The sequence below is a fragment of the Oreochromis aureus genome, linkage group 19, assembly GCF_013358895.1.
Source record: "Oreochromis aureus strain Israel breed Guangdong linkage group 19, ZZ_aureus, whole genome shotgun sequence".
In the NCBI taxonomy this organism is placed as follows: domain Eukaryota; kingdom Metazoa; phylum Chordata; class Actinopteri; order Cichliformes; family Cichlidae; genus Oreochromis; species Oreochromis aureus.
The window spans coordinates 22,144,016-22,265,977 of NC_052960.1; the positions used below are offsets into that span (position 1 = coordinate 22,144,016).

General features: G+C 41.9%; 9 protein-coding genes across 17 annotated transcripts; 7 read left to right on the forward strand and 2 right to left on the reverse strand.

Moving 5' to 3' along the window:
- Nucleotides 1-3,564: 3,564 nt before the first annotated feature.
- LOC116322357 (cytochrome P450 1B1-like) lies at nucleotides 3,565-6,469 on the forward strand. The gene has a single exon (XM_039603802.1). The coding sequence runs from the start codon at nucleotides 3,778-3,780 to the stop codon at nucleotides 5,356-5,358; it is 1,581 nt and encodes a 526-aa protein (XP_039459736.1). The 5' UTR covers nucleotides 3,565-3,777; the 3' UTR covers nucleotides 5,359-6,469.
- A 950-nt stretch (nucleotides 6,470-7,419) lies between these two features.
- On the forward strand, nucleotides 7,420-10,053 carry LOC116322373 (cytochrome P450 1B1-like). The gene has a single exon (XM_039603769.1). The coding sequence runs from the start codon at nucleotides 7,630-7,632 to the stop codon at nucleotides 9,205-9,207; it is 1,578 nt and encodes a 525-aa protein (XP_039459703.1). The 5' UTR covers nucleotides 7,420-7,629; the 3' UTR covers nucleotides 9,208-10,053.
- Nucleotides 10,054-37,666: 27,613 nt separating this feature from the next.
- On the forward strand, nucleotides 37,667-39,443 carry gchfr (GTP cyclohydrolase I feedback regulator). Its single transcript, XM_031742371.2, has 3 exons — nucleotides 37,667-37,826; nucleotides 38,434-38,528; nucleotides 39,138-39,443. Exons 1-3 carry the CDS (start codon nucleotides 37,791-37,793, stop codon nucleotides 39,265-39,267), a joined length of 261 nt encoding a protein of 86 aa, XP_031598231.2. The 5' UTR covers nucleotides 37,667-37,790; the 3' UTR covers nucleotides 39,268-39,443.
- Nucleotides 39,444-47,006: 7,563 nt separating this feature from the next.
- Nucleotides 47,007-81,969, reverse strand: dnajc17 (DnaJ (Hsp40) homolog, subfamily C, member 17). Its single transcript, XM_031742390.2, has 11 exons — nucleotides 81,744-81,969; nucleotides 72,838-72,907; nucleotides 71,094-71,152; nucleotides 70,887-70,974; nucleotides 70,580-70,656; nucleotides 69,794-69,911; nucleotides 69,100-69,149; nucleotides 67,297-67,374; nucleotides 64,018-64,098; nucleotides 63,345-63,464; nucleotides 47,007-47,305 (listed from the first exon to the last, which is right to left on the reverse strand). The coding sequence occupies exons 1-11, from the start codon at nucleotides 81,822-81,824 to the stop codon at nucleotides 47,180-47,182; spliced, it is 948 nt and encodes a 315-aa protein (XP_031598250.2). The 5' UTR covers nucleotides 81,825-81,969; the 3' UTR covers nucleotides 47,007-47,179.
- On the forward strand, nucleotides 55,518-59,861 carry LOC116322353 (cdc42 effector protein 3). 3 transcript variants are annotated; one of them, XM_039603534.1, is made up of 3 exons: nucleotides 55,518-55,954; nucleotides 56,034-56,190; nucleotides 57,638-59,861. In XM_039603534.1, exon 3 carries the CDS (start codon nucleotides 57,779-57,781, stop codon nucleotides 58,391-58,393), a length of 615 nt encoding a protein of 204 aa, XP_039459468.1. In that variant the 5' UTR covers nucleotides 55,518-55,954; nucleotides 56,034-56,190; nucleotides 57,638-57,778; the 3' UTR covers nucleotides 58,394-59,861. The 3 variants fall into 3 exon arrangements, with proteins under 3 accessions (XP_039459468.1, XP_039459467.1, XP_039459469.1); XM_039603533.1 differs by having other exon boundaries at nucleotides 55,518-55,944; XM_039603535.1 differs by lacking the exon at nucleotides 56,034-56,190 and having other exon boundaries at nucleotides 55,518-55,944.
- A 5,744-nt stretch (nucleotides 81,970-87,713) lies between the features above and the next one.
- On the forward strand, nucleotides 87,714-102,071 carry inf2 (inverted formin 2). 6 transcript variants are annotated; one of them, XM_039603485.1, is made up of 23 exons: nucleotides 87,714-87,941; nucleotides 91,490-91,900; nucleotides 92,465-92,580; nucleotides 92,664-92,823; nucleotides 93,577-93,610; nucleotides 93,903-94,044; nucleotides 94,271-94,403; nucleotides 94,630-95,226; nucleotides 95,623-95,768; nucleotides 95,892-95,953; nucleotides 96,035-96,137; nucleotides 96,245-96,330; nucleotides 96,432-96,532; nucleotides 97,802-97,872; nucleotides 97,961-98,068; nucleotides 98,169-98,239; nucleotides 98,344-98,464; nucleotides 98,577-98,741; nucleotides 99,020-99,122; nucleotides 99,229-99,381; nucleotides 99,674-100,498; nucleotides 100,794-100,847; nucleotides 101,551-102,071. In XM_039603485.1, exons 2-22 carry the CDS (start codon nucleotides 91,504-91,506, stop codon nucleotides 100,844-100,846), a joined length of 3,747 nt encoding a protein of 1,248 aa, XP_039459419.1. In that variant the 5' UTR covers nucleotides 87,714-87,941; nucleotides 91,490-91,503; the 3' UTR covers nucleotide 100,847; nucleotides 101,551-102,071. The 6 variants fall into 6 exon arrangements, 5 of the variants coding, with proteins under 5 accessions (XP_039459419.1, XP_031598190.2, XP_039459417.1 ...); XR_005609410.1 differs by having other exon boundaries at nucleotides 99,674-100,847; XM_031742330.2 differs by lacking the exon at nucleotides 100,794-100,847.
- Nucleotides 102,072-102,297: 226 nt separating this feature from the next.
- Nucleotides 102,298-106,273, forward strand: adss1 (adenylosuccinate synthase 1). The gene is made up of 13 exons (XM_031742370.2): nucleotides 102,298-102,553; nucleotides 103,410-103,512; nucleotides 103,598-103,660; nucleotides 103,745-103,795; nucleotides 103,896-103,962; nucleotides 104,087-104,194; nucleotides 104,295-104,376; nucleotides 104,465-104,591; nucleotides 104,729-104,883; nucleotides 105,416-105,540; nucleotides 105,668-105,765; nucleotides 105,865-106,014; nucleotides 106,108-106,273. Exons 1-13 carry the CDS (start codon nucleotides 102,365-102,367, stop codon nucleotides 106,158-106,160), a joined length of 1,371 nt encoding a protein of 456 aa, XP_031598230.1. The 5' UTR covers nucleotides 102,298-102,364; the 3' UTR covers nucleotides 106,161-106,273.
- Nucleotides 106,274-107,290: 1,017 nt separating this feature from the next.
- Nucleotides 107,291-111,160, forward strand: siva1 (SIVA1, apoptosis-inducing factor). Its single transcript, XM_031742420.2, has 4 exons — nucleotides 107,291-107,479; nucleotides 107,815-107,985; nucleotides 109,275-109,428; nucleotides 110,945-111,160. Exons 1-4 carry the CDS (start codon nucleotides 107,359-107,361, stop codon nucleotides 110,991-110,993), a joined length of 495 nt encoding a protein of 164 aa, XP_031598280.1. The 5' UTR covers nucleotides 107,291-107,358; the 3' UTR covers nucleotides 110,994-111,160.
- A 4,638-nt stretch (nucleotides 111,161-115,798) lies between these two features.
- On the reverse strand, nucleotides 115,799-121,361 carry zbtb42 (zinc finger and BTB domain containing 42). 2 transcript variants are annotated; one of them, XM_031742377.2, is made up of 2 exons: nucleotides 121,130-121,361; nucleotides 115,799-119,921 (listed from the first exon to the last, which is right to left on the reverse strand). In XM_031742377.2, the coding sequence occupies exon 2, from the start codon at nucleotides 119,905-119,907 to the stop codon at nucleotides 118,315-118,317; it is 1,593 nt and encodes a 530-aa protein (XP_031598237.1). In that variant the 5' UTR covers nucleotides 119,908-119,921; nucleotides 121,130-121,361; the 3' UTR covers nucleotides 115,799-118,314. The 2 variants fall into 2 exon arrangements, with proteins under 2 accessions (XP_031598237.1, XP_039459654.1); XM_039603720.1 differs by lacking the exon at nucleotides 121,130-121,361 and adding an exon at nucleotides 120,223-120,579.
- Between the last annotated feature and the right edge of the window lie 601 nt (nucleotides 121,362-121,962).

Genomic DNA, 121,962 nt, shown 5'->3' on the forward strand with positions numbered 1-121,962 from the left:
TGTTGAAATTTCAAGAACAAACTATCTCTGTGGTTGGCTCTTTGTAGACCATGATGCACAGTGGTGCAACACTTGTGGTACTGAAAAAAAAAAGAATTAGACCAGTACTCCCAGCACTGGCTACCTGTCAAATACAGAACTGTTTTAAATCCAGTTTTACACACGGACCATAGCCCTGCACTTTTCTACACACTACCCAGTGGAGATATGTGACAACACAATAAACCATTAAACAGTCTTTACCCTGTCAGTTGTCTGGAACAGAGTTCAAATAATGATAATCTTTACCCATGTGAGAATACCACAGATAATTGTCTCCTGCTCCCTGGACACTCTGAACAAACAACACCTTCATCTGATCCAAACAGTCTTTCCAGAAGAGAAAATGAGTCTGAAACAGGCTATCTCTGTTTGGCTGGTATGGACAAAAAAGGGTGCTTTGCTTGTCATTTGTCAGGTCTTTTCACTAAGACAACAATCGGGTCAGACAGTGACAATTTTTCCCAGTGTCTCTTTCCTCATATTGTGGTCTGGCAGCAGAAAACACTGTCATTTCAAACTTCACCATCCCTAACTAGCAACGTCCGGTGGTTACCTCGCGGCTCCCGGAGATGGAGCTGGCCCAGAAGATGTTTTTGTTGGTTTGTTTACTGATTTGTCTTGGTTGCTTCTAACCACTTTTTTTTTTAGTCTTGGCTCACTTTTGTTCTCTCAAGTCCTGTATTCACTCTCCCCTTCCCTTTTCCTATGTTCCACCAGCTCCCCAACTGCCTGTTGGACCGCTGACTTTCCTCTCCTCCCTGCCTCACCACCTCACCAAGCCCCCTACCCCCTTCCCTCTTCCTTCCTCCCTGTCGGTGCTGTGCGTGACAGTAGCTCACTGAGAAGTGGAAATGAGACTAGTAAACAATGATTAGCTCCAGAGACGGGGCAGCCTGGCCTACCATTGGTCCTGTCTCCACACAGAAAGCACCCACCCGCCAGCACATGACATGCAGCGGCACATAGACCCCATCCCTGCCTCCGCCCCAAACCCCCCTCTGACTAATCCACCCCCTCAGCCAGAGTCAACACAGGGTCAGGGCCAACCTTTCACAGCCAGGTTACAAGGAGCAATCGCAAGCAAACACGGCAACCACACGCAAAATGCACACATGACACCCCTCTCCCTCAGACCCAGTCATCTGCACCTCCCGTACACATGCACGCAAACTAGACCCCACTCCACCATCCTGCCACCCAAGCACCCCCTCCCCTTCGTCAGCCACAAACCTGGCTCTAATTAGCATTATGGGGATGCGAGCGGCCACATATGAGGACCAGGCTCAGGGAGGTGGAGGAGAAGGAGGAGGTAGTGGTGTTGGTGGTGTTGGTGGAGGTGAGGGGGGGATTCCCCCCTTATAGGAACAGAGAAGAAACAGTCATCCCCCAATGCAGGCAGTATTTCGAAGACATTGCAATGTCTCTGGTTAACCAAGAAATCATTCTGGAGGCTTTGGTGCTCAGCCACACCACATTTCTCAAGACAAACAGCTCTCAGGCAGAGCTCCGAAAACGCTCGACATCTGCAAAAGGCTCTCAAAGGTCCATTATCATGAAAGAACGACACATGACACACTTCAGTGACTTTTATTGTTACCTTTGTGTTTGCTCTCATAATTTAAATATGCTGTGCACATAAGAACTTCTTTTTTTATGTGTTTACGCAATCAGAGTGTTATGCACTACAGTCTGTGGAGATATGGTTTGTATGGAAATAGGTGACAATAAATGTGTATGTGTCAGAGCAGTGACTGGTTTGCTTTGTAGATGCTGTCACATAATCTGTGACATAAACTCTGTGGTGAAATGAACTTTTAAAAAATGTTTTAAATAATAATAATTATTATTATTATTATTAATAAATTTGACCAATAAGAAATGTGTCTTGTATGATCTATCTGTAGAGTAGCATATTATCTTTTCCCTCTTAAAAAATATTTTCAGCATCTGCTGTCATTCTTTACCTCCCACACTCCTCTCGCTCCAACACGCTCGCTCCTGTCCTGTTGATAAAGACAAAGTGCGCCTGTGGGGTAGCGGAGTTTCTGTCCCTCTGACTTAGTGACTTACTTTGGAAATGTTTTAGTACCTTTAATGAGGGTCATTACCTCCCTGCAAAAATAAACTTAACAGCTGGTGGGAAAACAAGAAACACATTTTTTTTGTCTTCCACACAGCTAAAGGAAAATGTTTTGCTTTGGGAAATAACATCACTTTCTAATGATGGTATAATAAAAAAAAAATTAACGGGAATATGATTGTCTATTAATACAACTCGATCTAAAGAGAAAACCACGGGAAAGCGCGGAGCTTGTCATTTCCTAGTTAGGAGGGAGAGAAGAGAATAAAAGTAGACTGGAACAATGAAGTGGCCTCGCATTTTGCTTTTGCAATCACTGCTGAAAGGGGGGCACCTGAAGTTTCCTGTGCTATGATGTAACCCGGTGTCTCATGCAGAAGCGCAGTTTATGTGTTGGAGAAAACAAGCTGTTGCAGGAAACCCAAGTATGAATAATTCATGGCTTTGTCCACGCTGAATTATTGTGCTAGATTGTTGTGTAAACCTATTCTACCTCTTTGTGATGCTAAGACGAATAATGGAAGTAGTAAGAAACCTTGTAATATGTTTTATCTAATATTCTGTGTGATATTTCTTTCTTTCTAATTAACACAGTGCTAATGAGATATTTGATGGGTCTGTTTAAAAAATGCAAGTACTTATAATATTAGGAGTCACTGTAAAAAACAGACACACATTTTTGCAATAAAGCTGTACAAAGACATTAAAAAAAGGCTGTGAAAGATGCGTTTCAGAGAGGTGCACAACTTTTCTAATTTGTTATACAAAAAACTCACAGGACTTCCCGGAAAAAGAATCAACAATTAAAGTCACAACATTGGCTTTTACAGTTAGGCTGAGCCTTACATTAAAGACGAGTTAGTGCACAGAGATTACATCAGGTTTAATTCAGCAGCTGCAACTTTCCCAAAACGCTGCGCTTGTTTCTCGCCAAATTCTGCATAAAAATAGATACACGTGAAAGTATGACAATCATTTTCCCCCGAATATATTTTTCCTCTAGAGCTGGATAAACCGAATGCAAACACCTTTTTCAAGCCAAAATTTCCCCGCTGAGTTTTCTGAGCCTTAAAAAATAAATCATGTAATAAAAACAAACAAAAAACACACACACAAAAGACGCACTTTAAAATGTGCACGCTATGCAAGTCCTCCCACTAACTAGGACAGTTAAACAAACTGTCCTAGTTAATCGGTCACCAGTTGCTACGTCTTTTTTTCCTCTCCTCCGTCGGCAGTCGTTCACGCTGCTCGCTCACGGTGTCCCTCGGCTCTCTCAAGTGCGCGCCTCCAACAGCGACCGGCAAGCGGAGAGATAATATAGCGGGGTCTGCGGGGCTACCACAATGGGAGGAGTATGAAAGTTATCCCGAGCCCTGCCCACCAACTGCAAAACATATAAGACACTGGAGTGAAGCAAAAAATCAGGCACTTAAGCCTTATCTTGATGAAAAGACTGTCTGAGGGAGAAAAAAACTTTATTCATTATCAAAATGACCTCACTGTCATTTCAGTAACATCTAAAATATTATTTTTTTAGATGCTATGGATATATAAGTGATTTATATTTTCCCTACATAGTCAGCAGGTCTACTAACTTTGAAACTATTTTTTAAATCATTTTTGAGAAGCAAGTGTGCAGGTGGCTTGTCACAATGGCACTGGACACTGAGTTTGGTGTGAAGAGCAGCAGCAGCATCATCAGAGAATGGAGCGGACAGGTCCATCCTGCTCTAGTTGCCACCTTTGTTTTCCTCTTCTGTGTGGAAGCCTGCCTCTGGGTCAGGAACCTCAGGCTGAAGAGAAGACTGCCGGGACCTTTCGCCTGGCCCGTGGTCGGCAACGCAATGCAGCTGGGCCAGATGCCTCACATCACCTTCGCCAGGCTGGCCAAAAAATATGGCAACGTGTACCAGATCCGGCTGGGCTGCAGTGATGTTGTGGTTTTGAATGGAGAGAGAGCGATCCGCCAGGCTCTGATACAGCACAGCACCGAGTTTGCAGGCAGACCGAACTTTCTCTCTTTCCAGATGATCTCGGGAGGCAGGAGTTTGACATTTACTAATTACAGCAAACAGTGGAAAGCACACAGGAAAGTTGCACAGTCCAGCCTCAGAGCATTTTCCTCTGCAAACAGCCACACCAAAAAAGCCTTTGAGCAGCACGTTACAGCCGAGGCCATGGAGCTGGTGCAGGCATTATTGCGTCAGAGCACTGATAGACGGTATTCTGATCTTGTTCATGAATTTACAGTAGCTTCTGCTAACATCATGTGTGCTCTCTGCTTTGGGAGGAGGTATGGACACGATGACCTAGAGTTCAGGACCTTGCTAAAAAGAATGGACAAGTTTGGGGAGACAGTAGGTGCTGGTAGCTTGGTAGATGTCATGCCCTGGCTTCAGTCCTTCCCTAACCCAGTCCGTAGTGTCTATGAAAACTTCAAGAACATCAACGAGGAGTTTTTTGGTTTTGTGAAAGACAAAGTGATGCAACACAGAGAGTCCTTCAATCCTCAGGTGACGAGGGACATGAGCGATGCCATCATCAGTGTGATTGAGCACGGAGAAGACAGCAGGCTGACCAAAGAGTTTGTTGAGGCAACAGTCACAGATCTGATTGGAGCAGGTCAAGATACAATTTCAACTTTCATGCAGTGGATTCTCCTCCTCCTGGTCAAATACCCAGACATACAAGCCAAACTGCAGGAGCTCATAGACAAAGTAGTCAGCCGAGACAGACTCCCATCGATTGAAGACAGAAGCAGCCTGGCGTACCTGGACGCCTTCATCTATGAGACCATGCGCTTCATCAGCTTCGTCCCCCTCACCATCCCACACTCCACAACCTCAGACGTCACCATCGAAGGGCTCCACATCCCCAAAGACACGGTGGTGTTCATCAATCAGTGGTCCGTCAACCACGACCCTCTGAAGTGGAAGGACCCTCACGTGTTCGACCCCTCGCGCTTCCTCGACGAAAGCGGGGCCCTCGACAAAGACAAAGCCAACAGCGTGATGATTTTTTCAACAGGGAAAAGACGCTGCATCGGTAACCAGATCGCCAAGGTAGAGGTATTTATATTTACAGCAGTCCTGCTACACCAGTGCAGTTTTGAGAGCAACCCCTCTGAGCCCGTCACTCTCGACTGCTCTTATGGGCTCGCACTGAAGCCCCTTCCATTCCGTGTCAGCACCAAGCTGAGAGGAAAGCTGCTTGGCTTAGTTTCCCCAGCATGAACAGCTTTCCCCCAAATACTGAGACTCCAGCAAATACTTTCCCACCTGTGACATTTAGATGAGAGTAGGCTATCCATATACCTGCACTAAATCGTATGGTTGTATGATTATCATATTTAACAGTGATATTTAATTCATATCTTAACATGTTCTGTATTTGAATTATTGTCAGTGCAGGGCTGAGGACATGATTTTAAAGATGTATCGTTAGCTGCAAAAGGTCAAAAAGCATGCTTGTGGACTCCTGTGATACAGTGTAAAGGTAATAGATGTTTGTTCACACTATACTTGATCATTTTTGTACATATTTCTGGGCCGTGTGTTTGTCTTATGCCTATCAAGCATATGAGTGGAAAAATTAGCTAAAACCTTTCAAAGTCAGTTTAAACTATTATAACTGTGTATGAAATGCTTGTGAATGTCATCAAGTCACTAGCTGACTTATTGTTGTAACTTGTAATATGTAAAATATATGTATTTAACCATTGCCACATAAAGTCACATAAAAATGTTTATATATATATAATTTTGTTTTTTCAGGAATTCCAATTTAAGCTGTTTCACTATCTACTGTACTCACAGAAAGAACAAAATAAACAGAGTGTGTTGATCAAAGGAGACAAAAATGACATGTTTATGAAGCTGGGCAGCCGAGCTGGAGTCTTTCATCAAGAAGCGTACGTCCCTTTTTCAAAGGACGAAGAAGTGATGCTGCAGTGGAGAATGAACTTCACAAACTTCATGGACCCAGATTTAACTTTTACTGTACAAGCACTCCAGCACTACCCATGCCAAATGCATGTCTCCCCAGTACAATGAAACACATGTGCAGCAAATTTGCATAGACATGTTTGTTTACAGTAACTTTTACAAAGCTACACGGATGTCACTGCACTCTCTTAAAGCCACTGTATTCAGGAATCGATGTTGCGATGCCCAAGGGATGTGTTTCTCTGTCTGCATCGGGGCAAAGAGAAAAATGAAATAAACACAAGTAGGCTGTTAAGGCGTTGTTTTTGTGATAATGTTTCATTCAAGACCTGCAGAGGCTTTATATAATGCAAAAATAAGCTGTATCTGAAATGAATAAAAGTGAATTTTCAAAGCTCAATGTGCATTTTTTATTTAGTCTTGAAAGTCAGGCTTTAACACTGCACGCTAATGTAGGTGTATATCTCATTATCTCATCATATATCATTATATATATATATATGCATAATGATATCAGCAGCGACACAAGGATCCCTTTGTTGTTGTTTTTCCATAAATAGAGCACTATGGAATATTTGAATTGTGGTTGGATATCAATAAAACCCAAGCTGATGCTTTTTTTGGAATCTCCTTGTTACACAAGCACCCACATAAGCAGATTTACAGCTGTTTGCTTTCTGTTTCAGACTATTTTGATGCAACCACAGGCCTTAGAGTGACATTATCTCAGAGATCTTTGTATAAAGGTCTATTATGCCAACAATAACACTGTCTATATATTTTATAGAGCATAATAAATTGTGCTGGTTCAGTGTTTGGAGTTTGAAACCTCTAGCTTTCATGATGATGTCCCAGAGGCCTTTTCCCTGTATGGTTGTAATTAACAGCTTTGCTGTAAATAACCAAAACCAAGTCATGTTTAAAATGGTCTCAGAAAGTTGTAGGAAAGTGAAAAGAACAAAGGAAAATGAAAATCTCCAACTCCTTGTCTTTTACATATATTACAATATATACCTCCTTGAATAAACTCCCACAACGATAAATTCATATTTGATATTTTGTGGTCATTTATTTTTGGCGACACATGGTATGTGAAAGTTGTTTATTTTTTAATTATGTGCCATTCTCTTGTACATTTTGGCACCAAAAACAGTAAATCTGTACTTTTTGGCAACATTGTCAATTAAGTGGCTGCTCTCCTTTTCCAACATCATCCTACAAGGGACGCTGCTGGAAGGAGTCCTGAGTGGGAATAGGACTAAGGTCAAAATGGGAGGAGAGAGATAATAAAAAACCTGAGTCGCTGAACCCTCCCACCGTAGAGATACATATAAGCGAAGTGTTAAGGCTTGAATCTGCATTCCTCTTAAGTGGTCGTCTGAAGACGCGCTGCTACACTGCTAACTACTCAACCTGATCGAGCTATTCTCAATCACTTGAGAGGCAACCCTCTTTTTTTTACCACTCAAATATTTCAATATATTAAAGACCAGAAAAAGAGGAAGTTGTTTTCAATTTTGAGTGAAATCTTTATTAGATGCAGTGGATGATAGAACAGCAATGGCTCAAACAGATGCAGAGTTTGGTGTGAAGAGCAGCAGCAGCATCATCAGAGAATGGAGCGGGCAGGTACAGCCTGCTTTGGTCGTATCACTTCTTTTCCTCTTCTGTCTGGAAGCCTGTCTCTGGGTCAGGAACCTCAAGCTCAAGAGAAGACTGCCGGGACCGTTCGCATGGCCTGTGGTGGGCAATGCCTTGCAGCTGGGCCAGATGCCTCACATCACCTTCACGAGACTAGCGAAAAAGTATGGTGAAGTGTATCAGATACGACTGGGCTGCAGTGACGTTGTGGTCCTGAATGGAGGCCAGGTTATTCGTCAGGCCCTGATACAGCACAGCACAGAGTTTGCAGGTAGACCCAACTTTGTATCTTTTCAATTCGTTTCTGGGGGGAAAAGCATGACTTTTACAAATTACAGCAAACAGTGGAAGATGCACAGGAAAATTGCTCAATCTACAATCAGAGCTTTCTCGTCTGCCAACAGTCAGACCAAAAAAGCCTTTGAGCAGCAGATTGTGGCTGAAGCCACAGAGCTAGTGGAGAGTTTCCTCAAACTCAGTGCTCAGGGCCAATATTTCAACCCAGCTCAAGAGCTGACAGTTGCTGCTGCTAATGTGATTTGTGCCTTGTGCTTTGGGAAGCGTTACGGACATGATGATATGGAGTTTAGAGCCTTGTTGCACAAGGTGGATCAGTTTGGACAGACAGTAGGGGCTGGCAGCTTGGTTGACGTGATGCCCTGGCTTCAGTCTTTCCCTAATCCAGTCCGCACTGTCTTCAGAAATTTCAAAAGCCTGAATCAGGACTTCTTTGAATTCATCAAGAACAAAGTGGAGAAGCATAAAGAGACCTTTGATCCAGAGGTGACCAGGGACATAAGCGATGCCATCATTGGTGTCCTTAATGAGGTAGAGAAAGGCGAGGAGCTCACTGTAGGCTACACAGAGGCGACTGTGGCAGACTTGATCGGTGCAGGTCTGGATACCGTCTCCACTGCTCTTCACTGGATTGTCCTTCTGTTGGCCAAACACCCTGAAATTCAAACCAGACTCCATGAGCTCATTGACAAGGTGGTGGGGCAAAACCGGCTGCCATCTGTCGAGGACAGACAACACCTGGCTTACCTGGACGCCTTCATATATGAGACCATGCGGTACACCAGCTTTGTTCCTGTCACCATCCCCCACTCCACAACCTCAGACGTCACTGTCAGCGGTCTCACCATCCCCAAGGACACAGTGGTATTCATTAATCAGTGGTCCGTCAACCACGACCCCCTGATGTGGAAAGACCCACATATCTTTGACCCCTCGCGCTTCATTGATGAAAACGGCTCCCTAAACAAAGACCTCACAAACAATGTGATGATCTTCTCAGCAGGGAAGAGAAGATGCATTGGGGACCAGATAGCCAAAGTTGAGATATTTGTGTTCTTTGCGATTCTTCTGCACCAGTGCAGCTTTGAAAAATGCCCAAATGAGGACTTCTCTTTAAACTCTACCTATGGCTTAACACTGAAGCCTTTAAATTACAAGATCACTGCCAAACTCAGGGGAGAATCACTGAAAAGCCAGTGAAAAGATGTCTGAGAATGGGTTCTGAAAATAAAAAGAAGCAATGCTATGTAAAGTATGCATCCTTAAAGAGGAGTTATGTCTGCATCAAATAGATTGTGCACCCTTTTAAGATGACAAAGAATAAGCTTTTGTGACTAAAGCAAAAGCTATCGGTTCACACAAATGCAAAAACATTTTTCTTTTGCACATTGATGTGCTTTTTTAAAGAGAAGTCTGAAATTGGCATTGGGAGCAAAATGCAAACTCAAATGCAGTTTTGCCCTTCAGTTCTGAAAAACTGCGACTTAGGCAAGAAGGCCTAAATATGGAACAAGATATAATGACAACTTTGATGTGGGCTCCTCAAAAACCACATATCATAATAAATCTTAAGTACGTATTGGTATTTATATGAGGGTATTTAGTGGGAGTCACGCTGAATTGCAATATAAACTGGTGGTGAAAAATAAATTTCCCTCTAGACTGTTTTTTTTTTCGCTGACATGCCCGTTGTGTGGTCTCATTTGAACAGTTATTCACCCAGAGAACTATTTATCTTTGTATGTACTGAATGATCGAAGTTATTGCAAATCCAGAATGCAAGCCATGTGCATTTGTGCGCTCTTAAATCACATATAATGCTGATGTATTCTGATAATTACTCATGTAATGTGTAAAAGCCATTGATTTCATTGTTCCTCATACTGTTTTCTTCTGTACACACAATACACCACATGTGTGCATACCACACTACTGTCTGAATAATAAGCCAGACCCTTCTGAATTGCTACATAATGCTTTCATAATCAACATGATCCAGTCTGTGTTCTGCAGTGCCTTTAATGTACAATAAACATTTCCTACTGACTTCTATCTGATTCTTTGGGGTGTATCGGCAAGCAGTGCTGGGAATCACAGGGGCCAGAGAGGTCAAAGAGATAATAATAGAAGCTGATGTCTAGGCTCAGTGTTGTGGTGAAAGATTAATATGGGTTACAGGCCCTGCGTGCCTTGTTGTATAAACTTAACATGCAGGCAGTGACTCAGTAAATTTGTACAGGCAACAGTAAGCAGCCACAAGCTGCCCTCATCAATATTTAACCTGGATCGCGCTGTACTTTTGACTAGTGTGCGACTAGTTTTTCTTTCTTCTTCTTCTTTTTTTAAGCAAATAGACTGAGATGCTGTTCATTTACTAGGCTGACATCATAGGTAAAAAAGACACTTCTGGCTTAGAGGAAGCAAGCCCAATCCCTTCTAAGAAGTCTGTACTTACACTGCATATATAGTGTTCTAACTACACAGGCTTATTTGCTCATTTCAAGCCATCTGCAACGATAAAATGCTCCCAACCGAGTTGTGTCACATATATGTGTCCAATAAAGTATCTATTTTTGCTGATTTTCAGTTTTTTCCTATTTTCATCAAATAAACAGCGAGCACTGTTTACTGCCGTTCTATAGGATCAGACCCACCTGTGTTTATATCAGCACCTGTATGTCACTTGTACTGTCGTGGGATTTAAAGCAGCAATTACGCAAGTTTTGTATCAGTTCCAACACATTCAGCATCCCCTCCCTCCCTCCCTCCCTCCAGACTGACTGGCTTATTTTTGGGAAAACCAGAACCGCCCCCATGTTCAACATTTACTCTTGCTGTAAGTATAGTTTATAAATATTAGTCTAAGTGTGGGTAGCAGCTTATAATTTTCATTCCTTTCGTTTTTTATCTCCCTTTGGATGTCTCGTGGGAGCACTGGCCTCAGTGAGCGGTCTGGAGTCTACCTGCAGGAGCAGCACTGTGGCTAAACTTGTTTCCACTTGGGTTAAAATCAGACGGGGCTGAAGACATTCTGTACTGTTACAAGCTCTCGTTCCTCTTTTTTTTTTTTTGCTTTGACACCACAAGGACCCCAGAGGAAGGAATGGGCTGCCTGACCTCCCCCATTTCCATCACTGCTTCCCAAAACATCCATGAAATGTGTCCAGCTGAAAGCCTCCCTTTCACCCCGAGTCACCCGCTCCACGCACACCCCGCAGCCCTCGAACCTGACGAGTTTCACTCCTTAAAGGAAAACAAAAAAAAAAAAGAAAAAGAAAAAGCGTACAGGCGGATAGTTGTTCAGCTCTGAGGTTATTCACATTCTGCACGTACACAGAGAGCCACAGAGTGACCTCCCACAGCTCAGGGCTCCGTCCAAAAACGCCCCTCCACACTGCTAGAGTTTTGACATGCAAAGTGCAGTCACTGTTTGGTAGATGACACGGTGAGGTAGTATTACTTGGAATAGACCAAATCCCGTTCTCCAAAAATCCGCAGGAACACAGCGGAACATTGTGTTTAAGCACTGACTAGGAAAAGCCTCATGTTCTTGTTTAGCCAATCTTTCCTATAAAGCCGCCCTCAACACCAGCGCACTGACCACAGATACACTCTACATCCAAAAAGTGGCAAACAAGCACTGTGGCTGTAATTTTCTGCGTGGTAGTCGGAGCTAACCCAAAGTATTAAAAAATGTGAGGAGAGCATTAATCATTCTGCTGCAAGGGGGAAAATGGAATTAAGTAACCAAGCAAATATTTTTCTTTCAATAACAAGAACAAATAAGTCTCTGGGATTTAAAAAAAAACTAGAAACTATAAATCAAAAGTGACAAAGGTGGCATTTCCAAAGAGTAAAGTAACCAAAGCCATTTCCCACATATTCATATCCTATCACATGATATTATGTCCTGGCTTTTGCGTGCACCGACCACGCAGCACATTTCTTTATCCTCCTAGGACCTGATGTGGACATCATATTTTGGGTTATTTAGACCAAAATACTCAATTTTGCTCTACAAGGGCCTGATATCCACTTACGAGGACATTATACTGCTACTGTTCTATCAAAATCTTAAACGAATATCCTCATATGTGGCTCTTATTTTTCGTAATAACAAAAATAAGGTAAAAAAAAAAAAAAAATTCTGGTAATTCTTTGTTTTTACATTTATCGGGCCCCAATCAGCCCAAATATCAAAGAGAAATTAAAAATGCATGCCGTGGAAGAGTTCGGGTCTTAGGAGGTTATAACTAAACTAAGTACTTTGTGTAGTAAGAACACATCTGATGTGTCCTACCTCCGCCTCCTCTGAAACCTCTGACGATGTCCCAGAAACTCATGACCCTGCTCAACCACTCAGCTGTGCTATTTCTATTAACCGTGGTGTATTTGTGACAGATTTACACCAAATTTCCTCCACTCCATGAAAGCGCACAGGCCGCCTGCCACATTAATAATCCTGATTTCTTTCTAAACTGGTGCTCCATCTTTTAAATGACTCTCACTGTGAATCGATTTGTCTCCTGAAAACAAGAAAAGAGCTACAATTTGCATTTCGAGGCAGTGTCACATCCACCAGAGGATTTTTGTTTGATGTTCAGTGTTTCCTCTCTTTTGAACGCTCTGTGGAATTATGTCATATAGGAATAAACACTGAGCAGGACTTATAATTATGGTCTGTTTGACATTATAATCAAGCCGTGCCACCTTAAACTTTGGGATCCTGCTGTACTCTCTGCATTTTAACACATTGCTGACAGAGTTTAACAGCTAGCGACCCTTCCCTATGTTTTGGGCTACAGCCTCACGCAACCATCATAAAGACATGTCAAGTGACCCCCTTTCTATAAACAATTACCCAACTCATTATTATAGGGTGGAACAGCTAGTTCTTGTTGTTTTCTCTGTGCTGGGATTATGTTTTGGAACAGTGGCGAAGAGAAAGGTCTTTGATATAAAACAACACAATGAGCAGTTCCATTTGGCGCATTTCTTTTCATATAATAAACAATTATTTTTTTCAGGAAGTGGAAGAGCGTGAGCGCACAGCAAAGCATGTGGTTTTTGTTCACAGATGGGAGTTTACATCACGCTCTGACACGGTCACTCACGTTAAGTGGATATAAGTGGTCAGTTTTGTTAGTGTGGAAACTGAGCGACGCTGCCTTCTAACATTTAGGTTTTTATGTTAAATGGCTAAACTGACTGCCAAAAAAAAACCCCTCTGTGATGTGATGTTCATAGAGTGGAGAGAAACCACAGGGTGTGGATGAGAGTGTGGTGGAGAAGTAGTCTGCAGTCTTCCATCATCGAGACACGCTGACCTGGAGGCTGATGTTGCAAAACTTCCTCCAGGTGACGGTGGAAGGTGGTTAATAATATTAAACCCAACTCTTACGTGGCATCGCATCACTGAATGAGAACTATGAGAAACTAGGATGCTGGGAAAACCGGATGATGAAATGACTCAAAATATGTGGCCTAATGCCTGGGAAATACAGTCCTCATTAGCTCACAAATTTGGAGAGACTTCTGTTGGAAAACCTGACGTGTTTTTTTATCGCTCCCAAACAGAAGCCTGAACAAACTAGCACTCTGCTAGGCTGCTGAAGGAATGCTGAAGAAGTTATGGTTGCTCATGCTCAGTCTTCAAGTGTTGCTTCTCAATGTGGGCTCTGGAAGAAAGTTTCATACACTCTGATAAACACACAAGACTAAGATCTGTTTGTTGTCACTGACCTCTTTTTGCTCTTCTGATTGCTTGCTTTGTTTAGGTCAATTTTCATAAAAGCTTTCATTTTATATCACATATTTATCACATATCCCTGTTGCCTCACAGCAAGACCGTTCGACTGGGTTTAACTCCACCTTTTGGCCGGGGCCTTTCTGCGCAGAGTTTGCATGTTCTCCCCATTTCTGCATGGATTTTGTCCAGGTACTCCGGCTTCCTCCCACAGTCCAAAGACATGCAGTTAGTAGGGTTAGGTTAAATCGTGGTACTAAATTACCCATAGGTGTGAATAGTTGTCTGTCTGGGTGGTACCCCACATCTCGCCCTATGACGGATGGGTTAGGCGACCCTGATAGGAATAAGCGGAAGACAATGGATGGCTTTCCTTGAATGGGCGCCGCTTTAACTCGAAAAAATTAATACTAACAGCTCCGAATGTAAATATTAAATCTAAAAAATAACAAAAAAAACTTACCTGCAGTACCTTCATGGACCACAAAGAGGCTGCAGACCACACTTTGGAGACCATAGGCCATATAGCTTCCTAATTATGTGCATCTATATTGATTAATGCGTATTTTGGCTAGATTTGCCTTCATTATCCTATAATCTCATATTTGTGCATGCTACTGCTGGTTTCTTGTGATGTTTTAAAAATATATACAGTGAAAATTGTTCATAGTAAGGTTTAAATAAGAGGAGACCCCATTTTCACCACGCACTTTCCTCATCGTCTAACCAGCTGCACCTCTTTACTTTCTATGAATGACAACAGGACTTGGCAAGATTTCACTCAAGCAAAAACAAAAACTCCCTTTTCATTTGCCAAACCTAGAAAGCAAATTAGATTATTATAGTATGTCTCCTGCAAATAGCTCATGACCTCATTTGTCTCCCGATAAAGCCATTCTCCTCAGACCCACTGAGAAAGTTTCTGGTACTTTCCTGTAGGTCCAGCACCTTCAAGAGGCCATCAATCTTGTGCAGTGTCAGAGATAGCGGTGTCTCCTTCTACAATAACAAATCACTGGAGAACTGTTTTGCAACCCAGACTGGAACTTCTTCAAGAGGCACAATGAGCTCCCCCTGAGGAGCACGCATATCTGATTTGTTTTTGAAAACGGAGGAAATAAATCAGATTATTGCTCTGTGTATTTTTTCAAGTAACACAAGAGCTTTGGAAACGCTGGGCAGAGCGATATCCCATACACGAGTGGGTGAAAGAATTGAGAGTAAATAAAACAGGGGCACACATGAGAGCTTCTTGAAAGTAGTTCAAAAAGACATGACTTTGATTAATTTAGCAGAATAGATGGGATTAGTAGGAATTAATGTTGGAAAAGGAAACTAAAACTAAACATAATCCGTCTCACTTTCTTGCGTGTGGAGAGTATTTTCTCACACCATGGCAACAGGGACAGAGGGATCAGGAAGTAACTGACTGTTGTATATCTGAACTGTGCAAAGCTTCAAGTCACCCCTCATTTCTTTATATTTTGTTAAGAAAATAGGAAATACTTGCAGTTTTTTTAAACATGAGCAAACAAATACAGCACATAAGGCAAAAACAGAGTTTGTGCAGTTTAATGAGCTTGAACGTCAATATTTGGTAAGACCACCTTTATTCTTCAACACAGCCTGAACTCTCTTAGGCAGATTTCTTGTAATTTGCAGCACCACCGTCCTGACCTTCTGTGTACATACTGACGATGATTTGAACCAAAAAAATGCATCGCTCTATCACTCTCACTGATTTTCAGTCCAGTTCTTGTGTAATTTGGCACTCTTCAGCCTTTTTCCCCGTTTCCCTTCCTTAAGAATGGCTTCTTGACAGCCACCCTTCCACTGAGACCCTTTTTTAACAGTAAATGGTCCGCTGAAGAGCCAGATGCGTCTCTCAGGTCCTGTGTCAGATCTTTGGGGGGTATTTCTTTTCCTGTCTTTTGCACACGATGCTGAAATTTGCCAAGTTTTCAGTTTTTTGGGAATCACCTTCTTGTTGCAAAAATACTATTTTTTGCCTGTCAAAATCCTTTTTTTAATCTCTTTCTCTTTTTTTTTAGATTCAACTAAAGAAATGGAAACAAATTAGGAATTTTGTTACTGTCTGCCTGTAAAAATGTACCTAAGGATCCAATTTAAAACTGGTTCTTTGCTCAATTGTCTGTCACGTGTAGACACAACACTGGGTTATCCCTTGAGTTAGGTGCCAGAAACCCAGAACAGAACACACATTTCCACTAGCAGGTGACTTATACTGTCACGGCACTTTGGTGTCTTGATCACTGTTATTCACTTGAACTGTCATAATTTTTTGGCTTAGTGTAAATTAAACTCACTCTGAAGATTTTTCACTATAAAGATTTTTTTTTTCTTAAACAGATATTTATGTTGCTTAATGTTGTCTGTGGGTAAAGAAAAGAGATCAAGAAGCCCAGATGAGGCAAATTTTCACCACATCTTCTTGGCAAAACGCCAGTGCATAGGTGCCAAAAACTGCAGTTCCTCTAATGGCCACTTAAGGCTCGCTCCAAAAGTAAGTAAATATTAAAACTCCCAACTTTACAGCAGAAATGAATGTGTTACAGCATGGAACAAAAATGTTTTAGCTCTCTATACATAATTTTCCCTTTCATAACAACCTTGCAGGGTTTAGATTTTCATAATGGTTGCCTGTTTAAATTGTATTTAACCTTAAAGTTTAAATTAGTAGAGGTATAATAAGCCAGTGCTAGTGTTAAATCCCCAGGTCTTCAAATGCTGTCTAATCTACAATCAAAACACATTCTAGTAACATATATGATAGCCAATCAGACTCTTGCCTATGCTCGGACAGACACAGAGTGTTACTGCAAATGCAGAGGATTTGTAAAAAAGTGACATGTTAAAGTTCAAAGGATTACCCAAATGCAGGGCAAAGTGGCAGGGAGGCAAGGAGTCCAAGAAAACACAGAACTCACTGAGGTGTACCACAAGAGAACCAAAGTAGGCACGAGGAACCTTGGCACTGGAGCTGGCAGCAAACACAGGGCATAAACACAGAAAACCACAAGTGGACGAGCAGAAAAACTGTTCTAACTTGGAAACTACATGGAAATCAAACCAAAGATGGATGCGACAGACAATCAAAATGGAAAGGAAACAAACAAAAGCCACCAGAGTCTGATGGAGAGAAAGACACTCTCTCTACTTTTAAGATTAGGCTTCAAACTTTCCTTTATGATGTAGCTCAGAGTTACGGCTGGATGAGGCCACTCTATGCCTGGTTCTGCCGGAGGTGTCGTCCTGTTAAAATGGAGTGTGGTCTGTACTACAGAATATACATTAACTTGAGATGACTGTGAACTGGTGCTACATAAATTAAACCGAGCTGAAATGAGTACCAGCAGGTTTCACAGTTGATCCATCTCTCTGGCACAACATAAATAATGTCTGGGAGACTCTAAGACAGGAGCTAAGGCGCAGGGAGGATGTACAAGTGAAGGAAACAAGGAGACAAGCTAGAATAATGAAGAGCAACCACAGACTGGGAAGCACAAGAGCCATGGAGAAAAGGTGAACACTAAGGAAAACAGAGGAAGCATATGAGAAAAATAACGTTAGCCGAATTTCTGTTTCCAAAGGCTGCCCCACTTAAATCTTCACCACAAAGCAAATAAATGAATCAGTTAAAATGTCAATTTTTTTCTTTAAGTGAACTTCTTATAATATGAAGCACGCTTAACCTTTTCTTGAATCCATGACGGACGACGTGATTGTGACAGGCACTCACAATTGCAATAACCGCAGTGAAAAGGGTGAAATTTGATGCGGACACCTACACACCACAGAGAGGCCGTCCACAAGACTTTGGACCCTGGCAGCTGATCTTTGGCTCAAAGGTTTTGGACAGAGTGGGAGGCACTGTGCACGAACGTCAAGTTCTTCAACATCAAATTCAGAAATGTACTTTAGGACTTACTTTAGGCACTTTGTCAAATTGGAAAGGAAAACAGGAAAAAAAGGCTCCAATCCATTGCCACAAATTTCTAAAATCCCTCCATATTATAGCATTTCCATTTATTTAAGCCCCAAAGCAGGAATAAATACTAGTAGGCAGAGACTACTGGCTGTATATTGTGTAACACAAAATCAACATCATTAGCCTGTGCCAGCGTGTCTCAGGAATCATCTGAATAGAATACAATAGAATAGAATAAAAATAGAATAGCCCTTCATTGTGGTTGTACTTGTACAATGAAGTTGTGGGTGCTTCACACCAACTGTGTAGGAATGAAATAAAAATTGTAAACAGCAGGAATAAATAGCAAACGGGAGAAATATACACAATCAAGACGGATATATACAAAATAAGAGAAAGGCACGCATTAGAGAAAAAGTTGCAAAGTGCTTGGAAGTAGTGCAAAGAAAAGACTTGTCGCATGCAGCAGCAGCTTCTGGTCCAGGTTATTCTTCCTAGGGACACGGAGGAAGTCCCCTTCTTTACCAGGCCGTTGTTGTTGTGGGTTCAGGTGAGATTGGCGGAAATGTGGATGCCCAGAAACCTGAAGGTGGAGACACATTCGGCTGTTCACCATTTACAATGAGAGAGGAGTGGATCTGTCTACACCTCCTCAAGTCCATCATGAGTTCTTTTATTTTAAGGATGTTCAGCTTCAGGTTAATTTCCGAGCTTCAGTAGGACAAGTTCTCTACCTCTGCTCTGTAGGCTGTCTCCACAGTGGTGTTAGCAGAATACTTGACATAGACTTTGGTTAGGTGGGTTGGTGTGAAGTCATAGGTGTACAGGGTGTACAGTAGGGGTCTGAGAGTGCAGCCCTGCAGGGGGATGTGACATGAGGGCCATAGGTCTGTAGTCATTTAGGCTGTCTATACCAGTCTATACCTTTTGTCAGTCTATACCTCCTGCCTGAGGTGCGGGGGAGGTGTGGTCTCAAACTGAGCAAAGAAGGTGTTGAGCTCCTCTGCGAGTCTGAGGCTGTGGTCTGGGATTGAGGTCCCTTGGATGTTTCTCCACACCTGTTATCAGTGAGGAAGGCCTCTATAGCCCCTTTTCCATTAGTACCTACTCAGATCGACTCTGCACAGTTCGCCGTGGGTTTAAGGGTTTCCCATTAGGTCATATTACCTGGTACCAGGTACTTTTTTAGTACCTACTCAGCCGGGGTTCCAAGCAATCCAAGCAGGTACTAAAATTTGACATCGTCAGACTGCATTGGCTGCAGATTGGCTGGTCAATAGCGTCACTTGATGAATCATGAGAGCGTCTTGTTCACGAAGATCAAAACCCCCATTTTTGAAACCTGGAAATGACAGAAATGGCTACAAAAACAACGCCCTGTTCCCCGAGTCTGACAAATTGCCACAGACCGCAGCAGCAGGCATATTCCTGCCTCGAAGTCGACCTTTGTTGTAGTGTTCGTATCCCATATTAATTACGTTGTGGGATGCTCTGACGTGTTGCTATGACGACAGCCATTTACGTTAGGTAGTACTGTTTTGTATTGGAAAACCGGTCTATCCGAGTTGAGTCGATCCAAGTAGGTACTAATGGAAAAGGGCTATATCCTCCTCCTGTAGGCCTACTCGGCCTGTTTGATGCCCCTCCTCAGTTTTGCTATGGCAGTGCTGAGAACTGTCCCTCAGCCTGATGGCTCAGTTCTGATCAGCACCTGCACTTTATTTGTCATCCAAGGTATTTGTTTAGGAAAAACCCAGATGGTTTTAGTCACTGTCACATTCTCTACACAGCACTTAATGTGGAAAAGAATGGACTGAGTGAAAGTCTCCAGGTCCTACTGTTAGAAGATGGACTAATCTGTCAAACAAAACAGTCCTGTAGCTGCAGAATCCACATTGAGTGTGTATTACACTCATTATATTACATAATGATGCTAAACCTGAGAGAATAGGTTAGAATATAATGGAAGAATCATAAAAATTATTTCTATAATTATGATTTAAGGTGACTGTGGAAAGAGCAATGAGCCTTGTGCTGTCATAATTTGGGGGCAAAAGTTTGGCTCAGCAGGTGGAATGGGTCATACAAGACAAGTGCCTTGCATAAATGTATGTGTGTGATTAGGTGAGTGAGGCTTGTAGTAAAAAAGTGCTTTGAGTGCTCAGTTTGTGTTGAAAAGTGTTATGTAAGTACCAGCCCATTTACCATAATCTGGGGTTTCATGGCGCCTGTATGAGAAAGTCTAACTCGTTAAAATAATATTTTAACCATCCCACTGAAAAAAATAAAAAATAAAAACATGTCGCATCGTCCCGTGTCAAACAAGCTACCCAGAATTCATCTCTTTGCTGCTGCTGCTGCTGTTGTGGAGTCCCCCCCCCTTCCATCCCCGGCTTTCACGCCATCCCACTTCAAGCCTGCTTTTTGGCAATGCTTAATGCCAGACCAAAACAATTTAGCAACACGCTATTTGTGTTCATAGGGATTCATTTTCAGTTGTTTTTACATTCCCTTTTTTGTAGTGGGCTTTGATTGCCTGTCAGAGTCTCCCCACTCAGCGAAAGAGCAAACGGTTTTCTGGAGCCGACCACTACACTGGAAATACATAGCTCTAATAAGACTTGGAATGCTCTGCGCTTGGAACGTGCAGGCTTGTTGACAGTGTGAGATGTTATATTTCAGTTCCTGTTATCCTAAATGACAGTTTCACACAGCCTATGTGCAGTGCCAATTTCGAGGGTAATTATTGGCTGAAAAATGAAAAATGTGCACTGCACAATCAACAGAAAGCTTATTTTAACTCAACATTTTGACATTTTTAGGAATGCTACTTGGTCTTAGACAAGCAGTATTTTTTCACTTTTTGGTTTAGAGCCCTTTCATCAGCACAGTGGTGCGGTGTTTAGCACTGTTACCTAAGATGCTTAAGGTGCTGGATTCAAATCTGGCAGCGGGCCTTTAAGTGTGGAGTTTGCATGCTTCCTCCTGTGATCCAAAAACATGGGGTCAGATTGATTAGTGATACTAAAATTGCCTATCAGTGTGTATGGTTGGCTATTTCTGTGTGTTGGCCTGACTGATGATCTGTCCAGGGAGTACCAGTTCTCTTGCCCTACAACAGCTGGGATGGGCTCAAGCTCAGCTGATCCAGAATTGGACAATCGGATGAAAACTTCTGCAAATGACAAAAAATTCAGTTTAATGATGTAGCTGGCAAATCCATAGGAGTCACTACCTGAAGTTCATATGGATGCATAGATGTGCGGCATGCCCAGTGCTTTATTCATCCTTTATTCATCATTTCCTAGAGCACACAAGGTACCAAGGTGTTGCACACAGTTTCTGGACGATTGCAGCGGACATTTTTCATCTCCTGCCTATCTGTGTGTCATACCTACATCTTTTCCTTTCTCCCTGAAGCTGCTTTCTTCCTGACTGTCAGTGTTGGTGGGCATTTATTCCTGCAAAAAGCTGGAGCTGGAAATTAAGCATAACACTTTAATCAGAGCCAAACAGATTCCGATAATTTAATTGACCGCCTAAAGCCTAGTTCTTAGGGACGCACAACAAGCGTCACCAATATTCAGCTGGATGAGCGTCCAACATTTCCTAGAAAACAGATGTCCACAGGATGTCACATGTGTGAGTGCTGATGTTTTAACTACGTGAGGTTTTCATCATGCTAGTGTGCAGGACAATGCATCTGCTGGAGGCTCGAGCGCGATTGTCTGTGCACCCCGTATTCAAAGCGTCATACGGGCAAGATGGGTGCAAGAGATTTCACGGATGACTGCCTTAGCTGCAGTGGAGGTGTGAATCATGAAGAGTAAAAGAGAGAGGATGAAGGGCGCTTATCGAAATGCTGTAGCTAACACAAAATTCCGGAGACACCGTTTACTCACCCTGCCAGCATTAGACAACTTGGCAAGCCGTTCATCTCCGTCTCCAGGGTGAGCAGCCATGTTTGATCTAACAGAGAGGAAAAACCAGAAGAAACACAGGAGCCAACTGCATCCAGGCTGTTTGTGTAAATGCTGATTTCCAGAGAGATATTAATCTGCCTTGATGTCAGTGTCATGGGTTGGCAGCATTTTAGATTTTTAGCAAAAATGCGATAACATTCTGCATACCAGTGCATCATTACTAAATCACACTTGAATAGGTATTTGGGGAAGGCTGTTAAGTTAACTGGCGTGCAAAGTAAAGTAAAGTAAACTGTTGTCAACAAATATGTGTTACAGCATTAAACGTTTGGCGAGTGATCTCAGAGCATTATGTAAGACAGCGGCGCCTGTGCCAGACCCCAAAGCAGAGTGCAGAGGAGAGATTCAGGTGCATGCAGCTGAGCACGCAGCTCCCTACTCTGCCTGCCATACTTGGAAATAGTTGGTTGAACTTGCTGAAGTTGATTACTCCTGGAAGAATCCCGAGCCAAGCCTTTTAAAAGAGGCTGGCAGTAACTGTTTTTGAAATATTTGCAGCTTTTTATGCTGACGGGACAACAAAATGTAAGCAGGTTAAAAGATGAACACTTAGAACAGCGGTGAACCTTTCCAGAAGTGGCCAGTTTACTAAAATTACTCCAAGAGTGCATCAAAGACTCATCCAGGAGGTCACAAAAGACCCCAGAAGGTCAGAGGGAAAATGAGCAAAAAATATCATCCATGGGAGAATTCCAAGGTGAAAACCCAAAACGCTGACCAAACAGAACACAAAGCTTCCTCTCGCATTTGCCAAAAAAAACTTCTGGATGACTCTCAAAACTTTGGGGAAAATATCCAGTGGACTAATGAGGCAAAAGGTTTCAGTCCCTTTACATGTGGAATAAAACTAACACAGCATTTAATAAAAAGTTGGGAATACTATGGGCAAGCAATTACAAAACACAGGAAACAAAGGCGGCCTAATGTTCGCCATAATGGTGACAACAGTCTTAGAGGGAAGACCCAGCCTGCATCTCCACCTGAGACTAACAGTAAAAACGTTAGAGAAACAAAGAAAAATAGGCTTCAGAGACCAAGCAGCTGGACCAAGACATAATCAGGTTATCTCTGATTAATATTAAAATGTGTTTGATGAGCTGAAGTATGTCAGTGTGACAAATATGCAAAAAATAGGAAACACAAGAACTCAGAGAGTGCAACTCCCTCCAAAAGGAAAACGGTCGTACGAAAACTTTGAGGTTTTATGATGTATTTATTACAAAATGCTGAAATTAGCCTTTTTTATCACAATGTTTTGGTGTTACTGGGACATCGTAGGTCATTCTTTTGCAAAAAAGAAGCTAATGAGAGCTCTCCCCATGCCAAGGTCAAATACTTGTGTTCCCCAAGGCCTAGTATATTGTTGTACATTTTGAAGTTTTACCGACCTGATTCTCACCAAAATTAAATCAGCTCAAGCTGTTACTAGGATACATCATTACACAAAATGTGAAAACTTTTGATGCTAGACTGTTAACACAGACAGAATAACAAACAAACATAACTGGCTGCATACTCCTTCATCATCAGGCAGAGGATGAATACTTTATCATTGTATGTCTTAATTGGGGATTGGAGAAGAGTTTGATAATAAATAAAGAGTGGTAACTAGCAAAGGACTAGCAAAATATAAGAAAAAGTAGAAAGTTATGAAAATTAAGACCTGTAAGATAAAAATCTACAGTCATGCATTTTTAGACAGGAATCTGTTTAACCAACCCTGAAATGCCCGATCTAAAACTGAATCAAAAGCACTTTCGTCTTGCTGGAAATGCAGTCAGACTTGAGATGAAATCTATAGAGTGCCATATGATGACTCAGAGGAATGAGGGTTTTGTGGCAGGACTGACAGACGGTGACTCAGATTATCGTGCACGCACACAGGAGGGCACAGTTTTGCCAACCAGTTCCTTTTCCGTGACTAAGAGCGAGATGAGTATCCGCCAACGTTCTGCTCAAACACTCCACCACCACCATCCGCAGTCAAGCCCCACTGCAGTAGGGTGGGTGTCTGCTTCAATTCTCCGAACTACAATCACATAACGGAGGAGAATCCATTAAACAAGTCTGGACTTTGGATGACTCCCCAGCAGCACAGGCCCCCTCATCATACTCCACCACCACCCCCCACACATCAACCACATCAACCCAGCTTTCACTCTTCCTTTTACTCCTCCCACGCGCACTCCCACCCCCTGCTAGCTGCCAGGAACTAAGATACATAGCCCTTTGCAGAGAAACGCCTCCAAGGTAGCACTTCTCTAACTGCCAGCAAAAATAAGACATTCTGCTCTCTCCTTCTCGTCTTCTCTTCCTCCCACCTCCCTATCCCGTCTCCTCGCCTGGAGCTGCTGCCAACAGCTACACTCCGCTTTGGCCCCTTTCCCCCGTGTGGTTCTAAATGAAACTTGCTCAGAGCAATTTATGGAAGTATGGACGTGCCAGATAGAAAGGTAAAGTGTGCTCCCTCAGATAGGTTTCTATGTACAAACTGGAGCAAACATCTTGTTGCGTTTATTGTTCTTCGGTTGGAAATTGAGGATTATATGGTCTGTAGAGCATCTGGACTTGTCCATATTTAAGAGCCAACCCAGGATTGCACTTTCAAAAGAGAACCAGCCAATATCTGGGGCATAGTTCATTAAAAAAAGGGTAAAGCAAACAAAAATATTTGCATAAAAAATACTTGGACTCCGAGTCTTATTCTCTTGGCAGATGCTCTTGCTGCAACCCCAGGCGCGAACCGTAAGCATAAAAATGAGAAACTCTACAGAAATCGTTACCCTAACCTTAACCCAAGTCTATTTTTAACATTGTTCCAAATCCCCCAAACCCTAAGCCACCTCTTTTTAAAATAACAGGATTTTCTAATTCTTTTCAGTATTGGCTCTAGTCTTTTTAGGAGTCATTACAAGGGTTTCAAAAGAACAAAAACAGCACGGTAATGTCATTACTGTCCACAGGATTTGCTGTAAGGAAAAAGCTGAATGGCCTGCAATGCCAACAGTTCATGATTTTAGCTTTTAAAAGATTATATCATCTAGCCCTAGCCTATAATTAGCACAACATCATGTCTTTAAATGTCTGCTAAACTTTTACATGAGGGCTTCTAATAAAAGATCTAAAAGCTCCTACGTATTTGACAGCTTCTATGAAGTCAGGACATAAAGCAAACTGGTGCTTGCTTACAGGCGTAAGAGTAAATGACATCTGTCTTTGTACTTGTGGTATAGGTCACTAATACCGAGGCAGACAGACCTAAATGTACTGAAGCACGAATGTTCACTGACTGTAATGGCCACATCTGCATTTTAGGTCCAGTGCAAACGTGACGACACTTGAGTGCAAATGGACGGCTGACTGCATCCTCCTGAGGGGAGCAGCTGAGAAAACACTTGTCGCTACACACTCCACAGCACTTGAAAAAAAAAAGCAATCAATCAAGCACAGACATGGATTATCAGGTGATTTCACAGGGAAAAGCATACTTAGCACAACTCAGTCCTATTTAATTCCATCATGTAAATGGATAACATGGGAAATGCTTTTTGGTGTACATAAAGTACAACAAACATGAGCTTTTGAAATCTCAGAACATGACGGAAGAAACTCGTGTGCTGGATCTTATACCACTCCGAGTTATTATTTCATGCTCTGCTAACTTTGGGGATAGAACAACAGTGAATAAGTAAATATTAAATACACAAAGCTGCACCTATCAATGAAGTTACAATAACTATGATGACATGTGTACAGTATGTGCAATATGAATTTAGTCATTTGGTGAGTAGAGAATTATCACCTGGCTCCACAGGCCCCCTTCAGCTGCGCACAGCATTTCTTTCCCACCCACAAATGTACTTTTTGGTTTAGTCTCACTGCTCTCATCAGCCTTGTTTCCAGGACGGGAAGTGTTGATGCAAAGCAAATGGGGATTAGCTAGAGTTGATAGCAGCAAGAATACTAACAGGGGCTAAAACATTTTTCTCCCATATTGGCTTCTGTTCATTGGTGCCCTCTGAAGACCCCATAGTATTGCATCACCTCAATAAAGCACTTCACTCTCAGACTGCTGGTTTACTCGTGGTTTCTATATTCAAAAGTAGAATGGGAGGCAGATCCTTCAGCTTTCAGGCCAATCTTCTGTGGAACCAGCTCCCAGTTTGGATTCGGAAGATGGTAAATGGTAAATGGCCTGTATTTATATAGCGCTTTTCTAGTCCCTAAGGACCCCAAAGCGCTTTACATCCAGTCATCCACCCATTCACACACACATTCACACACTGGTGATGGCAAGCTACAAGAGACACCCTCACCCAGTTGGGGATCCACTCATACCCAACTGGTCATAGCAGATGGCTGCCCCTCCCTGAGCCTGGTTCTGCTGGAGTTTTTCCTTCCCACTGTCACCAAGCAGTTGCTTACAAGGGTTCATCTGATTGTTGGAGTTCTCAATCTGTATTATTGTAGATTTTTGCCTTGCTATAAAAAATGCCTTGAGGCGATTTTTGTTGTGATTTGGCTTTATAAATGGTCACTGACATTAAAGCTGAAAGTGCTTCTTCAGAACTGGGATCCAAAAGAAAGTCCTTACACTGAGCCTAAAAGGGAGAAAAACAGTATAATACAAAGCGTACACTGAAGTCATGTTTCAGAGAGCTCACATGTTAATCACTGCTAAAATTGGTCCCATAATGCACTGGTATCCTAATGGCTGCGGTAACTTGTGGATGACCATGTCCGTACTTCTAAAGACTGTGTGGTCATACCGTGGTTTTAATAGCATGACAGTGATGTTAACTATTATCCAGTGACCTTATTAAAAACAGGCAACATTTGACAATTTGAACTCTTGTGAAACACTCTATTATGTAGTCAAAGACATGCGTTAAGTACAGGATAAGTATAATAATAAGTATTATAAACTTCAGCATTTCTTCAGACATTGTAAATATGACCTTAAAGGACTGCATTTTAAATGCAGTAACTCAGCAACAAACTGTAATCACGTAAATAAAAAAGGTCTTGATTAATGTTTTTTTATATATATATATATATAAATACAGTTGAGCCTTTAGAAATAATTAGTGTGGAAATGGGGAAAACATTCACTATTTTTAAAACCAAAATCTGGGAAATTTGTGGAACCTTCTAACTATTGAACAGTAATCAGAGTATAATTTTTTATTTGCTCTCCACTCCCAGCACTCGAGGATACACTGAAAGCCTGAGGCAATGATAGCAAAAGAGAGCAGACAGGACACCGACCTGTCAGGAACAGCATAAAAAGGCGGAGCTTGAGTGCAGGAGGGTTGCAAAGTGGATTTCAGGAGTAGCAGAAACTGATGAGAACTTCAATAGTGCACTTTCCATTGAAGCTTATCACCCAAGTTATCAGCTGACTTGGGATGGCACTGAGATCAGTTGTAATTGGCTGATGACCAGGATCAATGGTCTCTGCTGGATTACAAACAGCCTGCTTGCTTCAGGACACTTGGATCTGTAGAGCACATCTGTCAAAGCTGGATGTATTTGGTGGAGATAATGCAATATTTTATGACTGTGCATTTTTCCAGAGAAAAGGCTATAACGAAGAGAGGATACGTGCTGGGAGTGCCAGCACTGTTCTGAGCACCGTGCATTTCGGGGAATTGTGCTCATTCGTGCTGTGATTGGAAATAAAGCAGACATTTGTTTAGCACAAGGAGTGTTAATTTGTCAGAGCACTAATTAGATGTAAGCAGACCACGTTGGTCCGTATGCCAACTATAACACACGGATAAAATGGCACCCTCACACAGAAGAAATGGCCAAGCTCGACTGATGAAATTCCACAAAGGCCAAGGACATTCATCACTGTATGTAGAAACAGCTAAACACAACAGCAGCTCAATGCCAGTGCAAGAATATGTGCAGCCAAAAATGTTGATTGAGTGGGCAGGAGTCACTGGAATAGGACACGGGAGTAACTCACAGGAACGGGTGAAGCGAGAAAAGAAAAATGGTGAGGCATATTTTAGTTTGGCATCTCCTCACCTCGGTAAAATAAAAATGACAAACCAGCAGAAAAATGTGCATGGTTTTCAAGAATCTGGCACAGAGGTCGACAAGATCTTCTTTTTCTGGCATTTTCTTTGCATTTGGCCTGAGATTCAGAATCTCTTGGATGGCGCTCTTAGCTACCACATGCCATCTGATGCGGTCAAATAGCTCAAGATGAAAATATTGTGTGCGATTATCCAACATTAGCGTTTAAAATGGGAATTTCGGGCCAAAACAAAACAGAACCACTGCTTTATCCTAAATGTCACTGATGTGGGAAAGGAGGGAGCTGCCGCTCTTTTCCAGCTTTCTGCATAAGCTTGTGACATCCCCCTCAGATAAGTGTTGGGAGTATACAGATAAAGCTTTCCATGTGGCATGTTCTGTTTCTGGCTCATTCCTTTTCCAAGCTGCCAGAGACCTCTGTTTAATGGAGTGGTACAAGGAGTACAAGGGGGAGTAAATGCTGGAACTTTAGAGGGGAACGCTGAACATGCATGAAGGAAAATAGTCCTTCCAAATGACTGTGATGGCTGAGGGACAGAATGTGTACTAATCTGGGCGAGCGGCCAAGCCAAACAACCCAAGGGGGCAAAGGGGAAACCATAGTAGCGGAGGGAAAAGAGGGTCAAATGAAGTATATGGAAGGCGAGACAAATGCCATGCAGCACAGAAATGAAAATCTGAAAAGCCAAGAGGGAACATGGGAGTTGTAGGAGTGCTTCCTTTGAGCAGGGGATCAGAGTCTGGTTGCACAGGGATATTTAGCATCCTGTTTAATGGTGCTTACCATCTTCTTGAAAAAAGAAAACATGCTCCTGCACTCACCCTCGTGTGAAAACATACTGTATACACGGCGCCCAGCAGTGCATACGTTACCTCTGTTGCTGCCTTTCTCGTCTTTCTCACTTATAGACACACACTCAGCCTCCTGGGTGCCGTTTTCTGTGCAGCGGTATTTGCTGCCAAGTCGCACAGCTTGAGCAGCAGGGAGGTCCAGAAACCCAGAGGGAGATGGTACGTGACAGAGAGCAGGCTATGTACGAATGTGTATCAGACTGGAGCAGCCAAAGTAGATTTTGTGCGTGTGTGTGCGTGTGAACACTCTTGAAAAGGTCTGCAAGCTTGCATAAAGGTATACAAATATATGATGAGTGGCAGTGCGGTTTGAGAATTAATTACGCGAATGAGTTTGTTTCTGTGGAACGGGGGAAGGATGGGAAAGACGATGCAGTGAGACGCAGAGGGCAGAACATCTGATATCCATATGTTCATTTGGCTAAAACCATTTTAATCAAGGTTGTGGCTTCGTGGAGCCTAAGTAGCGGCCTGTAAAATAAAGAATAAAACAAGAGGCGCACAGCGGCCCTGCGTGTGCTGTGTGCGTGTGTGACCCATTGTGCGCACACTTGTGTGCAGACTGCGCCTGGTTCCACCACAGAGTCATGGGGATAAAGAAAGGAGCGGGGCATATGAGATTCATGCTGCATCGATTGCTCTCTCTCCAAACTCTGAAAGTGATTTTCTCACTGTATCTTTCAGGAAATGATTCATTAGGCAGTGGCCCAGTTGGGATCACTCTGACATGGAATAAGAAACAGCTCCTCACCCCAGGCTGGTGCATTTGGAGTGCGCACTGAGACAAAAGGGGGAAGATGGGAAGCAGCACATGAAGGCAGTGATGTGAGGGAGGGGGATTAAAAATGGCAAGAACGGATGCAGGCAGAGAAATGGAGAGTCGGGTTAGAAGGAGAGGAAGGATTGAATGAAGGCAGGGAGGGAATGGGATGGAGGGACACAGAGAGGGGAAAGGGGAGCCTCTGTGGCTTTGAGTCAGCGGTACAACTGCTCCCAGACAAGCTCCTCTTTCCTGGAACTCCACAGGAAAACTCAGCACGAAACTGAATGACACAGTGTACTAATCTTTCTGAGGTCATCTTGAACACATCTTTGTCAACTGTTTTAGTATCCTGTCTTGGCACTGAGGCACTGGGGAAATCAATGCCAAAGCAATATATACAGATGAGAAAATCGTGGTTCGACTAAGCAGAAAGACATCCCCAGACTGTGGCTAGATGACAGCGCAGGTATATGTTGAATTAAAACATTCTTATTTTTCCCAATTTCTCTGATTAAACGGGACAATTTAACTGGTTTTACTTTACAGTGCATGACATGTTCAGCTTGGCAAACTGAAAAAAGTTTATATCTTGGCCAGATGACTAGAGTTGCTAAACAGAAACTCAGATACCACAATGTGCCTCATTTAAAGTCTGATACTGGAAATAATTAGGAGGATTTTCTATCCTCCTACCTCCGTCATCCCCTGTGTCCCGGCGTAGAAGGAACACCCATGTGATGTCCACAGCTGTGAGTTGCTGTCTGAGTGTGATAAATGACTCTCTGATTATAGGAAAAATGAATAAAGCAATGAACCACTTAAAGTGACTCTTATTATTCTCTAATCTGTCATCCTAGGGTGTCAAATATCAATGATCCATCAGATGCTGTTTCTGTTGTCTCAGAGATACACACAAGTGTCCAACTGTGGCACTTGTTTTTGTTACTTTCACTTTATCTCACTGATTAGTTTTATGCACTTAAAAGTATTTCTTTAAGGTGAGGATCTGGTTTGGGGTCCGCTATGCTAATTTACACATTATGAGCCCCTCCTTATTTTTTGCTGGTCCCCCTTCTGCTGCCAGAACATCCCTAGCCCTTCGAGGCATGGACCCCCGTACACCCCTGAAGATGTCCTGTGGTATCTGGCGCCAAGATGTTAGCAACAGATCCTTAAAGTCCTGTAAGTTGCGAGGTAGGACCTCCATGGATTGATCGTGTTTGTCCAGAGCATTTCTTAGATGCTTAATTGGATTGAGAGCTGGGCCACCTCAAACTTGTTTTGGAGTTCCTCAAACCATTCCTGAACCATTTCTGTTTTTCGGCAAAGCACCCTTCTATCCATGTGGGTTCTTCGTCCATTGCCAACAATGCTCCATGTTCCAGTTCTGATGCTCACGCGCCCATTGTTGCTGCTTTCGACAATGGACAGGAGGCATCAGTGAGAATGGCAGCCCATGACTCTGTCAGTGGTTCATCACTGTTCCTTCTTTGGACCACTTTTGATAGATCCAGACCACTGCACATCGGGAACGCCCCACAAGAGCTGCAGTTTCGGAGATGCTCTGACCCAGTCATCTAGCCATCACAGTTTGGCCCTTGTCAAACTTGCTCAAATTCTCACACGTACCCATTTTTCCTGCTTCTAACACATCAACATCAAAGACAAAATGTTCACTTGCTCCTCAGCATAGAAGCTATCAGACGTTTACGACACCAGTGCCTTTGCCAAATCCCCTCTTGTTCACTCACTGCTCCCATTTTAATAGGTATTTAAAAAGTGCCTTTGCCATGTGCACTACATTTCTAGTTCCACTGTAGAATTTCATTATGTAGCAGACGCTTTCTCTCAATCTGAATCTCAGCACTAAGATAAAATGACAGACAGTGCTGGTCAGACTTGAGGAAGAGCTGACTGTTGTGGAATGCAGTGTGTGGTTTAAAGTGCACAGAGGAGTGCTGAAGACAAACCAGACTTTTCCCTGAAGTGGTTAGAGGTGGGATGAAGGAGTATGAGGGAACGACCAAAGATAAGAAAAAGAGGCCTGGATTATATGTTAAGCCTCATTACTCAACCTCCCACTCAGTTTAATCAAGTGAGAGACGGAGACAGAACATACGAGCCTAAATGGCACAAAGTATATTTTTTCATGTGTGTGTGTGTGTGTGTGTGTTGCTGTCCCTGTTTCCCTTGTGACTTTGTGCTTCAGCTGAAGGTTGCAATAAAGCAGCAAATTATGAATTAGATAAGTGTCAGTGAGCTATTGGTCTGGGAGCACAGCAACCATCACAACCACACTACATTTAAGAATGTGACTTTCTGCCTTCAGCTTCATCTATCATCTTGTAAAACCGTGACAGTCTGTGTGTGTGCCTGTATGTCTGTGTCTACATTCTGTCTGTTTCCAAGAAATCCCACTGACTTACTCATGATAGTCAGATCAGCTTTAAAGCACCCCAAACCCAGTAAACGTGTTAAATGATGGGACTCAGGATGTGTTCTATCAATGGATTCAGGCCCAAGATGGTAATTTACTTGTTATCTGTCAAAACAAGACAATAAAATCATAGTGCCAGATGGTAATTTATTGTCATCGTGTGCCAAAGCGGTGTTTTGCAATGATTCTGGTAATAGCTAGTTGCTGGTGGACTTTGTGTTTGTGGGTTTTTTTGTTTTTATTTTGTACATGATTTGAATTCCACACCTGCAGCTCCACATCTGAAAATTTAGTTTCTCATGTGAAGGATGAAGGCCATGACGTACAGCAAGAAAGTCCCTTAAGACGTTTGGCCTTGATCAGAATGAGAGATACCATGACATCATTATCACATCATCTTCTCTCATTGTCTGTCTTTCTTCCTGTGTAGCCAGGGCAAGTAGAGGACACATCTATTTAAGTTTTTCTCTTATTGTAATGTTGATCGCAGACTTTAATATTAAAGACTACTTTAGTATCTACCACAGAAGAGCAAAGAAAAACAATCAAATGTTTAAAGTGAGACATTTTACTATTTCATGAAAAAATTTTGCCTGTTTTGAAATTAATTGCACCAACGCATCTTAGCAAAGTTGGGGCGGGGTGAAAAACAAAAGGTGGGATAAGCAAAAATAAATAAAAAGAAACAGCTGCAGAAACATTTTTCAGCTACTTTTGTTAAATGGCAACAGGTCAGTACATTGATGATTAAGTCTTAAAAGAGCATCGTAGAGTAGAAGAGTTTCTTAAGGACATAATATGATCGAAATATTTGGAGAACCTGGAGAAATGTCTATGAGCATGGGCCAGAAATCAATATTGCATACCTGTGATCTTTGGGCTCTCAGGGGGTACTCCATTAAAAACAGATAAGAGTCTGTCACAGAAATCACCGTATGAGCTCCGATGGCATGGTAAACACAATTTGCCATGCCATGCACAAATGCAAGTTTTATCATTGCAAAGAGAAAGCCAGATTTGAATCCAGAGGCCCTTCTGTCTTCTCTGGGCCAAAGCTCATTTAAAATGTGCTGAGGCAAAGTAGAAAATTGTTCTGTGGTCAGAAGTTGCAGTTCAAAAGCTTGGATCCTGATAGCATAGGGGCGCATTAGTGCCTATGGAACTGGCAACTTACATATCTGAAAAAGCATGTGAACGGTATAAACAGGTTTTAGAGCAACATGTGCTCCCATCCAGTTGATATACTTTTCAGGCAAGGCTTTATTTCAACAAGATAATGCTAAACCATGCATCTATTACAAGAGTCTGGGTACTTAACTGGCCTTTCTGCAGTCCAGATCTTTCACCTGCTGAGAGCATCGTCTGCACATCGAGCTTGCAAACACGAACTTTTCCCTCACGTCCAAGAGGCCTCATGAATGATAAGCGAAACATCTTCACAAACTTAAAGAAGTTAACTTTTCATTACATGAAAAATGCAACAAAGAAGACCCAGGACAGCTGAACATCTAGAATCCTTTATCAGACAAGAATCGCACGGCATTCGTCTCCCAAAAGTCCGGCAGCTGGTCTCCTCACTTCACACACATTTATAGACTGTGGTTAAAAGAGGGGATGCTGCACTGTGGTAAACACAAACCCTGTCTAAACTTCTTTGAGACATGTTGCTGCCACCAAATCCAAAATGACCTCATTTTGTGTAAACACTTGAAATGGTTTGGCAATGTTCCATTGCAAATAAAATAAAATAGGCTTATGAGATTTCCAAATCATTGCACTTACATTTTACAAAGCATCCCAACTTTTGTGGCATTGGGGTTGTAGATACAAAGTGTTTATTCATACAGCTATCACCAAACGTGAAGGATCTGCTGATTTATTACAGGAAAATCCTGCTGCCATACACTGGTAATGTGTGCAACAGTTTTACCAAATTACAAGCACAAGTCAAGCGTAACTAAAAGATGTTTAAAAGCCATAAACTCTTGATATCGCCTTCTGATCACTGATGTGATCTAATGCTGTAGTCGCTGCTGCCCAGCATGGCATTTTATTATAATAACACATCACACTACACAGCTGTTACGACCATATTTTAATGGAAACCAGCAATCTTTGCACAATGAAGGGTACAATATCCTGTCTTTCTGTCGTCGTTATGGATTAAACAAAGCCAAGCTGTCCCTTTGCTCTTGCCCAACTCATTGTCATGGTAGTTATTCTAAGAGAAGCCATCCCTTGTGTAGCGAAGCTGCAAGATACACAGAGCAGATTACCTCTGCCGGACTTGTGCATAAACAGCAACCACATGCTGCAGCATATAATAAAAAACATTCCAATGACCACGGGCCTGATGAGAATCGAGATTTGAATCAGTCCTATCGGTACACATCCATGCTGTCATTCCTCTCCCTGTTCAATTAGCCATCACACTTACCATTTCATTCACCCTGTCTTTATATGGCACTTTCCAAACAGATTAACATCTTGTAACAGTAAAACCTGCTAAGTTTCAGACTTTAGAAGGAGACATTTCATCAACATTCCAGTTGAGTAGTCAAAGTAGTATTTTGAGACAGACAAATCATCTTTAACCCCCGACTATGACTTTATTTGCAGTAAGTCTTTAACTCTGAGGTTTACTAAGGACTGAGGCATGCTTGGAAGTGTTTTAATCATGTTGTCAAACAGTAAATGGTGCGCAGCCGCTCAGTTAGTTATAAATCCCAAAGGATTTCAATCTCAGACTGCTGTTCTTGGAACATTTAAGATAAACTGAGATATGTCCCAGGTCATTTTAAGAAAATGACTGTTCTGTCTTTTTTCACAGCATCAACAACAATCTGCATTAAAAAGAGACAAGTATTCCAGCTGAATTATGACTGTCGGGGTTACAAATCTTCAGAATGAAACACAGAATAGACCAGTGAAAAAGTCTTGATAGCTTGATAGATGCATTCAAGACATCGTAAAGTTCTTTTCTGTTCCCCTCTGTTTATTGCACATCATGTTGTTTCCTGTTACTAATAGTCCAATCAATCCCATTTGTGGTAACCCAAAGGGACATGCCTCTCGCACAAAATCAAGCCCTAAATTGAGGTGACGAGAGAAAAGACAGTGTGTGAGAAAACGCTGCTCCAAATATTTGATGACATTTTTCTTCATCACTGAGAGAAAGTCTCCCTAAACAAAACCTCCTTTTCAGTACGCAGAACTGCCGAAACCGCATCCTGGTGTTTCTCAGCAAAATGTTAACCCGGTGACAGCGCTCGCACATGTTTCATAACGCTATGCCGGCTGTGTCATCTATCAGTGAGCGCAGCATTTTAAAGTAGGAGGCGAGGTGAGGTGAGGTGAAAACAGAGAGGAGGAGGAGGAAAGAGCTGAACCTTGCTGTCGGGTAATATCGCTGCAGCACGGAGATGCTTTATGTAAGCTGCAGGGTGAAATCTGGAAAAAGCAAAGAAAAAGGAGGTCAGTGATGTATCTCCTTGCAAAAGAGGGACCGCGAGGCTCCTTGGAGGAGAACCAGGCTACACAAGGCAGTTGCAGGCACACGATTATGAAGCTCTAAAGAAAAAAAAAGTATATGGCCTCACAATGCAGTGATTCATCACAATTAAACAAATGTAAACCTACACCGTGCTCAAGCCTAGCACCCAGTATGTCAGAGGTGCCTGTTGTCTGCAATCTCCCATAGTTTAAATCTCTCAGCTGAATAGTGGAATAATAGCCCCAGCACACCTACAGTAAATCGTGAAATGCATACACTGTCTGCTGTATAATTCATTCCTATTCAGTTCCCACTCAGTGATTTAGAGCGATCGCTTTAGCAGCGCAACCCTTTCAAGGCAAATTTCTCACCCACGCCTATTCACAGCAAGTAAATCCATCAAACGCATTTATCAAGTGAAGCTTGATATTGCGTGTGGGATGTCCGACACAATCGCCAGATTGGACATACAAGACATGAAGCTTATTTATTTGAATTTAATTGATGCCTGTTTCTGTTTTCAATATCATGTGTTATAAACAGGCCGAAACTCAACTTGAGCACAGTTGTGTTTCTTGCTTGTGTGTATTTTTATGACTGTTGTGTAGAGAAAAGGAGCTTTGATGGAAGCGTTCCGGCAGCAGGCAGTCACACTTCAGCTGAGAGAGGCTAAGGCAGAGACCTCATCAAAAGATCAAGCTGCTTCCCGTGGACCCACCAGGGATGTGCTCCACTGTCACCACAGGGTCAGAGAGGAGTTGACCCTGGACTCTATTAACCAGCAGCAGATGAGCGAGTGCAGGAAGGCGCTGCAGGAGCACAGGAAGTGGCTCAGTGCATAGGAACATGCTTGCAGAGAGAGGGTTCTTCTTGGCAAGAAGGGGGTCTCTGCTTTGTTTTTGGAGCCTCTGCAACAACTCTGCTGCCTTCCTGTTTTCTCTCCTGCAGCAGATCTCAATAGTTTAATGGTGAAGACTTGTTTCTTTCATTTTGTACCGCATCCGTCCATCCATCTTTTTGCACTTATCTCAGGTCAGGCTTTGAGGCAGCAGCCTAACCAAAGAAGCCCAGACCTCTCTCTTCCCAGCTACCTCCTCTGGCTTATCCAGGGGGACGCCGAGGTGTTGCCAGGCCAGGCGGAGAGATATAATCTGTTCAGTGGCCTTCTCCCAGTAGGACAACCCTGGAACACCTCACCCAGAAGACACCCAGGAGGGATCCCTGAGTTCCCGAGTCAGATGCCTGAACCACCACAGCTGGTTTCTTTTTGATGTCTAGGAGTAGTGCAGATGATCCAAACTGAAGCTGATTTTACTGAATTAAAAAAAATTAACTTGTTAATCAACAAGTGGCACTTTAAAAAAAAAAAATGAAGATGAAACAAATAAGAAACACTTAATTTCACTGATCTCAGAAGCAAGTAGAGGTCAGCTCTTCTCAGCAGTCCCCACCAAGCACAGATGTCAGTCTGAATCAAGCAGATGCACATTAAAGGCTCTGTATAATGTCAGAAGCCATTTAACAGTGTCAATTCAGACTGCTAAAGATGTATTAAATTTAAGACAAATACACAACCCAATCTTTAAAACACATTTGATTTGATGGTAAACCACTTTGGTTCGATTTATGCCTTCAAAACTGATTGCAGCACAGGACATTTCTGAATCTGGTTTGCCTGGGTGCACGTCTGCCTACCATCACAATATTATTAAGCAGCGATCAGGCTTTAAATTACTGTTCCCACTGACCATGACATGCAAAGCCTAACCTAACCGAGAGTCCACCAGGCTTTTCTGGCATCCACAGGACATTACATTCATATTACTGATCTTATCAGAGTTCCCACCATTGTTGCTTTCCTTTGGTCTGTGCCTTTCATTTCCCTCCCAGTCACAAGACTGATCCAGAGTTATTATTACCGAACTCAGGAGGAAATTAATAAATCTCTGGAAAGGAGAGACAGTGCAGGTTTAATGTAATACATGCATTAAACAAATACATGCAAATACATAGAGTAGACTGTACGACAGCGACCACGAAAACTGAAATTGCCTTTCTTTGCACTTGCAGTAAGTTGCCTGAAAATGAAAGAAAAATGTGTAGCACATTTGATTGTGGCTGAAATGCAATTTAATAAATGTGTAGCTTATTAAATAAATTCCCATCCAAAGAATGATGAGATTTTAAAGTGAACTTTCGCACTGGAAGAATAAAAAAAAAAATGACTTAGTTAAATGAAACTATAAACTAACATTTCCTTCTCGTACATGCACATTGACCAGCGTTTCTCATATCAACATACCAGCGATCCCAGTTGAAGAAGACCCTGTGCAGAGCGGGCTGTTGACAGATGCTGAGAGGGGAGCTGTGATTGGCTCGTCGCGGTGGGTGTTTCCGCATTCCGCTAAGCGCAGTCAGCTGGAGCGCGAGTTGAAGAGGGCACCGTCGCGTCTGTGAGGAGACCTGTTTCAGTCACTCCCGGGGGAATAACGGAGCGAAGCCAGCGAGCGGGATGCCGTACATGTTCGTCAGCACACAGATTCGACTGGTGTGTATCTTGCATACGTAAACGACTCGCATCATGCTGTCGGGGGAGGCGCGTTTGAGTCGCACATGTGTTTATTTGACTGCAAAACAATGCGCACACTAGCCTACTGATCAGCCAAGGTTGGTTATCCAGTGGTCGGTAATATTCGGCACGCTGGGAGAAAAAAGTTAAGGTTACAAAAGACGCGAGAAGCGTGCGTGGGACCTTTTTGTATGTATGTATGTGTATGTATGTGTGTATGTATGTATGTATGTATGTATGTATGCGTATGCGTGTGCGTGTGTGTGTGTGTGTGCGCGCGCCACGTAAATTAAAAACACATGTTGCTCAGTTGTCGGCCTCTTGTTTGCGCATGTTCATTTTGTTGTGTCCACGACTCCAGCAGCCTAATTCCTCCAGTGCCCTTTGAGTATATTGGATAATCTATTTTTAGCTTGTTCAGATATTGGAGATTATCATGTGCACCTGCCAGAGGGCTGCAGGTGCAATCAGTGAGAGCTGTACAGACAATCTGTTTTAGTGATGCTGTCGTTTTTCTTTTTTCCTCCCAATAATTCTAGAGTAAATTATAAGCTGTGTGGGTAATACACTTAATGCTGCCTTGCAGGAGAACGGTCCAACAAATGTGGGGGATGAATTTTCGGATCCAGTGGTCATGAATTACCTGGGAGCAAGGAAAACGACTATGCTGGGGAACAATTTGTGAGTACCAAAGTCAGTAATCGTGGGAGCTATATAGGTCAAAGTGTATCTCAGCTCAGGCTTTTAAACACCATGAGGCTGATGTCTCTTACAAAGATTGACAGGATTTTACTCCTGATTCAATAGTTTTTGTGAAACAATTTTGATCAGTGATTGTAAATGGGTAAGATTTAACCATTGCCTCCATTCTGATCTTTAGCTCCACACAAACGTGCAGACTTTATTCCAAGTGTACTGTAAATGTGCTCACGGTGGGCAGCATCTCCATATGTAGCCACTTAAAACTGATGCCTCGTACATTTTGGCAGTTAACATGTACATGTTGACGGCAGAGCTGAAATCAGGTCGTATAGAGGAAAAGGCTTCAGTGTGGTTGGGGGGGGGGGGCTGCTGCTTTGCAGATTTGGAGTAAACCGTTCAAGGTGATGGAATACAGATCAGGGAGGTGTTGCCATTGGCAATCTGATTCAAATGAAACAAGGTGTGGAAGGAAGTGAACAAGCACTAGAACAATTAACAGCACTCTATTTTCCAAGAGAAGTTTACTGAGAGATGCAGAAACCCTCACATCTGTGGAAAGCAGAATTGCTTTGTTTATGCTTGTTTCAGTTCCGAGTATCACGTGGATGACCCGCCTCGCCTGGTGCTGGACAAGCTGGAGAAGATCGGCTTCCGCGTGGTGTCCATGACAGGTGTGGGACAGACACTGGTGTGGTGTCTTCACAAGGAGGTGGAGTGATGGATCACAAAGATACCGTATTTGGGGGGGGGGGGGTACTTGTATAAGCCTTTAAAAGGGTAAATGAATTATGCAGAATATCTTTGTCACCCGTTTTTACTCTATACATTCTACATTCAAGATATTGGCAGCTATAAAATAACGCCATAGTCAAACAAAAGTAAAGTTTGGATTATCCCTTACATAAGGTCTCAGATTAGATGATAGGTCACCAGATTCAGGGGATTACTGAAACTACATTCCAGAGGTTTTACAGTATCCTTTGTCAATACTGTTTATCACTGGTGATACAGTGTAGTGACCAGAGTAGATTTATTGGGTATATATCATATAGCCTGAACCAAGCCTCACTTTTTTCTAATTAAAACACTAGAAACATTTGTACATGCATTGCTGTGTAAAGACTTTTTTTTTTTTTTTTAAACATGTGTTTCTAACTTAATGATGTCATGATGTGGATTGTGTACTTATTATTAAAAGTAATCAGTTTAAACAGAATTAAACATAATGTGTAATCGTCTGAAAATCTGTAAAACAGATGCATACAGGACATCAAACATAAAACACGATAAACATTATTGTTACTTGTTGTGGGCTGTTACAGCTCTGTGGGGCATTACAGAGTCTCTACACGTTTGAAGATGAGACGCTAGCGTCGCAGGAACACTGAGAGCAGAAGTCTGGCTGCTAGAGCCAAAACACTCTGGGTGGTTTCATTACAGCCTCGGGTCTGCCAACAAATGTCTGGGGCCAGCCCGGATCGCTAGCCCGCAAACCAGAAACGTTGCCAACTAGCTCACAGCCAAACTCTTACCAGACCTGCTGCCTCACACATGACTTAGCATCTACCTCCCTGCTAAAGATCAAAAGGAGACGGTGCTTCGCAGTTCTGTTGCCACAGACATTCCAGATACTGTTTGGGTACACTGCAGTGACTGTTTTGACACGGACAATGTGAGGAAAATAGGAAGCAACGAGATACTGTGAGGATTCCGTGCCGCTGCCATAATTGGTGATATGACAGCAACAGGCTCATCCATCCTGGTTTGCATGCAGCACAAGCCACTGTGGGCTTGGGGGAGAGTTGGTGGCGAATGTATTTCCTGTGACTGTATTTCCTCTTGCCATTTGGACAGAGTTTGTGTGTTCCCCTTCTGTTTTTTTTTTTTCTTTTGTTCACATTGCTGGGATATTGAAAGCAGCTATGCATAAACAAAACCATGTGATGAGGGGATTTTGCAGGAGGAGAGGCACAGATGTCTCCCAACACACCACCGCTGTGTTCCACAGCTGGACATTATGTAACAGCCACGGTGAGGCGGCGCAGGAGTGGCGGGGAGATGGATGGCTAGATTGGATGTTGCGAAGCTGCACTGTGGCTCCTAAATAACACAATGACAGGAGAAAGCACCGCCACACAGGCCTGCAAATGCAGACACGCGATTATGCAATAGCTTTCCCCCCAAAGGGAACAGGGAAAAAACAGACTATTCAAATGGATACATGTTCCACAGTCCAGAGAACCTTGTTACAAAACCCTGGGGTGACCGCAGTAGTCTGGCACGGTAAGGTCTGCCTTTATGTGGGTCACAGAGAGGTAGCACGTCACTTCAGAGAACTTAAATGAGCAATACAGAATCTTCTGGACACATATTACATAAGCCTATTGCGCAACAGTTTGCTTGTAGAACAACAAAATCAGAAGTTTGAGAATTTGTTTTTGAGGCCACCATTAGAAAAAGAACACCAAATTTCTAGTTTTAATTTACGCTGGTTATTGAGTTATGACACGATCCATGGAAGCCAAGGGTGGAATGAGGCGTGTGAAATGGAAACGCTGAGTTTGGTTGCACTGAAACAAGCTCAGCTCTTCATCAAGAGGGGCAGCTTTAAATTAGGATTAAAACAATGGTGCATTGGTTTTGCAAAAAAAAAACACTTCATGGACAGTTGGATGATAGGAAGACTGATAAATCTTGTGTCTGTGGGTTCAGGCCTAAGCCAGAGCCAAATGGGGGGGTTTATGCGCCAGACTGTTTCTTGGCTCAGACCAGTAACTTCCCAGAGTCTCCACTGGTTACCTCACAATGACGGCATGACTCCAGAAAGTCATCTGCCAAGAAATAGTTCAGCACCTAACAGCCTGTCAAAGTGTTGCTTTTATTTTTTTCACAATTAGACTTACCCACAATAAAAATGTGTTAATTAGTGGGCTTTAAAGCAGCTAGGAATGTAAGCAGGTGTTAAAGTGGGATTTGGCAGGTGGGGGAACCCTAAGACTGGGTGTAGCCGTGCAGCGTGGTGAAAAGAACTACTTAGAAATAAGTCACATAAGTTGTTTTGTGAGCTCCAGTATTTTTTTCTTTGTGTACAGACTGTGATGATCTGATCTTTTGCTGCTACTAGGATATTCACTGCTCTTTGTGGATTTAGCCAAATGAATTCATGAAAATACACTCAGATGTTTCATGATCTATATGACTGATTTCCAACATATAGACACAATAAAGCTAGTATGAAAAATAGACTTCAGAAAGTAAATATAAATACATTGATCAAAATAAATTGATGTCTGCAATCAGTGATGCAACCAAGTAACAGTAACCCAGATGTAACCAGTACAACATCGTGCATCACTGCAAACTAACAGTTCAGCTTGCACTAAACTGCGGGTGTTTTCATGCAGCCTTTGATTAACATGAAATTAGTGCACTACAGTTAGTTTTGCAAGATGTTTGATGAAAACATAATGTAGCAAAAAACGTGATGTAGAAAGCCGATATCTGATTTTAAAAAGTGTATTAGGACATCACATGTAAGCTTTAAATTTCAAGTTTATCAACTCTCACTTGCTGAGCAGTGCTCATCTTTGAAAAAAAAGCTCAAATTTTCCTCCCATTTCTGCTCTTTCTCCATCTATTAGTGTCTCACATGAACATTTTTTTCTTCTCTCCCTGAGAAATACAGCAGCTGTACATTAAGCTTGCAGTCACATAACAGATTAACTTATCCGACAATAATATCCACTAACTTGCCAATCAAATTTGATTACTCATGACATGATGAGTATGGCGGGGGGGTGGGGGTTTCAGGCATGGCTCCAATCTCTTTGAATGAATTTCCCATCTTTCCAAAACTTTTCAATCAATATAAAAAATATCTATAAATAGTAATAAAATGTTTCCTATTGTGCCAACATGTTGCTATGTAGCTATGGCTAATCTGAAGACTTTTGGACTCATTCAATGTTTTGTAACAAAAAGGTTACACTATAGAAGACAAAAAAATGTATAATTGTGTTATTATACATTTAGTAATCTCCTCATTGCTCAGATTTAACTTTATCTGAGGATCTTCTCGACAGTGACAACAGGGTAGCACGAAAGTATCGTGAAAGTACTTCGCGCAGTTCACCTCAGCCAAAGTCACTAATATGTTAGGGCATTCTCTTTTATGTTGTATGTGTACTGCAGAGCAGAGCTGTCAAACTCATTTTACATTGTGGACCACACACAACTTTGATATGAAGGGCCAGATCAGTTCAGTTTTATTTATATTGCACCAAATCACAACTGAGATATTTGAATGTTTAAAAAAAGATGTTCATTTTAAACTGTAAGTTTCGGTTTTTCTGCATGATAAAGAAATGCTGCTGTTATAATGAAAGAAATCTGTCAGCATGACTCGGTGGGCTTAAGTTGTAAGAAATAAATAACAGTAGCTCATTGCCATGACTCTCTCTTACTTTTTTCATTTACAACCATTATTTATCTTTCTTACTCAAGAAAAAGAAACTAGTAGAAACTGAAAAAAGTACTTTCCTGTCACTTAATTGTTTATTACATAGTTACTTTGTTTTAGTATGAATATAATAAAAGCTGTGAAACCTAAGGAAATACAGTTAAAAGTCCAACATTTATGCCCTCTTTTACATTTTTGAAGGCCATGCAAATATAAATAGACCAGATTGGAGTCTTTGTTGCATAGATTCTAGCCCCCGGTCCATATGTTTGACACCCCTGCTGTACAGTGCACATTTTGTGGTGAATGTTCATGTTTAAAATAAGGAGGTCAGTTAAGTACACACAGGCTCTATAAGCCAAAAGCTCAAGCTTCAGACTGCTCTGAGCACTGTTTCTCCTACTCTGGGGTCTGTGTGATGATAAAGGGAGGGGATATCCTAACGTGGTCATCGGAGGGCCACAACCACCTTCTGTTCAAAGCAAGTGTTTGCAAGGAACTCCTATGGCGTGTAAATTACTCAAAGCTGCTCTCGTCAGTCTCAAAATAAAAATTTGGATTTGAAGATCCATGAAGAAGTAAGTTTTTTTGACCATTTGTTTGACTTTTATAAAATAAAGGGTTTGCATAGAGAATACGCATGCTCAATGTCCCATCTACCACCAAAGATCAGACCTCAATGAACACCGTTTTGGAACCTAATTTTTCAGTAGGGAGTAGAAAACTTTTCTAGTGAATACAAAGAAAAGGGAAAAATCATCTAAACCACCAACTCTATAATGGAGGGCCTCCAGAGTATGTTCACGTTTCATCACACAAGCCCACAAGAATTCCATAAAAGCCTACCTTGTGTTCCAATCGCAGCCTGATTACTGGTTTAGCATGGAAGAAAAAATGATTTCCACGTAGTCACATCAGAGAGTCTGTGGTTTGGATCAGGGCTTCTGAGTGAGAGTGCAGACAAGAATGATTTTTTTTTTTTACATCACACTTGTTTGGCTTGAATAATGAGGCAGTGAGTAGTCACACTGAACCAGACAATGGTTGACAGATGCAAATTATATCATTATGCAACTTTGATTATGTGTGGTGTAGCACAGCCAATCTCTTTGGGCTCTCTGTCCACATGAGGCACAACAACAGTCTGGAGAGGAAGATAAACCTTATTTTCTAGTCCTCTCATAGGGCACAAAAGGGGATTTTTTCAAATGTGATCATCAGCACAGCTCTAAGTTCATCTGATTTAATTGATTTATTTATCCCATATGACTGGTTTATTTCCCTGTGCTCTCACCTCCCAAAGAGATTTATTGAAAATGTTGGTGAACGCATTGGATACCGATATTCTTATATTATCTGAAACTTTGCTTACAATATCAATTACTGACAAAGACGTTGCAATAATGGGCTACAAATGTTTTCGTTGTGTTAGTGTTGCAATTTATGTAAAAAACAAATTCCATGTTATTGTCCAATCATCAGTATCTTTTAATCTTTTAGTAAACAGTTTCTTTCTTTCTTTCCTGCCTTAAAGCTCCAACTTTTTAAGGACCATTTTATTCCTATTGTAGGTTGTTAGACCCCCTCAGCTATTATTGAGGCTTTAATTTCACTTAGTGACAAACTGACCACTTTAGATTTTAATGAAATTGGCCCTTAATGAATGCTGGAGATTTTAACTCAGACTGATTGTCTTCTGCCTCAGACAGTTTTAAATCTATGTGTGATGTGTAAATATTCTCACATTGGGGTTTTTGCAAATGGTAACAATGACCACTGTGTGGTAGCTGCAGTGACACAATTGAACCTCCCAAAACCAAGACCACAAATATTTCATGAACAGGATTTTAAGGATTTCTGTGAGCAAGCCTTCTTTCATGATTTACGTGACTACCGCTGGAATACAATCTACCTGATCAGTGATGTAGAACTGGCATGAAAATACTTTTATGATGCCTTTATTAAAATTATAAATAAACATAGCCCTTAAGCACAAACAATCCTTTGTTTTTTTCCCTCAGCTGTCCAGTCTCTTTAAAAAAAGGGATGCTGCCTGGGCTCAGGCCAGAAAAACTAAATCTGAGACAAATTGGCTGATTTTTAGACAGCTAAGAAATCGTTCAGCCTTCTTCATTAAAAGGGCCAAATCAGAATTTTATCTTTCAAAAACTACTGAACATCTTAATGATCCTAAAAAAAATTATAACATGTTTTTATAGGGACATAACTACCAATGAGATGCCAGTTTTTGTTGACAGAAAAATGTGAAATTCTAAACCGCTTTAATGAGTCTTTTGTTTCTTCCAGGTCTTTATTTGAATCTTTACATCCATATTTAAAACTGCCTAATGAACAGGAGACTCTCTCTTCGACCACTCAAACTGAATCTGTGGACCAATCCTTCAGCTTTTCTCTTCTAAATTTCTTTGAGGACCACAGGACCTTAAATCTGTTGAATCCAAATAAATCTGCAGGACCAGATCAGCTTGATCCTTATTTTCCTAAGTTGGTTGCAGATTTTATAGCAACAACACAACACCATTACTGCTGCTATTAAACTGTTGAACGACATTATTGAAGCAATGGACTGCAAAGAATACTGTGCTGCTCTTTTTCTTGACTTGTTGAAGGCCTTTGATGCAGTTGACCAAGTCATTTTAGTAAACAGACTAAAAATTATTGGTCTGTCTGTAAATGCTGTAAGTTGGTTATCAAATTACTTGTCAGAACACAATGTGTCCACGTTGCTGGGTGTTCTTCCTCTTTTCACCCAGTATCCAAAGGAGTTCCTCTGGGCTCCATATTAGGGCCATTATTCTTTTCTCTCTATATAAATAACCTTTGTGATAATTTATCAAACATTCCATTCCATCTTTTTGCAGATGATACAGTTATCTATTGTTCATCTCCATCAGTAGCACAAATCCTTAAATTTCTGCAGTTTGCCTTTGATTTTGTTCAGTCCCATTTAACTCAACCTAAGTTGGTGTTAAATGCAGAGAAATCCAACTTCATGTTATTCTCAAATGGCAAAGAGTTGTTATTAACGTTTGCTGAGATTAAAACCATTTAAGGGACCAAAATAGAAATGGTCACATCTTATAAGTATCTAAGTATCATTATAGATCAGGATTTGAAACTCACATTGAAAGGCTTGTGTCCAAGTTGAAACTACGTTACTTTTTTAGAAATAAATTTTGTTTCTCTCTCCAAGTAAATGAAACACTTGTTTTATGTAACTTTTACCTTTATTGGATTACGGTGATCTGCTTTTTATGAATGCACCTGCCCACTATCTAAAAAGATTAGATACTGTCTACCATTGTGTTTTACGTTTTATTACTGGCTCTTGAAATCCTGGCCATCTCTGTAGATCTGCACTTTCCCATTGGTTGGTTTTTATCTATAAATCTCTCCTTGGGCTGGTAACGAAAATCAGAACAGAACTGGGAAAAAAGTTTTTAAATATGCCGCCCCCGTTTCCTGGAATAATCTACAGAAGGAACTGAGGGAGAGGACCGAGAGAATAACTCTTTTAGTCAGTGTGACTGTTTTTATGATCTGCTGTTGCATATTTTTTGCTCACTTGTTTCTATGGAATATTGTATTTGTTTTTTACTTATGTTGTATTTGTTGTAACTTTTGTTGCCACGATGGCCTGCTCTCTCTAGGAAATGAGATTTAAATCTCAATGAGACTTTCACCTGGATAAAGGATAATAACATTTTATAACACTATAAATAAAGACTTTCTCTTAATACTTTGTAAAAAAAAAAAATTACCTACAAATGTATTAGTACTCAGTGATACTTAATAGACCAGTAATCAATCCCCAGAGGCCCGTAATGCACACACCATAACGCAGTACTTCAAACATAGTCATAAGATGCATTCCAGTCTAAAACATTTCAAATCTCCAAATTTTTATCTACTATCTGGCACTACACAGCTGTGCATCAAACCCTGCTGGTTCTCACATCTCTTCTCAGGAAAGGCCATGACACAAAAACAGTTGTTTGTTTGGTTACGAAAATTATTTATTTTGCCGCACATCACATTACATACAAAAAAAATAATAAAAACAAATAAGAGGCTTTATGAAACTAAAGCCTGATGCAGGATTACATCTAATATTTCTCACAGCGCTGGTAACGAGCTGAGTCCTGTGGTGCTACGACTTGGCAGCTTCCTCCTCGTCTTCCCTCTGCATTTGTTCTATGAGTTTCTGACGTTCGGCGGCCTGCCTCATCCTCATCATCACAATGCTTTCGTAGTCACGCTCATTGGACAGGGAAGCCTGAAGGGGTGATAACAAAAAAAAGTGGCTATTATAATAATGTGAAACAGAGCTACACAGACTTAAAAACTGAATTTGAATAGTAGGACTTACAAAAACAAGATTTATAAGAAGATTTATTTACAGACCAGACAATCAGTTGATTTAGAAAATCAGTTCAACAGACTAGTTTCTATCAGATTTCATGAGAGATCAACTTTTAGTTCTACTTATGGTTCAAGCCTCAAAAACCCCTGAATTTTATTTATAATGCAAGCAGCATTCCTGTTATAAATGTATGGTGTCCAAGCTTAAACAGTGATAATCCTGATTGTATCACTGAGAAATCTATTTCTCAGACTTGTCAAAAAATGAATAAAGCTACAAAAAAAAGTTTTACTAAAGACTCTGCAGTCCTCGTCGCAAGTAAGCTGAACTTGAAGTGTAAAATCTGTGGAGTGATCCTGTGATCCTGTGACAGAGTCATAAGAAAAGCCAAACATCTTGGAATTTTAGATCATGACAACAGTCCTTAGCTATCCAACGTTTGGCTAATTCAGGGCTGCGGGAGGGCTGGACCCTATCTCAGCTGTTACATGGGCGAGAAGAGAGGTACAGTTTGGACAGGTTGTTAGTCTAACACAGGGGAAAAAGAGACAGAGAGAGAGAACAAGTCACACTCAGATTCACACCAATTAGGGTCAATTTAGAATCACCACTTAACCTAACATGCATGTCCTAGGAAGCTGGAGTACGTGGCGACAACATGTAAACTCTACACAAAAAGCCCGAAGTGGAGGAGAGGTGACTATGTTAGACACGCAACATCATGTTGCTCATTCAAACCTGATGATGTTAAAAAAACCACACACACACAAAAAAAATGCAGTCAATGTCCAGTTTCTGTTTGCTTTCACAACCAGGCCTTTGAGTGCAGCGCATTTGGACACATGCTCTCATCTCAGTTAACATTCACCATGACGACATGGTGAACATGCATGAGACAGCAGCCCACAGAGAAACTGTGATGGGGTAATTCCACTGCCTTAGGTCATTAAACCTAAAATGTGGGCTGGAATTGGGCCTGGCAGTTGCTGGCAGGGCTTTGGCTTGGATGATGATGGCGACGGATTATCATACTGTGGGGGGAAATCAGAGAGGGCAGCCACTGGCTAATGGCTAATCAAGCAGGGTGGAACGCAGCCCAAAAAGGATTGTGTGTACACACACACACACACACACACACACACACACACACACACACACACACACACACACACACACACACACACACACACACACACACACACACACACACACACGTGCAATGACCAATGCCACACACCGGTCAACCAAGATCGAAACACAAGAAACAGACTGTGATGAAACGAGAAAACACTTTAAGAAAAAATTTAAATCTGACAACTTCAATTTAAAATTCACCAGGATTGTGCTTATACTGTATATGCAACGCAAACATATGCACTCATGGAGACCATCATCCCATCATTGATTAGGAAGGAAGACCACGTGTACACAAAGAAAGCCATTCTTTGAACAGATTATATCAAGGAAGTCTGCTGGGCCAAGGAAGTGTCTCTTTAACAAGACAGTGAGCTGCAGGAGAGAGTGAGCGTGTGCACTAAGGACAGGGAGCAATCTGAAGAGGAGTGGTAAGTTTTGTCTTTGCACTCGCTAAGGCATCTGGAAAATATCATAGGGACTCCAGCATCCGTGTGCTGGGAGAAAGAGGGTCTAGCGTGGAGGAAGAAGGAAAAAAGAGAGGGTCGGTGAGGGGGGACGTTACCCTCACTCCCCCCTACGCCACCCCTGGATTGAGGAAAGCTGCTATTATCATTCCAATAACGTGAGCTCAAGCCCCTGTCTGACACGTAACTATGAAATATCACGCGAACACTATTAGGTAAATAAACAACTCTTGTAACTTAAAATTAAACAAAACACAAGCAAATATACAAGAAGCTGTGGAAATCCTCCTGCCTATACAGCAAGTATAACCATACTCTGCTACGCCCCCTACTGGGCACAATGCTGAAGTGCGCCAGGAAAACTTTTAGAACTGGTCTGCCTTTTTCTCAGCCCAGCATGATAATGGCATCATGGGCAGACTGCACGACACTAATGATGTAGGGGAATTCTGTGCATTAACAGGTGCTTTATGGGCAGTGTGACGCATTTCTTCTCAGAATGAGGGATGTTTCCTTGCCTCGGGTGTTAACTTACAATATACATATTTAGCCAGTGCATCACTCTGTAACTAAACACTTGGTGCGTACATATGTGCATGTCTATGTCTGTGTGTGTGTGCAAGTGTGTGTGTGTAGGGGCGGCTGGGTGTTTGGTGCCTTAACACCAGGATCCGGGGTGAGCGGGAAACCACAAAACACAAACAATGGGCCACTGTACAAAGCCAAGACAGGAGAGTTCAAGGCCACCGCTGAGGTGGAATGGTAGTAAAACACACAACCACACACGCACATGCATACATATAAACAAGCTGAGGATTAGCTACGTGACATCAGCGCATGGCTAGGCCTCGAAAAAGCACACCCCAGCCTGACCCCAGGCCAGTAATGACATCATGATCACCACAAGTGCTGTGAGTCAAGCAGCACACACACACTCTGAAAAGTCCTTCCCACACACGGCAGGAGGCATGGCAGGAGTGCAGGTGGCCGCAGCACAAGTTGTCAGATCGCCGAGCGTGTGAGGACAAGTGATTGAAAATGTGTTTGTACATTTAATAGAGACAGACAAGCGTGGACACGAGTAAAGTGAAACTACATCTATTCAAAACCGTTTCCGTTAAAATCTTGCCATTTCACGCTTAACGGCTTTTAACCTTGCAACTTGACGGCTCACCAATTCAAATTTGACAAATGGATCACTCATTAACACCATAAAGCATCACATGTCTTCAACTAGACTGTCGCTGCGCCGAGAGGTGACTTTAAAGTCCTCCAAAGCTTAAGAATGGGTTTTTTAACAAGCCTGCTCTGTGGTCCCAGCTAAAATGTGTGCTCTGATCCACTGTGGTGAAGTTAATCAAGGAACTATTTAACTGCCGGGTGTGTGGTGGCGTAGTGTGTGTTTCTGTATTTGTGTGTGTGTGTCACCGAGCTGTGATTTATGAAAGGCAAATACCAGTACAGAGATCGTTTGGGCGTGTGTGTGTGTATGTGAAGGTACCCAAGCGCTCATGCTAACGCAAACAAAGAGGCAGCCTTACTGCAGATGCATCACTGGAGCCGAGGTGAAATTCTCGTGCAGACAAAACCTAAGCTTTCTAAATGGTAGCGGATTAATCAACATTCATTACAGAAGTCAGCAGACACAAAACCCCAAAGGTTTGTTCTACTACACCGCTTTTGCAAGTAAAGAACAAACAAACCACAGAGGTCGAGACCCGAATGTATTTCCTGTTTTTAGCCCCTCGCATGCAATGCACAAACTTCCTTTATTTGACAGAAAAAAATTATACATCTGATCCAAGCAGCCAAAAAAAAAAAAAACATAGCTGCTGGAATGACTGGTACCAACAGCAAGTCAGCTTCAATAGAGTTCAACGTAATAGCTTTAAAAAGCATGTTTACAGCCTGGAACAGGAAAATAAATAATAAGTTTGTTGCTCAGTGGAAAGACAAATGTTGGAACCTCTCTTAACGGTATTGTGGGTGTTTTTTGTTTTTTATATAACTCATCCATTTGGATACTATTGAGGCTTAAAATTAAGGGTATAGCTTTGATTTCCACATTGTCAGGTATACTGACAGTTACAAGAGCTGTCTACCAGGTCTCATCTGCAGGGCGTATCCAGAGCGGGGCATGGGGTGGCACCAGGATGCGGGTGCCCCCCCCAATACCAATGTAATTGGCATAGTGTACTACCAATCTTACAATGTCCAACATCTTTGCATGAGAGTATTGAGAGAGCCATAAGAAATGTAACTCAGTAGATTTACTCAAGTACTTTACTAAAGTATAAATTTAATATACTTGTATTTGAAGTATTTCAAACTTGGGGTACTCTCTTTTTTTCTACTATATTTTGGATATTTTTATGTAATAAACCATTTTGTTCTTGATTCGCCTGTGCCACCCCATTTAAAAAAAAATAATCCTGGACACGACCCTGCTCACCTAACTGAAGTCACTGAACTGGATTTCTCAACTATGTTTGTGGTGTTTATGCCATTTTTTTAAATGAAATTATCAAATAATTATTACTGCCTGCTATGGCAGAGACCATAGACTTGTGTGGCTCAGTTTTGGTGACTATATTTTTAATCTGCTAATTAGCACTAATTAGTGACCATGTGTATTTGTGCATTGCATCCTTCCAGTATATGGATGCAGGTAGCTAATGAAGCTTCATAATGTTTGATAATAATTCCAGTCTGTCATCTAAATCACTTCTGGAACTTAAAAAAAAATACAACGAAAGCTAAAATCCTAAAGTTGTAATTATATTAGCTCATCAGCTCAATCATATTAGCTTTGCTGTACTCAAACACTGACCCCATATAAGCTATATATAACTACATTCATGGGTATACACAGTATTCAACAGAATAGAAGCGTGCAGGGTGGAGTCAGAAAAGTGCCTTTGGAATCTGTAAAAGTAAAGGATATAAACAGTGAAAAGAGAAATGGCAGCAAAGACCTGAACTCCTGGTGCCCTGGCATTTCTCTTTATGATGGATGAGCTCAGGGATCCTCGAATAGGGAAATGTGGGGGTTTGGTTTCTGCAATATCCAACAATACATCGTTGTAAAAGCAAAATTATGTCTTTCACATTCCAGCCTTCCTGGAAAAGCCCTCTGATTGCAACAGATTTGCTATTAAAACAAAGGAGGCCAGGGCACTGCAAGAACACCATCTGAACCTTGGAGATGTCAAAAAATGAGCCGAGGTATTACACAAGGAAAAAAAAAAATAAAGAAAATGGCACAACAATTGCACATTTCTGTTTACTTCGCTTGTGCATGTGTTATCTACACTAATTAATGTGTAAACTAAGCAAAACCAGTAAAACTGATCTCAGTATGTATTGTTTACATCAACTCTACAAATCTGCAGTTTAATCTAAAAATCACAGCCATGATTCAATAATTACTAATCAGTCAGTGTCAGGAGAAATAACATTCCTCAGATTTTACTGATACCTCCAAATGATATGAGTTTGGAAATTCTTTGGAATAAATGCTGCAATAACTACACAAAAACAATGCATATCAATTTTGTCTTCAACATTATAACTGTGTAAGAAAGAATGCAAAGTACTATTTAAAGCACAAAATTGCAACCATAAACCTACATAATATTATAATAATAATGCTAATATAGCTTTCCCTTATTAAAAGATCTGGTGATGAGTTAAAGGGAACTGAATGTAAGACAATGCAGCACCATACTATATATTAAACATCCTCAGGTCATTTTTGAATGTAGAATAGTGTCACGAGTCAAACCTACATTATCACGTTGTGGGTGTAAGCTTCCACTAACCAGTCAAACTCCAGATTACATCCCAGTGTGCCCAGATTCATAAAGTAATACAGTATGTAGTGTAGGTTTAACAATTTTTGTTTTTATTTTTTTTTTTTTAGGGGGACACTAAAGGTTAATAGGCAATTTAGTATTTGACCAAATGTTAAATCTTCTGCTCCCGAGTTGGTGATATGCAGAACAGTGTCATAAAGCATTATGTCATAGTGAAGCTGACCTTTCACTTGAGACATAAAATGCCATTAATCAGATATTTCTGCAAACTATGTAATAATGAATGTAAACATTATTGCTTTATGGCCAAGAAAAAACAAACACTTTTTATGAGGTTACACTTTCTTAAATTTTGAAATTGTGCTATTAATAATGACTAGAGCGAGCACACACACATACATATTATTGTTTATATTGTATTAGTTAACAGGAACTTTTTTAAAATGGTTTATATTTTTGGGAATAGTTAGATTGCTTTCCTTGCACTGAATAGCAGAGCATATGATTTTCTGTGCTTTTGGCATAACAACAGTAAAAGATTCTGATTCTGATGAAATTCCCTCGTGGTCCTCCTAAAATATTGTGTTCACAAGAATGGGAAGGATATCAGGCCTCAGTGACCTTGGATGACCCAACTCTATTCACTTTGTTCTTCAATTTTTCTGAGCATGTTTGACTTTGAACACTTTTCCTGCAAACCCCAAACATGATAACGGGACAGACACACGCACAAATGAAAAACTCAAAAACATTAAATGTCTCTGTCGATGACTGACAAACTTTGGTGTAAAACCTCAAAACGTAAACAATCCAGCTGTTTTATTGTGTTGTGACATTTGGCACCCCAGTGCATTACCTCATCAGAGAATATTTGTTTTTACCCAGCCAAGCCATCCGCTGACTGTGTTGGACCTGACGTGACTTTGTTGTGTTGATTAGAAGCTACTGTTAGCTACGTCATATGTGTTGGTGAGTGTGCGCTTGGTATTCGGTAAAGTAACACCTGGGCTTTGGTGTCAGATCTCTGTCATGTTGGAATCATGCAAGTGAGTGTCTGCACTTCCTCTTAGCAATCGCACAGCCAAGTTTCTGTTGGAAAACCTTCAGACGGCTAATCACTGAATCATAACTTTGCAGACGAACAGTGACAACAATGCTGAAGATGATGACAAATGCATATTTAAACATTCCCACCAGAAATGATAAAAGGAAAATTACTAGAAACTGTTTATACAAATACAAACAGGTGGGAATGACTACTTTAACAAGTCTTACGAGCTAAATAATCTGGGTAATTCATTGATGTATTGCACGCTGAATTTGATCACAGCCCAATGTCCTGTATTTGCCAATAAAACAAAAAAGCTTTTTCATATAAAAGAATAAGCCAAATCTTGCAGTAAATCTATTCTAAATGCTGGCTGTCTGAGGGCCTTGATACAGCGGAAGCTGAAGTACATACAACAAAGAGCCAAAAGAATATCCACCAAAGCCTCAGTTTGGAATCGTTGCGCCAGTCAAAGCAATATCTGGAAACACTTTTTATCCTGCAACAACAAAAACATGCAGCATCCCAGATTTCAGGCCCGACATAGCTGCATCAAACCACATTGCCCACTATGGTCAGGCCTTAGAAAAGAGGCTTATGCAGAAATCCAGTTCGGGCTAAACGCATAAGCCCAGAGGCTACATAGCATGAGAGCACTGCTAACAAACTGAGCCCAACCTTGGTCAGACAGCAGGTCTTGTGAGGTCATACCCAAATACCACAGATAACACTAGCGCTTCACCCTGATTGTCTTCTAGCATGAAAGCAGTTTTGTGGTTGTAGGTGGAAGAAGGAGGGGGTTTCTCAGAAGAGAGATGTTCAAAAATGTTCTGTTTCGGCCTTGGGTAAATGTTATGATAATTTCATTTGCGTGAGTAATTGTGTCTGCTCTTGCAGACTGTTCTGGTCCTGAGTTGCAGAGCAGCAGAGAGGATGAGGGCGGGGCGTATGTTGTTTATTGGATCAATTTCAAAGGAGCGCTTAAAAAATATGATTTGTCCTTCACGCCCGGCATGTTTAGGGTTGGAGAGGAAGGCAAAAACAAACAAACATTGCACACAGATCTACAGTTTTCTCCAACACATGACAATATTTCAGCACTATGAAATACATTATCTTTAAAACATCACTAAGCAGGTACATGCAACTGTTCAGAAGATAATAGTCCCAAAAAAAAGGCGCACAATCAAAGTGCGTAACAGTGAGTGTTACTGAAACTTTGAGGCTTTAAACCTTTTTACGCAAACAGGTTCCAGCGAGCGCACAAACGTTTTCTGCTCTGACACAGTTTTGTTATCCACTACTATAGCATTCCAGAGCAAAGACAACACGCTGGAGGCGTGAGATCCAACAAGTGATCCCTCTTGTGAAATCCAGCGTGCCTGCTCATACATGTCTGTGTGGGATACTGAGCTTTGATTACACAGAATAGCTACAGGCCTCCACTGAGGCAGAAGAGTCTTTGGAGTGGGCTCAACTCTGCGGCATTAGACAAGTCAACAACAGACAGGAAATCAGGAAATCAGCAGAATAGAGGGACAATAAGACAGAGATTAGGGCTGACCGGTTTTCTCACTTACTAGGACTTCCTTTTTTTTTCCCCAGATAAGCACACAATCTATAACAGTCTCACACACTCTTACTAAAACACAATCAGTTGTACATGACCAACCTCTTCAAACTTCAAACTATACGTCGCCCCTTTCCCTTCTCTCACTCACACCATTCAGCTTTAAGAATAAGTCGTGCACGGCAGTTTCTGTCTTTCTCAATGTCATGGGAATTAAACCGGGAGCTCGTGCTTTGTGCTGACTCACCCGCAGGTGATGGGTGCAGCCAATCAACCAGCAGGACTTACTGTAACACCTAAGACTAAAAGGCCAACTCACTCCGCAAACAGGATGATACAATCTCATGACTGTAGGTGGGATGACTTCAGATGTAAACTAAGAAATACCTGGATCTCTTAACAATCTTATACTTTGACCTCACCTGGCTTACCACTTAGGGGAAGAAGACTTTCATCAGCCAGACACAAAAAGAGCTCTCTGCAAGGATTATCTAAAACACTCACTGAAGCAGAGAACGGTAAGAAATGGTACATAAATACTTTCTTTAGAATTTCTTCTACGATGAGGAAAAGACTGTTTCAGCTCACATTGTTTCTGTGTCTCAAGGCTGTTCAATGAGATCTTCTCTGTAACAGCTGACAAGCCCCGTCATGTCAAAGGAAGCTTTGTGAGAGTGTGCAGGTACACACAGCCTAGCTTCCTGACAGAGACGGGTGTGCGTGTGTGTGGGATTCAATTATCCTTGATTTTCCCAGCAGGATAGGTAAGAACTAACATCTTTTCTTTTTTTTTGTCTAATTATTGTTATAGTTTTCACAAAGCAACTGCACGGCAAGAAAAAAATCTTAACATCAGTTATTTTAATTGTGGTTAAAGTTTTCAGCAGACTGAGTCCTTATCAGTCTCCGAGATGTGTAATTAATGGAGCGTTCGGAACCATCATTTAAAATGTGTTTCTTGGCCAATGTGTTTTAATGAGCTTCTTTAGTTTTTAACTTGGCCACGAAGTGTTTCCTGAACACGATACTCATGGCTAAAATCCCAACGACTCCTCCTTGGCCAAACTGACATGTCTGGAAAGGAATGCAGTCGAGTCCGCGCGCTCCAATCTCCCGCTGCTACTAAAGTGCCGATAAAACCTTTACAGGCCAACAAAACCTGTTTGCCGAAGTGGTTTACAAATTTACAGAGTGAGTGTTTCAAGTCACGAACACAGATCTAACTGTGGGCAAAGCTGTTGGGAGGCTTAAAAATCACAGACACAGAGGAGATTATCTAATCGGCGTGCCTGCGTTGATGAACTGAGTTCTGTTTCGCTCACTAAAATCATTACTGGTCACGGAATGTGAAAACGCTTTCTTGTTTTGTTTTTTCGATAAAGTTCATTGTGACCAAGATGTTTTAGGTTTTGCTGGTGGAAATGAAATTTCAAGATTATATTATCCTCCAAAAGACATTAAAAATCAGATTTATCCTCTAAGATAATGCCTAGAGTGCAATGCTGTTTATGGAATCGCTGTATTTGATTTTTACCTTAAATAACTTTCAAATCCAGACTCGGGGCATACCTCTCACACCACAGCAAAATAAACTAATTCTATCCCAGTTATTTAGACTTCTGAGGAAATTATAAACATGTGCTCTAAAGTGAAGTTATTATCATAATTTCTGACAGAAGTTGAGAGGCAAATAACAACCTCCCAAAACAAAAAGTGAAGACAATGCACTGCATACAGGATAACAATTACCACTCTGGCATTTTCTTATTTATTTTTTTTGTTGACTCTCTTACTGGAAGTCTTAAATGGACTAGAAGACTTCCTCTGGAAGACGTGCAGCAGACCACACCTGCATTTATCGGAAAAGAGGGGATTTGAAAAGTAAATATTTGTAAATGAAAGGTTCAAAGCATTGTTTGAACATCCCTTCGCTGCCAAATAATTGCTGCATTTCATTAAATGAAAATCAAGTGGAGCAGGTGCAATCGCTACACAATGGATGTGAATTAAAAAAATAATTTAAAAAAAAGCTAACAGACACAGTCAGATCCTTACATCTGGTTTTGAAAAGCATGACAAACACAAACACAGATCTCCTTCATATTCTAGCATCAATGAGAGAGAACCTGGATGACATGCTGCTGCGGGAAATGTGGTATCATACTGTTATTTGTTAAAATGTTAATACTCTCTTTTTGCGTTTCGTTGCAGATGGAGTTATGCTTTTAATTATCAAAACTTCCTAACAAATTGAACAAAGAAGAAAGAGACTACAAAGACTTTTGAGGATTCATTAAAAACAAAAAAGAATAAACTGAAACATTTAAGCAAATCTCAAGCAGATCTGCTAGGATGCCACTCCGAGCATCGCTGCACAGAAAGCCAGCCTCTGGTCGCTGGTCCAGCAGGAATTCCAAGAGGAAGGAGGTTCTGTCTGTCAATATGATCAGCCTACCGCTTGCCGATTTCCGCCACATCACGCATATTGGAAACAATGCCGACAGCTTTGGAGATCTGTCTTTTCTAAAGAGTCACAACCTGCTTTTACAAAGTTCCCAAAGTGAGCAGAACGTCTTTCTGGCCTGCTCACCGCCTCCAAAGCCGCCTCGTCTGAATCTGGACGAGACTGAGGGTAAAAAGACCCCTGACTTGTCTGTGGACCACCAGCACAATAACTCCCAAAAAAGAAAGAAATGCAGTTCTCTGCCCCTGCTGGACAGCGAGAAAGGAAATGTAGATGCTGAAAAAGAGGATGGCTGCCAAAGAGGGAATAATACTTCTTCCAATCAGACTCATAGCTCCAGATGGGGCAGCACAGGTTCAGATGGGGATGAAGACTTTACAGAGACCTGTGACAAAACTACGGGACAACAAAAGGATGAGGACAGTGGCTTTTCATTCAACCTAGACCTGGGCCCTTCGATCCTTGACGATGTCCTTCAGGTGATGGACAAACTGCAAAAATAAACCAGAGATTAGCCAAACGTCTCAGAGAGGCTTTACTAAAGGTTTGGAATATAGAGAACAATAAGAGCCTCCTCTTGTCCAGAATCCTGTTTGGAGACGAAATCATCACATTTGGATATTGTTTTGTTAATTATGTTCAGATAAATCTAAAGATATCTGCTTTTTTGGATTGCAGAATCCCAAACAATGAATAATAAACCAAAGATGAACACTGTACACTTTTTAAAAGGCACAGGATATGCTCCTAGAGCGCTGTGATCCACAGCGTTTACTAAAAAGTAAGCGTGATTCTGTTTGAAAAGGGGGCACATAAACAAAGTTAATGTTCTCCAAGCAATCATCCTTTGCAGATCCAGTGTTTAAGTTAATAATTAAACTTTGTCTCATGTTAAACTAAGAGACATGTTAAACTAAGACATTTTCACCCTTTTCACATTTCCCCTTAGCTATTTTAATTCTTCAAACCACACATCACGGCACTGACGACGGCTGTTAAGACTTAAGATTGTTGTGTTTAAGAAAAGAAATGCAACGACTGGAATCCAAGGTCCTTGGAGCTGCGATGCCTTGGCGTGCTTGCCAATCTGTTGTGTGCAGAGGGCAAATTTTACTCCGCACGCATCTGAGAGGCCCCACTCAAAGGTAGACCAAGGTACCCCCCATCTCTCATTCCCAACAAGGCAGTGAAAACAAACACTTAGCCCTGCTTCCAATAAAAGCCAGCCAGTGGTGGCAGTTTGGGCTACAGACCAAGCCAGGCCACAGGTCCAAGACCTCAGAAGAAAAATGGAGAAAAAAAAAAAAAAGTCAAAGCAGGCTGTTTTCTTAGCTGCAAATCAGCGTTCAATGCTCTGGTGAGCAGTGCACGAGAAGAAAAGTGGTAAAGGGTAACTTGATACTTCCACATATGCAGGGGGTGTTGAGGGAGGAGGAGGACCAGAAACATCATTACTGTAGCAAAAGTTCTGATGAGGGTTTAAACACTACCTTCTACCCAAATACACCCGACACGCAAAAATACATGCTGTATCTCACACACTGGCACACGAGCAAAGGGAAGCACGCGTGGAAGTCTGCGTTCGCCTACGCGGTCAAAACGACACTCGTCCATACGTTTTCCTCAAACCTACAGAGGAGAGGTCGGGACGAGCCTCACTCAGTCTTTGTTGGGGAGTTACCGGGATGGGATGTGGGACAAAACCCAGAAGTAGTCAAATTCCTAAGAGCGCCACGGGTCATGGTACAAAATCTAGAAACCAAAATAAGTTCTTCAAGCAATAAATTTAGAATTCTATGCAAGTCCAAACAGAAACAGCATTGTTTGTGGGAACATTTATATATCCGGTTCTTGTAGACTTCTGCCAATAACACATTGTGAATGTTTTTTATTTCCTTCTGAAGAAAAAATTGTTTATTTTGTATTTTTTGTGCAAAGCAAATAAAAACATCAAATACTCGTATGATGAAATTGCTTTTTTCTTTATTTTACACATTGTTTTATGTGTTTATATCTATCATTTTCTAGAGAAATTACAGCTTATATAGGACTCCTCAACACAATAATATTATCTAGAGGTGGCCAAAATTAGACACGCATGGCAGAATTTCATGCACAGTAGAGGCATGAATGCTGCACTAGAGTAAAGTGGACTTTGAAGCACAGCTAAAGTACAAAGAGGTGGGTATCAATAGCTAACCAGAGTCTGTTAGTAAACTTCAGGATAAGCAGGAGAATGAGCTATTCACTGACAGAGATTTATACTGTGTTGCCCTGCTCGATGCAATAACTCCCTAAGCAAGCAAAACCTTATCTATTCACAAGAGAAAGAGGAATTGTGCAATATCAGATAGCCGCTGCATTTTATGGAAAACCACTCCTCATTAAAACATTCAGAAATAATATTTGGCATCTTTATTTTCCTGCATGCATGTGTCCTTGGTTTTCTCTGAGTCTGTCATCTGTGTGAAAGTCCTGTGAAGGACACAACTTGAGCAAATGTTCAGCCACATGGCTAATACGAGATGAAAGAGTCTGTGATGGAAGACAAATTATCTTGTCTGCGCTGCAAAAAACTGGCCAAACTGTGAAGTATCCCAATCACATCTGGTATCACTTCCCTCCGTTTAAAAATCTAAACTTGCTGTCATGCAGAATACAAAATAAAAATCTCGTCATTCCTCTAAACCAGCTCGTATGAGCTGTTTTTTTTGTCGGCTACCAACTTAAACACTAAATATACTGTCTTGGCAAATAGGACACGAGTCCTGCGCCTGTAATTGTGCTTCCCAGTGAAATCTAATGCTACATGTCTTTGTTTCGGTCTGGTTTGTTTTGTTTTTTTGTATTTACACATGAAAGGGGATTTCATAAAACCAACAGTTTTTTTGTTTATGCTGCCGGTATCGTGTATCAAGACAGAAAATATTATCAAGCTGCAAAGAGGATCAAGCAAATTGAAAACAGCTCTCCCCTCTCATGATATGCATGATGAGCTAAATGCATTTAGGCATTGATTTCTATGTATTCCAAACCAGCACATCTTTTTTTAAAACATCTCTCATCCTCCGTTTCGTGAGCGGCCGATCATCCTTCAGTCTCGTTATTTTCACTGCTCGTTTCTCTTTACTTTTTACTTTATTACTACTAACAAAAATGTGAAATAGAACAAAACCAAAAAAAAAAAAAAGAAATATTCAGATTTTAAGTCTGGTCATTGCAATAAACAGAAGGCTGTCAATCTCATTCCTAAACAGCTATTATCTCCATTAAGAGCAGGTTTCAGGCCAGCACTGAATATGCCAACAGCAAGGCCACATCCAATGCATCTCTTCCAGACACAAGGACTATTTTAGGTGATAGCGTACTTTTGAAGCACTAGCAAACCAGCAGGCTGGAAAAACAATCCCAGAATAGCTGATCTACTGCATCTGGTTTATGCCGTGACAACCCTGCAATGATTCCCTGGCTCTTGATGGAAGAAGCAGGCACAGAAAGCTCAAACTTAAAACCCTTTACAATAGACTCGTTTTAAATAATACGGTGTGCTAAACTGAGCAATAAACCATGAATCAAGACACAATGATTAATGATGGCATCATATCTCTGGAGGCACGAACGTCAGGTCTGGCAAAAACAAAGCAGACAGATAGATGGGGATTCCACATCCGAGAGTTTGTACGTTAAGATAAACTATCCGTGTGAAATCCCTTTTTGTGATGCAGCAACTATTTGCCGCTCTCGGATACGACTGCACTGAAATGTTTAACAATGGATAATAGGTTCTTTTAGCATTCACTGAGATTTGGAACCATGTACTAAAAGAAACATTTGGACTTCTGGGAAAATTTAAAGGTTCCTTTTCTCAACCTCCCCATTTTTCAGCCTGTCACTACGACGTATTTGTCATATCTGTAACGTTAACTGGTACACACGCAACAGTGAACGATCGGGAAAAGAAACTTGATCCTTTTCCCAAATGAAGGGTCTGAATTTAGTCAAGAGCGTGGGGAGCAATTCCACATGGTGCCAAAGACATGGCCCTCCCATATTTTGAAATGTTTTAATATCCATGGTGAGAAAAAGTGGGTGAATGCAGTAGGTCCAGTTATAAATCATGTCATATCTGCTTTTTGGACAAGCGCAACAAAAACAGAGCCAAAAGATCAACACTCCTCTCTGTGAGAGAAGTTAAAAATTTAACACACCATGAGATAGATCAAAGTCTCTGTACCCTGAGGGGGTCTTCTGGGGGAATTTGCCCCTCCCTTTACTCCATTAGGCTCCTCATACTGGCCTCAAATTCATTTATTAAGCCCAGCAGAGATGGAACTAAAGTTAAGGGTGAAGTCATCCATGCATCTGAGCTCCCTGTGGCGAGACGCTGACTCTGTGAGCTGTGTTTAGATTGATGAGGTTAAAGAACCAAGTCCTCACTCTGCTCCTATGTGATTGCAGCTGGATAATGTTGGGACACTATGGAGGGCTCAGCTACAGGAGAGGGATCAGATTTGTAGATCCCAGATAAGAATCAGAAAAGAACATTCACATCCACTGACCTGTGGATAGGTGTGGATCAACACCGCTAATATCTGCCATGGTTTATCTATTATGTCATGTGGGACCTCTTTAGCAAGAAGTATTCTCAGTGAGGGCTAATTTGAAAATAATTCTAGCATAGTAATGTTTCCAGTCAGAGTTAGAGGACAAAAACGGCTAAAGCAATCATCTTTGAATATCTGCAATGCAAACCGGTTTATCATAATAACATTTAAAGAGATTAGTGTGACAAGTCCCAGTGTGCAGACTCAGTCACAGATACTAGTGCTGCGTAGGGGGTCGTAGACCCCACACTAGCATGAGAGGTGAAACCCAGTTCAGCAGTTTTCTGTAGCAAACTGTGGTCCATAGGAGGTTAATTCTTCAAATTAAAAAAAAAATGTTATATTAAGATGATCAGAAGGTTTGACTTAATGAAAAAGGCCAAAATCCAAAAGTAATTAATAAAAAGAAAAAAATGTAATCACTTGGCACCAAAATATCAATTTTTACTTTCTCACGTGCCAGACTGCCATTATTGCATGCTGCTACACGAAATGCAGCAATCCTGGGGTCTGCCAGGTCATTTCCGTTAATGAGCAGCCAATGAGGGGCTGTGGGCCAGTGCCGGGCCAGCACCTCACCACTCCAAAACAAATAAACCGAGGACCATTTAACCAAACACATTGTTCTAGGTCAGACGAATGGGAGTGCAAGCACCGGGGAAATATCTGCACCGCTGATATGAAAATAAAAGCTCTGAACGTTTACATACCTCTCTTTGTGGGGCAGTGTTTAGGCAAGAGTATTTGTGCTGGAAGCAATGTAACCGGGAGGATTTTGTAACATGGGGCTGACACGCTTTATGAGAGAGGAGGGGAATTACAACAGCGCATTTTAATGTTATACCGGTACCTGTGAAGGCATGAACTGCCCAGACTGAGAAGCTGCGGCAAAAACCTCAGGCTGTCCTTCAAGCCAGGAAATCTTCAGGGGATTTGCAGCTAGGCCACTTTCATTCTTAACTGCCAGCTCCTAAAAAAACAAAAAACAAAATGTGAGAGTGGGTATTTTATTAAGGTAAAAAAACTTTCTCCTTGTACAGAGTGTTGCAAAATTGTAATATATTCATCTAAAACCTAGTTCAGTTCACATAACACCTAAATAAAGGTGGGCCAACACCGGAGCTGGGACATGAAGATGGGCAGGGTGAGACAACAGAACCTGTACCTAGATCCCAGTAGACTGGCAGGCATATTTTCTGCAGGCGAAACACATGTTGTGGTAAGGAAACCACAACAACAAAAGTACATCATGATGACAAAGAGCCTGAGGAACCAGACAGTGGGGAACAATAAGACGGCTCAGTTCCTTCCGTCCAATGGTTTCCATCAGCATCGGGATTTCTGCGGTACAGGATGACTAAAATATCAGTTTCACTCACACAGACCGTCCCCAGGCACGGAAGTCTATGACAGCTATCACTCTGAGTAATAATCAAACTCATCGGGTGACCTGGAATTTTGAGGCAAATGAATGTTGAAGAAAACGGTTTCTGAGGTTTTCATTCAGGAGTTAAGGTACTTACAGCAGCTCTCACAGTTGCAAATTCTGCAACAGCACTGCCTTTCTTCTTACTTGAGATGATCACATTCAAAACATCGCCATACTAGAAGTTAAAAAAGGGGGGGGGGGGAAACAAAGTCATATTGAGGTAGAGGAATAATGCTGAACATTCAAATTAATATTTCTTTTCACAGCACAATCCATAACCATAAAAACAAAAACCACACACAGGCACAAAAGTTCAAAACACTGGTGAATATAAAAGACTTCCTGAGGAGAAGTTAGCATTCAATATGTGTTTGTTATTAGACCTCACAATATTGTTCTTACGTTTGAGCCTGAGCCAGTTATTCTTTGAACAGTAACAACATCTACATCTACTGTCAGCATTAAAGCTGACAGATGTGTTTCATAGCCAACAGCGCTGATTTATGATGTTGAGCTCATTTGATCCCAACAGAGTGGAAAAGTTGGCCTGAAAGTGCAGCAAAGCAAAGACCAACCTCTTTAAGAAAGAGATGGTGAGAAAAGAAGGGGGAGACTATAAACACAATGGAGGAGCACAAGGGGCTTTTTAAATTCCTCATGGTTAGCTCAGGTGGATCAAGTAAAAAAGCTCAATGCCATTTACTTATTCCTAACTAAAGTGGGGCTTGGGAACACAGAGTACAAGGAAAGAGGCCTTTAAGAATCTCATTCTGAAAAAATGTAGCTTTCTGGGAACGGGAAAGTCCAAGAATGCTAATGCTTACTAAGGACACTCTGAAGCAAGCCAACAGTGACAAAGGAGACTCTCTAAAGGCCTCCGTTTCATGAAATATAAATATCGTAACATATTTTTGAAACAAAGATGTATTACTTCAACCAGCCAAAGTACACAAGTCCATACACGCCCACATGCACGTATACACACAATCAAACTCGTTCCCACACAGCAGTGGCTATTTCTACTTGCCCAAACCATTAACTGTCACTCATTGGAGCTTGCCATCTTAAACAGGATTTTCTTAGAATATATTCCCTTTGCTTAAGAATTTAAAAGAAGCAACACTTTTTTCCAGAGTTTTTTTTTTTTTTTACTCCCTCCTGCTTGGGAGCATATTGATTGCATGCGTGCAGAAGAGAAATTGAAATGCCTTTTTCCAGCCAGGTTGACGTCACTGACACTTGCCCTATCCAACCTATGCCACGCCAAAAGCCCCTGTGACAGATCACAGCATAAGGTGGTACTAGGTTGCATGAGAAGAGCACATTTCCTAATGCCTCCCTCAGCACTGCTTAATCACTTGGTGAGAGGGGCACAAACAATGGTGTGCATGGCTTTAAAAGGGCACTACAACATTGCCCTCAGCACTTTCACTGCAACAAAACTTAATGGGCCTTATTTAAGGGGAGGAACAAAACAATCTACAACACTGATGTCATGCAAACCTCAAATAAGGCTGGACTCTGCAGGTAGGTTTTTTACCATGCAATCATATGCATACACACACACACACACACACACACACACACACATACACACACATATAGACAGATAGACAGATAGACAGATAGACAGCTCTAATCAATCAATAACAGATACTCCTGATTTCACTTTATTATGTGTTTAAAGCGCAATTTACACATAATCAAATTTTTCCTTTCCAACCTTTAGAACCACCATGAGCAAGACCAAAGAGCTGTCAACGGACATTAAGACACTGGGGACAAGATTGTAGACCTGAACAAGGCTGGAGTGGGCTACAAGACCATCAGCAAGAAGGTTGGTGAAAAGTTGACAACTGCTGTTATGATTATTTGGAAATAAAGGAAATATAAAATGACCATCATTTGTCCTTGGTCTGGAGCTCCATGCAAGACCTTGCCTCAAGGAGTGAGGATGACCATGAGAACGGTGGGTGATCAGCCTAAAACTACACAGGTGGAGCTTGTTAAAGAACTGGAGGCAGTTGGGACCACATACCCCAAGAACATTTTTGCTATTACACTACACCACAACTAAAATATTGGAGTGCCTACAGGGTGCTAATGAAGGCACACGTATAGGTCTGAGAAGGTTTGGGAGAAAGTGGTGTGGGTCAGATGGAACTAAAACCAAGCTCTTTGGCATCAACTCACCACGCCGTGTTTGGAGGCAAAGTAATGCTGAGTATGACCCAAAGAACGCCATGATCACAGTCAAGCACAGAGGTAGAAAAATGCTGTGGGGCTGTTTTTCTGCTGAGGGTACAGGATGACTTCACAACATTGAGAGGACAATGGACAGGGCCATGTACCATAAAATCCCAGATGAGAACCTCCTTCTCTCAGCCAGAACAGTTAACATGAGTCAAGGATGGGTCTTCCAGCACGACAGTCACCCAAAACACATCACCAAGGTAACAAAGGAGTAACTAAAGAAGAAGACCGTTATGGTTATGGAGTAGCCTAGCCAGTGTCCAGACCTCAATCTTATAGAAAATCTGTTCCAATCTGTTCATGTATTTGGTCTTCTTCACACACAAAGCTAGGACATCTTACTATTGATCACGGATTGGAGAAAATAAGAACGACCCCAGGTTTGTCTTCAGCATGTAGCCAGGCTGACAAAGAGTCAGAACTCTGTTGAACCAAACATTCCTTTAACATTAACTACTAATGACTTCATAAGTTTCATTACAAATAAAACTGTAACTATTTGAGAAAGAATATTCATAAGCATCTCACAGAAGAACATTACATATAGATATTTATAATACTATTTATATTTATTTTACTGTACGGTCTTTACCTTATATAAAATGCCTTGAGGTGACTGCTATTGTGATTTGGTGCCATATAAATAAAACTGAATTGAATTAGTGACCAACTTCAATAAACATCTTACCATTGTGCTTTCCTACAAGGCTTTCTCCATCAAGTACCAACTTAAGTTTTGCTTGGGGATCAATTTATAACTTGTGACTTATGTGATGTATTTTTTTCTGGATTTAGAGGCATTTCTTTGGAAGTGAGTAAACCTAAAAATTCAGCAGTGTATTTTTTTCCCAGGAAATTTAAATTGCAGACCCTTTAGAGAGGAAGATGATTGCATTTGGCTAACCTAGTCAAATAAATACCTCATAAATTCATGGGAATTTTGCATTCATTTAACACTAACCTCATTTGCAATACAAAAAGAGTAGTTATTTAAGGCAATACTGTATAATGCCAAACCTAAATTATTTTACTGTGTGTTGCAAAGGAAAACTGTTTTGCGGTATAAACCAATAACTTTGCAGCACTGTGGCATTACTTATTCTCTTTTCAGGACGCATACCTTTTGTAGAAGTTTAAATAGAATGTCATGAGAGTAGCCTCCATTCATCTCATCATCTTTTTTACACTTCCACTTCAACTGGAGGAGAGAAAAAGAGAGGGAAGGCTAATATTAGTCAAGAAGGTTTTCATGAGCTAAAGAAGTGCATGATAATGTCTAATCATTAGAACACAATTGATTAAAGTCAGCTGACAATGAGGCCAAGCGTGCCAGGTGGGCTCGCCTCTGATGAGACACAGATTACAAAAACCATCAGCACACACTGGAGCTACGAGAAAAAGACATTATTAAGCTCTTGGAACATCACCATGGCACCACCTGCAAGACCTGCAGTCAATTTCCATTCATACCGAAAGCGCCAGATAAATGAGTGAAATTCAAAACATGGACGCCTGGACCACAGAAAATATGGTGACTCACCTGCTTTAACTATCATAAATTAATCAAGGAATAATCCAAAGCAGTTCGATGTCTAAGAACGTGCTTGGTCATAGGCAAAAGAGAGGAAGTCCTCTTCTGCTATGTGAACTGTGGTCAACTTCTTTGCTTACATAACAATGTTAGTGTGTCTTTAGTTTTAAAAAAAATTGAAAAACATATGAACTCTATTTGGAGTTCTGTCACTAAAAGCTGATGCGAGTTCCCGTACTCCTAAAAAAAAAAAAAAAGATATTGTGCAACTTCTTATATGCATGTACAAAGAACAGGGAAATGAGGCAAATATCACAGCAACTGCTCAGGGTAGTATTATAAATGGCAAGCGCTAAGTGTTGATTCAGCTCCAGCATTCTGCTCACTGTCAGAGCAACAGGATTTCTGGGAACTTCCAAGTGCAAATGGAGTCTTTTTACCAGCAATTACGGCTGAAAATGTCCATCCAAGAGCATTCTCTTCTCCCCACCGATAACCTCCTTACCCGGTAATCGTCAAATAAAATGCTAAGGTATTTCTATGACGTGATGTCTGTGATTTCAGCCTGCAACACAGAAACACTGCTGCGTTTGCTCAAAATTTAGATCTATTCTTCAAAAACCAAGTCATCAACACAGCTGATAATTATGCTACGGTCATAGACAATTTTCTAAAATCAAATTAAACTTTATATAGTGAGAAGTAATGGGCAGTTTGAATATAGAAAAAATGGCTGTGGTTAACTGTCTAGAGATTATACTCCATGTTATGCTTTTAAGAAGTTCAGACGCAGGTATCTGATGTGGGAAGCCAATAAATTATTAATAAGAAAATATTTTTGATTGCACGCAGGGCTGCAATCTGAGATAGAAGCAGAGCCTCTGAGATAAATCTTGCAGTAAACGTGTCCCCGTCCATGCAACATGATTTGTGATACTGTCAGTCTGGCCGCTGTTTGTTTTTTCTAGCTGAACACACAAACGTCAGGGAATACGCTGCTGCACTAGATGGCTATCAAATTTTAAAACCAGATTTACTGTCTAAACACATTAGCTAACATCCCATGTTAATGCATGCAGACTCGGCTGTTTCCAGGAGGAAATATAATAAGCCTTCTCTTAGTTTAGATACTGGTCTCCTGACGACACTGTGCCCTCTCAAGAGGACTGGACTTCAGAATAGCATGTGTGCTCAGTAGTGAGGCAACTTATGTGGTCTCAAATAATGAAACACAAATGGCAAAAGGTTTTTATCAAACTCCCCGCTGAGATCCTGCCTGAAATTTCACTCAGATATAACAGTCGCTCCTCTACGTTACTGAGGGACCTACATTATTCTCTTACTACATTATTCACCCCAACCCTGACCTCTCTCGCATATCCCGAGCCTTACCTTCAATTTTGGGGTTACGTTGCTCTTGGAACATCTCTCCACTCCTGAGTCTGACAAAACGCAACAGAGGGGGGGGGATGAGACAGAGAAGTGAAAAAAAACAAAGAAACTATTGTTTTCCTGAAATATTATACGCAAGAGAGCAGTCGAGGGACTCGTGCAGATAGACAGCAATTTTAAAATGGATGTCATGTGTTAAATGTATAGCTCTTGCTGATCCAGGGGCGGGCTGTGTGCGTGCAAATGGAAAAGACGCAGAAGACATACTGACAATGCATTAGTAATTGCCCGGCCACAAAAGGGGTCTAGTTTAGGGCAGCAGTCAGTTGTTTTCCTAACTATATACACGCTGCCTTCCTTTTGCTGCAAAAAATATTACCATGAGGTTAAAAGTTTGATGGACCGCTGTGTGTACGCAGTGATTGGCATCCCTTTGCTATCTTGCCAAGAAACTAAAATAGACCTCTTCCAATATAATTTCAGTTATTGTTATAGTCTATCATGTGAATAATACTTGGTGAGCCACAGGGAGCCTGGTGGCTGCTGTGGTTGTGCTGACACGACGAGGGATGGGAAACACAGGGGGTTCACTCCAACAAGGCTTTGGGATGATATAAAAATGTCAGGACTACAATAAACTGGTTTAGCTAACTCAGACCAGCACGGATTGGTTAAATCACAGGAATGCACGTACTTCTCTGAGTGTGGTCTCCTCCGTGTTGATGTGCTTCTCTTTCTCTCTGGATCTGCTCTCTGATGAGCCTCTGCTCCTCTTCGAGCTGTCTGGATCCCTCCTCCCTCAAGCGGGCAATCTTGGAGAAGGTGCACATAAAATGCAGAAATGTGAATGAACAGGTGGCCAAGTATTAAGTGACAGCACATGTTAAGATAACAGCTGTTGGAATATGATCAGCTTTGTTACTCTGCAATTCTGTGTTTATGTCCTCTACTCAGGGAGCGTTTACAAACCAGCTTGTTTCATCACTTAAGGCACTAACGCCTTGATGAAGACAGAAAATGGAACAGTGCCACCTGCTGGTTATGGCCTCCTTCCAATGCACATCGTCCCTTATGTATATGCATGAAGCACCTTGAGCGCATGGAAATTACTCACACTGGAAGCATGCACACCATTTTTATTTATGGGTGTTCTGCACAAACTGCACCGAGTCATGCAATATCACCTAATGACCTTCCTGATAATTATGACATGTCTGTGAAAAAAAAAATAAAGAGAGGAGCTCTTACACAGAGCCTTTGTTCGTGACCCAAGTATTTGGAAGAGTTCAACTCAATCAGGAAAAAGTATTTGATGAAAAACAGAATAAAAGCACCTGGGTGTGCTTTAGAGTTTTCCTAGGTGCATTTCCCAATACAGCACTTATACCTGCAGTATAGTGAAATTTTTAATTTTCTGCAGCCTCTTAAGGCAAATTGCAGCACAGTATTTTGCTAATGTGATTTCTATAAAATACGATACCTCTTCCTCGAGTGTTCTAGTGATCTGCACTTCCTCCTGGCTTTGAGCTTCTGCTTGTCGCTCTCTGGCCTCCAAGTCTGTCAAAACAACGCACACAAAATAATCCACATCTCCATCATATACTCATAGTATTGATTGACTTATTATTATTATCATTATTATTATTATTATTATTACTATTATTATTATTATTATTATCATTCTTTAAAAAGGAAACAGTACTTCAGCATTAAAACTTGACAATTAGAAAGAAACACAAGATAATATCACTAAATAATCTCTGGGATGAAGCAGAAAAATTAGTCACCAAGTTTAATTTTCTTTCTCTTGCTATCTAGTTTCTTGTTTCTTTCTTCTGCTTGTTTCTTGGCAGCACAAATCTTGTCATAAGCAGCCTGGAAAAAAAAAAAAAAAGCGTTAGACTTCAAGATCACTCCTTGCTGGGCTTACTGTGTCTCGGTTTACTTGAGGGCTAGGATCCATATTAGAGGTTGAAAGGCACCAGCGGTCTTACCTTAGCGGCGGCATCAGTTAGCACCTCAAGAGCCTGGGATAACTGGTGGAAGAGCTCAACTAAAAGAAAAGAAAAAAAAGACAGAATAAGAGCATTTTCTTACATTACTGCCTTCAACTTTTATCTTGTGGGATATCACCTATAAAAAAGAAAAATGTGGCTAAAGGTTTACAAAAATTAGGTTGATAATTGTGACAGTTTGAAACAAAAAAAGACAGGTTGTAAATTTATACTGAAATGGGGAGACTGAGAAGGACAGGACACCTAACCCAAAAGCAGAGTTATGTTTATGAATGCCTCAAGATGATGGGACATGGAGCCAATACAAACTGCGACATTTCGTGTCTCAAAATTTGCCGCAGGTCTCACGAAACTTGTTTCCTCCAGTGACACGGCCGTGCATTCCCCTGGCTCAGCCTGCTGCAAATACCACTACACCAGTTGTCATTTAACACACACGCAAAGACAAATGTACACTGGGAGACCACAATCCCCCCCAGCTTGTCCTCCAAACAGCACATTACTGCACGATACTAGCCAGGCTTAATCATTCACTTATGGGAGGCCTAACAGACTGATACTGTTACTCCCTGTGGGGACTGGCATTGCACACTAACAGAAGGCTCTTGAGATCGCGCTGCCAGCGGAGGTGGTCAGGTTACCTACACGCATATAATGGGCTGGAATGAAATCCAACTGGGGGAAACCTGCCATGCCCACCAGGCACCTCAGAGTGTCACAATATGGGGTATTTAGAGGGGCGAGGGGATAGTGGGGAGGGGTATCATCAATCAGTGAAGAATTGTGACCCCTATGTCACCTCTTACATGCAAACAACCCTCCCCTGAGGGGCAGCAAGTCCCAAGATTGGCTCCGCTCTCGTGCGATAGAGTCCAATTCTCTTCATGCGCGGGTTCAAGTGTTGAGGCCCTCCAAACCACTACTTTTCCATTTCTGGGAAACCGACCCCCTGCTTTTGTGTTATCCCTCTCAACCCTACCAATTTCCTTTTTTTCCTGACATAATCAGGAATTGTCTGAACCATCCAGAAACCACATAAACCTCACTTGAAAACATACCTCGTGACCAGCTTCTTGTCCAAGGTGCATTTTTCCCTATTGACAAAAAGCTACAATGAGATTTTCTGGTCTAATTGTTGACATGCTGGTTGGCACCAAGCTGCAGAAGGACACATGAACCCAGGGAGGACAGAGTGTGGATGAGGGTGGTGAGGATGGTGATGCTGGCCGTGTTTCTCTAGCTAAAAAGCTGGCAGGAGAAACATGCGCTGGTTGCCTTGTGACAGAGTGCTGGGGCCAGGACGTCTGGCAGAGTTTAACGCTGTGAGAATGTTACTCTGGAGCATTCATTTTTGGCCCTGGACCTTAATGGCAACTCAGTAAGTAGTCATAACTAACTCCTCAGTGTCAGCGGTCAATGCCTCAGAATGGAGACAGAAGACACATGAACCTGGGACAGTCAGGTAGGGACATTTTCTAAGGTTGTACTTCCTCCCACATAGCCCACAAAAGGAGATGCATTCTCACCACTACACTCACCTGCTCTGAATCTGACAATTACCTGCACTATTACCAAGTGTGCAACTAGCAAGCCAAGAGATGTGGATCTACACCAGAACTTTTATGCATCCAATCATTTGCATCTTTATATGCATCTCTGTCAGATAAGGTTTGGAAATCATGAGAGAAAACAGTAAATGCAAAACAAAAACTGTCTCACTCACCTGCTTTGGGGTTGTCTGGGTTCTTGTCTGGATGGCATGTTAAAGCTTTCTGCCGATATGCTTTCTTGATCTGAAAAAAAAGGAGGGAAAAACCCCAAACATTACGAAGAGTGGAAAATGCTTATTAGAACACCAAAAAAACATGAACAATTCCCTTAACCTTTGGTTTTATTTATATACCGTCAAATCACAACAAAAGTCGCCTCAAGGCGCTTTAGATTGTAAGGTAAAGACCCTAAAATAATAGAGGAAAAATCCTAATAAACAACAAAAGAGCAAGCACTGGCAACACCGGGGAGGAAAAACTCCCTTTTAGCAGGAAGAAACCTATTACAAAAAGAACAAAACAAAATGTAATGTCCCCCATATGAGGGCTCGGGGTCTTGGGAGGTTAAGCACAAATTTTGGGCACCGTGTAAAGATATAATTCTTACTGTGTATCAATAATTTTATTATGTTGAGTTTGGCCCAGAAGTCTAACTAAAAAAAAAAAGAACAGAAGTTATGGTCTCATTGAAATAATGCTAAAGGCAGTAACAGCCTGACATAAAAACATTTGAGGTGAAATGTGGTCTTTAATGGGATTGTTTTGTTTGGATCAAATTGAATCTTTAAGCCGATCCTGTGCTTCGTGTCCTTTTGACATGCCGTTAATGGCTTCTAACCACTGTGGTACATACTGCACTGTACAAGAATTCCAAACTATTCTCAGGCTATTCCAGTTGTCAGCTTGCAAGATAAATACGAAGTTGCAACGTAGTATTATTCTATCTTTATTTAAACGATATTAGATAGAATATGTCATAAAAAATGAAAACAAGTCTGACATAGTCTGAAAGCAGCATCCTTTTGCAGCGGGGGGGTTAATCCAAATAAGGTTTTAGTTATAGCCGATTTTTTAACTCTGGGTCACTGCTTGGAACATTAACCATTCATTGGTCCTTCTAGGAATCACTTAATGGAGAGGTGGTTTTTATTAGACGTCTGCTTCTTGTGAGAATGAAGGGAAACAGGAAAATTACCGCAGAGACCAGAGGGGGCTGTGGAGTCCAGCGCTTGAGAATTCTGCACAACCTCAAACGCACATGCTCATATACAGTACATGCATTGCATGCTAAAGTTTTGGCACATCCAACCCTCCCCCCCATACATACACATTGAAGAACAGACCAAACACAAACACTGACATGCACTTTCTCACCAGTCATAATCAGTCATGCCAACATTCTGGATGTTTTCAAATTCTCCCTGTTAGCGCAAATCGATCTCCTGCCAGTACGCTTCAGGCCACAAAAACTGGGAGCCCCTTCCTTCATGTCTGGGAAGCGTTTGCATTGGATGCATTGTCTTCTGGCATATGCAGTGTTTCCCTGTAATTTGTTTTGCACAGTTTTATCTCTAGAAGGCACGCCAAAACATACTGAGCTGACTTTACGGGGATGGATGGAATTGATGGGAGGGGGTAAGCCCAATGGTGTAATCAATCAGTGTCCGGGCTTTTTTTAACTGCAGCTCCAATGACAGTTAAGTACAGTCACACATTAGACTGGATGCCCTCCATCCAGGGTGCAAGAGCTTAACCTCTGACTGATTATATGAACCAAGCGAGCCTCCAGTGAAGCCTCTGGAGATAACTGCAGCTCACACAGCTCCTAAATGTCAAAAGTCCTTTCTTCTATCTAAACTGGATTGGGGGTTTTTGGGGGGGGTTTCATTATTGTTCCAACAGTAAATGAGAACTTGGTTCAGTAAGAAGGCTTTTCGAGAGACTAGACATCATTAGAGGATATTTAGTCTTGCTGCTTGGCACACACAACGTTCCTACAGATTGCGACTGACACGCAGGGCTGTGGACTAGAACCAAACACATATGCTTACTGTTGGCCTTAGCCTGCTTCCCCATTATTATCCTCCCCCTGTCTATTTCTCACATTCTTTTCAATGCACTCCCTGTTATACCTTTGTCCAACTCATTTCGAAGTTTTTTAGTAAGATACAAGGAAGTGAAGACTTGAGTTTGGCCTCAAAATTATACTCCTCTCTTCAACAACAGTTGCCTCAAGCACCGTTCTTGTGATTATGCACGATATAAATAAAATTGAACTGAATTGCAAAGGAGTGAACTGCAGCTCCTCTCTGGGATCAAAAGACAGCCTAAAAATGGGTGCTACTCTGTCCTTTTTCCCTCTTCCACTGTGAGGAGTTGCTTTCCGTGGATTTCCACAAAGTGCCAAGCAACTTGCCCAAGATGTGCAGACCATGATTGAAAACAAGTCTACATCATTTTTTTTTTTTTAAATCAGTGTTACATAATCTTCTAATGGTAATCCAATTTAAGTGGAGACAAAAACAAGCCTGCACTGCATTAATGTCATTTTGACAAAAATTAATGTACCTTGATGTTCGCTATAACGTACTGCGCAATACTGAAATGTAAAGGTGAGTGAGCTTTTGTTATACCACAGAGAGCCGATGCCTAAACTGGAATAGAAACATTAGTAATACACACTTTTTAAAAAAAAATATCAATTATGTCTGGAGTTGTTAGTAAACTGTAAAATAGGAACTTGAGGTAATCAAAGCTGTGCAATGTGCTTTCAAAATAGCATCACTCTGTATCTGGAATAGAAAACCCAATATAAATCATTTTTGAACATTTGAAATGTTAGGAGCCGAGATATGGAAGAGCTATGCCTTTAGCTTATGCCACTGTTGTAGCTCCATATATAATTAAGAGCTCTTTTTCATTCCATATAAATGAAATGATATCCTTTTAAAAACAGACCTGAAGACAGATTTAGGAAGATGAAATGAGAGTGATCATTTTCTTATAAAATTCAGTAAAATCCTCCATAATTTAAGTTCAGTTAGCTAACCATCTGGACCATGTGCCTTACCACTGACTGCATTGTCATTAATACATTAATGATTTCTTTCTGTTGTAATGGGAGTTCAATCTGAGGCTTATCCATTGTTTTTATAAAAGGGGCCCAGAGATTGTTCCACAATCATTACTGTGATTTGGGTCAATAGTTAGTTCGCCATTTGGTTTCCCCATTTGACAAATTTGTGGCGTAGCCGATCAGCACTTAAGTTCTTGTGCTGAAAGAAGGCCAGTTGTGTTGCCATGCTCACAGATTTATTCATGAGATTTTAACAAAAGTCCTTTTTTCCAGCTGATAAATTGCATTAAATTTTGTAGCGCATAAAGGACAGAGCACTGAGCATCGGCTGCACTTTTTAATGACCTAATGTTTTTGAATTTTGGGCATTTTTTATATTTAGATTAATCGGATTAAAGCTTTCAGGACTTCCCTGAGTCCTGAAAGCAGTGAGGCAAATGTATTATTTTTCTAATAGGTTTTATAAAGTTGTTAATTCCTGAAAATTAACTAAATAAAATGAAAAGAACCTGATCCAATTCAAGTGCAGTTAAATATTCAACTATTGTGACAAACAATTCCCTTTTTTATTAATAAAGAAGAAATCTACCTTACAATCCCAGTTTCAAAAAAGTTAGGATTCTACAATGTAAATTAGAAAATGGAATGCAATGATTTGCAAATCTCATAAGCCCATATTTTATTCACAAAAGAACGCAGAAAACAAAGTCAGATGTTTAAACTGAAACATTTGAAATATTCTCTGAATAAAATTAGTTCATTTTGAATTTGATGACAGCAACATCTCAAAAAAATTTGGGACAGAGCAACAAAAAGCTGGAAAAAAGCAAGTTTCTCAGGAGTAAAGATGGGCAGAGCTTCATCAATGTGCAAAAAATTATCTATTTTTTGTGGAACAGTTTCACAGTAACACTTGTTATTATAAAATTACTACAACTTTGAATATCTCGTCATCTACAGTACCTAATATCATCAAAATATTTCGAGAGTCTGGAGAAATCGCTGTGGAAAATCATTATTGGATGCCTGTGATCTTCAGGCCCTCGGGCACCACTGCATTAAAAGCAGACATGATTCTGTCATGGATCTCACACCATGGGCTCAGGAACACTTCCAGAAATCACTGTCTATGAACACAATTTGCTGTTGCATCCAAAAATGCGCTATCCTGCAAAGAAGAAGCCATATTTGAACATGATCCAGAAACACTTCTGTCTTCTCTGGGCCAAAGCTCATTTAAAATGGACAGAGGCAAAGTGGAAAACTGTTCTGTGGTTTAACAAGTTGAAATATAAAATTATGTATGGAAAACATTGCTCCCATGACTTCCACACTAAGGAGAAGAAGATCAGGCTTGTTATCAGCATTCAGTTTAAAAGCCTGCAGATCTGACGGTATGGGGGTGCCTAATGAATTGGCAGCCTGCACACCTGGAAAGGCACCATTAATGTGTGTGAAAGCAACATATGCTCCCATCCAGAGGACATCGGGACAGACGTTACATATTTCAGCAAGATGATGGTAAACCGCATACTGCATCAATTCCAACAGCATGACTACATAATAGCAGAGTCTGGGTGCTGACCAGGCCTGCCTTTCACTGATTGAAAACATTCAGCGAATCAAGAAGCAAAAAACACAACAAAGAAGACCCAGAATTATCGGGCAGCTACAATCTTATATCAGACAAGAACAGGACATCATTACTCTTCCAAAAGTCCAGCAGCTGCTCTCCTCGCTTCCCAGATGTTTACAGACTGTTGTTAAAAGAAGAGAGGATGCTACACAGCAGTAAACATGAACATGTCCCAGCTTTTTTGAGACGTTTATTTGTTTATGTGATTTGCAAATCATTGCATTCCGTTATTATTTACATTCTACACAGTGTCCCAATGTTTTGAAACTGAGGTTGAAGAATAGATTACTTCCTTATTGAGAAAACCCTTCATTTCTTTATCACAACAGGTGAATGTTTAACTGCACTCGAATTGGATCATCATTCATATGATGCACTGAGGAAAAGAGAAAATAAAAAGCAATAGAGAAACACTTGTCAGATAATCCATTAATGGATTTACTGTATTTACTTCAAGTTGAGATCTGGTATTAGTATGATTAATTTACCTTTCCTTTAAATGTATCATCACATTTATGCATAAAACAAAACATTTCAAACCCTTTAATAAGTAATTGTGGCTCCAGTCTTTCTTTACTCAGAAATACAGAAATGGATGCCAAAAACAGGGTAACAGAAAATTCTAAAACAGGGTAACCAGAGTTCATCATGAAAATAAGTACGTGTGATTTGAAATAAAAGCAGCCTTTATAAAAATAAATAAATCACCCGTGAGTTTATACTGTGTCCTTAATTCACATTCAGTCAGCTTCTCACATTCATCACCTGCACCTATCTGACAAGATAAACATGTCTCCGCCACGTCTTCACTAACAGCAGATGTTTGCCGTTGTCGGGAAGTACGTTTGGCCAGCCGAGCTGCTTGACAAGTACAACCTGTCATCAGCAAAGTTGCTCTGGTGGAGAACAGCCATCTTGCATGTCATCATAACTCCCCTTCTCTCCAGTTCCTCCTCCAATCGTTTCCTTTTCACTCCCTCTAGGATCCTTCACAATATCTTGTCTCTACTGTGCCTCCGGAGCTGTTTTGTTCAATAATGCATGATTACTCCCATCAATGCCATAACACGCAAGCTTTAATTGATGCTGGAAGACCCTGAGCCCACTGGTTCTCCACACTAGGAGCCAAAACAGTGCAATCTTTAAGAAGTTAGCACATGTGCGCATAAGTCTTCAATTGAAGGGCATCTTCCTATAGACCTAATCCGGCCAATTACTCTAGCAATTATCTTTGTGCAGTTCACCGTGACCTTATAGGACTGGCTCTGAATCCATCAGTTATTGGAAAAAATGAAAAACAGAAGAACTCCTGGACTAAAACCAGCTGCTGTCCCTTGTGCTTACAGATGATGAAAACTGTATTTAATCCTACTGTATCTTCTGTCTGTTGTGATTCAAAATATTCCACATTTTCATATGCCAATTTTCCTTGTTTCATGCATGAGACAGACTAAATGGAAGAAATCTCAACTATTTCCCACACTTCTGTTCGTCAAAGAATGAACCACAAGATCAGGAAAAGACTACAATCCTGGAGTAGGAGGCCAACAGTAGCCTAATAGTTAGTGCCTGGCAAAACAAACAAAAAAAAAAAGAAAGATTCTCAGTGCCGACCGGATACCCATTTGCTTCAGTTTAGCTGCATGCTCACATCTTGTCCTCATTAAACCAGTTTTTGGTGCCAATTATAGCTGACAAACTACTGGTCCTGGTGTAGAGACCCTTCCTGTGTAGATGATTAGCTGCCTGATCAGCCATGGATCCATCCATAATTAATAACAATGTGTGACTATTTATAGAAATATTATCAGCTAGAAGAAAATAATAACAAAATACTCGAGATAAAAAAAGGTAAAAAGAAAAGTGAATGTAGCTCTCCACTAGCAGCTGAGCATGGACCTGTTTAGCTGAAGTTTCTGCAAGACACTGTCACGAAATCACTTAGGCCACTGACTAAACACTTGATCATTCAAGAACTTAGAGTGCCCTGGGAAGAGCGTGTGGGACATGTAAACGAGAAGAAGCACGCAAAGTACTAGGAGCTGTTGGAGAAGTGCCAGGACAGAGGCTGGAAGATGCTCTGTGAGCCCAAAGAGGTTAGCTGTAGAGGTTTTGCAGGATGTTCACTCTTCAAAGTGCAAGCAACTGGGCGCTACAGGAGACAGAAGACAGAGAGCCAACCCCATTTGTGGCATCTGGGTGAGGAGGTCTGACGCTAAAAGATCCAAAACACCTCATGACCCTAAGAACCTCACTGAAGATGTATCAGGGAGAAACTGTAAGCACACTGTGGATCCATGTGCTTCTTAATGCAAACCTCACAGAACTTCAAATCATGCTGGCATAAATAAATTAATATGCAGTAATCAAATTGTTTGAGGAAGAGCACTTCTTTTGATTAATTCACTTAATAACAATCTAACAACTAAATCAATAATACCAACCTAACTGTAACTGATCTGGCAGAACATCATTAGGGTTTAATCTATGTCTTCAGTTCTAACTGCTTTGTCTGATTTAAGAGTGTATAAGACTGCATAACTCTGGAATACATACTTAGTGCGCTAGAAATAAACTGCATAAAAATTGCTGTCCTGATTGCACGGCGATGATGCTCCCCAGTGCACTGCAGAATGCAATTATAATCTTAATGCACCTATTCTGACAAAGACTTGAAGACGAAAAAGAAACTCATCAGTGGGGGCATTGGGTTTACAATGAACTGTTACAATGCAATGAAATCACCTGTCCTTGGATGCTCTGAGTGGAAGTAAACCATTCAAGCGTGTAGTTACTGAAACACATTAGGTAATAGGTACATTAAAATTTAAGTAGCTGAACAAACCACAAGAAATTCTGTGTGGTCTTGGCTGTGGACGAGCAATCTGCGGTAGGTACAAGTGTTTAACTGGTGGCTGGCCTTTAGAAAAAGCCTTCCCTAGCACTATAAGCATAACGTAAACCCCATGAAGTCATTAAATCATAAACTCTGAAGTGCCAGTTTCCATGGCATTTATCAGCCAGCTAAGCGCACTGAAAGGTCAGCAGCAGAGACACTAAAGAGAAACAAGGGAACATGAAGTATGCAAATCCCCTACGTCAAGGCAGTGTTTTACAAGCTACGGCTAAACCCACATAAACAGGCTCTGGGATGAGCTTTTTCCTCTTTCTTTGATAAACAGTGTGCCTAATAGCTGGGATAGAGCAGAAGGCCAAAAAACTGGGATAAGTAGCCCATCTGATGACATCTCTCTTCACACACTTGATTGATTTTTGAGCCCCTCCCCTCTGACTAAATGCACTACACACACACGCACACAAACAAACCCACTATCTCTCTCGACCATCAACAGACCTCACAGAATCAGCCCCTCTCCCTTTGGAGCCTCAATTCTGCCCAAGCCACAACCACCAACTTCCTTAAGGATAATCCTCTGCGGAGGACAGAACTTTGAATTCCAATTAAGAAATTAACTGCCTCCCTCATTGTGGCAGCAATTTTAATTTCCCTTCAGGCCTGTGGATTCGGGATTGTGGAAACAGTGAAGGGAGATGGTTGCAGGGAAAATGCTTGATTCAGGGAATCATGGTGAACCGCTCAGAGATGAAATATTGAAGCGATGTTGGGGAAATGCTCCCAGGATTGATTGCAAGCACAAAGAGAATTTTGCAAAATTCTGTTTCCAATATGCAGAAAAGCAAAAAACTAGTTTACCCACAGCAGTAACGCACATGTAATCAGATGTTTTCAGAACTAATCACATTACCACACCAGCTTTCAGGAGCTAACTATGTTGATTTAACTGAAGTTACCAAAAATATAAATATTTTATATATAGATATATATATTCACAGTCAAACCAATAACTGAATAATCACACCGAAATTATGGTCACAGTTTCACTGTAAAGGGATTTTATGTCAAGGCATAGTACTAAAAGTTTGCCTGATGCAACACCCCCACTCAGCGGCCTTTCAGAGTATCACAACGGTGTAAATGAACCATTAGCCGGTTTGTCTGTTATATGACATGCCTAGTGCTCTGCTGGACCTAGATATTTTCTAGTTTTATCTTACGTTTATCTCACACTGTAAAAACAAACAAAAAACCTCTTCATCATTTACACACACATACGATTTAAAAAAATACTAATCTTCATAGCAGAAAGTTATCATAGCCTCTTGTTTGGTGACAAAAATGTCCTAACACAATAAATTTGTATTATTTATCACTTGGAAATAAATCGTCTGGCAAATAAAAATAACAGGTCCCAGCTAAAAATGCGTTACTTACAAGCATGGCTATCTTAACACGGCTATTTTTTAACACAATGACTAAAGCTAGCTTTAAGTGCTAGTTTACACACCTCTTTCGTTGTAGCAGTGCTTTCAACGCCAAGTAAACCGTACAGGTCCATCTGTAGGATATCTTTAGCCTTCCCGGACATTTCTGCCAAAACGAGCTACAGTACCAATGCACAAAAATAATAAATATACCACTATTTAAAACAGCTGCTTTGCTAGCTATTTAGCTGTATGTTGTGGTTCCAGGCAGCATGAGTATGACGTTCTCAACCTTTCAACCAGGATGTGCATTGCAAACTGGGTATTGTAGTTTTTGGGTCACCTTGTTCTCTCTAGGTTCCTGAAAAGCTCCCTCACAAAATTTTTATTATTTTTACTGTAGCGTTTATTATTTTTATATCCGATACATTTTTTCAACAAGTATTAACCTTCTAAAATCTTTTAAACCAATCTGTGGGCTCTTTAAGGGCTGTTCATGCGTGACAAATCCCACATCCACTGCCTCACTACGTAGATGGCTATTTTTATCTTGCTGTCTTGGTGTGAAATTAATTATTTAGTACAATATCCTGCCTGGCATTAAAGGCCCACTGTGTATTTAACCGTAAGACATATAAGGTATTTAATTGTAAATGATCATTTTAAATTATTTATTTTGTTTAATTAAAAGACACTTCGTGTACCACACTTATGTGCCTGTTTTCTATCAGCATATTGTTCACATTAGCCTGATTTTACTGTATGATGATGTTGTTCGGGGATAAAACGCCACATGTAGACTCCTTGTTTAAAGAAAATAGTGGATTTCATTAATTTTGCGCGCACACGTCCTTCCCACGGGACCCTAATAATGTTGTTTCGACATTTAAACTTGGATAAGAAACTTATCCAAGCCCATCAAGATCAACGAGGCCACAGCACCCTCTGGTGGACAAATTATGTAACAGCAGGTAGCACAGTACAGTACATATTAACATGTTTACCTATGTTTAGCTTAGTCCACCAAGAAATGTGTTTACAAAAGCCGTGTTTATATCGAGATGAGGACCCAGGCTCCACCTTTATTTCCATTTAGATTCATTGTGTGGCCTACTAAACTGTCATTTTAGCCCATTACACTTGCTCCATCTTGTCTCAGTTGCAAAATGTAAACAGACACCTCAATGCTACATGTTTTTTTCCTGTGGATATAAATCCATCTGTGGCCTAATGGCATAGGTTTTACATATCTGTTAACCAAGATGCGGTCTGAGGTTGCACCACTTCCTGTAGGGAACTTCCCCTGACATATACAGAAACAGCTTTCTTTTTCTTAAATTTTTGTGGGGGAAGTTTTTAGATGATGAAAAAGCCACCTGTTACTTACAAATGGTTTAGAAATATTTTGATGACACTGTCCCTTCAGATTGTGTAAAAAGACAGGCTTCTTTCAGTTTAAAATGTCTTTACAAAACAGGGTTTTTTTTTCCTTCAGGCACACTGAAGATAAACAGGATTCAAAAAGAAGTCATAAGATGTGGCCCAAGGATAAAAGGTTATCCAGCACGACTAGTGCAACAATGTTTCTCAAAGAGTTAACCCCAAGGCAGTGATTTGTAAATCATAAAATAATACAGTCATGGCAAAAAGAAAGTACACTCTATTTCAATTCTAAGGTTTTACGTATCAGGACATAATTTATAAAAATCTGTTTATTACTGGGTCTTAAAATTATTTAAGTACAACCTCAGAAGAACAACAACACATGACTTTATTATACTATTTATCTGACAAAAAAAAAGCCAAAATGCAGAAGGAATATATGAAAAAATAAGTACACCCTGTTATTGATTAGCTTGTGAAATCACTTGTACCAGCAATACTAGTAAGTAATTATTTTCTCTGTGACTTTATCAGTCTCTCACATCCTTGTGGAGGAATTTTCACATGCTCTTCTTTTTAAGGTTGCTTCAGTTCATTCAGGTCTCTTAAAGTCCCACTACAGCAGGAGGAATGTATTTGCACTTTGACATTGCTACACCTTGACTATTTTCTTTTATTTATATTCTGTTGTAGATTTACTGTGTCCTTATGATAAGTGACCCAGTTTGAGCCAAGGTTTAGCTGTCAAACAGATCCCCACATATTTGACTCCAGAATACTTTTGTATACAGAGGAGTTCGTGGTCGTCTCAGTGACTGCAAGGTGTCCAAGTTCTGTGGCTGTAGAACAATCCCAAATCATCATCCCTCCACCACCGTGCTTCACAGTTTGTATGAGGGGTTTTTGCCGATACGCTGTGTTTGCTTTTCACTGTGCATTATGACCAGACATCTCCACTTTGTTCTCATCTGTCAAAGCACCGTTCCAGAAGTCTTGTGGTTTGTCCAGATGCAACTTTGCAAACCTGAGCCACGTGCCTTACTCTTTTTAGAGAGAAGAAACTTTTCCAAACAAACCATACATGTTCAGCCTTTTTCTAATTGTACGGTCATGAACTTTAACCTTTAACATGCTAACTGAGGACTGTAGAGTCTGAGATGGAAGTTTGGGGGTTTTTTGCAGTTTCTCTGAGCATTGCACGGTCTGACCTTGGGGTGAATTTACTGTGACGTCCACGCTTTGGACGTTTGGCAACTGTCTCGAATGTTTTCCACTTAAGTGAGGTGCTCACACTTACTGATGATCAGCGCCTGACTACAACTTACCCTCTTAATCCCCATTATAGCAGTAAGGGTGGATTTAGTTTTCCACACACTTCTCTAATATTTCCTTAGTTTTTGTTAAGTACATTGATCTGACAATGAAATTTAAATAAGTTTAAGACTCAGAAAGGACCTCAACACATCAAATGCTGAATGTGAGACGTTTATAGTCATCTGTAAAATATATGTTTGTGTTTAATGTGGTCATGATGATGATAATGATGACGATTTTCTTGTAACAATGGGACAGGGGAAAGTGTTGCAATGCAAATCTGTGTTGTGTAACCACGTCATATACTCAAAGCTAAGGAGGGAAAGTCTCGATGTTTTGTAAGCAAAATGATTTCCCATTTTTCACGTTACATTTTAGGTGCTCAGCAGTTCATGGCCTCTGTTGTTGGATTTTCCACATCATGATGCATCAAATGTCATCAAAAGTTTATGGCAGGGTTAGTCAGGCCAGTTTTACACAAGACACCCTTTAGAGCCACATTGTATCTCCAGTACGTGGTTTGTAATTGTCTTGCTGAAACAAGTAAGTTGACATATTCAACATCCTGTGCCCAGTATATCCACTACACTCCTCTGCATTTATCCATCCCATTTTAACCTTCCCTTTCACTCTTCCTCCTATCCTTCCATCACAAAGCACTCCTGACACTCAACACCACCCTGCCTGCGCTCTCTTCTCCATCTGTCTTGTGCACCATCCATTGATTTGGGTGGTTGATCCCAGATATTTAAACTACTTCCACATTCACTACCTCTACTCTTTGCAGCCTCACTGTTACAGTTGTCTCCCTCTCATTTACACCCATGTAGTCTGTCTTGCTTCTACTGACTTGCATTCCTCTTTTCTCCTGTGTGTAACAGGGTCATAAATCACATTGTTATAATTACACAAAATGTGTTCTAAACCCCCAAACCGTTCCTTTTATACCTGACTTTTAGGACCTCCAAGCCTGTACTTATGTTCATTATCAGTTAGAGCCCCTCCTTATTCTTTTCTTCTTCTTCTTTGGTGCAACCCTATAAATACAGTGTACCCCTTTTGCCTCTCCCCTTTTCTACTAGTCCCCTGTGGGAGACGTTGGTGTAATTTCTTTCCCAACACTTTAAAACACACATATAATTCATATTTAGCCACCCTGATGTTTTTGATTGCGATTTTAGTTCAATTATTGTCATTATTAAGCCTGTTTTTTGTTAGATGTTATAAGTGTGTAGTATGTGTGCATCATAAATGTGTTTTAGGCGCCATAAATGCTAGCATGGATATATATACTCCTTGCTAGCTTGGAAGTTGTGGTGGGTTGAGCTAACCCTCTTCCCCACTGTTTGTATTTGGTCGTAGGAGCTGGAGTGGGCAAATTATTTACTTGGAGGCCTTTCTTTCTTTTACCTTTTTTATCAGGTATGTCGGATTTCATGTTGTTGTTTTTGTTTAATCTTATGTCAAATGTGTTACGTGTAAATGCATATTTTATGTTTAATGTAATAATAAATGCCAGCCCCTTTTCTACTATTCCCCTGTGGGAGAGGAGCTGGAGTGGGCAAATTATTTACTTGGAGGCCTTTCTTTCTTTTACCTTTTTTATCAGACACAACGCAGAAGCACACCGGTTACATGTGCATACCTCCAACTCTCCAGGTCCCCTCCTCAAAGCAAACATCACATCTGTAGTGCTCTTTCTTGCTATGAAGACACACTTTTGCTTCACTGATTGTCACCTCTCCTCTTAGCATCCTCCTGCGCTCCAAAATTGTGTTGTCTCACTTAGACATCAGTTCAAAGGACCAAATACCTTATCCACTCTCATCCTTTCTATAGCTGCCCCGCCCTCCTCCACACATCATGAATAGTAATCCATCCACTGTACACTGGATACAGTGTAGCCTGTGTTGTTGTACTATACAACAATACAGGGAAAGGAGACAATGAGGCTGAATTTGACTTTGAAGATCAGATATTTGATTCCTGCTGATGTTTCCTGATCCTGTTGAACAAGCTCAGCTAGTGGGCTGCTCATTATGAGTTCATAATATTTGCTCAGTGACTTATGATTAGACCAAACCATCCTTGTGTATTGCAGCTATCCTGCATAGTCTCTATTAGGACATAAACAGACACATGATACTCATGCTGCTCATTTCTCATTTTTTTCATTCTCCTTCACAATAACAAAAACTCCTGTGCTGGTGAAACTTTGCTGTCTAAAGCATCAAGAGTTTTCATATATCTACCCTTTTGTAAGGCAGTGGAATTCTAGCAAGCTAAGTAGTCCCAAGACATGAAGTGAAGGATAACTGCTTTTATCAGTGAAGCAGTGGATTTATTGAAAGACTTCCCTAAAATCACTGAAGCTAGAAATCTTAGAGAAAAGATTATGTCTAAGTGTCTTCGGGTTATTTCTGTGTCGTAGATTCAGATGACTCCAGATTGTGTTAAAATTTAAAATGCCCCATTCCAAAGAATAAAGAAGGATGACTAATTTCCTCTAAGTCAGACTTGGAAATACTGCTACGTGTTGTACACAAGGTTCGTAGGAGCAGTTAGACCTGCTGAAGTCTGGTTATTATTTCATCAGTTGTGAGATAACCACATTAACTCAAGACTATAATAGGATTGTGCTCTGCCACTGCGCTGTGTGCTGCAAGGAGTCGCTGATTGATTCGGAGAAGTTATTTTCCCTCCCGCAACTGGCTGCCTGAGGCAGAGGTCCAGCTGATGGGATGGGTGAGTGTGGGAGGAGGTTCAAACCACTGTCTGCCTTCAGCATCTAAAAAGGACTCAAGCTGCACCACCGCAGACGCAGTAGGGACCGGAAATCGAGCAGCTTTAGCTTCAAAATAAAACCTTTTACCCATGCATTTTTTTCATCGCTAGGTTGTTTCCACATTAGTATTTTTTAACAGCATTTAAAACCGTATATACAGATATTCTGATCATAAACTGCAGGCATACGATATGGAGATAGTTCTCTTTCTGTTAGTGTGTAATTTTCTCCCAAGTCATCTCAAGACTAAATTTTGTTTGTTTCTTTGTTTGTTTGTTGTACTTAATTGTACTCAATTGTTGCTGTAAGGGTTGGCTTTGGTTTAAAAACGTCGTTTTTAATTAAACAACGACCATTTTAATTAAAAATATTTTTTAATCAATTATTATTATTATTATTATTATTATTATTATTATCATTGTTGTTGTTGTTCATTTAAAAAATGTATTTATGTGATATTATTTTATCCTTAACCACATTTCAGGCGTTTGCGGGTTCTTCGCTGTCTGAGTTTATTCTGAAAGTCCAAAGCGGATGTTTGGGCACACTAATGACGCTGTTTTGACACTGTCGCTCTTTCACAACTGTGTGGAAGCAGAGGGGCTGTAGCGACTTGAAAGGGACCATCGCATACCATGAGGGACTGACCTGCCGCACAGTGCCGATATTTTCAGAGGTCCTCGTCTCGTCTTTTTTCCTCAGTAATGAGAGTCTGGATGACTGCAAAGCGCCCCCCTAAACGAGACACTGCCGAGGACGCGATTTTTGAAGTGTAGCTGTATTAATGGAATAAAGGCAGGTAAGGCATCATACTCAGCCGATAGGTGATCTGTAATAGTGCGACGCCGTTTTGAGCGCTTATATGTGAAGTGACGGTAGATGCTGATATTAATGTGTTTTCTTGCGTGTTTTTCTCGCCACTCTGAGGTGACTAAGTCCCGTTATGTTTTCTGGTATGTGGGAAAAATCGCAGCGCAAAAGGTCCGTAATAATGGAGCAGTGTGCAATACAGGCTCGCAAAGTGACAGTGTGGAGGTAGTAACAGGCTGTCCCTTTAAAAACCGCACTGCCAGAGAGGCAGAAAGGCTGGGATGGAAAACAAAACAGTTTGGCCAAAAATGTCCAGCTGCAGTTTCAAGGCTGTAACTTGGACATCGCGGGTTGTTACACGTGGCTCTGGTCAAAAATGCCGATGTTACGTGCGCGGACAGTTTGGGGCCACACTAACACTGAATTGCGTTTTAACTCCAGAAAGCGCTCGAAGACTTTACAGGCATGCCTGTCACTCCCCTCGGAGAGCGGAGAGACAGTCAGAGGAGGTGTGGATGTGGATGCTCCTTAAACGAGCACCAGATGTGCTCAGCTGCAATAATCATTATGTAAATACAGAGGGGGGACAACAAGATTTTAACATGTGGATTAAAGCTTAATTATTTGTAAATACTCAAACTCTAATTAATATCATCCATAAAGGGATTTACGTGATTTCAGTCGTAGTTTCAGTGTTTAAATGAAATAGTCTCAAATTTCATACAATTTCTGCTCAATCTGGCATCTCAGTATACTGTATATTGATTATTTACTGTTTATGTTTACTGTCATACATGGTCCTGCACACAGAAGCTGTGCATATGCTTCTGAGGAAATAAATCAGCGGAGATGTCCCTGCATGTTCACAAGTGGTGAGGTTGTACTGTAGCAGTGGGCTGCTTGTGTAGGCGGCTAAACCAGAGGAACGGTGAGTAGGTTTGTCCTGTTGCAGTGAATCAGCCTGCTATTAGTGGTACATGTTCTGGCGGACAAGGTCTGAAAATGAAAGTGGCTTATGTTTGAGGAGTGCAGAAAAGAATATGCTGCAAACGCCAGTGCTGAGGAGCAGTTAACCAGAGGATCACTAGAGGTAACTAAACTGCTTGATCTACATAGGAATTTAAGCAGCTATCTTACTTCTTTTCTTTTTTTTATTATGCACCACTAAAAGGTGTGTCGCCTTTTTTCCTTTTATTTGTTGTTCCTTTATAGTTGCTTATCTACTGTGCGAATGGCTTTTGATCAGTCAGGTAATGGGAAACGGGAGTTCAGGGAGATTCCGGGATTCTGGATTGGCATCTCACCTATCTAAAAGCTTTGTGCCTGAAGTAGAAAAAAACTGTAATTTTCAATAAATAGAAATCTAAATTAGAATGAACGAATAAGAAGAAGAAAAATCTTGATAAGCACTGATTTCTTTTATTGAGAAATGCTCGATTTGGAGGGCCTGTGTCTGACATCAATACTGTAGATTTAATCAGGTGGGTGGGTGTATGACTTGCAAACAAGTACAGACTTTTTGTTGGCTTTAATTGATAGAGGAGTAGAGAGCACACAGGAAAGTGCAGAGAAAGCAAAGTGGAATGACGCATTGGAAATTCTTCAGGCAGGATCTAACCAAGTCTTTTGGCATCTTAGTCACCTGATCAACCAAGTGAGCACTTTTTACGTGAAACTTAAGTAGCCTTTTTACTGATTTGTGACTTTTTGTACTGTAGTTTATGATCATTTTTGAATTACATGTGTCGTTTCCCTACACATCATCTCTGATGTTGCTCAGCATGTAGCCCAGATATTTGTGCTTGAATAGAATGTGTCTTAACTCGGGAAGCACTCCTTAGAAATGAAACTAAAGCAGCAAAAGAGGAACTGGAGATGTCATACCACCAGCATATTTATCACAAGCCAAGCTTCCTCTCCCAGGAAAGTCCTTTCCTTCCCTTCTGAAAAGTTCCTATAATGTGCTTGGCGAGTCATGCTTGCAGCACGCTTTTTCTACACACCAGCCTCTCTTTGGAAGTGTGTGAGTCAGCTGTGGAATCCACTGAACAAAATTCTCAGCGCATTTTAATGCCCCCCAGTAACTTCACGAGTATTCATGACTGTGAAAATTCTCCCGTTTACAGGCGTCAGCTTGCAACTTTTGTCTCCAGTTACTTTGGAAATGAGAGCAAGCTGTACCTCTGAATCAGAAAGTGTGTAAAGGATTAGTGGCCATAACTCTTATTAGCCTGAGAAGGAGGAGGAGGAAGGGGGTTAGGGAGCATGCATCCATTTTGTGACTAATGAACACGGCCCTTTGAAGAGCATTGAGAAGGCCTATTGTAAAACACCATTGTCTGGCTGCTTGCTGCCACGGTAACACTCTCACACTGGCAGCAGGAATAAAATGCTGCAGTCACAAATGACAAATGCTTTGCCAGGAGAAAAAAAATGTGAGAAAAGAAAGGCTTCATTTTTACCTTGACTCCGCAGAGCGGATTGAAATTCAATTTGGAGGATGTTTCACAAGACAGCAGCTTTGTTCTCAGAGAAAATACCCACTTATAGGAGTCAGCGAAGACATTTGCAAGCAGTTTGGTTTACAGAGCATCTAACGAGCAGAAAGCATAGCCTCATGTTGTTGCTTAGGTTGATAAAGAGGACTGGTGAAGGCTGGAATTCCTTCCTGGCCGTTTTCCTTTCCTGACCTTTTTTGCCCTGCATTGTTTCTCCGTGCTCGCTCAGTTGTCTCGTTTGTATATCCTTTGCGTGCCAAGTGTAAAATCAACAACTGGGGACACAGGAACCTTCTTGTGGTGGAGCAGCTAATATTGCAAATTCAAGTTTGGAAACAAAGTATTTTTAGACTTTCGGGGCAAAGTTTTCCCCTTTTTTGGACTCAACTCTCACCCTGTTGACTTTCTTTGTGTGTGGGAATGTGCCTGTGTTATTTACGTGCTTTCGAGGCTCGGGGTTGAGACGGATTGGCGAAAGTGGGGATTACACTGATGGGAAAATACACCAGAAAAAGACAACTCTTAAGGATCGGCGTGTGCCCATCAGTATGTGAGCTTCTTTGTTTGTATCAGCTCTTCACAAGCACGCCTCCCAAACGTTGTAGTTTAATTCCAGCAAACTTGGCATTTAATTTATTGTTGTTGAAATTACTGAAAAGGTTATCCAAACATCATCAAGCCTGGCTTTGTGCAGAGTTCTGATGAGCTGGCAGTCAGACTCGCTCAAGCAGGATTAGGATGGAATGTTTGGCAGAGCTGGTGATGGCCGCTGACGTATCTTTTACTCGCTTATAAAGTGCAAAGCTGTCGTTTCCCATTCTGCTTTCGATAAAGAATTGTTTTGGCCTGCTTTCTGTGGTTTGGATAACAATTATAGCCTCCTGTCACACAAGATTACGGCATGTCAGCGCAAGCAGGCAGGCAGTATCTGCAGGCTACCAACTTGCAGAATTTCCTGTGAACTGTTTCGCTTCATCTGTATAGCACTTGCAGAACTGTAAATTTTTTGTTTTCTCTTTTTTTTAATCCCCACCTGCAGTTTATACAGCAGCGATGTCTGGAAAATCAGATGGGAAAAAGAAGTGGGCGGCGGTCAGGGATCGCCTGGGTTCCTCGCAGGATTCTGACACTCAGCAGGAAGCCAACCTGGAGAATTCTGATCCAGAGCTGTGCATCAGACTGCTCCAAGTCCCCACAGTCGTCAACTACTCTGGGCTGAAGCGCCGCCTGGAAGGCAGCGATGAGACATGGATGGTGCAGTTCCTGGAGTTAAGCGGGCTGGATCTCCTCCTGGAGGCCCTGGACCGTCTCTCCGGGCGCGGATGCTCTCGCATTGCAGATGCTCTCCTGCAGCTCACCTGCGTCAGCTGCGTCCGTGCAGTGATGAACTCGGCGGCGGGGATCCACTTCATCATAGAGAACGAGGGATACATTCGGAAGCTCTCCCAAGGTTGACCACAAATGCGCTTTCCCAGTGTTGTGTTGATGCCTCTGCTCAGTCTCACATGAAAATAAACGTTCCAGATATTTCATTGTTAAAAGTTATTTCAAATAAAGCCGTCTCCTCTTTAATGACAGGGGATTTGACCCTTTTTTTCCGTGTTTTATGTAACATTTGTAATATTGTGTTAAAGTGGTCATAGCTCACATGATTAAAGGGTTCTCTGTGACTCATTCTGTCAAGCTGAATTTTCCAGTCATGTCCTCAGCTTTAACATGCAGACATGACTCATTAAGGGTCGCTTTGGGACATCCCTGAATTTGTAATGTGACAGTGTGCTGTGAATATTGGATTTCCCCAGCTACAGACACATATTTATCTACAGTACAGCAACACATCTTTAGAGGGCAAAGTTCAAGTAGTGTTGCCTCAAAGACGGCAAAACAATCCTTTTATTTTAGGTCTGGACACGAAGCGGAAGGAGTAGACGGGGGAATTATTTTAAGGAAAACTGATGGGGGAGAATAGGAGAATTCAACCTTTGTTGATGTGTGCAATCATTATGCTACACAGCGTTGGACACCTCCAACACCATGGTGAAGAAGCAGGTGTTTGAGCTTCTTGCAGCCCTCAGCATGTTCTCTCTGGACGGTCATCGGCTGGCACTTGACGCCCTGGACCATTACAAGGCAAGCGGATTAAACCAGTAGAAAAGTTAGCAGAGCTCCATTCTGACTTTCTTCTCACATCTCAAATGTGGTTTCTCCTTCAGGGCGTAAAGACGCAGCAGTATCGCTTCAGCGTGATTATGAACGAGCTTCAGGCCACAGATAACGTTCCTTACATGGTCACGCTCCTCAGTGTCATCAACGCTCTCATCTTCGGGACAGAGGACCTCAGGCAGCGGGATAGGATGAGAAAGGAGTTCATTGGTAGGTTTGGCTGCTCCTCAACAGTTAATTCCTTTATGGTCCCGCTATAGGAAAAGGTGACGCTGTGGGTAAACTGTTAGCTCAAAGTGAATACAAAGGGGAAAAGCAGGCCATGGGCAGGAGCGCTCTTGCAAATATATCTGTCACTGGGTCTGACTAAGAATAGGTCTCCTGGCCTCATTCTCACTTTTACAAAATGCCTGAGAATTAAAAAAAAACAAAAAACTCAAGCCTTTATTAGATGGTGTAATTCATTCATTTTGCACCACAAATCAGCAGAAATGAAAATATCACCACTCTTAGAATAACTGGGCAGCATTAAACCTTGAATGCAGAGTAGGCTGTTTCCTCTGAGGGCCACCAGTGTATATTCTGTGCAAATGCTGGTTTAACCTTTGACTAAGCCAGAGTTAAACCTCATTTTAAATGAGGAACAAGTTAAGCACTAAGCTTCCTGAAGAGCACCACATTCATGATGGTTTGAGAAATATGCCATAGCTTCTCTCCCACAACGTGTTAGTTTTGGACCAATCAGCCACCTGATAGGTCCAATTGGTTTGGACCAATCAGCCACCTGACTGGCCACGCCTCCTTTCTGATTGCTCACCTGTGACTTCCTGGAATTTCCCCCAAAACTAACATATAGACCTGTGTGGAGGCATGTGACACTGTTTTTAAGACATTTCCTGAAAAGCCACTGATTGCTTGTTGTTTTACCCGGAGCTGTGTCATTTTGTGTTATTTTCCTTGCAGGGCTTCAGTTACTTGATGTTCTGCCAAAGCTGAGGTGAGCCATCCTTCTGGTGTTCACATTTGATTATTTTTTTCAGCCTCTTAATTTCCGCAATAAAGTCGCTGAGGTACATTTTTAAAGGTTCCTTTTTAAAAGCTATAATCACTGCAAGTGAAATGGTGCTTTTAGAAAAATAGTTTTGTGATGTATTTCCATTAATGGCATAAATTGGATCAAAGGTCCTTGTCACAACTTTTTAAGGAAAAAACACTGAAGATGGGATTGAAATAAACTATGAACCGAGCTATGACTGTAATACGTGTGTGTGTGTGTTTGTGGCGTGCAGGGAGCAGGAGGATGAAGACTTGATTATTCAGTGCGAAGCTTTTGAAGAGGCGATGGCTGAGGATGAGGAAGAGCTCCTGCGAGTGTATGGGGGCATTGATATGAGTAATCACCTGGAGGTTTTTACTACACTTTTTAACAAGGTGAGAAAAGCCTATTGAAATGGCTCTGTCATCTACTCCTAATAAAAAAATATAGTCCATCAAGCAGAACACCGCATGAATGCGGCTTTTCTCTCAGAAGTCTCACAGTAAAGAGAGAGATCTTTTAATAGGCTACAGATTAAAATACCTTATTATCCTTGTGCATAAATTAAAAAAAAATGCACAAATTATCAGGCTTAATGTTCTTGTTGGTGTTTGTGTGCAGGTGAGCAGCTCCCCAGCCTCTCTCCAGCTGCTGTCCATCCTGCAGACGTTGCTGGTGCTGGGACCAGGGCGCCCTGACATCTGGTTGGCTCTGGAGGCCATCACTAACAGAGCCATACTGCTCGCCCAGGACTGTGAGTCAGCACAGCAGCAACAATGCATTCACTCCAGGTCAACACTTTAAAAGAGGCTAATGGCTGCTTAATGGCTACATGGTGAAGACGAGTGATTATTCAGGCATATAGATCGCCTTAAGATGAAATGCAGGGAGTCTGTGTTAGGATGGCTGAAAGCTTCTGTTGTAGAGTGGGAAGCTGATTCACATCGTGTGTGTGTGTGTTTTCTGGTTTTGTGCTGCAGCTCAGATGGAGTCCTGTGAGAAGATCATGCGGCGGCTGATGATTTTTAAAAGGAAAAGCTGCGACGATCGGCACGAGGTGGACGGACTGCGGGTCAAAATGGATAAGGCTGTGCAGACGGAGCTGGATCACCTGTACATGGAGAAGCTAAACAAAAGCACACAATCCCCTAAAAGGCCACTGTGTGCCTCTGCTCCACCTCCACCCCCACCACCCCCTCTACCCCCCTCTAACCAGTGCCCGCCACCACCACCGCCGCCACCTCCTCTACCCCCCTCTAACCAGTGCCCGCCACCACCACCGCCGCCACCTCCTCCACCGCTACCTGGAGGGTTTGCTGGTCCCCCGCCACCTCCTCCATTGCCTGGAATGGCTCCCCCCCCACCACCACCACCTCTGCCCTTTGGACCAGGGATCCCCCCTCCTCCCCCGCCCTTACCAGGGATGGGTGGTGGGCCACCACCGCCTCCACCTTTACCCGGCATGATTGTGGCCCAGAGTAGCCAGGCCCTGGTCTGCAGCGCGCCCTCAAAGACAAGCCGCTGTCCCACTCTGAGGATGAAGAAGCTCAACTGGCAGAAACTTCGCACTGTTACTGGTAAGTGGATAAAACTTCCATTTTTTTTAATTAATTGTTTTGTTCTAATTTTAATAACAGTCAAACCTCATACTAATTTTTCTTTTTCATAAATCTGTATTATCAGCTAATACAGTATAGGCCCCACATTTTTAAATAGCAATAATTATGAGGAATTTAAGCAAAGGCACTGGCTGCTGCCATCTGTGTAGTGAACAGTTGATGGGAGTGGAGCGCTGACATGAATAGCGCTCGGAGTTGTTAAACCATCCAAAATTGGGTGTTAATTAATGTGGGTGTCGAAGGCTTCCCTCAAGTTTCTGGAAGGAGAGAGATGATCACTTGGCACAATGTCCGTACAAAAGTGGAGCCGCACAAGCTCATGACGGGTTACTCTCTTTTCCTTCGTGCACACAGATGGTCACTCCATGTGGGCCTCGGTTCAGAAAGAGCCGCCTCCTCACGAGCCCGACTACAGCAGCATCGAGCAGCTGTTCTGCCTCCCGGTGGCCGAACACAAAGACAAGGGGGCAGCTGCTCCTGTCAAGAAGGAGCCTAAAGAGGTGTGCTTGGTCAGCTCTCGACGGTGCTCCTCAGAGCAGCAACACTCAGAAAAACACTGCTAATAAGCAGAGGCGAACAATCAGTAATCCTGTTTTTGTTCTCTTACACCCCCCCTTTTATAGATCACATTCATCGACCCAAAGAAAAGCCTGAACGTGAACATATTCCTAAAGCAGTTCAAATGGTGAGATATCAAACACATTTTTGTGATTTGATGGGTTTTGCTTGTGTTCCCTCATTTCTACTTTTTATTTTCTCCATGCAGCACAAATGAGGAGTTTGTGGGCATGATCCAGAGTGGTGATCGGACTCGGTTTGACGTGGAGGTGCTAAAACAGCTTCTTAAGCTCCTGCCAGAGAAGCATGAGGTTTGTGCTGCCAACATCCTTACCTCGAGTGTTTTTATCTGCCAATTAAGGGCCCGCTTGAGAATGATGGTGCTTTGTCTGAGTCACTGCTTTGTGTTTTCACGTAGATGGAGAATCTAAAGTCCTTCCAGGGAGAGAGAGACAAGCTGGCAAACGTTGATCGCTTCTACACCTCTCTCCTTACTGTGCCGTGGTAAACCCCCCCCCCCCTTTTAAAAAGTTTATTTCTGCTTTAAGTGTTGCTTACGTGACTGCCGTGTGCGTGACTTCCTCTCTTCTCGCTCTTCTCTTCAGTTATCAGTTGAGGATTGAGTGCATGCTTTTGTGCGAGGAAACCGCATCAGTGTTGGAAATGCTCAAACCTAAAGTCAAGCTTGTGGAGGAGGCCTGCCACTGTAAGTCAACCTTAGTCCCTCATCTGTGTTCGCATGCATTCAGCTATAATTCTTAAGGGGGCGGTTCACCTTAAAATCAATTTTCTGGCTTTTCATCAGTGTTTCTGTTGAACTCTTGACTCTAATGAAAGCAAATGGCACATGCCTTGAGGATATTCAAAGCAGAAAAAGTTGGATTTGTGCAACTGCAACGTCTCTTTCCAGAAATCATGACACAGCTACTCAAAAAAAAAAATCCATAATTCTTATTTTGAGCAGTTTTGTGTGGGAACTATTTTCTCTCTTTACCGAGCCATCTACACCTGGAAGGGTGTCTGGCTCTGCATTCTCCGAATCATGCTGGCTTTGTGCACAATGTGTGTTTTATTGAGCACTTCTAGCCATCATGTCCATCTCTGAGGTGGCTTGAAGCCAAGTGAGACGGAGCGAAGCCCACGATCCTCTGCCAGGAAAAGGGTGGAGCTGAGGTACCATCTCATGTGGAGGAGTTCACGTATTTACAAGTTTAGTTCGTGAGTGGAGGATTGGCAAATAGATTTGCTGCACGATCTGCAGTGATGCGGGCAGTGTGTTAGTCTGCTATGGTGAAGAAAGAGCTGAGTGTGAAGGCGAAGCTGTCAGCTTGATTAGTCCGTCCACATCATGTTGTCATGACTGAGCACTGTTTATACAGGTGAGGAATGTAGTCATCTGCGTTCACTCCTCCACAGCCAGCTGAGGTGAGTGGGCATCTGACTACGATGCCATCCGGTCGCCTCCTAGGTGAAGACGTTTCGGGCATATCCAACAGGGAGAAAGCCAGGGACACATTGGAAACATTATGTCTCTCAGCTGGCTTGGGAGTGCCTCAGGAAGAGGATAAGGCGGTGGTTTAGGGGGGAAGGAAATTGAGTAGATGGATGGATGAATATATCCACCACCTTAATGAGAGTAGATGGCATTACAGTCCAGGTGAGAGGAGCGTCATTAATGTTTACGTCCTGTTATCTGTCACAGGCACATGCCTCACGTTGGGGGTGGATGTAGGCTTCCTTCTGTTCAGTGATGACGATGCATTCACTTAAGCAAGAAAAAAGTTCCTGCACAAAACTGCACAACAAAGCTTGTCTATTTGCTAAATAACTGGGACATCATTTATGAAAATAGTACAACAGGCCTGATTGGAAGAAAAATAAGGAAATTGGGTTAAGGGTGAACTTTTTTTTTTTTTTTAAATTGGCTAGCTTAAAATATGTATTATATGTTAACACATTGTCACTGGTTTCTTAGCTCTTAGAACGAGCACGCTCATGCCCAGTTTTTGCAGGCTCATCCTCGACGTGGGAAATTTTCTCAACTATGTAAGAACCTCATCCCTTTCTTATTCCTCCGTCAGTTGAGCTGACATTTAGACAGAGTTTGCATTTTTAATCACTGGTCTACTTTCAGGGAAGTCACACAGGGAACGCCGAGGGGTTCAAGATAAGCTCTCTGCTCAAGCTCACAGAAACCAAGGCCAACAAGAGCCGCATTACGCTGCTTCATCACATCCTGGAGGTACGCAAACCGGCCGGCAGCTACCGCAAAGTCTTTGGGTTTTTTTTCTCCTCAGTCATGAAGTTGTTTAATCACCCACTGCATGGCTTGTTTTGCAAAGGAAGCAGAGGCAAACCACCCAGAGCTGTTGGCTCTACCGGACGAGATAGCCATATGTGAAAAGGCAGCAGGGTATGGAAATCTTTCATGCAAACTTAAACTCTTGCTTTTTTTTTTTCTTCAACTGTTTTGTCAAAGATTTCTAACACTTGGCGCTTGTCACCCTTGCTCCTCAGAGTTAACCTGGACTCTGTTCAGTCAGAAGCCAGTGCGTTACTCAAACGGCTGAATGAGACAGCCAAGAAAGTCTCCAACTCTGCGGAGGAGGTGAAGGAGCAGTATGCAAAAGTTCTCGAGGTAAAATGTCAGTCTTTGCTTTTTCTCCAAATGGATGCAAAACTGCATAACTCAGCACTGTTTTCTTGGCAGCTGGATCCACATCCCAAATGCTTCTCTCTCTCTGCTGCAGGCAAATCTGGAGTTGTGTGGAGAATTAAACGAGAAATTCGCCGAGATTGAGACGAAAAAGGGTGAACTGGCTGTCTATTTATGTGAAGATGCCAATCAGCTGTCACTGGAGGAACTCTTCGGTACCATCAGGACTTTCCGAGGACTCTTCATCAAGGCGCTGAAGGTCAGAGAGGCCGCTTTGGTTGATGTCAAGCATTATGAGACTATCTTAGGATTGTATATTTGCTTGTTCTGCTGTCAAGTGTGTGTGAGAGAGAACACGCGGCACCGTTAAATCTTCCTCTTGTGTGTGGGAGGTAGTGTTTTGTTTGTAACATTTGTATCAATAAACTGTGGAAAACTGAGACATGTTAATATGCTACGGCCCGAATGACACAAAGACAAACTGCTATGTACATTTTGTACTTGCGAGATAGTGAAATCCTTCCTTAATGATAACAGGAAAACAAAACTCGGAAAGAACAGGCGGCCAAGGCTGAGAAGAGAAAGAAGCAGCTGGCAGAGGAAGAGTCCAAGAGACAGAAAGGAGAGAATGGGAAAATAAGTAAGTTGTGAAGAGCGCTGTGTTCTTCTACTGCACTAGAAAATTCTGAACAAGATGTGATGTGAATATCGTGTTTCTTATGTCCTCTTTGTGCCCTTCTTTTCAGTCAAGAAAGGTTTTGTGCCGCAGAACGATGGCTGCATCATAGAAAACCTCCTGGCGGACATCAGAAAAGGTTTCAGCCTCAGAAAGACCCGGCCAAGGTGCGATTCGGAAAGCCTCCCTTCTAGTGAAATGCGTAGGGATACCTGCCCACCTGGTAAGGATACGAGACCGTGGTCTCCATCCGCAGTTCCTAGCTCCCCTCCTGATCCGCTTAACCGCGAGCCACAAAACTGCCTTGTTGGATTATTTGTGCTTCTGCACCGCCTCCCGTCTCGCTAAGTTAGCTCCATTGCTTTTTGTTTGCTTTTGTTTTTTGCTTTGTGGAGCCCACGTGAGCGTTTCTTTTTATGGAGAGCCTCTTGTCGCCCTGTCTTGTTGCTCGCTGCAGAACATCGCCTAATTTCAGATGTTAATTCTGTTAACTGATCGGTTGTTCTGTCCCCCAGGATCAGGTGCGAAGTCTGTAGGAGAAGAAGCCGTCGACATGGCCACCATTTCCGCTCCTACCGCGTCTCAGACAGAGGGTCGCCACAACAGCACGGGCGAGGTGAACGGCTTCATAAGCCCGTCAGAAGAGACTCAGCCGGCTCCTCAGCTCAATGCAGTGCTCGACGGCACAGCTGCACCTCCAAGCACACTCCCAGGAAAGACAGCTCCAGCGGCACTCCTGGGAAGACCTACATCTCTGCAGCCAGAGAAAGATGCAGCATCACCTATAGATGTGACTCAAGCTCAGTCTCAGGTTAAAGGGGACCACCAACCATGCCTCCCCACAAACGGCTTTTCATTAGATTCAGCAGAGACCAGCGTCATCAGTCCTTCATCCCTCTCAGACTCTGACCTGCTGGAGGCTACATTTGACTACACACCCAGCCCGGCCCCCGAGCAGCCAACAGATCTTAGCGTAAATGTTCATGTCAAAGAAATTCCAAGTACGGACACGAAGCAGAGCATGGAAAGTGAAATGATGGGAGAGGGGAAAGGCGAAACTACTAATAAACCAAGCCATTTACCAAAGACTGTAGGGCAAGAGAAGCAGCACGAGGAGACCGCGTACACGGGGGCGAAAACGTCTGGCCAAGACGAGGTCGACAGTTGCAAACTTGCAGACCCTAAAAAGAGCCTGATTGCGCTCGGTGAGGGCATCATGCTGTGCGACGTTCCAGATGCACTGGAACCAGAAGCTGTGGCGTCTGTGTCCGAAGCTCTTAAGCCAGACCCAAAGAAACAGATGAAGCTCCTTAAACAAAACAAAAAGAAGAGTAATCAAGGTAACCTATCCATTCACTTCAATAAAGGTCATCTCTGGAATGCTAGTCTCTTGATGTTTCTTAAAGGGAATCCTCTGTTAGTGTTGTTTTTATTCCATTTAACATTTTATATCTTATGTATCCGGCTATTTTACTTTATGTGCATTAATATTTTTACATGAATACATATCTTTTAAATTAAACAGTATGAATGCAGTGTGCAGCATTTGTCTTGAAGATTGAATACTGAATGGATTTTTTTAAAACCTGTGGTCCCTTTTGTTTGAATGTTCTGTTTTCCGTTCTGAAACACAAGGTAACAGTGGGAAAGGACACACTAAACATAAAACAGGCTGTGTGTTGCAGTGAGGTAGGTCAAGTCGATGGGATGGCAAACCGTAAGCCGGAAATTAACTCAATCATCGTCAGAGCTTTTGTTCCAAATAACACGTCATCTGTTGGTCTAACCGGAATCTGGATCTCATTTGTCTGTGTTGTCCGACTTTTAACACACGCCCGTCTCTCTTAACGCTTCCCCAGTTCAGTTGGTTGTCGAGCTAAACTCCTGGGGTTTGAGATATCTGTCAAACTTCAGTGGGGGGTAAAATAAAAATACTGTCTTGTGCAATAATAAATCATCTTTAATCAGTGGTTAATCTATCGAAATTAAGTTTACTGATCTCAAACAGCCGTTTGTGGGGTCTCTGTGAAGCCATTGTGGACAGTTATTTCATGAAAGCTGTCACTTTTGTGTCCTCTTCTTCTTCCTCCATATATTCTTGTCCATTCCCTGAATCTGCAACAATTTAACCTGCTAACAGTCTCGTGTGCTTCTTGTAAACTGTTTTGTTAATTGAACTTTAATGAAAGATACTGTACATGATATAAAATGTATTAAAACATTTTCTAACTAAAACTCTGGGCATCTCTAAGCCAATAATACTGTTTGCAAGCAAAGCGCCTCTCTGCCAAGGGCCTTTGAGCCGGCAGTGTCGCTTACAGAAATAACTGTGAAAGGTATTAAAGTACACGCTTTCATTCGCACTATTGATTTTAGCATTTGTTCTCTCTAGGTGACTCCAGAAAAAGAAAATCGAGAGGGAAAAGAAAATGCTGACCTCTGAGCAGGAGTTCAGAACAGTATATTTTATTGGGATTCCATTAATGTTGATTGGAGGATGTGGAAGTCTTCTGTGAAGCTTTTCCTGACCAAGAAGGGCGACCACATCCGAGGCTGGGATTTTTTTTTTTCACATGTTACCGAGTCACTTTGTGTAAACTGGAGGTTTTTTGTGTTTATGAGGACTATTTTGAGGGGGAGAAAAAAGCTAAATGTGCTTTATATGTTTGTATAATTGTTGTAATATGCAGTGAATGTGTTTTTGCTATAAGCTTTGTTTATATTTGCAGCACCCATAAAAAGATGCAGTGTTTGGTTCGAGATATTTAATTTAATCAATTATAAAATAATAAATCTTATGTCTTAATTTCTTTGTTATTCAAATGATCTGCGACAGGATATATATAAAGGAGAAAGAGAATGGACTGTAACTTTTAATGTTGGGTATATTTTAATAAACCTGAAGATACTGTTCGTCTGTTTTGTTTTTGATCGTCTGAGTCGCATAGATGGCGGTATTGAGGCAATCCGAATCCGTTAGAAAAGCCTCAAAAAGTAATGTTTAAGCAATTCCACCTTCGTGACGGTTGTGTAAAAACTGTTATCTCGGTGCTTCAGTAGCTTTGGAGGTGATTTGTTTGAGCACAGCTACGTACTTCTGCGCGTCTGGCTCTGACATCATCGGATATGCGGTTACACATATGGCAATGCTGCTCTTGGAGACAGTTGGGTCTTCTTGAGGCGGACAGGCTCAAGGCAACACCATCATGTCGCTCAGCTGGTCGGGGAAAGACCAAAAAAACGCAAATCAACCGGCTGCCACCGGGCAGAAGCGACCGCGTAATGACGCGGGGAATAAAGTGACCGTGGTGCTCGGTGCGCAATGGGGAGATGAGGGGAAAGGGAAGGTCGTGGATTTACTGGCCACCGAAGCTGACATTGTCTGCAGATGTCAGGTAAATATGTGGATTTGATGAGGACTGTGAGTGGTGCTGCTGAGTATTTTTGCATGAATTCGTGATCTCACGATATATTCTGTGACTTGCTGGCGCCTGGTAATGTGCAACAGGTGCGAAAGCGAAAACACTCGCACCTCCGAGACCCCGGTATACTTAACGCTAGTGTAGCTGGGGATATTTTTCCCCCATTACAATAAAGCGACGTGTTTATATTTGTGAGGAATTTAAAATATGCAATAGACATCTGTGACAGCTCAATATGAATGTCTTAAATACTGTCATACATCATGAATAAGTGCACTTTTTCAAAACCCTGACTACTCTTTTAATGCTTGTAATCGACCTAACACCTCGGGTAAATTTCCCCTGACTGACTCTTTCTGATTGCATTAAATCATCAATAAAAAACAGCTCCAGACAGGTCAGTCTGTGACCCGGCCTTGCATAAGACACATAACGGTCAAGAGGTCACTTCAGCTCCAGCAGGCACGGAGAAGGCTGTCAACAGCCTGCAGTGTTGTACTACTGACAGGACTAGCACCCTGTGTTCTGAAGGCTTGAGAGCCCAACCCACTGGGCTCCAGGGGTCACATTCTCAGGCTGGCATGATACATGAGAAGGCCAGGACTTATCCAGGGGGGAACAGAGTGGAGGATCCACCAGCAACAGCCAAGTCTGTTAGTTAAAATAGGTGCTCGAAAAGCTCAGGAAAGAGGGCGCTTATCACTCATCATAAAGATCAGACGGGGCATGTCAGTGTGACTAAAAGTGATGAGGTGGCCTTGGGTGTTTGATTGTACATCCTGGTTATTGCCAGTTACTATAATTATTAATAATAAACATTGATCCATAGGGCGGGAACAATGCAGGACACACAGTGGTAGTGGATGGGAAGGAGTACGACTTCCACCTTCTCCCCAGTGGGATCATTAACCCCAAAAGCATATCTCTTATTGGTAAAGGCTTCAATTTCTATTATTTACAGAGATGCACTATTATTCAAATATTTACCCTCACTTGCTTTTTCCCTTGATCTTCTAGGTAATGGAGTAGTTATACATCTACCTGGTTTGTTTGAAGAAGGGGATAAAAATGAGAAGAAAGGTATTTTTAGCAGAAATGAGTGAAACTAGCATAGACTCAAATTAGCACGTACTCATGTAAATGTGATTTCTATTCTCTGACCAGGTCTGAAAGGCTGGGAGAAGAGACTCATTGTCTCAGACAGAGCTCACCTTGGTACGTCTATGAAGATTCCATGTTTAAATATATATATAGCCTGTTTAATTCATCTTTTCAAGGTTGCATCTTATCGATCGTTTTTGCTGTCTCTCCACAGTGTTCGATTTCCACCAGGTTGTTGATGGCTTACAGGAAACTGAAAGACAAGCGCAAGAAGGAAAGAAGTAAGGGTAGCGATAGTGAGGAGGGCAGGACACCATTCAGAGTCAGCCTGACCCTTTCCCAAAGGACGCAACACAATAATTTATTGAATACAACACTGATCTCACACATTGTTTTACATAATAGCATTGGAACTACCAAGAAGGGCATTGGACCTGCATACTCCAGCAAAGCATCTCGCACTGGTCTACGCGTATGTGATCTCCTGGGTGACTTCAAGGACTTCTCTACTAGGTAGGAATGGTGTGTGAAACTCAGGCCGAGGAGTCAAACCCATTTGTATACAGTGATATGTCATGGGTAAGTGTACCAAATCTTTGGTAAATCTTTTTAGATTCAAGAATCTTGTCCAGCAGTATCAGTCCATGTATCCATCCTTGACAGCTGACGTTGAGGACCAACTGAAAAAACTAAAGGTAGACACTGATAAGAGTGATGTTATTGAGTGACTGTCTGTTATTGTTCCAGCACTGTGACATATCTCTGTTTTCTTGCTTCATGGAGGAATTCGCTGAGAGATTGCGGCCGATGGTTAGAGACGGTGTTTATTACATGTACGAAGCTCTTCATGGCCCCCCTAAGAAAATTCTGGTTGAAGGGGCCAATGCTGCTCTGCTTGACATCGACTTTGGTAGGAGCCATAGCAATAGTTTTGTTGTTTTGTTTTGTTTTGCTTTTTTTTTTTTTTTTTTTAACTTTACTTTGGATCTGGGTGATGAAAAGGGAAAAAAATCACTGCTACTGTAACATACAAAATTGTCTCTCTAGGAACATATCCTTTTGTGACATCATCAAACTGCACCGTGGGAGGAGCATGCACCGGTCTCGGCATCCCTCCGATGAATATTGGTGACGTGTTTGGCGTTGCAAAGGCCTACACGACCAGAGTCGGCATTGGAGCCTTCCCCACCGAACAGCTCAATGTGAGTGCCTGGTATCGCAGCAGCACTTGGCAAATCTTGTCACGCGTTTGGCTTTTGGCCTTCACGGTCTGTGTATTGTAAAAAGAGACACATGACATGTTATGTAACACCCAGATATTCAGCTTGACATATACAGTTTGTTTGTGATCCCCCAGTTGACACACAGGCAGCAGGGCTGGCAGGCCTGTGTGTGAGGGGGGGGGGGGTATTCTCACTGAGTGCAGCTGTCAAATTTTGTGAGAGACGGCTCTTTACCTCTTTTCCAGATCACATGTTCGCAGGGATAAATTTAGGGTCAGACTCTTAGTTAAGGATATATTTACTGTGTGGCCTGGGGTTAATGTTACCTGTGATGGGAACAGGCCATAGGGACTAAGGTCAAGATGTTCAAAGTGTATCCTCCAACTCGTGATGTTTTATTGTACTTGGCTGTGTGTACTTCAGGTGTACTGAATATGCATGTAGTTTTTTTTTTTTTCGATCTTTAGGATTATAACAGGCAGAGATGTTTATTTCTTGTTTATTTCTGTAGGCAATAGGAGAGCTGCTGCAGACGAGGGGTCACGAAGTGGGTGTGACCACGGGAAGGAAGCGACGTTGCGGCTGGCTGGATCTGGTCATTGTCAGATATGCTCACATGATTAATGGTTTCACCGCGTGAGTGATTAGGACTGGTGCTCATCTGGTGTTTTGTGGTTTTTGTGTTTTATCCCACGAGCATGCCATTTTCTGATTAACCACACATGTTAAATGGTTTTCCTGTGACATGTCATTTATCCAACAGCATTGCTTTGACAAAACTTGACATTCTGGATGTCCTGGATGAAATTAAAGTTGGAGTTGCCTACAAACTCAACGGGAAGAGAATTCCTCACTTTCCAGGTAGTGGAAAAGAGTAAATAATTTGCTTCATTTGATGATCTTTGTCTCGGACTGACTGATTAAAGAGTTGGTAATAACTGGTTTCTTTTCAACACAAAGCCAACATGGACGTTTTGCAGAAAGTGGAGGTTGAATATGAGACCTTTCCAGGTTGGAAGACAGACACTTCAGCAGCTAGGAAGTGGAATGACCTTCCAGTCAAGGCACAAAACTACATCCGCTTCATTGAGAACCACATTGGAGTTCCTAGTATGTGTGAGAGAAAATAACACACTCATGTATCTCAATATGAATTTTCTCACACATAACCAAAACTCTTTGTGCTCTTTTCTCTCTTCTTAGTCAAGTGGGTTGGCGTTGGAAAGTCCAGAGAGTGCATGATCCAGATGTTTTAAGTCTTTATCCCACCCCTTCCCTTGATGGAAGCACTGGCAGTGTGTCAAGTTGAGGCATGTTTCTCCAAGTTACCTTCACTACATTATATAATAAACAAATATATAAGCTTCGATCCACGCTGACTGTGTTTGTTGTGTTGTAGTTAAATATCCCACTGTTTTTGTGAGTCAAAATATTGGATTTATATATACATTTATAGCCATGTCGCAAATTAAAAACGTGGATGTGTTTCCATGATCCAATAAAGAAAATGTTTTATGATAATCTGATTTCTGGAGCCCGGTATTACTGTTTGCAAAAATTAATATAATAGTCTATATATTAATAATGTACTGTTAGCTGAGTCCATTGTGACTGTGTTGACTCCATCACAAAGATAAATTAATTTATACATTGATCTTTTCTTTGATTTCTAAAATCCATAACGCACAACATCGACGACAGTCCATGAAGGCAACATGAAAAGCATTAGTCACGTGGGAAAGTGGCGCACTTTCCGGAACGGGGCTGAGCGCCCACGTGACGATAAAACGTCCTTGTTATTGGCTCCTATCTGCCTCCGTTTCATTTTTCCCGCAACAAACAAGTGTGGTCCTCCGTGGGAGCAGTGTTGCCAACTTAGCGACTTTGTCGCTATATTTAGCGAGTTTTCAGACCCCCTAGCGACTTTTTTTCTTAAAAAAGTCGCTAAAAAAAGACGTGAAAGCGCGTATCGCTTTTACTCTCAACAAGCAGCGGGTGCTGTAACACAGTCAGTTCTTCTTTTACTCTTTTACTCTTATGCTGTTTTGTGGATCACAAGGTTTAAAACTACTTATAAACACACACACACAAAGTAACTCCACCAGAGTGCCTATTTCGGATCACTTTTGCCGGTCCAAGCCCGGGTAAAGGAGCAGGGTTGGAATTGTGACATTAAAAAAACCAATAATTGCTAAAAAAAATTTAATTTGTAGTTCTAAATAAACTCTAAATGCATTTAGGACGTTTTTTACTCACTTTATGTCTCTTCCACAATGTTATTTCTCTCTCCAACAACATAGGTTACAATTATATTAGCATGACCAATTATGCAAATTAGGTGATGACGTCATTTAGCGACTTCTAGCGACTTTTAGGACAGCCAATAGCGATTTTCCTTACTGAGGAGTTGGCAACACTGCGTGGGAGTACGCTACAGCACTTTTAGCAACCAAAATGACGAAACGAGCTTGTCCTTTTCCGGAAACATTTTCTTCCCAATACAAAATACACATTGGGCAACAGGAGCTGAATAATTACGGCGTGTTTGGGAACAAATACAGGCAAGAAATATACGGTAAGTTCATCTTTCTGGGTATTGTGTGGCTTTGCTGCACCGTTAGCTAATGCTAGCATCATCGTTGCGCACATACCTGTTAGGTAAGCTTGCGCTGTTAGCTTCAAGTATATCGTCCTTTTATATTCGTTTTAAAATTGCGTAGGTCACTTTGATTGTATTTGAGTGTATAGTTAAACTACACTATCGATCCTACATTGTTCATTAACTTTGCCTGCTGACATCAGTGAGACTTAAATAAAACAGACTTTGAATTGCTATGAACATTAGCTTCTTGAGTTCAGCTGGATTACTGATTTAACCCCTAAGTGCCCCCCGCTCCCGTTTTCTCACAGAAAAGACGAAAAACCTACTCTTCAGCGGTGCCAAGGCAGTGATGGGCAAAATATGGACCGGAGAGGAGAAGTCCGTAGAGCATGAGCCCCCTGCATGCAGCCATACGCTTCTGAGGGGGCAGACACTGATTGGACATGATGGCAGACTCACAAAAACAAGTGGTGCACAAGGTGAGCCTGAACTGAAGCAGATGATGAAGAGTGTGAAGTCTGTAGTTGATGCACCCAGTAAAGGATATGCAAAAATGAAAAGCAGAATTGAGAATTAGTTTAAATGTGTGAAAAGTAAACTGTTCAGTACTGAACCAATACGGATAGCCGACGAACCAGTCAGTTTTCAGTGCAGTGTGGTCTGGTGGTGTGTGACCATCGCCAGAGTGGTTTAGTCCAAAGTCTGTGATAAGATGGGAAACAGTTCTTGATATGATTATTGAGCAAAAGGTAAACAAAATACACGTGAAAACAGTGACATCTAGTGACACACTGAACCTCTTGTAAATGGAACAAAAGTAAAAGTCCATGTATGCGGTCTTTTTGAACCTATAACCTAATGAAAACTGCATGATATCTGTAAAGAAAAGTTAAACTCAGCTGTAATATGTTTTAAAAGTGCGTTTAGTGAAAAAAGGAAAGGGCAGGTGTATAAATGCTTCCACTTCCATTTATTATGTTGGTGTTAATGATGACTCATCCAACACAAGCTTCATCCAACACAATTTTCGTAAAAAATAGAAGGTGGATGACTTTAAATTCCTGGGGTCAACCATCCAAAGCAATGAACAGTGCACAAAAAAGGTGAAGAAGAGCGCGAAGGCAGGGTGGACTGTTGGGTTATTTATGACAGAAGGATAACAGCAAGAGTGAAAGGAAAGGTTTACAAGATGGCAGTGAGACCTACTGTGCTGTAAGACAATGGCACTGACACAAAGACAGAGTTCCAAGCTGGAGGTGGCACAGTTAAAGACATTAAGATTTTAATTGGAAGTATCCAGGATGTAGAATAGAAATGTGTAGGTCATTCTGGAGACAGTTGAGAGGTAAGACTGAGATGGTTTGGGTGTGTTCAGAGGAGGAATAGTGGATATATTGGACAAAAAGATGTTGGAAAGAAAATGGGGGAAACCATAGAGAAAATTCATGTATGTAGTAAAGGAGGACATGCAGAGGGTTGGTGTGACAGAGGGAGATGGGGTGAGATGGAGGCTGTGTCACTCCTAAAGGGAGCAGCCAAAAGATCTACCAGGTCGAAGAAGTTTTCCTAGCAGGCTTGAGTCTCTTTAAAAAGTGATATTGAAGTTTCTGAGTTCAAAGAAATGACAGCTAGTCGGTTCAGTTCATGCTTTCTACCAGCAGATGTCAGCGTTATTGCATGTTTGGATGCTTACTTTAGTTGCTTTTAACCTGCGTGTTTTCCTGAATGCTTTGTTTCAGTGTACTGTACGGATGTCTCTTTTATTTAGGTGCACCGGTGCCTGCTACACGTTGCTGTGTCTGTCAGAAGAGCCAGGGATCCAGAACACGGTGCTCACAATGTGAGCGCCAGGTGTGTTCCTCCTGTAGCCGGCAGTGCTCCGGGTGCTCCAGCCTCTGTTGCTCCGTTTGCACCATCATAGAGTAAGTCACATTTCGATTTTCCTTCTCGCTCAGTGTCCCTTAGTGTCAGATGTGTCAGCCATTGTTTAAGTTGAAAACCTTAAAATTAAGTCACTGTTGTTGTTTTTTTTTTTAATTTATTTTATGATTCACAGTATGCTTGTTTGCTTTCCAGACATAAAAGGTACAAGTAATAATATAACTGCAACTAGTAAAGTTACCAAAACCAAGCGCATCCATGACTGATATCCTCAGCTGGGATGTCATTCGTATAAATGCTCAAGGTAGTTACTAGGTGTGTTTTGGAAAAGCACTTGCCGTGGCAGTGAAGATGTGCCTTTACATGTGTGGGCTTCAAGTTGTTAATCGTCATCTGTTGAAGGCTTTCTTTTGTGTTTACTCTGAACTGAAGACGTGTCATCGTAAATGATTTCAGTTCAGTGTTTTGTTTTGTTTTTGTATAATGCCAAATCACAACAACAGTTTCCTCGAGGTATTGCATTTCATAGCGCATCTCTAGTTTTGTTGACCACACTAGGAGCTTTGCACCACATGACGCATTTACCCTTGCAGACACGTTTGTACAGTACTTTTATTCACGACATACAGCACGTTCTCGCTCTCACACACCAATAATTCACATCCCACACCAGAGAAACTTCTCAAAGTTCAGTCTCATCGTGATGCAAACATTTCTGCAGCTGGGAATCGATTCACCGACCTTGTGATTATTAAATGACCCACTCTGCTTTATGAGCCTCAGCCACTGCTCATCAGTCCACACATATTTTACAATGAAATTTGTGTAATGATTTTTTTTTTTTTCTAAAGAGTTGATTTAGTATAGATGAAAACTTGGTGGCGAGACCGGACCAACCATGTAATTAAGGAGTCTAAATATTAATACAAGTGGCATGTTTCAGTCTTTTAATGTTCAATACATTTACATAATATTGTAATATTGTTGTCATTGTCAGGGCTTTTGCAATGTCTCTGCTTTCTTCACACCTTCCTTCTGCCTCACTATAGAACTAGAAAGGCTACATTGGTGAGGGACATGAAAGTTTCTATAAGTTTTGGGGGAAAATTTGAGGAAGCTTGTGTTGCTGCACATTATGGAAGCTGATTCAGAAAGAGAGAGCTAAAAATCAATGAGAGCAGTAAAATGTTTGAAGGAAGAGATGGATGAAATCCATGGTGAAATCCAATATTAATCTCAAGTTGTTTTAAAACATGCAAATGTGTTGTATGAAGCTCATGTTGGGGGTAATTGTAAGATCTCTGGTTCCCTGGTCATTCTGATCCCATGCAAATTGGGCTTAACAGGATAAAGTGTTTTTTGTTTTTGGTGGGAACGTTACGTAGTTCACAATGCTTTCAGTACAGTCATTGAAGTTGGGAATTTTTTTTCCTCATTACTATGTTCCATCAGGTTGGATTTCAAGTCCTTTACAAGGTGTGCAATGGTGTAGGTAGGGTATGTCTGTATGAACACGCTCGACTTCTGTGTAAATTGTACATTTTCTCTGTTCCACAGTTACAGCGGACGATATGATGAAGTACTGTGCTGCAGCTGCTCAACGTAAAGGGAAGACCGAAGGACAAACCAGATGTTTATATATGTAGTTGTCTCTTATGAAATATTACTGAGACTGAATTTTTATACCTGATGTTTTTATGTGATCCAGATGTTTGTAAATATGTATTTCATTCTGAAATTAACTGAAATAAACTTCAACACTTTTGTATACAGCTCTTTGTATCTTGATCTGTATTTTGATTGTTATAGTGTGTGACGAACCAAAACTAGAATCGCACAGGTTGCACAGGTGTCTGTGTGTTTTGTGGGTACAACCATCAGCAGGTGGCAGCAAACTTCAAGTACTTGGATCGTGTTCCTCTCAGACTGGGCACATCCTGTGTGGACAAACTCATTTCTCTCGCTGTGCTAAACAGGCAGAGTTTCAACCTTTTAGTCAAAGTATGTAAGTTTTTGTCTCGGCAATGATAATGAGATTCCGATCCAGCCTTTCTTTTTTTTTCTTCTCAGCTGACCTTGAGAATCTCCTATCAAATGTATTTATTAAAACACAAGACCCAGAGGTTGAACAGAACCAGACCTCTGCAGCAGACAATTTGGCTACAGTCGTCCCTGCTGGACACGACCTTGAGGCGCAGTCATCACTTTCTCTTTGGCTGCTGCGTGTCACTGACGATGACTGGTTTCAGGGTCAGGTATTGTGCGCTGTGAGTAATTGTTCTTGGCGGTCGGCGCGTCTTTACAGAAATCAATCATGTGGCGTGTTTTTACAGATATTAGCTTGGATGAGCGAGCTTCCTGGAGCTCGTGGCGAATGTGCTCTGTGAGCTGTTGAGTCACATCCCGTGCTCAGCGGGCCAGTTGTGCCTCCTGTCTTAGGGGAGCTCTTGCAGTTGGTGTCCGAGGGCACCGCTTGATTTCTGGCTGAGTGAGCAGACAGCTGCTGGCAAGCAAGGCGTCAAGTTGTCTGCACATTTCTTGATAAGGCTTTAAGAATCTCGGAGATGGACGTAAAAGACTTGAAAGAGAGTTGCTTTTGAAGCTGCACTGAGTTACAGATGAGATTCAGTGCAAAACATCCTTAAATTTAAAGCAGATGGATAGACGGTATGAATTAATTTAATAGGCTGGATAAATGTATATAATCCCAAAATACAGTACTCATAAAGTTGGAAGATCTCTCCATGATGTATCTATACCCGCCTCCCATTAGTTGTTGAGGATGCTGGTGCTTCCCTACCCCAAACACCCTACCCTGCTTGTTTAATGCCATAATGGTGTGATGACTTAATGTAACTTGAAAACATAAGAGTGCAGCTGTCCAGGTTTTCAGCACAACCCTATCCATGACACCAAAAATGACAACAAGGTCACGACATGCTCTCCTCACACCAAGAATGGTCCACGACTGCGAGGAGGAGGAGAAGAAGCGAGGGGGGAGGGGGGGGGTTACGCACAGTCACCCACAGCGCTCCAGACAGGACCGACTGCGGTCGGCCAGCGGGAGCACGTGGCTTTGTCTTTCACCCATTCTTTTTGGGGGACCAGCTGTGGTCTGAGTGTGCTGAGCGTTGAGCCCAGTGATGCTGCTGCTATAAATATGCGTCAACGAGTGTGAGTAAGTGACAGCTGTACAGTGGACCAAGGACACACTGTCTTGGCACTGTCAGGGCGAGCGAGTCCAAAAAAGGCAAACCCACTGTGAGGGCACTAGTTGATATGTATTTATGCACTTTGCGGCGACTGATGTGTGATGTTTAGGTTGCAGATTATTATTAATACCTTCGATTCTGCTTTTAAGCGTGCGACCAACCCCCTTCCCGATCATGTTGGGGAGTAAATGAAGATTTTTTTTACTGGAAAGTGTTTCGATTTTTCTGAAAGTCGAAATAACGTGCTCCTTCAAAATTAAGTGGATGATAACAAGATGCGTGTGTGTTAATATGGAAAGGGAGAGGGTGAGGGGTGTGGAAAAAAAAGTGTGTGTGTGCGTGCGTGCGTGCTGTCTGTACACAAGTGCATGTGTGACTGTGTTTGTGTGCCCTTTTCAAGTGTGACCACCTGTCTTTTGTTAAGAAATAAATAAATAAACACAGGCCACACCAGCTGTCCCTGGCAGTCTGTCCCTTCAGAGGTCAAGGGCTCCCACCGCTGGCCTTGTTGAGGTGGTGGACACTTACAACTTTCCTCTCAACTTCTCTCAAGTACCTCTAAACACCACGCGCACACACAAAAGCACACAAGCAAAGGCTCTTGGAGGCAAATGAGCTAGGCTTTGAGCCTCAGAGAGGAATGTTTTATTACACCATTGAGTTACACTGCACATATCCCAGCTCGTCACCCTGCAGCTAAGCCCTATCACATGGCCCCTGCTTTCCATGTGAAGGTTTTGGTCCATAACACACACACATTCAGTCACCAGGCAGTTTTAAGCCCTGGGTCTCGTTTGGCAGATGCGAGATGTTGGTGCCAGTGAGAGCTCCGAGGCCTCGCTGCTGTGGATGTTTACAGGTTGAGGTGGCCACGGTGTTGCAGAGGGTCCTTATTAACTGTGAGCTGGCTGGGGCTTTTTTGGGGGAGAGGAGGGGTGTTTATGAACGATCTTGGGAGGACGTTGTTTTCTTTATGTCGGAGCTGCCTGGCCAGCGCCACTGTGTCGTCTGCTTGTGCATAAAGTACGTGCTGGGGAGCTGGGCCAGACAATAGCCTGGCTGAGCTACTACCCACGCACACAATAGAGTGGTGAGATGAGGCCGAGGTTTGGGGCCATGGTTTTGGGGACTGTGGGGGTGGAGGCAGGGGCAGATGGATGCAGCCCTTGTCTATATGGCGTTCCCAGAAAGGGTGAGCTGGGATTTGGGGGAGGGTGGTGGGAACCCGAGCACATCCCTATTGGGATCACGTAGCAGAGCAGCTGGATTTCTTTCATGGTGCAGCAGGGAAATAATTAAAAGTTCTCGCCATTGAAAATGTCCAGCGAATTGGCATGAAGTTACTTGCAGACACACACACACACACATTGGTTAATGTGTTTATATACACATACGTGTGTGTAGTTTGTTGCAGCGGGCACAATCAAGTTGAGTTTAAGTAATAATTACAAGAGAGTCAACTGGGTTTGTTTATGCCAGGTTTATCTCCTTTGGAGAGTACTGGCAACAGGTCAGAAAACAATAGGGGCCCCATCCTGAAATTGCTCTGTCCTTGAGTTCAGTTTATGGTTTCAGAGGGATCGGGCCTGTAAGACCAGCAGTATTATCACATTGTGTTGTCTCTGTACACATTGCAGCGCTGCCCACACACACACCGTCTGCCTGATTGTTCCTCCTATGTGTCAGGCGAGGGCTCCTCGATAACGTTCTTGGGTTGTCAGAGTCTACTTTTATGTACTTAATAAATTGTCAGCAGTAGCTGGAAGGTAGCTAGAAATAACCAAACTCCACACCAAAAAAGAAAGTTGTTCCATTTAATTCTAATCTTAATAAAGACCTAAATCAAGATTGTCACATTTCCACAGCACACACACACAAGCACACTCGGAAAAAAAACCCAAAAAGAAAATGCACGTACAGTTATAGATCAACGTAAATTGCCCCAATATCTAAGCCATGTCAATTCTCCTTAAAGATTGTCCTCTAATCTCTACACCACTAACACTGAAGCAATTTTACTATAAAATATACTTTTCTTATTAAAAAATTATATTAAATTCTAATGGCACTTCTACAAATTCTATTAAAAAGATTTCCGTTTGACATTTAGAAGTTATTTTTTCCTCCTTTTTTTCTTTTAAACCAAATTAAACCCGAGGCAGTCAAAATGTTGCACAAGAAGCATATGCAATAAATATTTCTCATGATTATACACAATTTCACAGTTGTAACCTGCAGAGGACAAAATTCCAGTCGTTTTTAGACTCCAAGGATGATACAGCAACGAGTTAGGCAAACGCCGCCCTCGATTGAGAGTAGCACTGTTTCAAGTCAACAATCCATTTAAAATAAAAAATTTAAAAAAAAAATCTCAGTGTTTCACATTCAACAGTGACAGTTAAAAAAAAAAAAAAAAAAAAAAGTGGAACAAGTTGTTAGCTCCCAGTAGTAATGGCTATTGATAAAAGCCAAAAACACAAAAAAAGTCCAGAAACAAAAATTTATTCACACACATTTCAAAAACTTCAGTGTAATCTCTTGCAAAGCAGCTATAAGAAATGCACTTCCACATTTTACTTTAGTCTTAAGTTGACATTTTGATATGATTAAACATAAAACAGCAGGGTTCTTTTTTTTTTTTTCCTTTTTTTTTGTAATGTTTCAGCGGGCCATTGTTGCTGTGATACCAACTTTACCGCTGCCTCATTTCGCATCTAGGGCGAAAACTGTACAGTATAGAAAACAGGGCTTCTCCAGATGCAACACCTATGCGTGTGTCTACAAGGCACATTTGGTGATCATCCTGGAGCTATAAATAAAGACTTCAAAACAAGAGAAAGAGAATCCTTTACATGATGTTAGTTTTCTACCTCTTTACACATGTACATTAGAGAACAATTTCAACTCGCACCGTGTACAAATGTTCCTTTAACAAACAAAACCAAAACAGACTCACAGAATCTACAGCTGCTGTGTGTTCTGATTGAAATATCTGTCATCAGCACTATGACACATCTAACTGAAATAGATCTACTGTTCTGATAAGGTACTGAAGTGATGCAAGCATGACAAACAGGAGTGCTTTCATCCATCTAGCCCCATAGCTGACTTCAGGTCAGGGAGTAGAATTTAAAAGAAAAAAAAAAAGGGGGCATTTTTTTTTTGGAAAAATTGCTGAAAACCCAAAGTAAATTTGAACTTTTTTTTTTTTTTTTTTTTTTAAAGTCGAACACTGAGGGGAGGGGGTGGACAATACTCTTGATTGATGCGCAACCAAATGACGCTGATATCTCCTCAATGCAGAGGAACAATGAAGCATTTATCTACTGCATGCTGGGATGACAGGGGGGGGGGGGGTAGGGGTGTTCTTTGATGCCTCCAAACAATACACCTGTTTACAATCTCCTTGGCCTCCCTTTGCTAAATACATTTCTCACATTCCAATGGCTCCATTCAATACAGAAAGTGCAAAGAGAGACTTGAACTGCTTTTCCTCCCCAAAGCTAGGAGAGGGATACACCATGATCACTTGAGAACTACCTGGTATTTATAGGGGGTTGGGGGGGGGACAATACCTGTATTGTCATTTCTATAGGTACCCAGTGCTGTATCGGTGTGGCTGTGCTTGTGAACAACTGTTTCTTCTGGTAGAACAGCCGTCCTAGCAGTATTAACTGCTCCGATTTGTGGTGAGGCAGGGTCCAATAAAGTCTTGAATATGGAAAAAGAGCCAACCCCCCGGGGAAAATGTGACGCTCAAGAGTCTCCAGCCTTAAACACGACACCTGACTATCGAAATCTTAAATGGGTTGTAACATGAAAAAAAAAAGAAAAGAAAAAAATAAATCATTTGATAAATATAATATATATTTACATTAAATATACAAATTGTAAGAAATAGCAGCCTAGACAATAGTGTTGAAACTATACGCATGCTAAAATCAAGTGCTTCTCTATTTTCCGTTTGACAAATCTTGAATACTCCGTAGAGATTTCTACACCATATATTAAAATACAAATACAGTAACTTCAATTTGCACAGAAAAAAACCCCCAAAACTGGACAGCCCGCCCCAAAACACAACAGCTAATGAGTACCAAGATCGCTAGGCAAGATGCAATGTCTTTCAAGCTTATAGAAATAAGAGCTACCGCTACAGTAAACCCCTGAACCAAGTCAGACTAATAAATAAATTCCGATCAAGTCTTCTCAGGACAGATTAGACAAAAATCATGAACTTTTAGTGCTACACCCCCTGGTAAGAAATCCATACAGCATCTAAATGAACAGAGAGAAGAAATCCAAGAGCAGCATCGCTAAAGGCTCCAACGTCCTCAGTAGCAACATAAAACACATCCAGTAAATTTGTGTGAAAAGGTTATGAAAAAGAAAGAAAGAAAAAGAAAAGGTCAGTAGATTAAGCTGAATGGCACAGCTTTGATGGTAACAATAGAGAAGATACTGGACATCCACCTGTCTCCCCCCCCCCCATCTGCCTGCTAAAGAGTCTGTCCTGAACACTGTCAGCATACCCTTTAAACCAAGAAATGAAGTTATTTACTCACAACTGTGTGTTTTGTGTTTTTTGACAAAAAGGTTGACATGAGTTTGGTTTATTACATTCTAATTTTATTAAGGGCACTCACGGATTAACTGGCTTCCACAGTAGAGGATTACCTTTGTTACTACCTGGTATGTGGAGTGTAATCCAGATTTTTTTTTTTTTTTTTTTTTTTTTTTTTTTTTTTTTTTAAGAGGCCTGACAGCTTAACTGAATTTAACCAAAAGGCATCACATTATCATCTCATTCTTGTCTTTGTAAGTACACTAAGTGAAGTTTTAAGCGTTACAGTAGGCACCAGTGTTTCAGGCGTTACCTTTAAAATACTCTTAACCTCTTTTTAAGTGGGTATTCTACGCTCGCTCACGTGAACAACTAAAGAGGTGGTGGTGGTGCGATGGTATGCTTGCTTCTTCTCACAAAAACAACATAGAAACTTCATTTCAATGAAACCAAACATTTTAGCTCCACAAAAAGAAAGAAAGAAAGAAAAAAGAAAAGAATACTTCCAGTAGTCAGACTTCATTACTTTTGCTGCCTTGTGATAAGTTTACTTGTTAAGGACTAAACAAATCCCCCCAAATAAATAATTAGAATAATTATAATAATGTAGGTGTTAAAAATAATCATATATTGCTACTCGCGGACGGTTCTGATCTCCCATGTGCACAAATAAACTCTCTGACGATTGTATTAACGTATGTTAGCTTTAGCTATCATCCACTTGCCCACAGAGTGTGAATGCAGGATGCTTTTTTTCCTCATCTCTCGGCAAATACACGCCTCAAATAATCTCAGACTGACACAAAAGACAGGAAAACAAGTGCATCATCTGATTTGTTCACCTTCATTGACACTGATCTGATGTTTTTCAACAGCAACCGTGTCAAGCTTATCAGCCTGCGCCACTCTGACTAACCGTCTTTTACCCTCATGTACAGCTATGACGACACAGTCCAGCACAGGAAACAGCTCCAGTTTAAACGTTGCTACATGTTTAACTTGAGAAATGCCACGTGGGGGTAGAATCCAAAAGATATGTCTCAGACAAACTGCCAGCATGTTTATATAGTGATGGGAAAATTGATCAGTAGTAGTATTCAGTGTATGAAAGAGACATTCTGTCTTGTGTCGTGGCACCGGTGAGAGGCGTTTTATCCGATGGCGAGAGTCTTGACAAGGCCACAGTGAAACTTCCTGATGTGGCGGTAGAGGTCCCCAGACTGGGTGAAGCGCCGCTCGCACCACTTGCAGGCGTGAGGCTTCTCCCGTGTGTGAACTACAGCGTGCCGACTTAAGTTGTGGGAGTACTGGAAGCTCTTGCCGCACTGGCCGCAGGTATATGGCTTCTCACCAGAGTGTGTGCGCTCGTGACGCTTAAGGGTGTACATGCAAGAGAAGGTCTTGTTGCACTGCATGCAGGTGGGGACCGAGCCGTCAGGGGACAGCTTGGAACGGGCACCGTCCTTTTCGCGGAAGTGTGAGCTGAGGTGCAGTTGCAGCACGTGGGGGCTGGGGAAGACTTTGCTGCAGAGGGGACACATGCACACCTGTTGCCCCGGGGGCAGCAGTACTCCACTGGAGGTGGAAATGTCTGAAGAGGCCAAGTCGTCTTCCTCCTCCTCCTCGCTGTCCCCCAGCAGTCTACCCCTCCCATCCACCTCCCTGCCTGGGGCGCTCTCCCTCCCTCTGCAGGCCTCCCCCTCCTCGTCCATCAGGTCCTCCTCCTGGGAGAGCAGGGCGGCTGTGGAACCGTTGTTGCCTGGGAAGAGGGCAGCGAACCCTGTCACCACTGAGCTCCTGGCACTATTCCCAAAGCGCTGGCTCTCAGGGCTCATCGGCTCACTGTCCTCCTGCTCTGACAGCAAGTCGTGTTCGTCTTTAACAAGTGGCTCAGTGCCCTGCTGCTGGCTGTCGAGGGCCAGCTGTCCCGAGACGTAGGAGGGGTGTAAGGGATCTCTGCTAGACAGAGGCTTGAAAGACAAATCCAGTGCACAGTCCATGTCATCTGAAGCCCGGGACCTCTGGGACAGCAATACGGTGGAACTACTGACATCAGCTTTTGTTTTTCCAGCTGTTTGGACGCAGGGCTCGGCCTCTGCTGACACATAATTGACACCTACAAGGTCCGGGGACCTGCCAGAGTGACCGTTTGCCTTCTGCCTGCTCTGCGTAGACCTATCACAATCTGTGACAGCCAGCCTGACTTCAGTGTTGTCCATGTCAAACTCTTCCGCCGGGGGGGCCCTGTGAAGCCCCTGAGACGGTGTCTGGGGCTGTCGCTGAATGAGCTGCTTACTGTGCAGCTCACCATCTGAGGAATTTTCCCTGTCCAGACAGCTGAGTCCCAAACCCTCTCCCATCTTTTCATCCAGGGAGGAAAGTTCCTTGTCTTTAAGCTTGCCTTTGCACACTTTGACTATATCGTACATGTGGAGGTAACTGGCTGCTGCCAGGACATCCTCCACAGGCAGAGTGCTGAATTCCAACTTCCCCTCATACATAAATTCAAGGAGCAGGCTGAAAGCCGGGGCTGTCACAATGTCACTGTTGAGATGCACAACGTCCCTTTTGTCTAGCTGGTCCCTGTAGAAGAGATGGAAGTACATGCTGCAGGAGGCCAGCACGGCTCTGTGCGCTTTGAATCGAGCCTCCCCAACAAGAACAGTGCAGTCACAGAGGAAACCTTGGTGACGCTGCTGACTCAGACACTGCAGCAACTGGCGGCTATGGTCTGGGAACTCCATTCTTCCTTCATAACCTGATGAAAAACAGGAAAAACAGGATACGGGATAAACGAAATGAGGGCACAGTTGAGCTGCCGTTTCTTTTTTCTAAGGACACATAAAGCGAGCAAAACCATACATAAGGAAATAACTTGAGACAAATTGCGCAAAAGTGTCAGCAAACACACGATAAAGTGCTTCCAAATGCAAGTTTACAAGGTTTTGCTGGACTTAATCGGGAAAGATTAAACATCTAGCTAATGATCAGCATCAGTAACTTTATCCAACATTCTTTCCAGTGGTGCAGGACACACTGCGCTGCGCTCGCCCACCCACCCATGTATCACGGTGTAAACGGATCCACTCTCCAAATTATCCAAAGTATTCCGGTCTGTAGTAGTGTAGTCCGACAGCCTAGCCCTCGCGCTTCCGAAAAAAAAAAAATAGCCAAAGTGCACACACACACACACAAACAGCGGTGTTTACAGGACAAGCAAAGCGGGATTGGGAGCGACAGCACTCGACCATCGGGGGAAGGAGGCAACGTGAACAAAATAAGACCGGTGCAGAGTGAGTAAACTGGTGCTCTGTTTGCTAATTACACTGCAAGCTGTGGAGTCAGCTGCTCTGACATCACCGCAATGGAAACGCTACCTCCAGCTGTGCTCCCCTTTATGCCATATGTTAACTCCGGGCTACACAGTCCAAAAAGAAGATAAAAAATACACACCTCGGGGGGGAGGGAGAAGATTTACTGTTATCACGAGATTCCACGGCATTTACAAGTTTTTCAAAACTAAGTAATTTATCACGCATCCGTGGGTTACAGTAAAAAGGCTTTGTTGCCTTTTTTTTTTTTTTGCTCCCTGAAAAGACTCGCGCGCACACAAATGTGTTTAAATGGGTCAGTTCAGAGAAGAAAGAGGGATACGGCAAGTTAAAGTAAGTTAAAGTTAAGCTGCATAGGGTCTCGTGTTGAAGTCTTATAATTTAATTAAGATTTCTTTTTTTTTCCTAAGATGAAGAAAAGTGTTCGCAGGAAAAAGGGGGCCAAGGGCGCTGTGAAGCGAGCTTCACGTCCGCGTTGGGAAACGCATTGCTGGGAGCCTTTTAAACAGCAGAGGAACTCACACAGTAAAAAGCCAACTGCGCTGAACGAAGCGGCGCGGGGACACTCTTTTAACTTTCGCTTTCCTCGTTTCAAAGCTCACACACACAGAAAAAAACATCCCGCCGTACTCACACGTATTTCTGCCCGCTTCGTCGTCTTTTTGTCCCTATAAGCCCCGGTGTCCTTTCATGATGTGCGGCCAGATGTTCGCTTCTCCTTGTCGTTTCTTGAGCTCCAGTCCCGACCCTGGGAAGGCAGGCTGCACTCAGCGCTGCTGTGTGTCAAGCAGGTTGATAATGGCACAAATCTCGCGATATCGCGCCGCCACAATAAGTTCTGTACTACTCCGCGAATTCACACAGCGGCAGCAAGTAGCAGAATACTTGGGAGGAGGAGGAGGGTGGGGGCGTCAATTGGCTGTCTTATTAAAACACCTGTCCTATTAAGAGGGAGGGGGCACTGTGATGTGTCGCCTTTTGTGTGGCAGCATGATGGAAGTGGGCAAATGGAGGAATTGCACATGACACAGTTGATATTTTTTTTCCACTAAAACTGGTTTGTTAGGTAAAGCTACAAGTAAGCAGTTTATTAAGAGAAAAACTCTAAGCTCAAACGAGCCCTTTTCTTAAGAGTATTCGAGCCTGTTTAAAGTTAAGCTCCAGATTTAAAATTTGATTAATTAACTTGCAAACCTCAAGCACACATTAAATTTGTTGCTTGTGGTTTTTAGAGCTGTTGTGAATAAAAGAAATACTTCTTTCTCCAAAAGAATTGGTATCTCTAAAAGTATCTAAAAAGTGATCAAAGAAATGTACTGTAACACAGAAGGTCAGCGGTATTTTCAGGGGAGCAGGAAACCTATAAGGGCTTTGTATCCTCTAAGCCTGCCTTGAGTTTTGGAATTTCCAGGCACCAAACCAACACCCAGTGGATTTATTTTTTCCTAAGACAAACAGCAATGTATA

Bases quoted from the DNA above. Each gene is read 5' to 3' on its own strand.
- inf2 (XM_039603483.1), top strand. From the start codon at position 91,504: ATGTCTGGAAAATCAGATGGGAAAAAGAAGTGGGCGGCGGTCAGGGAT. The intron at 94,404-94,629 runs GTGAGTCAGCAC...TTTGTGCTGCAG, and splicing joins CATACTGCTCGCCCAGGACT to CTCAGATGGAGTCCTGTGAG. The intron at 99,382-99,673 runs GTAAGGATACGA...TCTGTCCCCCAG, and splicing joins TAGGGATACCTGCCCACCTG to GATCAGGTGCGAAGTCTGTA.
- gchfr (XM_031742371.2), top strand. From the start codon at position 37,791: ATGCCGTACATGTTCGTCAGCACACAGATTCGACTG. The intron at 37,827-38,433 runs GTGTGTATCTTG...GCTGCCTTGCAG, and splicing joins TCAGCACACAGATTCGACTG to GAGAACGGTCCAACAAATGT. The intron at 38,529-39,137 runs GTGAGTACCAAA...TGCTTGTTTCAG, and splicing joins ACTATGCTGGGGAACAATTT to TTCCGAGTATCACGTGGATG.
- dnajc17 (XM_031742390.2), bottom strand. From the start codon at position 81,824: ATGTCCGGGAAGGCTAAAGATATCCTACAGATGGACCTGTACGGTTTA. The intron at 70,657-70,886 runs GTGACTAATTTT...TTGTTTTGACAG, and splicing joins GAGAAAGAAAATTAAACTTG to ACTTGGAGGCCAGAGAGCGA. The intron at 69,150-69,793 runs GTACGTGCATTC...GCGTTTTGTCAG, and splicing joins AGGAGACCACACTCAGAGAA to ACTCAGGAGTGGAGAGATGT.
- adss1 (XM_031742370.2), top strand. From the start codon at position 102,365: ATGTCGCTCAGCTGGTCGGGGAAAGACCAAAAAAACGCAAATCAACCG. The intron at 104,884-105,415 runs GTGAGTGCCTGG...TTATTTCTGTAG, and splicing joins TCCCCACCGAACAGCTCAAT to GCAATAGGAGAGCTGCTGCA. The intron at 105,766-105,864 runs GTAGTGGAAAAG...TTCAACACAAAG, and splicing joins GAGAATTCCTCACTTTCCAG to CCAACATGGACGTTTTGCAG.
- LOC116322357 (XM_039603802.1), top strand. From the start codon at position 3,778: ATGGCACTGGACACTGAGTTTGGTGTGAAGAGCAGCAGCAGCATCATC.
- siva1 (XM_031742420.2), top strand. From the start codon at position 107,359: ATGACGAAACGAGCTTGTCCTTTTCCGGAAACATTTTCTTCCCAATAC. The intron at 107,480-107,814 runs GTAAGTTCATCT...GTTTTCTCACAG, and splicing joins ATACAGGCAAGAAATATACG to AAAAGACGAAAAACCTACTC. The intron at 109,429-110,944 runs GTAAGTCACATT...TCTGTTCCACAG, and splicing joins TCCGTTTGCACCATCATAGA to TTACAGCGGACGATATGATG.
- LOC116322373 (XM_039603769.1), top strand. From the start codon at position 7,630: ATGGCTCAAACAGATGCAGAGTTTGGTGTGAAGAGCAGCAGCAGCATC.
- LOC116322353 (XM_039603534.1), top strand. From the start codon at position 57,779: ATGCCACTCCGAGCATCGCTGCACAGAAAGCCAGCCTCTGGTCGCTGG.